Here is a 120,809-nt window from a genome sequence, read left to right as displayed (position 1 = left end):
CGGTTAGGAGCTTGAGGAGAGTGGACGTAGGTAAGAAAGTGTCAAACCACTATAAAATTTGAGTTTGATTTCTCTAATTTTATATTTGCTTCTATTGTGCTTGAATTTATTGTGTTGAATTTTTTTTTGAAAAACCCAATTCACCCCCCCCCCCCCCCCCCCCCCCTCTTGGGTGTTTTTCTCATTTAAGATTAGCCTTTATTTTCTTTATATATATATATAAAAAAAATTTAATAATATTTCATTTTTATATTTAATATATCAAATTAAATGATAAAAATAAATATAAATGTATTTTTTAAAAACCTATTTTTTAAACTTATTTATACCCATTTTAGATAATTGAATCATTTTTTAGAAAACCCATATGGACCCTCCATTTTCATACTTAATCTCCACCATTCATTTCAAAAAAAAACCCTAAAACCCTTTCTTTCCATCACTAGTCGCTCCAGTCCACCAACCCACTCCCTGCGCAACCCCTTTTTCGCCTTTTATTTTTTCTATTTTATTTTCTTTATTTCCCATTCTCTCACCCTTCACCGATCGTAGCCCTCCTTCCGTCCCCAATTTTCCTTATTTCTTTTCTTCTTCTCATTTTTTTTCCTCTTATTCTCCATTTTATTTTCTTTCTCTATCTCACTATACCCATGCCTACCCTGAGCAACGACCACCTCACAGCCAACAACAACTCAAGCATGACTGCTGATCGCAAGCCAACAATCATCTCATTCCCACTATCTTTCTATCTCTTTCTCTTATGGAAAAAAAAAATGACATGTAGTGAACAGTTCGGTTCACTACAAATTGGCCAGTTCACTCGATTCGCCAATTCAAGGCCAATTTAATAGCTCGCTGACCCAAAAGGGTAGACCAAACCTGAAAGGTCACCGACCGACGATTGGACCATCTGGTTTAGTTTTTAAAACAATGGTATGAAGTCCTTATGGGACTACTATATAATCGAGTTATTACGAGAGCTAAATACATGATTTCTTCTACAAACTCCATGCTATAAGTAATGTCACATGATCTCATTTTCATAACACTTTAATACAATTACTAATTTTATCCAATAGAATTTAGACTTCAAGTTCTTTTATTTTTGTCTTTAGTGTTGGCTTTAGGTCCTAATATTTCTCATTTTGTTAATGAGTTTAAATCTATTTGGATTACTTCTTTCCACTTTGACTAATGCTTTTTTTTTTCTCGTTAGGATCTTCATTATTTTTAATGATGTTAAGTTACTTTAGAAAGAAGACATTATTTTGATCTCATTTTACATAACCTATAGAAATCTTGTTATTTTTAAGTACCTATGCCTTTTCAAGGGCTATTGCCTTTTTAGGAACTATCTTCCTCTTTAAGGGATGTTGTATAACTTGTTAGTTTTTCTAGGGTTATTTATTTATAATTTTAGATCAATAAGTCATTTTATTATCCTTCTTATGAATATACCCTCTTTAGTAAGACTTATTGTAGTCTCTTTAGGAGTAACCAATATTTCAATGTTTTTTTTCCCTATATCAGTCTCTTTTAAATGATTATGGCCATTTGAATATACAAATTTATCGTGCTTTAAAACACTGAACATACAAATCTATCATGCTTCAGGCATGTCTTAAATTCATTTGCTACTATAGTGGTTGATTGTCTTATTAAGACATTAATCTATCACACTTCAACAAGTTTTAGATTTATTTATTGTAATATTGGTTAATTATCCTACAAGGATATTAATTCATATTCAAAATTTTATGTCATTCTTCTATAATCAACCGTTTCCCCCTGATGGCGAGAAAACCATTTCATTAAATTAGAAAATTGCATAACACGCAACAATACTCTTCAAGGGTTCAAATATATTAGTCACTAGTTGAAGAAACTTCTAGTACTTTATTGGGTATCCATACGATATTCTAAGGAGTTGATGTATCATTATTCACCCTGGGAAACCAAATTGGTTATCTAAGATTCTTTTAGATTTGATAGAATGCTAAGTATCATTTATATGGATTCATGTGCCACTAGTAACATCATATGAGCTCTTCTAGAGCTTTTAATTATGTTTCCATTACATATATATACTAATGACATTAATTATTACCAACATCATTGTATAATTAAGGAGACAAACATCTTAGAATATATTTATTAAGTAACTGATATTATGTATAATAAAACATAACCATGTATTAGTAAATATGACATGTACTAGACACAACATAAGAAAATAAATATCCTAGGTGAGAATTTAATAATAAACATTTCCATCACCGATCAATTAGTCAATTTTATCATTAGAATATTCAAAGAAAGTTATAATAATCTCCGTGAACTTTCTATCTACTAATATTTTTTTGTTAACTTCCAATCTACTAATTTTTTTCTTTTAATTTTGGTAAAAGTTAATGAAACATTTGATTGTATGACTGGTACACATCAAGTGTCACTACATGTCATACTTTTAAGAATCATTTTTTTAATCATTTATGGTAGATTTATTCTACAAACCTAAGTTTTTTCTTTATTATTTTACCACTTTTTTTTGGATTGGTGTGACCTTTTCGAAAAAACAATGACATTGAAAAGTTTTTGTATACTAGATTCAGATCACATCCTAGTTTATAATCACATAATAAGTCAAATAAGTATTATATTTTGGTTACATAAAAACTACATACAATAACAAGCTAAACAAAGAATTAAAAATATTTAAGTAAATGTATAAATGTAAAACACTTACAACTATGCATTTTCATAACACATGAATACTATCTTAGAAATAAATATTGTTTACAACATGTTATTTCTTCATTTTGCAAGCGATTTAATTTCTTCATAGCATGAAATTTATAATTCTAGATATTCCATCCTTTATACCTAGCAGAAAGAATACTAACGTTATAACCAAATTCAAATCATTAAAAGGTAACAATTTCAATAATTCAATTCTTAAGATTCATAACATCAGACTATGAAAATATATATATAGTTACTATAAACTTAGGAAACCAACATAATAATTAGACAAGATTAACTAAGTAATAATTGTGCATATATAGGATCTGGCTATGAAATGTTCTTTGTATAGTTTCTGGTTATAAAATTTTAAAAAATTGTTAATTGACAATTTAGTTTTGTATAACTTTTGGTTATACCATAGTTAAAAATTATCTATATAACTTCTTATTATAGAATTGTTAATTAATAATTTCGGTTTGTATATTGTCCATATAGCTTCTGATTATGGAATTATTGATTAATAATTTTAGTTTGCATAACTTTTAGTTAAATAACAAAATTTTAGAAATTATCTACTTTGGTTCTCTTATGAAATAATTATCAATAAAATTTGTTGTTTGTATAACTTCTAATTGTACAAAATTAAAATATCAACATTTTCAAGCTTTTGGCTCAAGCATAGAAAATATGACTTACATAACTTTTGATTATAAAAAGTTTTTTGTATAGCTTCTAACTATATATTTTATTTTACATATTTTATAAATAGGACTTTGAAAAATTAGAATTAAATATAATATTTAATTTTAAAAAAAAGAATTCCAAAATAATTTTGAATTCATTCGGAATTATCCATACATATTTATAACAAAATTTAATATATTTATTTATTAAAAAAATTGAAATTGGGTTGGGGGGCTACTCATTAACCCGACCGATTCACACTCCAAACGGGGTGCTCCACAAGAAAACGACACCGTTTCATGAACAGAGCCACTGATACAAGATTTAAGCCACCTCAGCTGATAATACAGCACATGCGCAGGTTAGTAATCATAAGCCTCATGTTCACGTTAGAGAAATCGCCATTAATCAATAATTTTTGGTCCTAAAGACGACCATTGCAAGGGCAGAGAGACCCTATAAAAGCTAGAAATCAAGGAGAGAATTCTAGAGAGAGAAGGAAAATGCGAGCGTAAATGGCCTTCACCGGTATCTAGGGTTTTTCAGTGTTCCGATTCGATGTTTTTGGTTTTCCTTTTCCATCAAAAATCTAAATAAGAAATTTTGAAATGTTAACGAATTGTTGAAGAATTCGAATCGAAACCTTCGGTGCGCATTCAAATTTAAGGTTTTTCTCCTCCCTTTTGCCTTCGTTTGCTCAGTTTCGGTTTCGGTTTTGTCTTTCAATTGTATCTTTGTCTGTAAAACTATATTCTTTTTTTAATCTCTATGGAATAGTATTGGTTTTACATGGTGACACGACGGAATTGTACTGGAAAGTTATACAATTTATATATATCATGCTGCTTCTTCTTCTTTTCTTTTTCTTTTTTTTTTTGTTGGAGACTGTTGTTTAATGCTTTGTTTTGTGAAGCATTCTCGTTGATTTTCATGTGTTCTTTTGGCATTCGTTGGTTTGACTGTATCCATTATAGTTCTGGTTTTGTGTTTGCACTGCATTACTCTGCTGTTAAAGGCCTGCAACTTTGGAAGTATCTTTCTTGGGCTTGGAAGGAAAAAATTGCTTTTGTTTGGGTGTTTTTCAAAATTTTCAAGAAACATTTCTCTAAATCTCCATTTGAGTATATGATTGCCAGATAAGGGGAAATAATGGGATAAAAATTAATCAGTCTGCGTATTGGTGGTGCATGGATTAAGTATTTAAAAAGTGCTTTTCTGATTTTGGAGGCAAAGAAAACAGTCTGAAAATCAGTGATAGGTAAAAAGTAATTTTCTGAAAGCAAGAAAGCAAAAAATTTGCCTTCTAACTTAATAAAAAAATATTGCTTAAAAACGCTTAAAATTTTATTTTCCCTGTACCATTGTCATCAATATTACCCATGTGGTCCTACATGTGTCTTACCTGCTTGCATTGTTTCATTTACTTATTTTGGTTAGAGAAGGTAGTTGTTTCTCCTGCCATATTTGTGCATAGACAATATTTATTTGTAAATAAACATGACCAAGAAAGGCATTCAAAAAAACTAGTCTAATCGATTATGGCAGTGAAGAATAAATTTCATGTCTTTTTCATTTTGGTAGGTGGCTATATTTGGCTGCTTCAAAATGCTTGATTGGAATGACTGATGCAATGCTATGGCGGAAGAAGAGGATAGAATTCTATTAAGCAGTTTGGGCGTAACTTCCGCTAATCCTGAGGATGTTGAACGTGAAATATTGGCAGCGGTATTGGATTTAGCTATCCTTATTATTTATTGATTTGCCTATTTTTTAGTTTTCTTCTTGTTTTGCTTTGTGTACTTTTAGTAGAATAATGATTTTACAGTAATAACTGGTTTTTTTCATGAGTGCTCTTGTAGTATATTGATCATATTGTGCCCTTGGGTTGTAGATCAGTGAGAGTGTCCTTAGCAATGAGCCAGAGGTCCTTAGTTTGAGCTTCCCTGGTGTTTAACTGGTATAGGGTAGAGGAGCAGACCTGTATTACCCAATTTTGAGTGGTAGTCGAACTACAGAAGGAAAATTTTCTCTCTTAATGAGGGCTGTGAGTGATTAACTAACTTCTCAACTGTTTTCTTGTTCTTTATTAAATCGATCTAATTCATACTTAAACAGTGCTGAAATATGTGGCTTGCTTGTGATAATGGGCTTTGGATAGATGATTTATTATTCTGTGGTGCCCATGTGTATAATTAGAATACCTTTACAGGGCTATCAAAACAAGGATCATATTCTCTATGCTGTTAGAATTTTTAAGCAAATTGAAAATATTGAATAAAATTTGCAAAAGATTTCTAATGTTCAAAATCTCACCCATGAAATGTAAAAAGAAAAACATTCAATTCATTATATCTTGCACTAGCAATGGGTTTTGGAATGAATGTTTGTAGTATGATCGTGCCACCTGGGTTCCTGAGTAGCACATGTTGTTGATTATTAGCATTATCAAGAGAACAGCAACTATTTTATCTAATTTATGTGGAGAAGGTGGAAAGAGTACTAGTCAAAGAAAATAAAAGATTCCTTTGAAAGCTTTGCTTTAATCTTGAACTCTCTTTGAGTCTATGGTGATGATCTTAGCAAAACAAAACAAATGGCAAGAACAATTTACTTTCTTTTTTTCCCCTGTTGAAGGTGGTCTTTTGCACTGAGCCAAAATTGTAGCCTACTACTTGATGAGATACAAGGACTGCTTAAAAGGAGTGATCTGCTTTCTTCTAGTCTTTCAACTACTCTACCATAGATGTAGATTCTGCAATCTTTATTTTTTATGTTTTGCATGACTTAATGTTTTTAGTTGCTAAATTTTTTCATGAACTATTGATTGGTTATTCAAATATTACAATCTGACATAGCAATTGTGTGAATGGGCAGGCTACAAATGAGGCTGAAAATGGTAGTGAAGCTGGAAGGAGTACTGAGGAAGAATTTCTTGACAAATCTAAGGCAACTGAACTATCATCTACCAGCCAAGCAAAACTCTATAGTAAATTGAGGGCATTAGAAGTTGAAATAGATGCTGTTGCATATACTGTTCAACAGGCAAGGAATACTGAAAGAAATGAAAATCATGTCTCGCATGGTAATGATAACAGGGCACAAGGAGATGCAGAGGATGATAAACTTGTTATTCAGGCTTCTCCCAATAATTTAACCCTTCAGCATGCCCTAGCTGCTGATCGTCTAAGAAGCCTCAAGAAAACAAAAGCTCAACTTGAAATAGAGCTTTCAGATTGGCAAAAGGAAAAGCCTTCCAAGACTGTTGAGCATGACAAGGTGATACAAAATCTGGTTAAGGAAGAGGCAAGACCCAAGAAAAGGTTAAAAGAAATTCCGAAATCGGGCAAAGATTTAAAGAAGCGAAAGAAAACAATTTCATTTGATGATGATGTTGATTTTGATGCAGTCCTGGATGCAGCTTCTGCAGGATTTGTCGAAACTGTGAGTTGAATGTAGTTTTCCAATTTTATTGCAGTTAGTTGCTTAATTAAAAATTTTGTTGTTGTAGAAGGGATGAAGTACATTTCTGTTGGTGGATGTCCAAGTTGTTTAAACTTTTAATTTAGGGTACTAATGGCGAACTATACCTTACATGTGTGTCAGGAAAGAGACAAGTTGGTTAGAAAAGGGATTTTAACTCCTTTCCATAAGCTCAAAGGCTTTGAACGTCGTCTTCAACAACCAGGTCCATCTAGTAGAGACAATTTACCCGAGGAAGGAGATAAGATTGATGATCTTGCTTCTGCTAGTATTGCCAGAGCTGTTCAGTCAATATCTGAATCTGCACAAGCTCGCCCAACAACCAAGCTGCTTGATTCGGAAACTCTGCCAAAGCTTGATGCACCCTCTCATCCTTTTCACAGGTTGAAAAAACCTCTGAAATACCCTCTGCCCTTGGACAGTGAGGTGGAGAAGAATAAAGATAAAAAAAGGAAAAAGAAAAGGCCTTTACCTAGCAAGAAATGGAGAAAGATTATTTCTCATGAGGAAGAGCTTTTGGAAGAAAGTGGTAAGTTAAATTTTCTTGTTGCTTGAGAAGTTATTAGGCGATTGTATGGTCCTTAAATTCTATGTATATGTAAAGTAAAATTTGCTTTTTTGTTTACTGTTCACATATCATCTTGTTCAGAGGGCATAAAAAGTTTCTGGTTGCGTAGTGCTCTCATTAATACTTGACTACATGGCCACACAATTTATCTGAGAAAAGGTGAAAACAACTTATAATGTGGTTATACATCATTGCTGGTAAAGAAGGATGCAAAAAATGGAAAGTGCAAGGGATGAGAGGTGTAGGCTGATATTTTTTATTTTATTGGATGGCAAGAGAGACAAATAAAGTGGATAAAATAGGGTTTAAGAACCTTTTCAGGGAACATGGGAATAGCAGAGTAGTTGTTATAATAGATACTTGCATATTCTTGTTGATGAAATTTGTAAGAACTTCGATTATATTTATTTGTTTTCATTGTTTCTTTGCAAATTCTAGTGCATTTGTAATTTATGGCATTCATGCTGCACCAGTTATCATAGAAGAACCATGTATCTTACATTAATGGCCCTGGTAATGAGCTATACTATTTATTTTGCAGAAGATACAAGTGACAACTTGGTGACCTCCAGTAATGAAGAAGTAAACCGAGAAGATATTGAAGATGCAGATGATAATGAACCCCCTTGTGTGACACTTGAAGGTGGTCTGAGGATACCTGAAAGCATTTTCAGCAAACTTTTTGATTATCAAAAGGTGGGGGTTCAGTGGCTGTGGGAACTGCATTGCCAACAAGTAGGTGGAATTATTGGAGATGAGATGGGACTTGGCAAGACCATCCAGGTATTATCTTTCCTTGGAGCATTGCATTTCAGTAATATGTATAAACCAAGTATTGTTATCTGCCCTGTTACACTCTTGCGACAATGGAAAAGGGAAGCCAAAAAATGGTACCAAAGTTTTCATGTGGAAATACTGCATGATTCTGCTCAAGATCCTGCTAGTAGAAAGAAACGAGCCAAATCTTATGAAAGTGAAGATTCACTTGACAGTGATGATGAAGAAAATTTATCTTCTAAGGACACCAAAAAATGGGATTCCTTGATAAACCGTGTTTTGAGGTCACAGAGTGGATTACTTATTACTACTTATGAGCAAATCCGGCTGCAGGCTGGAAAGCTACTTGATATCAAATGGGGTTATGCAATTTTAGATGAAGGACACCGAATTCGGAATCCAAATGCTGAAGTTACCATACTTTGTAAACAGTTACAGACTGTTCATCGTATAATAATGACTGGTGCGCCAATTCAGAACAAGCTGGCTGAGCTGTGGTCTTTGTTTGATTTTGTCTTCCCTGGGAAGTTGGGAGTGTTGCCTGTATTTGAAGCAGAATTTGCAGTTCCCATATCTGTTGGTGGCTATGCCAATGCTACTCCATTACAAGTATCCACCGCTTACAGGTGTGTGCTTTGTTTTCAGAAGTTTCAAATCATATGTGAACTTAGTGCTCATAATTTTATCATGTATAATTTAATAATTGTCCAATTATTCCCAAGTATGTTAGATATTGCAAATAGCTTATGAGGTAGACCTCCCTTGTAGAAATACCTTTTTTTCCCAACTCTCATTCATATCTAAAAATATTCACAAAGATGTTGCTCCTCTTTTTCAGTTCTTTAAATGTTCCAGAAATTGAAAAATTCTGAATCATAAATTTCTCCTTATGTAGGTGTGCAGTCGTCCTACGTGACTTGATTATGCCATACCTCCTTCGACGTATGAAAGCTGATGTGAATGCTCAGCTTCCAAACAAGACTGAACATGTCCTCTTTTGCAGCCTTACCACAGAGCAGCGTTCTGTATATCGAGCATTTCTTGCAAGTTCAGAGGTGGAACAGATCTTTGATGGTAGTAGAAATTCTCTTTATGGCATTGATGTGATGCGTAAAATATGCAATCACCCTGATCTGCTTGAGCGAGAGCATGCTTACCAGAATCCAGATTATGGGAATCCTGAACGCAGTGGAAAAATGAAAGTTGTTGCCCATGTGCTTAAGGGGTGGAAAGAACAGGGTCACCGCGTTCTTCTTTTTGCACAAACTCAACAAATGCTTGATATTCTTGAGAATTTCCTGATTGCTGGTGGCTATGTCTACAGGAGAATGGATGGTTTCACTCCCATAAAACACAGAATGGCATTGATTGACGAATTTAATGACTCTGATGATGTATTCATTTTCATTCTCACTACAAAGGTTGGTGGTTTGGGGACAAATCTTACTGGAGCCAACAGGGTAATCATTTATGACCCTGATTGGAACCCATCAACTGATATGCAGGTACAGTTTGTGATTGATTCTTCACCTTCTTGCACACATTTCTTTAAGATGTAATTGTTTATGGTTCATAAACTTTCCTGCAAGGTTTACTTATCAAAAAAAAAAATCTTTCCTGCAAGGTTGTGTTAGAACTTTTACATTTTTACAGGCCATGTCATGTGAAATTTCAAATTTCAAGATTTTGGGCGGTTCATCATCACATGAACTTTCAAAAATTTGAAATTTAAATTAGCTTTCATTCAGGACTGAAAATGATTCTGGAAGTGAATTTTAAAACCATATCTTTTTAATCTCTGAAACATGCATTCATTGAAATGGGGTCACTGTTGCTTATAAAAGGCTAGGGAGCGTGCTTGGCGCATTGGTCAGACGCGGGATGTAACGGTTTATAGATTGATCACCCGTGGGACTATAGAGGAGAAGGTATATCAACGACAGATATACAAACATTTTCTCACCAATAAAATATTGAAGAACCCACAGCAGAAAAGGTTCTTTAAAGCTCGAGATATGAAGGATCTCTTTGTTTTAAATGATGATGGAGAGGATGCATCAACTGAAACATCAAATATTTTCAGTCAGTTATCTGAAGATGTAAATGTGGTTGGGAAGCATAAAGATAGCCAGGATAAGCAGAAATCTATTATTCCAGTGTCGTCACATGCATGTGGTGCAGTCGATGAAGGAAACAACTCAACAATTGGACCATCCAGAAGTGGGGAGAATGAAAAAGATGATCAGAGCGATGAAATGGACAAAGAAACAAATATTTTGAGGAGTCTTTTTGACGCCCATCGGTTACATGTAAGTTTCCTGAGTGTGTATATCTCTAATTGCTTTTAGCGGTTGCTGTTGTGTTTGGATGCACTGTTTTCTTATTGAATTGTTGCAAGGAAATATGTTATTAAATCTGTCAATTTAAAAATCTGTTTCCTTCCAGGATCATGTTTGTTGGCAGTTTGAGAGAACTGAATGATAGGAGTATTTTTTGCTCACTGCTTGTGCCTTTATAGGCAAAGCAGTGCATGTTATAAATTGATGTTGGATTTTCCTGGATTTTTATGTAATTGTGTTCTATAAAATGAATCAATTGACAGCATGTTGTGCCACATTGAAACCGCACATGACTGCCAGATCTGTTTTTATTATCTTCCTCACTTGCTGTTGTTTCCATCTTTTTCTTCAGAGTGCCGTGAACCATGATGCAATTATGAATGCCCATGGTGATGAGAAGATGAGGCTTGAGGAGGAAGCTTCCCGAGTTGCAAAAAGAGCATCGGAAGCATTACGCCAGTCACAAATGCTTCGAAGCCGTGAAAGTATATCTGTCCCAACATGGACTGGAAGGTCAGGAGCTGCAGGTGCCCCATCATCTGTTTCCCGGAAATTTGGCTCAACTGTAAGCTCCCAGTTGATTAATAGATCAAAATCATCAGAAGAATCATCCAGCAATGGAATGAGCAAGCCAAATGGCATTGCAGCCGGGGCTTCTGCTGGTAAGGCTTTATCTTCAGCAGAATTACTGGCTAGAATTCGAGGGAACCAAGAAAGAGCAACTGATGATGGGCTTGAACATCAGTTAGGCTCGAGTTCTGCAAATAGAGCAAGATCTACAGATAGTGGGCCTTCTAGTTCTAGGTCAACTCACAACCTCTCAAGTGTGCAGCCTGAGGTATTGATTCGTAAAATTTGTACATTTATACAGCAAAAAGGCGGAAGCACCAATTCAACCAGCATAGTGCAGCATTTTAAGGACAGGATACCATCGAAGGATCTGCCGTTATTTAAGAATCTTTTAAAGGAAATAGCCACCCTAGAGAAAGACCCAAATGGATCTTCTTGGGTGCTAAAGCCTGAGTATCGATTATAGTAACCCCGTCAATGCAAATTAATTTGCGATTTTCTTCCCGCATATCAAGAAATCATCTTGGAGCTGTGGCAATTTTACTAGATGTTGCCAAAACTTCCAAACGGGTCAGTTTTTTGTCTTCTCAAAATGTGTTTCCTTCATTCTCTTATAGACAATTTTCTTCTACTGTGCTGTTGTTTAACAGCACATTTTTTTTTCTATCATAACAACACAGAAAAGATATCCTTTTCACTGTACAGAATAAAGCTAATTAGTTGCAGACGATTTTACTCATGTGCAATTTCTCATTCTTTAATTAGGAAAATTTTTGAAAGCAAGGTTCATGCTTTTCTTCAAAACTCCATGCTGTATATTTGATAAGCAGTGTGGCGTCCATTAAGAGAATTAGATAGGGGGATGCAATTGCTCGTGGGTGTATTGAAGGAATTAAATAACTTATGATAATAACAATCAGATTAATAAGTCAATTTGAGATGTTATACTGTTAATATAATCATTTAATAGATCGATTTGGGTTATGTAATGTTACATATAGGTTGATCATAAAACATTTAAATTGTTTTAGTAAACTTAAAACAATTAGTTTATTAAATAGGTTATACAACCTAACAGGAATTTTATTCAAACACGGTTATATTGGCACGAATCGTATTCACTCTGCCACCCCTAATTCATTCTGACAAGATTGGGAATATATGCCCACCTAAATTGTCCTATATATCAGAATCTCCCAATTTGAGGATCATATCCAGCCGTGAATGTGTGTTTTCAAGCCTCCGTAACTCAACACTGCACTCAGACACAATTACAGTGACCATATTGCAAAAGGATAGGCAAATCAGTGGATATATATATATATATATATATATATATATATATATAACAATTTTTTTAAAAAAAAATTTTATTAAAATGTCACTTTTGTAATTATTTTCAAACATATGGACATCTTTTATAACATCGAATAAAAGTTGTCTTTTAAAGATTTAATTTCAATTTAAACATGAGAGAACTTTCAAATTATCTCTTCCAAAGATAATTTTCAATTAAATTTTTTGAAAATGCCGTAAATTTAGAAATAGTTTATAAAATTTCAAATTTTAATTACTATTTTTTAAAATTGCTGTATTTTTTTTTCAAAATCCCGGTAATCTAGTTGCTTTTTGTGAGTAACAGGGAATGGGCCCTCTCGGCCCAAAAGACGTGCCATAAATATTACTGTGGGCTAGGAGTCTTTGCATCCAGGATGTGGGTCTCTAAACAGCCATCAAATCCAACAAGTTTTATATATATATTCACTATTATATAATAAATAGGAATAAATTTATAAGTTCAAGTAGGCCAAAGAAGTATATTAATATATTCAAGAAAACATTATTTTCCAGAAATGAAACATTCAGTACCTTAACTTTCTTGCTTTCTTCACTCTTCATTTCATATTTCCTTTTTTCTCTCTCCCCCTCTTTTTCTCAAAAAAGACAACAAATAAAAATCTCAAATCATATCCAACAAATACTCCGCACAATCAAAATGCTGCCCATCCTGATGCAGTGGTCTTGGTTGATCCTGAGCTGGTGCTAGCAGGAAGGCTCTTCTGCAAATTCCAACAACTCTGAAGTAAATATACCATTCACACCTAAATATAGCAGATTACTAACCATGCAAAAGTACAAGTCCCCTGGTGGATCGTATATGTCAATCTTTCTATCCGTTATTCATGCCAAACATCAAGTTGATTAGAGATTAAGGGCTGCTGCTTCCTTACTGGACTCTGAATGACAGTTTTCTTTCATATTTATATATCCAAAAAAAAAAAAAAAAAATGTAAGGGTTGGGAAAACATAAGTTGTAAAGAACATAATTAAGGGCTGTAACAATAACAATAAGTTTTCACTAGCTCTAATTTGATCCTAACTCTAACAATAACAATAACTGAACGCAATGTCAACAACACTAGAATAGAAATGAGAAAGTCGGTAAGCTCAATTGACAAAAAAAGACCCAAGAACACTTATGCTCATTACCTAAAGCTCTGATTACTGCATAAGAGAAAAATGACGAGTGCTATGCCTTGAAATTGAAGGAAACTTGGGAGATGGATGGCAATGTGTTCCAAGGAGGGTAAGGATGGATTTTGGTGTGGACCTTCAAACAGCTATTACTAGAGGGTGGGAAGTTTTTTATTCTAGGACCAGAATCCAAGTGGGATGCTTGCCCTTTAGATTTTCTTGATTGCATGTGGCAGGGTTTAAGATCGCATTTGGTTCTTTCTTTCCTTTTTCCATCTGTTTTCTTCTTGCTTTTTGTGCTTTTTGTATGCTTGCTGCATACTGGGGTTGCAACATGTATTTGTTGGGCCCGTTTTAATTTTTTTTTACTTGCTTACCCAAAAAATGATAGCTTTTACCAGTCCTGCTGTATGGTACATGCACCACTGTTTTTCCAAAAAAAAAAAAAAGTAATAGTAGGTTAAGTGGAAAGACTAGAAAGGACAGATTAGAGTCAATTGATCTACTCAGGTGGCCTATTGTTTGTATGGCAAAGAAAAGTGGGAGGCTTGGCATTAGGAAGCTTTCCACTCTCAATGATTATTTGTTGGGCAAGTGGAGTTAGAGATTTCCCACAGAAAGTGAATCTATGTGGAGAGGATGATTGATAGTTGAGAAGTCAGGGGAGGAAGGGGAGGATTGTTGTTCTCGGATGCTAAGGGAGGGGTATGGAGTCAGTTTTTGGAAGGCTATTAGGAAAAGATGGGAGGTTTTTAAAAGCAAAGTGCCCTCCATTGTAGGGAATGGGAGGAGAGTTAAATTTTGGAACAATTGCTTAGATCCTCTTTTATGCATAATTTCTTTGAAGGGGCTAGAGTTCATTTAGATGGGGCTTACATGTCTATGGTGAATTTCCTCAATTTTTTAGGTGACAAGTAGATAGGGAAAGGTATTGTATTCTTCCTTCGTCCTTTAGTGTGCTTTAGTGTGCTTTAGTGTGCCTTAGCTTCATCCTTTTTGTATTTTCTTCTCTATTTATAATATTATTTCTCATGTGCATCTCAGAAAAAAAGAAAAAAAAAAGAATCAATTTACCTTCAAAACATGGGCGGCCACACCAATTGTTGGAGAAGATAGAAATTTCCCTAAAATGGTTTGCCCATGTATAATGGCACTCATGAGAAATGAGTGGCATGATTTACAAAGCCAAGAGCAAAAAGGACACTAGTTCTAGTGAGAAGAGACCTATAGTGTATTAAATAGAAAACATGCAACTAGATAAGAGTGGCGAAATTGATGTAGCAGACCTTAACATTTGGGATGGTGTCATTGTCACAATACACTAAGGCAAACCTGAATATCATTTGGCATAAATATCTATACCTGGGTAGTACACTTCAGGTCAAACAGAATAAACAGAACAACTTATAAGAAAGAGCAAAACTGAAACAAGGCATCATTAAGATACATACGGACGGAATTCAAAGAAATTATGAGGTTTTTGAGAGGAAGTGCAATTGGAAGAACTAGGATTTTTCATATGTTTTTTTGTGGGGAAACATCCCAATCTTGTATTTAGCTTGCCTCATTATAGATATTGATGGATTTAAACAATACCAGAAAGTATTCCAAAAAAGGAGAAGATTTAACCTCAAAGGATTTATATGCAAAAGTTGCAACTTTATCTTACGAAAGATATTAGAAGACCAATAAGCAGACTACCAGTAGATGCTTACTGCCAAGGCATGTAAGAAGATAAGGATATGGTCTTTTGAAGCCAGAGAGAAGCATTAGAAGAGAACCAGTTGGGTCAAATTTTATATAAATGAATTATTACTACTATTATTATTATTAGGACAGGCATAGTATTCATGTCTTTTAAGGAGTAAGTTCTTAATTTCATACTTATTGTACAATTTAATAAAATAGTATAAATTTAAGTGATGAGAGCAAGGATTTTGATAAAGGAGAAGATTTAAGCCTAAAGATGATTTAAGCATAAAAAAGCCAGGATTTTACAAACTTCCCAAGATATCATAAAAATACTACTAGAATGTTTTACTTCTGCAAACCAAGCCTTGCTACCAAGTCATGCAGAAAAAAAGGATTATAATCTTTTAAAACCAGGGATTGGTATTAGAGGATACTAACAGTTTGAATCAAAATGAATAAATGAATTATTCTTATTTGGTCAGATTAAAGGATGTCATATTTGAATTTTCTTAACAATCCAGCTGAAAAAAGAATAAAAATAGAGGAAAGCATACCTCAAGTTGAGAAAGACCTGAGAAAGCATCAGTAGTGTGCCTCATATCTTCCTCACTGCCCTTGAGATCAACACCAGAAGAAGTCATTCGAGCAGCAGCAGGATCATTAGGTGGCGGTGGGAGAGGAGACCTAATTTTCCCAGCCCCAGTAGGTGGTGGAGCAAGACCCAGAGTTTTAGGTTTTCCTGTTCCAGATTGTGTCCCTGACAACCCAGCAGCTGAAAGCATACCAGTTCCACTAGTTGCCTTGTTCTTCACATTTATCCGGATGGTTTCACCATCCTAACATTCAAAATCAAACCACTAGAAAGTAAGTTCCAATCAGAATGGAACAAGAGCCGATGTTAAGCTCACATATGATAAGATGGAGAAGCAGACTAAACAAAGTACCATTTTAAGAATAAAGAAACTATTATATCATCAACCAATATGTCTAAAACAAATGACTACTGAGCAGAGAATCAGAGGGTCCATAGATCATGTGGTCATTGCTCAGAATCATCAACCAAACTTTTATTTCAAGGACCCATGATTAACAAGGTACATTTCATAAGTCGCAACTTCTTTTTTTTATCAGAATTTCTTTTACTTTAAATGATATCTATTCGATGAAATAGAACAATCTTTTTTTTTTGATAGATAAAGGAAATTCATTAAAAGCCAAAAGGCTAAAGAGAGTATACACGAAGTATACCAAGATACAAAGGATCAAGAAACAAAAGGTTCTGACCCTTACTTGGTGGCTAACCAATTTACAAAATCAAACAACGATAAAGTATGATCCTTAATATATACCCTAGCCCAATTCACAAAAGTGTACAAAAAAATGGATTTGATATCTTGATCATTTCTTTCCACATCATCGAAGGCTCTTCTATTCCTTTCTTTCCAAATAGTCCACATTAGGCAAAGGGGGGCAGTTTTCCATGCTTTCTCCCTTTTCTTGCCCACAAAAGATCCATACCATAGAACAATCTTATCCATGTTTGTGCATATGTCCTTTGATCATGTTTCATAAGAAAAGTGTATGATCAAATTGATATAGCTCTGCTGAAGACCAACAAGCTGAGGTTCTTCCTAGTAAAGGTGTTGAAATTCGAACTCAAGATAAGACAAGGTTTACAAACAAAAGAAAAGGTAATATCGTGTCATTGGAAGCTGCTCTTTAAAACAAGAAAGACAATAAAAAAAATAAAAAAAATCTTTGGGAATTCATTGCGTGATTATGAGAATTGTCCTCACTTGATTTTGGGGTGATGAATTAGAGGCAACAGAAGAAAAAGAGAGAGAGAGAGAGAGAGAGAGAGAGAGAGAGAGAGAGATGCTTGGAGACTGATTCTTCTCCTGGCTTTTTGATGTGCTTGAAAGATGAACAATAGAAGGGTCTTCTACAATGAGGATAATAATGTTGAAATTTCTTGATAAGAAAGCTGTTCTTTGGGGGTTTTGGGAATGGGAACTAACTTTATTATTTCAAAGACTCTCTTAGGTTGTAACTTGGCATGTTGAGTTTCGTCAAGTAAATATATCCTGTGTACATGGCTTTGCAATAAAATTTGTTTATCCATTAAAAGAAAAGTAGCATACTTAAAAGCAACTCATTTCATGTGCATCATTTTATTTAAATCACAATAACTTAATAGCAATATAAAGTTGCAAAGGACATCCATATGAAAAACATTGTTAGTCACCCTCACAGTTTGTATCTACATCTAACACCAAAGAAGAATAAATTTCAAAGTCATTAATGTTTTACAAAAAGCGCAAACTCGGATGGAATATTAGTAATGAATCTGTGATGTCCCACATCGGATAGGGGAGCAAGTTCCTGGCGCTATATATGTAGAGACTCCTCTTAACCAAGTAGACGCGTTTTAAAGCCGTGAGGGCCCTCCTTGGGCCCAAAGCGGACAATATCTACATGGTTGGGTGCGGGTCGTTACAAATGGTATCAGAGCCGATCCCCGACCCCGGTGTGGGGGTTTGTTTGGCTCCGTAAGGGGTGTTTGTCTGTTTGGCCCCGTAATCCCATGGGACACAACGAGGACGTTGTGTCTGCATGGGGGGGTATTTGTGATGTCCCACATCGGATAGGGGAGCAAGTTCCTGGCGCTATATATGTAGAGACTCCTCTTAACCAAGTAGACGCGTTTTAAAGCCGTGAGGGCCCTCCTTGGGCCCAAAGCGGACAATATCTACATGGTTGGGTGCGGGTCGTTACAGAATCAACTACATCTTTTAAAAGTGAAATGTTCAGTTGATTTGTTAGTTTGACAAATATATATATATATATCAGTTAAAAATGCACTACTTATAGAAATCTGTTTGGACATGAAGTTTGCCCAGCTACAATGAGTTACAATGAACACTTGATCCTTATACAAACTAGGCCTACAAAACCTAACCATCACTGATGAATTATTGGAAACAGAAATGTCTGTATATATACATACACACATTTTGAACCTCAGAAAAGCATCCTATCCCCATTCACTACCACAGTCACAAATACTTTCATGCTAGATCTATGTGAGGCTTGCTTCCATCCTTGAAAATCATAGTAACACCAATCCTGTTAGATGAATTAACTTCAAATTTAAGTTTACTTCCCACATGCTTGTATTCATTTTGCATTGTTTCAGACTTTCAGTGTCACTCTTGATCTAATATACTAATTCACTTCAAAACTGTGTCAATGTACTGAGTTTAAAATTAAATAGTTTTTTACTAGATTTTTTTATTTTTTTTTTATAGGTGAGAAAAGATCTAATATAAAAAGAGGGGCCAAAAAAGCGACTCAAGGTATACAATACCTATACACTCACCGTCAAAAAGGCCAAAAAAGAAGAAAAACACCCCGCTGGCCCAACAAACAACCTTAGTTAGAACCCAACCAATCAATAAAACTAACTATAGTTAGAAGTTTTTCACTAGATTTGATAGTTATGCTATAGGACATACTATGATATAATATCAACCAATCCATTTCAGATCAGTTAAAGCTCCTTATGATAAACATGCTTGCTTGTTGGCTCTGGCCCCTATTGAATTCTTCAAACTCTGTCAAGGTTTGGCCTCTGAAATACCAAGCATACAGTTGGGCTAGCTAGTTTGGCTCTTTTATGCCATAACAAATGTTATTAGATAATAGAAGTTGAACAACAATGCTGGCTTGATTCAAATCCAAGAACAGAGCATTCTACACACCAAACCAATCAATAGAATTCATAAGACAAATTCTGGCAACCAAGGTTGGGATTTATTGGACTCTGATAAAAACAAAAAATCAATGATGTGATGTATAAAGGAACACTCCGAGACACCACATTTCATTGAATTTGACTTCAAAAAAAAAGAAGAAATAATCATTCCCATAAAATGACATAAATTGAAGAATAATTCCAAAAATTGACTCCATGAAACGATAAAAGCAAGTCACTAGATTCGTCTACGTATTACAGCTAATTCCACCCATATGCCACCCAAAAAAAAAAAATCCAAATCAAGTCAATATGAACCCAAAATAGATCCGACACAAGAAAACAACAATAAATACATAACTACATGACCAAGTTTGTAAGTTCAAACACATGGAAAACCCTCTATGAGACATCCTTCACTACTTCAATCATAGATCCGCCAAATTGAACATCAATATGACCATAGTTGTGCCATTTTAACCCTAAAAAAGATTGAAAAACAAAACAACAACTGAAAGCGCATAATTCACCTTGAAATTTTATCAATCTGAATTTCGAAACATTCGCCATTACCTTCAATCTATGATTTACAGCCGGATGAATATCGATGTGGCTACCATCATCACTGGCCTCCCCGGTCTCCTTCTCCTGCTCCCTCCTCACATACTTCTCGTGATCCGACAACGCCACATTGAAATCAAACGCCTCATTCCTCTCCGCAAACCCTAGCCCAATGAAGGCGTGCTTCCCCGCCCCGTCCTCGATCTTCAAAACGAAGTACCTCGAGGAATCGAGGACGGTCTCAACCGAGCTCTCGCGTTGGCCAGGGAGGACGAAGCAGGCGGCGAAGAGCTCGCCGGAATTGGGATCCTCGAGGCGGATCTCGCAGCGGTCCTTGCAGGAAACGACTCGGAGGCGACCGGTCCAGATAAGGTCCGACTGAAGCCACTCGCCGCACTTGTAGCCGCCGCTGGTGGAGCGAGGGGGGATTTTGTAAACGGAGACTTCCCGGACCACCAGGAGAGTGTGCTCGAAGGCTTCGTCTTCGTCAAACGACATCGTTTTGGGTGGAGAAATGTGGAGGGAGAGCTGCCTTTAGCGTTAGGGTTTGTGAGGGACGGAGACTTAGGATTAAAGGTTTAGGTAGGGAAAGGTAGGACGTGAGTTGCAGAGACGTGGGTTGGAAGGTCAACTTTGGGGAAGAGAAAGAGACGGTGTTATTACCGGATTGTCCTTCATTTCCCTACGCTGCTGTTTGGCTCGTGGGAAAATGAGAGAATACACGAAAACGGACGCCACTTTATTTTAACCTTTTACATTTATGATTTAACTTAGGACTTCCACGTCAAAATCCTCTACTTATTGCAGGGAGAAAATTATTATTTATATCATTTTTAAAACCAAGTATGAGTCTATGACTATTATAACAGTTTCTCCTTTTCATTTAAAAAAAATAAAGAAAACAGTTAAACAATAAAAAACTATTTTTTATTTTTTTGTCTTAAAAAAAACATTTTTAATTATTTTCAATTATTTTTAAGGGTTATTTTAAAAAATAATTATAAAAACATATAAAATGATTAAAAATAAAACTCTAAATATAAAAAATATTTTTAAATTTAAAATATAAAAAACAGGTTTCTTAACAGACTTTTGTTTCAAAAAAATTAAAAAACAATTACCAAATACGCCTTCATATTTTTTTCTTTATAATTCTATTTTCATTTTCTCTTATTTTTATATAATATTACATCATATACCATTTTCATCTCATTTTACTTTAATACATTTTTAAAATGATAATACTATTTTTTTTTTACCACATTTACTGTTGGTTTTTATATCCTATTTTCAATACCATGTAGACTTGAAATAAAAAAAAATCATAATTAAGACATATAAATTCGTTTTTTGACTCATTAAATTATTATTTAGACTAGGTTTGATTAATGAGATAGGATGAAATGGAACATATATATTTTAGGAAATAATATATGATATTCTTAAATATTATATCAAATAGATATAATATTAATGTACTATGTCAAGTGCATATATTATATTATATTATAATTATATTTAGTTTGTAAAAAATATTATAAAAATGATGAGAAGAATAATAATATGTTTGACAGTGTTTTTAGTGGAAGTGTTTTCTTAAGTGTTTTTAGAAAAATCACATATCAAGTATTTCTTTAGAAAATATTATAAGTCATTTGTTAATATTATAAGTGATTTTTCAAAATTTTAAAAGTATTTTACAAAATTTTGTCAAATACCTAATTGTTTTCAAAAACACTTTCTAGATTAAAAGCGTTTTCTAAAATCACTATCAAACAGATTCTAAATTTCTCATTTTAAAATTTCAAAATATTTTACAATTTAGTAGAAAAGTGTCATCTAATTATTATATTAAATTAAATTTAAATGGAGATGATTGGAGTGGGGAAGTTAAATCTTTATAATATATATATATTCACTTATCACATAAATCTTTTTGCAAAGAGATTCTATACATTACAAATGGACATTTATTATTTAATAATTGGATGTTAGTGAGTAGAATGATGCCCATGTATCAAACTTTTGATTTGTCATCATTTACCATTAGCTTCCTAAATTATGTGACTTGGTGGTGGACAACAAACCTTACCTTTTCCTTCTACTTTAATTAAGGTTTTTTTTTTTTACTTTAATTAGGGTTTTTTTTTTCTCCTTTTTGATTTCTCATCTTATTGATTTGGATGGGAGGGAAGGTGAAAAAGAGGTGAGAGATATTTTGATTAAAACTTTGCATGTAATTAGGCACACACAAAGTATATCCTTTCATATACTAAATTGGTATGTTTAAACATCAACTATCTTTGTGCTCATTATGACAATAAAGGACTTCTCTAAATATCTTAAAATCAACTTTATATTATGACAATCCTAATACCATACAAATCTTTCTAGGATTATGAAAAAGGTTGTAATGAGTGGTGGGGATAATGGAAAAAATTTGGATTTTTTTTATTTTTTTTATTTTTGTGATTAGTAATAAGAAAATAATGATAATAATAATAATAAAGGATATTGGATGTGTGTCTAGTTCTGATTGCACCTAAATGGTCTTTTGTTTCCGATTTACAATTTTTGATATGTAACGATAGATGATCAACTTCAAATTTATTGTTATAGAAAGAATATATAGAGAGGTAACTAGCACGAAGAGATCGACAATATAAAATCATATCAATCAAAAGATAGAGGTTTGACAAAAATATTTTCCCCAACTTAGAATTGAGCTTATTAAAAACAATTGATTTTTATTACTTTTGCTTCAATAGAAGAGTAATATCATATCTTTCTATTCAACCATATGATTCAAAAATATATATCAAATTCAATTCAAACAGTTTATCTAGATGGAGTGTTATTATATCAATTCAATAACGTATTTAATTTCAATTTAAACAACCTCTTCTAAATATGGACTATTGATTTGGATCAATCCAAAACCAATCCAACATCTTTCATCGAGATTTATCAATCTCATTTTGAACTCTTGTAAAAAAGGCCGCCTTTTTTATGTTGCCTAACTTACTCGGTTTTATGTGTTCAATTGCCACTTTTATAGGTTAACGAATGACTCTTAAGCAAACATAATTGAAATATTTTAATACCTTTCTTATTTGATGAAAATTAAAAAAAAAAAAAAGTATTATATCTCCCAATTATTTCACTATCTTAATAAATGATAGATAATAATTAGATGAAAAAAATATAAATATTTTTCTTATTGTTTTTTGATTTATTTATTAATCTTGTCACATCACCATGTGAGTGTGACAAAGAAGGGAGAATTGGTATGGTTCATCGAATTATTGAACTCTAATTGAAGCCTTGAGATACCATGAGTTTGGTGAATAGTACCCTTTATTTTCCATCCAATGAAAGCAATGGCGCCTTTGGTTTTTAACCACAAAGAATGAGAATTTTCAAAAGCAATCTATCATGAGAAGGAGAGTTTTGAACTAAAACAACAAAAGGAAAAAAAAAAAAAAAAGACGCCAAAAAAGTAAAACAAGTTGTCAACAATCTCAAAAAAGGTAATTATCAATATGATTTGAGGAAGAGACATATTCCATTGGTCTATCAAATGAGAAGAAGAGATAGAGCTCTACAAATTTGAGGTGACTGTTGAGATAGAATTAAAGAAGTCTTGAGTTTGTATTTCACTTTACCCATTGAAAGCAAGTGTAGAAAAGATACAATTGTTTCCTTTTAGGAAAAATTGGGGCTAACATGTGGTTATAATTGAATCCAAAACTTATGACCTTTAACAACCATTTTGTGGAAAAATTGAGTTTATTCAAATAAAGATTACATTATTCTCAAATTTTCTAAGAAGACTAGTTTTTGGAATGTTAAATAGAATGCTTCACCAAAGATTGATGCAAAATATTTTGTTATTCAACCTTAGGTGTGTAATTTTATAGTTATGAAGTAAAACTATTAAGAGCTTTTGTTTGAGAGAAAATTCCAAGACTTTCTTTGTGGTATTTGAATCCAATATTCTAGTTGAAATTTTATATTCTAGTGTTTGTAAAAATGGACGAACACTTATAAAAAAAATAATAAGGCATATTTATTTATATCCATTTAGAGACAAAAATTTATTAACTTCTTAGTCAAAACTTAGAACTTAAAGATGATAGTAATGTTAGGGTATTTAAAATATTTCATACATAAAGTTTAGCTAACCTAACTTGATTATACACCCAAGAGAGTGAAGAAGGATTGTATTGGATGTTGGTCACAAAAATAGCAAAAGTAAATAATAATAATATATAAATGTAGACTTATAACAAAACAGACAAAAATAAAAAGTAAATGATAGTGCGAATAGTGATTTATAATGGTTTAGTAACCACTTATATCCATTAAACCTCTAGTTTCTTTCTAAACTTGAAGGTGTATCTATTATACTAAGAGTTTCCTTGCCCAAAGCTCTTAATATTCTTTTATACTTGGATTCCAAGGTTCACAAGGCTCTTACTATTTACGTTTTTTTTCCTTTTATTTTCTTGTTCCTTTCTATTTTATTTCCCTTACATGTTCTCTCAAATTTTCTGATAACCAAACATACCCTAAGAAGTTCTTTGTTTGTGTATAGATAAGATGTCGAGACATGCACCTAAATTGGATTTGTAAATTGAAGTATGTACTTAAATTCAAGATGTCTTTAGTCTTTTGATTCACTATAGTCTTCCAAGTGGTATGTTATTGTTAAGGAGGTTTATATATCAATGTCATTGTATGGTAGAAATATTAAGGGTAAAACCATATATTTAGTTATTATATCATAATTAGACAATTATCATGAAAAAAAAAAGGACATTAGTATTTGGTAAAGTTCAATTAGATGGTTACACAAGTAGGATACTATCATATAATATAATTAGTCTAGTAAAAATGGTAGGAAATCCAATTTCATTTTCACCCTCTTGTTTCAAAAAATTATTTTTCAATTTTTTTCAAAAAGGTCAAAAGGATCCACCTTTTTATTGGTCTCTTTTGAAAAGGTTAAAAGGATCCACCCTCTTGATGGCCAATAATTCCATATTGCTTAACTTATCCAATGCCAAATGCCATGCCTCCAATTGCTACTTTTATAGGTTAGCCAATAACTCTTAAGCAAACATAATTGAAATATTTTCTATCTCCTTTCATTTTATGAAAATTAAAAAATAAATTTTATTTTATTATTAAACAAATGATAGTAAAAAAAAAGGTATTTTCATCCTATTTGATTCATTTTCTTGATAAATGACAAATAATGATTAGGTGACCTAAAATATGAATAACTATTTATTTATTTATCTATCTTATCACATCTCCGTGTGAATGTACCAAAGAATAGGATAAGAGCAATGGTTCATAAAATTATTGAGCTCCAATTGAAACCCTAGGATGACATGGGTGTGGTGAGATAATACCCTTCACTCTATGTTAAATAAAAGCTTTGAGTGTGTTGGTTGTCAACCACAAAGAATGAGAGTTTTGAAAAGCAATTGATTGTGTGGAAGAGAGATTTGAAAAACATTAACAAAAGAAAAAAATGGGAAGAAGTGATGCAAGAGATAAGCAAGTTGTGGAATATCTCAAATAAGCTAATGACTAATATGATTGAAGAAAAGACAAATTCCATGGGTCCATCAAATGGGAAGAAGAGGTGGAACTCTAAAAAGTCGAGGTAAATACCGATATGGAATTAAAGAAGTCGTAGGTTTGTATTTCACTTCACTTAGGGAAAGCAAACATAGAAAAATATACAATTATTTCTTTCTAGGAAATTTTGGGGCTAATCTTTAATTATAGATGTGATCATATCCGAAGCTTAAACCCTTTAGCAACCAAGTCTTGTAAGAATTGAGTTTATTTGGATAAACATTACATTATTTTCAAAATTTCTAAGAAAACTAATTTTTTGAATGTTAAATAGAATGATTCACAAATGATTGGCGGAAAATATTGCGTACATTTTGATTTTGATATTAATGAAGGCAAGTTACTTAGAGCTCTTGTTTGGGTGGAAAATCTAAGACTCTCTCTTTAGTATTGGAAACTTGAAATTTTAGTTGAGATTTTAATTTCTATTTGGATGTTTGTAAAATAACATAAACACTCAAAGAAGAAAATTAAAAAAGTACGTTTTTCATATCCATAGAGAGATAAAAATTGATCAACTTATTAGTTAATACTTGGAAGTTGAAGATGATAAGAATGTTAGGGTATTTAAAACATGTCATGTGTGAAGTATATCAAATTCAACTTAATTATACACCCAAGAGAGGGAAGAGAGAGGTAACCCAAGAGAAAAGAGAGAGGTTGCATTAAGTATTGGTAATAAAAATGCCAAGCACCCTTCGTCTCTATCGTTCGGCCACTCCCTTCCTTGCGTCGGCACTGTCACTGACACCCAAGGCGACACTTCCCACTATAACTGGATTGCGAAGCATAATGAACCCACCACCAGATTTAACGACCCAGGTAAATCCTTACCATCCGTCTTCACTAAAAGTCTAGCCCACTGAAGTTGAGAGAAATTAGTTGTGTCACCATCCACTACAACCAACCCTCCAGATCTATCCCCCAATTTTCTGAACACCTCTTGGTTCCAAAAATTTAGAGAAAGCCCTACCACCCTCACCCAGCATTGATTTGCATGAACTCCAGGCCGAAAACAACCTGCTTCCAGACCCCATCTCTTTAGATGAAGTAACCTATCCTGAAATCGTCGGTTCCCCTTTTGCAGCACTTTTTCAGCTTCTTATACTACCTCAAATTCTGCAAAAAAAAAAACCTCATCCCAAATATGAAAAGCTCACTCCCCTTTTCAAATTCCATAACCGTATCCCCCATAACCTTAAATAATGTAAATTCGGACACTAAACAACCTCTATTTCCCATTTTCCCAGAAGACAACGCCCTAATTGCTCCTCTCTGTTTCTCAAAGTTCCACCCCCAAGTTGAAGCCACACAACATCCCCTATTCTTCCCGCCTTTGCCTTTGCTACTTGAATAAAAGTCCGATTATTCTCCTCTTCCTTCGCTTGTTCTTCACCTCTTTTTTCTTCCTTGGCACCTACCATGCCTAAGCCCTAGAGAACGAAGCTTTTCAGCTAGCAGAACCCACCCCCCAATTATCCTTCTACCCTCCGAAAACACCAAATTGAACCTTTTCACTTCCAGATCATGAACAAAATAGAGAATGAACTTCCTGCCTCATTAGCACGTCTTTCCAATCTGAATCTTCTCCCCTCATCTTCCCAACTTTTAGCAACTTTCCCGAGTTTCTCCTCCCTGTAGCAAGCTTCCACTCCCTCCAACAAACTCCTTAAACTATAATCTCCAAACCTAATCCAATTGGAGAAACCTTTACTTCTCTCCAAAATGGTCCCACGAAGCTTCCCCCGGCTGAGTTGATCGATATCTCAAAAGATTTTGAATCCACAACGAACCAACACCTACCACCTCCAGCTCCTCTAACCATATTCTTCTCTTCTTTGGGTATTTAAAATATTTTATGCATGAAGTTTAGTTAACCTGACTTAATTATACACCCAAGAGAGTGAAGGAGGATTGTATTGGATGTTGGTCACAACAATAGCAGGAGTAAATAATAACATTATATAAATGCAAACTTATAACACAACCAAAAGATATAAAGAATAAATGATAGTGCGAATAGTGATTTATAATGGTTTAGTAACCACTTATATCCATTAAACCTCTAGTTTCTTTTTAGACTTGAAGGTATATCCATTATACTAAGAGTTTCCTTGACCAAAGCTCTTAATATTCTTTTATACTTGGATTCCAAGGTTCGCATGGGCACTTCGCAATCTCTAATGAGTATTCCTCAACTCCTAACACAAAGGCATTATTAAGCACAAAATGTAATGAATGAATATAACTTTCACAAATAACAACTCTAATCAAAATGGCTTAAGTACAAGTGCTTTTAAAGAAAATAAGGAAGTTTGGATTCAATGCACAAAAATACCACGAACTAAATGTACTTTTTCCATAATGACTCCCAAAGAGGCCCTTAATTTATAAATATATTAGATATTCTATTAGAAATGGTAAAGATTTATTATTTGGGCCAATAAAAAAGCTTTGGATAGATCAATCTTTGATCTTATTTCTCATTTTATTTGGAGAAATGTGAATTAAATTCTTGAAGTGAATGATTGTGGGATTGGTGAAAACAATTAGGATATGAAGAAACTTTGAGGTTATTTTTGGTTCCCAAAAGTACCAAGGAAAGAAAACAATAGTAAAAAATATCATTTTCTCCTCATTAATTGTATTATGAAAAAAAAAAATTAACGTAATAAAATTTAGTTAGAAACTTGAGCATTTTAAAATTATTTTATTTTTTATGTTGAAGAATTAAAATAAATGAAAAAAAGTTTGAAGTAACATATAAAAATAATTTATTCATTTTAATTTTTTTTCCTTCACTTTTTCTTTCCTTTTATTTTATTTCCCTTATATTTTCTCTCAAGTTTTCAATGATTATTTATATTATGAAAAATATAAAAAAATCAATATAATAAAAATTAGTTAGAAACTTTAGCATTTTCAAATTATTTGATTTTTTATATTAAGGAATTAAAATAAATGAAAAACTTTGAAGTAACATAAAAAAATAATTTATTTACTTCATTTTCCTTCATTTTTTCTTTTATTTTCTTGTTCCTTTCTATTTTATTTCCCTTACATGTTCTCTCAAATTTTTTGATAACTAAACATACCCTAAGAAGTTCTTTGTTTGTGTATAGATAAGATGTCGAGACATGCACCTAAATTGGATTTGTAAATTGAAGTATGCACTTAAATTCAAGATGTCTTTAGTCTTTTGATTCACTATAGTCTTCCAAGTGGTATGTTATTGTTAAGGAGGTTTACACATCAATGTCATTGCATGGTAGAAATATTAAGGGCTAAAACCATATATTTAGTTATTATATCATAATTAGACAATTATCATGAAAAAAAAAGGACATTCGTATTTGGTAAAGTTCAATTAGATGGTTACACAAGTAGGATACTATCATATAATATAATTAGTCTAGTAAAAATGGTAGGAAATCCAATTTCATTTTCACCCCCTTGTTTCCAAAAATTATTTATCAATCTCTTTCAAAAAGGTCAAAAGGATCCACATTTTTATTGGTCTCTTTTGAAAAGGTTAAAAGGATCCACCCTCTTGATGGCTAATAATTCCATGTTGCTTAACTTATCCAATGCCACATACCATGCCTCCAATTGCTACTTTTATAGGTTAGCCAATAACTCTTAAGCAAACATAATTGAAATATTTTATCTCCTTTTATTTTATGAAAATTAAAAATAAATTTTATTTTATTATTAAACAAATGATGGTAAAAAAAGAAGAAGGTATTTTCATCCTATTTGATTCATTTTCTTGATAAATGACAAATAATGATTAGATGACCTAAAATATGAATAACTATTTATTTATTTATCTATCTTATCACATCTCCGTATGAATGTACCACACAATAGGATAAAAGCAATGGTTCATAAAATTATCGAGCTCCAATTGAAACCCTAGGATGACATGGGTGTGGTGAGATAATACCCTTCACTCTATGTTAAATAAAAGCTTTGAGTGTGTTTGGTTGTCAACCACAAAGAATGAGAGTTTTGAAAAGCAATTGATTGTGTCGAAGAGAGATTTGAATAACATTAACAAAAGAAAAAATGGAAAGAAGTGATGCAAGAGATAAGCAAGTTGTGGAATATCTCAAATAAGCTAATGACTAATATGATTGAAGAAAAGACAAATTTCATGGGTCCATCAAATGGGAAGAAGAGGTGGAACTCTAAAAGCTTGAGGTAAATACTGATACGGAATTAAAGAAGTCGTAGGTTTGTATTTCACTTCACTTAGGGAAAGCAAGCATAGAAAAAGATACAATTATTTCTTTCTAGGAAATTTTGGGGCTAATCTTTAATTATAGATGTGATCATATCCGAAACTTAAACCCTTTAGCAACCAAGTCTCGTAAGAATTGAGTTTATTCGGATAAAGATTACATTATTTTCAAAATTTCTAAGAAAACTAATTTTTTGAATGTTAAATAGAATGATTCACAAATGATTGGCGGAAAATATTGCGTACACTTTGATTTTGATATTAATGAAGGCAAGTTACTTAGAGCTCTTGTTTGGGTGGAAAATCTAAGACTCTCCCTTTAGTATTGGAAACTTGAAATTTTAGTTGAGATTTTAATTTCTATTTGGATGTTTGTAAAAAAACATGAACACTCAAAGAAGAAAATTAAAAAAAGTACATTTTTCATATCCATAGAGAGATAAAAATTGATCAACTTATTAGTTAATACTTGGAAGTTGAAGATGATAAGAATGTTAGGGTATTTAAAACATGTCATGTGTGAAGTATAACAAATTCAACTTAATTATACACCCAAGATAGGGAAGAGAGGTGTACACTCAAGAGAAGAGAGAGAGGTTGGATTAGGTATTGGTAACAAAAATAGTAAAAGTTAATAATAACAAAATATAAATGCAACTTATGACAAAACAAAAGGAGTTATAGAGTAAAGAAGATCGTAAATAACGATTTATAATGGTTTAAGCAACCGTTAATGTCCACTACCTATGGTTTCTTTTTAGGCTCAGAGGTATATTCACTATACCAAGAATTTATTGTCCAAAACTCTTAATATTCTTTTATATTTGGATTCTAATGTTCTGAGGGATCTTTACTAGGGGTCTCCAACGGGCAGGCCGGGCCGGGCCATGCTAAAATGCTAGGCCCGCGGGCTGGGCCGGCGGGCTTTTTGAAATAAGCCAAAATGACTTTCAAAAAAGGGAAGGGAGAGGGGGGGATTCGAACCCCTCCCCTCATGTTTAAATTTCAAGGTTCTAACCAACTGAACTACATTCCTTTTATGCTTATTAATTGAGTTAGTTATATATATATAAAAATAAAGTATATTATTTTTTAAAAAAAAATTAAAGGCTCCAGCCCATGTGAGTCATGTGACCGTTGGAGCTAAGCCTCCAACGATCACATGACCAATTTTTTTTTTTAACCTTCCTATAAATACATTTTCTTCCTTTTCATTTTTTCATCAAATTCTCTTTATTTCTCTTTCTATTTCTCTCACATTCTACAATATTTCAAATTCTTTTATTTTTCCCTCAAATTATACAATATTGTTGGTGGTGCAAAACAAGCATTGGTGGCTCCAAGAGTTCAAATTTGCTAGGAATTTCTGCATCGGTTCTCTAATTGAGTAACATACTTCACCCCTACTACTTTATTTTTTTGTTACATTTTTTTTATATTTATTACTTTATTATTTTTGGCATAATATTTTATCAATAATTATAATATGACAAGTGCTTCTTCATCTAGTCCATGTGATGAAATATCATCAAACAAAAAATTTACTTCAAATATATGGAATTTTTTTTATAGAATATAAATAATTTTAGAAAATAATAAAAAAGAAATAAAAGCAAAATGTAAAATTTGTAATAAATTTCTTACTGGTGGCTCAAATGCAGGCACAAGTCATTTAAAAAGACATTATGAAAATTTAAAACTAAAAATAATGTAGATATTAGAAATTATATGCAATTAGGTAAAAATGAAAGTGGAAATTTAAAAACATTTTCTTATGATGAATCTAACTGTCGTGAAGAAATGATTAATTATATAATAAGAGCATAACAACCTTTCAACTTGATGGAAACTCATGATTTTGCAGGAACAATTCAACGAGGTATTAATCCTCAATTTAAAGGTTGGTCTGGAAATACAGTTAAAAGAGATATTATGAAAAAAATTTATACACAAAAAGAAATTTAAAAATTTTTTTTTGCAAATTTTGAAGGAAATATTTGTTTAACATCTGATAGTTGGACATCTTTAACTCACACTGATTTTTTATGTATAACTGCTCACTACATTGATAATGAATGAAAATTAAATAAAAGAATAATTTCATTTAAATTAATAAATGCTCCACATAGTGGTAAAAATATAGCATCTTTAATAAATGATGAAATTATAGATTTAGGCATTCGTGATAAAATATTGACAATAACATTAGATAATGCTGCTAATAATGATGCAGCAATACATAGACTAAAACGATATTGGCAAGTAAAAGAAGATCATGCTAAAATATTTCATGTGCGTTGTTGTGCACATATTTTAAATTTAATTGTAAAGGATGAATTAAAAAATGTTGATAGTACATTGGAAAAAATTAGAGGCATTGCATATAGTATTAATAGTTCTCAAGCAAAACATGAATTATTTTTTGATTGTTGCAAAATGTTAAATATGAAAAGAAAAAATATAAATTTGGATATGACCATTAGATGGAATTCCACATATAAACTTTTACAAAATATTACAAAATATAGAAAAGTAGTCGAATTATATGAAATACAATTAATTAACAATGATTGTGAAGCAGATATTTATGCATTAAATGATTATGATTGGCATATTGCGGATCTTTTAAGAGATATTTTTGAAATTTTTGATACTTCAACAAACATTTTTTGTGGTGTATATTATCCAACTTCAAATCGAGTTATTATGCAAATAACTAATATTTTTATTGTACTTCAAAAATATTTAAGTTTTGAAATATTTAATGATACAATATTTGCAATGATAGAAAAATTTAGAAAATATTGGGAAGAAATACCTTTAATTTTTTATATTGCTTTAATTGTGGACCCTAGATTGAAATTTGAAGCTTTGGATGAATGATTAACAATTATTTATTTTAATGACCAAATAAAAATTGAAGACATTAAAAATGAAATAAATTCATTATTATATAATTTATATAACTATTATAAAGAAAAATATGGTAATGATATTAATACTATTAAATTACCACCTACATCTACAAACTCCTCATCTTTTTATAAAGGAGCTCTAGAAATGTTGAAAAGTCGAAAAAAGACAACAAATAGTTCTCCAAATAATACATCTGATTTAGATAAATATCTTAATACTGATATAATTTCATTTGAAGGTCAAGAAGATTTTGATATTTTAATATGGTGGAAATCACATCAACACAAATATCCTATGCTTTCTATAATTGCTCGTGATGTACTAACAGTTCCTGCAAGTACAATTGCATCAGAAGCTGCTTTTAATGCAGGTGGAAGAGTAGTTAGTAAAAAACGATGCAACTTAGCGCCAGATGTTATTGAAGCAGGGATATGTGTGAAAGATTGGGAAATAGCAGATAAAAGGATGTACGATTCCATTCGAGAAATAGAGATGCTTGCCGATATGGAATCTTTAAAATTATCAAGATCTTCATGGATGCATGATAGTTCGCCATCACCGCCAGAAAATAATGACTAAATGTATATTATATTTTTATTTTTATTTTTTGTGGTTGAAAAATACAGATGATTGACAAATAAATAGGTGTCAACCTAGTTGGGATGTATTTATTTTGTAGTGATGTAAACTTTTCCCACATTTTCAAATGTAATTATACATTCAATGAATAAAATTTTGAAATGAATATTTTTTTTAATACTTTTTATTTTTGTAGTTTTTTTTTAAGGGGCAGTCCTAAGGACGGGCCTACGTACCTAAATTTAGGCCTGCGGCCCGGCCCGCCCATAAACGGGCTCGGGCCGGGCCTAAAGCGGATCGCGGGCTTTTTGGAGACCCTTGATCTTTACAATCACTAACGGACCTATAATTAGAAAATGGTAGGAAATTCAATTTCATTTTCAATCTTTTTTTTTTTTGTGTCATTGAAGAAGAAATTTTTACGTTTAAAAATTGTATAATGTAATAATGAAAATTTAATGTACAAGGAGAGAAATAATGTGAACAAAATTTTCAAAATTTATTAGATAGACTCTTCTTGATGTGAACAGGACGAAATCGAGCTTTGATTGGCCTAAACGAAAGGTACTGTAATAACTCATTCTAAGTTGATTAATGAAAATCAATTCAATATATTTTTCGATGTTTTGGGGTTTAGAGAAGGATTGATATTAATTAAAAAAACTTTAGTTAAGAAAATGTTGCATCCAAGTGGATTCAAAATCATATGTATATTAATATTGTTTATCGGAAGATTAAAACTATAACATAACTCCCAAAAAATTGCTCAAAAAAGTGGGTTGAAAATTAGAATATGCCATAGCTTTGGACAATTTTCTAGTGATTTGTAGGGATTATCTTTAATGATATGATTTGGAGATGTTTCTAGACACGGTGTTCCAACTCAGTCATTTTATTCTAAGTTCTATTTGGATCAACTTTTAACTTATAAGAAATTAAATGCTACTTTTTTTTAATAACTTAATTTAAGTTATTAAGTAAATTAAGTTTATTTGGTAAAATAGTTTAATAAGATGATTTAAAATTAAAAACAACTTTAAAATAATAAATAAAAACAATTAATTTATTCTTAAATTTGTATATTCAGTTTACTTTTTTACCATCATCTGTTTTAATTACTTTACATGATTTCTTTTGCTATTCCATGATTTCCGTTATTACTTGACTTATTTTGCCCTAATTATATATGAAGATAAATACGTTAATTTGGTGATTTAGAATAAATTTTAAGTTAATTTTATTAAATAACCTTAATACTTAAAGTAAGAATCAAGAAATAAGTTTTAAGTTAATAATTTAAATATAATTTAATTTAAAATCAATTTAAGTTATTAAGTAATAAGTATTAAGTTTTACCAAATAGTTGTAGATGAGAACATAATTTGAAATAAAAAAATACTACCTTTTATAAAAAATTTATTTTCCAATATTACTTTTTAAAACAAGAAATTGTCCCAAATATAGCCTGAAAATATTAAGTCTATATGGGAAGCTTTTTAGATTCCAAAAAAAAGAAGGTTTTAAAAATATTGTTATAAAATAAAGTGTTTCTGTAATATATTTAAATTGTTTAAGTTATTTTTATTTATTTATTTGATATTATTTTAAAAAATAATGATACAAGTAAAAAAAAAATTGAAAAAAATAAAAAAACAAGTAGAAAACATTTCAATTAATCAATTAATCAATTAATCAAACAGATGGATAGAATTGATTTTGAAAACAATTTTTTGAGAATTGCTTTTCAAAATAATTTTTTTTTTCAGTTTTGATTTATTTTTTACTCTCTTATTTTCATCCGACGTCCATTTAAAATGCACTCCATCTGTTTATTAACCAGCTGGTTTGTAAAACTGGAGAAACGAGAGGGGCATTTTCGACAACAAGAATTACAATACGCAAAACAAAACGCGAAGACGCTCGATCAGAGTCTTCGCTTCAACCATTCTCTCAGTTCTCTGCTTGACTTCTGCAACCCTAGCACGAACCACAGTCGATCCCCCCTTAAAGGTGAGCCCATTTGTTTCCGTTTGGTTCCCGAGAGATCGGATGAAAGAGTATCATTCTTTGATTTTGAATCTCCTGCCTTCTTTTGCTCTCTTCTCAATTTACTTTCGCACCCTTTTCTCAACAACCAAAGAGGGAGATAAGTGATCTCTTTTTTATTCTGAAGAGGCTTGTGTACAAACTGTTGGGATCTGGTTGTATGACCGTATTGTGACAAAGTAGCTTGCTTTTGTTTGTCTTGATTTACTTGCTTTTCTTATTTTCCGTTTGGTTGCTGAGAAATGGAGTTAAACATGGGCCACAGAAAAATTTACCTTTATATTTCCTTTTTCTTTTTTCTTTCCTTGTTTTGGGTTCTCGGAGATCCCAATATTTGGGAGTAATTGGGGACTTTTGACGGAATTGATCTCTTCATATAGTGTGCTTTGCTTCATTGATGTATGTGGTCGTGTGCTTGATGCATATGGAGTTTTATGTACGATCTGCTTGGTTCAGTGAAAATAGTCATTGAATTTTTGCGGTTAAATTGTTTAATCTCACACTGCATTTATCTCATCAGATATTTTATGTTGAACCTTGGTGAAAATTTACATGTATCTTCAATTATCTTGGGGACAATTCGTAGATGGAAGAAATGTATCTAGTTTATTGGGAAAAGATTTTCTTCGAAACAATTTGGGAATAGTTGAAAACTCATAGATAGCATAAGTGCATTCAGTTCATTATCAACTGTCAAACCAAAGACATTAACAACCCATTTCGTAATGGTTAGATTTGAATAAGACCATTATCAAAGAATTTTGTTGTTTGAGACTTGAAAGAGATTGGGAATAGTAAGATATTCTTTTCTTCTATGATTTTGACCTATAAAGTGTCAGTAGAATTAAAAGGCCAATGATTATTTCATATCATGCAACATCATTGTCCCCAAACAGTACCATGGTGTATAGCTTATTTCCATATTGTCAATAATATTTACTTGCTTATACAAGGAAAAAAACATCATTTTGCCCAAAAAGTTCCTGTTAACTCCATATGAATAGTTAGTTGAGATACATCGAAAATTTAAGACAACTCATAGCATGAGTGGGTATACTTTTTAAAGTTTGTTTTTGTGAGTTATTGTTTTTGCTATTGATTAAACTTTTTTGTCTTCATTTCATGAAGTCTATTCCGAAATTTTCTTAGTCACTTCTTCAGGAGTAATTTTTACTCTGTTTTTCTAAAACATTAGAGTACATACAATAGTTTCCAATATAATGAGATTAAATTTTCAACACTTGAGATATGTTGTTAAAACTATGATACTGATGATACTTGAAATTTTGACACACAAAGATTTGCAAGCAAATCACATATCATACTCTTTCTACCTAGAAGATAATGTGAATGTTTATCCAAAAGGGCCCTGGCCCCTGCATGGAGTCGAAATCAGTTAAAGCTGAGTCAGTATATGCTCGGTATTGACCCAGAAACTCATGGCAGTTGCACAATTCTACTCAAACTTGCATTGGACTTTCCAGTTGAGACCTGTTGGTTTGTCACCCTACTGTGGTTGAAGACTAAGATGCAGACCCATGAACAACTCTTGAAATATTTTTCTATATGATTCCCATTATGATCTGAATTCTGGATTTAAAAAAAATCCAATCTCAAGTATTTCCATTTTTTTCCCTCTATTTCTTTTTTTGTTACAGGAATGGCCAGAAGCCCTGGAGGATTTCTGGTTCTTGTTTTGATTCTGACTATATCAATCCACAAAGCTGCTTCCATCTTAGACTCTCATCAACCTGTCGCTTTAGAGCTCTTCTCACCAGTACATGGATCCTTTGGAAGGTCACATAAACTCTAACTAAACCCTTCTTTTATTATTATTTCATACTCCTCATCTGAACGAGACTAGTGAGCATTTGATCTGACCAATTTTCTTATATACTCTGTTTGGTTGATGAGAAAATGCCGGGAAGGAAAAAAAAAGCAAAAGATCTTAGGTTGTTCAATGAATTGGAACTGTGAAGATTAAAAGATTCCACTTGAATGTGTCTAATACATTATTAGGCTTTGTCAAGGATTTCTTTATTTTTTCATTTTCTTTTTTTCTTAGCAATTAAACTGTGGGATACTTTTCAAGATTTTTTGATAGGAAAATAAAGAAATTATATTAACCGCGCTAAGCAGAAGCGCACCAAAGTGCACATGCCATATGCAGAGGATGCCAAAAGGCAAAACACAAAAGAAAGGGCAACATAAAATAAAGTCTCTTCATGAGGACCCTAACCAGTCCATACAATCTATTATGGCTTGGGATCCCCCATCTATATATAACCTAATCCATGTTGGTGGTGGTGGTTCATTCATGGGGTTTTTTCCCCAAAGGAGGAGATTCATTTATGATGATTTGCTTCCTCTCATTATGATCTGAATTTCTATGGTGACAAATAAAGACATGGAGATTTGTCAAAAATTGGATTTTATCTTGGATGCTACTAAGAAAACAGAAGGATAGGAAAGGAAAAGAATATTTGAATTTATGTTTTTTGTGTGATTTTGGTTTTCAGAAAATGTACAGTTGAGCTGGTACTGATGAAATAGTTACATGTGAATGGGTTCACCTTAAAAGAAAAAAGGCTATGTATGAGTTTACTAGAGGATTTAGTTCTACATGTTCTTGCTAATCAAAATTCTGGGATTCAAGATTTCATTCTTATTTCCTTTTTATTTTCTAGAAATTGAAGGCAGGATATTGGAATCCAATTTGATGCTTATTTCTGTCCAGAATTTTACTGGGTATCTTGGAAGTTACTTGATTTCGCTGTGGTGGAACCCTTACCAAATTACAATTTTTTTTTTGCAATATGAGGTTCTAATGTCAATATACATTTGTTACTCGAGATTTGGATAATTGCTTGTTTTGTAGCTCATTCAACTCTTATTCTCCTTTGTGTTCTAGAAACATTATCATCATCATCATCACTGTGGTGGAACCCTTACCGAATTACAATGTTTTTCTTGCAATATGAGGTTCTAATGACAATATACATTTGTTACTTGAGATTTGGATAATTGCTTGTTTTGTAGCTCATTCAACTCTTATTCTCCTTTTTGTTCTAGAAACATTGCATGCTACATATGGTATGATACATTGTCCAGCTTGAAAGTTGCTAACTTTCATTAACCTAACCATTATGATAAACTGTCATTTATAACCAAGGGATGTTCAGAAATGATGTTAGAATCTGTCTTGTGTCTTGATGTTTTGCATCAGACTTAATTATAGTTCACAGAATACGATAAAATTCTGGTTGTTTTGGATGTTATTAGTTTCTGTGATTGATTATCATTTATGTTCACTTTGAAATTTAATGCGGGCACATTTTGCAATATTTTGTCATTTGCGGTTCAGATTTGAATAATATGAACTTTTGGGACAACTATCTTATTTGCTTTTGTCCATTTCCAGCTTAGAAGAATCGTATGATGCTCTACAAACATTTCAGATTCTTGGAATTGAGAAAAAGCCTGATATAAGTGATACTACTTGCACATTGGTTTCGAAGACTCTTGGGTCATCATCTTCAAGTCTTAAGGATTTATTCTATGCTTTGAAGGTTAATGGAATACTAAAATGTGATATTGATGAGGAAGTTTTTGAGGTATTCTTAAGCTCTTGGATATGTCATTCTTTGGTTAAAAATTTGGTGCCTGATTTCCATATGTTAGAAGATGTGTATTGTGTTGCCCTGATGCTTATTTTCCTTTCCTTTTTTTTTTCTCTAAGGGAATCAAGTCAAGACTTCAATCTGTTTCCAATGATGCAAGTTCATTGCTTGATTTTTACTACTCAATAGGAAGTTTGGCACTTATCAAGGTAAACTAATAACTGAGCATGCATAACTAGATCTTCGTAGGTTCTGTCGTAATACCTGATTGCATTTTTTTTTTATAAATTTTGTGTGGTTTTGTCCGAGAAATTTCAGTTTCCACCTCCTTTGAATTTCATTAATTACATGAACATAAAATATTTTTGAGGCTCTATACATATTTCTAGTGCAATAATGTTTTCACCAGGGCCTTAGCTTATCTTTCTTTAGGAGGTTGTGTAACTACTAACTGTGTCCACTTTATATCATCTTGTATCTTTTATTGATTAAACTCTTCATTTCATTATTGTTTTCCAAATGCAGGAGCAGGCTTCTAAAGTTGATGTACTTCTCACTGATGCTGATGGAATTTTTCAGTCCATCAAGGTTGGTATCTAGAGTATATGGTTCAGTACTGTTCCTCTACTGTCCACCCAGATCTCAATACATGATATGTAATACACCATCTAGATGCCTCAATTCTGTTGATCTGGGATTTGGGTGGGTCACTTGATGTTTAGTACTGGAGTTAACTGAACAACATTTTTGTAATCTCTTCTTTCCGATATTATTGAATGTAAATTTTGCGTGTCCAATACACAATGCTATACTTATCTTTTGAACATCTGACTGATGTTAAAAATAATTGGCAGGCTCTCAGCCAAAGTGATGGAAGGTGGCGCTATAGTTCTAACAATCCTGAGTCTAGTACTTATGCTGCTGGTAATGGTTTATTAGGATGCAACTAATGACATATGTTCTGTTGATGTTGAATCTCAGTGTGTGTATATCAGATTGTGTATATACTTGTATTAGTGATTTAAAGTCTTATCCATATTCTATTTAGACTTTTTTGTATTTAGATAATAATGTATTGATAAAATTAGTTGTACTCATCCATTTTTGCTTATTGTACTTCTTGCAGGAGTTGCATTTGAGGCACTTGCCAGAGTTGTTGCTTTAGCATCTCCTGAGATTGATCAATCTAGGGTAAAATTTGAATTTTATGCTAATCTTTTCTGTAGGTTTAGTATACCCCTACAATGGCCTTTATTTTTTAATTCATATTGAGAGAAGCCACTTGTCACATTCATATACATATTAGATTTGAATATTTTGTTGTCCAGTGGTTGGACTTTTGTGCTTTGAGAAATTGATTCAGTAACTTCTGAGACTTTATTTCCTTTTTAAGAATACCATGAAGCATTGCTGAACTATAGCACCCTCCCTCTGTTCCCAAGTTTGGTTACTTATGGTACATGTTTATTGTTGGTTAGGCTCTCCATCTGTTCTGCAAGCATTCACCAAGGCTTAGACTTTACTGGATGGTTGTTTCAGGTTTGTTGGGTGGTTAGAAAACTACTTGATACACAATAAATTAAAGAATTTAGATTTTTGATAATTAATGCACATCTATTGGAAAAAAGGAAAAAAAAAAACTATTCTTTCTAAACTTAGTGAGAAGGGTGGTGACTCCTCTTCAAACTGTTTTTTGTTCCCATCCTTCTAGGGGAGGATCTTGATGTTAGATTGGCTTTAAAGGAGGGGATGGATGTTTCCGAACAGACATTACATATGTAAAGGAGAATAAGAAACAGTTTATTATATTTTCCTTCATTACTCTAGAGCAAAAATCCTGTGGTAGTTAGTTTACTCTTTGTTTGATATAGTTTGTGTGATGCACTCCTTAGTAAGAGCTTTATTGAGTTGGCATGGTTCTATTGTTGGGAAGAAGTAGACAAAAGCTTGAAGAGCTGCTTTTTTTGTACTTATTTTGGATTACTTGGAAGGAGAGAGGTCATTTGAGATTATTGAACAGACAGACCAAGCAATCAAATTGTCCTTTATGTGTAAATTTTTAGAGTTAAGAGTGTATGTACTTAATGGCCATGGTAGACTTACCTAATTGGCTGAGCTTTAAGGAGGGGGAGGGAGCTGGCTTTGTTTCTGTCTTCCCTTTTGTTTGCATTTCTGTGCCTTTTGTATTGATTGTGTGCACTTTAGTGTGTCCATTTGCTAGGCACTTTTGATATATTTGCTGTTTGCCTATATAAAAATGCTAGTATATGGATTTAGGCATTCTTTCTGGTTTAAGCCGGTCATTATTTTAGTTCAATGCTGCTCTTGTTTTTTGTAATATGGTTGCATTGACTTTATGGTAATCCATAGGGTTTATATTTTGTTCTTGCTTCTGTTGGCAGATTAGCACGCTAGGAAATGATATAGTGAAGCTTTTTGACAGCATTGAGAAATATGGTGAGTGCAACTTTTTGCTAGTTTGTATGCTTCTCTCTCTCTCTCTCTTGGGGGTGTTTTGGGGGGGGGGGGGGTAATATATTGTCTGCTTCTAGAGCTTCTGTTGGTTTTTCTGATCTTGTATATTTGGCTTTCTGACTCTTGCTTCACCACTAGAACTTTAAATGTTATTAGTTCTTGTTGTTGAAGTCACTTTTTTAACTTCACACCTGTTCTAGTAGTTTATAGTAAATGTTGAGAGTATGTATATGTTTGGAATTTATTGGTTCACCATTCCCTTTTTGAGATTTTCTTGGAAGGTTACAACACTAAAAATGTTATTTTTAATGCTTACGGTTCGTAGTTCTTAATGCGTAAAATCACTGTGTGAGATCTGCATATTTGAAGAAGGCTAAGTTATTTATCTTGATAATGTGTGTGAAATGGATATTTTATAAATTTTAGACCACCCAATAAACCCTTGCTTTTGGTGGCTTATGGTCAAATTTTCTGATTGAATTGGGTTTTAACATACTACACTTTCAAACCAGCTCTTTGGTGAATTTATTTTTCTTGATAGGCCTAATTACACCCATACAGAAACAGATAGCTTCAGGATTAACTAGAATATACGAGTCTGCCTGTTATTTTATTTTATTTCATTCCATAATATAATCATTCTATTGCCTTGTCAAACTGTAGATGATGGGGCATTCTACTTTGATGAGAAAATTGTTGATGCACGTGAACACCATGGACCTCTTTCTACTACTGCTTCTGTAGTTCGAGGACTGACAGCATTTGCAGATGTTACTTCTGGAAGTTTAAATGTAAGCAAGATGCTTGCAGTGGTGTATGGCTATTCATGCTACTATAACTTTTTCTTTTCTGTTAAATTATCTCCTAAAAGTCTCGATTCAAATTTGCAGATTCCAGGGGACAAAATATTGGGTCTGGCAAAATTCTTCCTCAGTGTTGGTATTCCTGGTGATGCTAAAGACTTTTTCAACCAAGTGTACTCATTAGCTTGCTTGGAAAGCAATAGGCAAGTATTTGCTTGGAAGTGTTCATTTGTTCACTTTTTTATGAATTATGAATATGTGATGGCATTAGGTTTTATGACCATGTAAAAAATAAATTTGGATAGTTATATGCCTGGTAGTGTTTGCCTATCAAAAAAGAGAAAGATAACTGATAGTGCTGTTGGAAACATGATTGTGATTTCCAACTATCATACATGTTTTCTTTGGATACTTCTTGTTTTCATATTTCTTGGTTTCAAAATACAGAGTTTTATCTGAGAGTTTCTCATCCCATAATGTATGACAAAGTATTTCAATTTAATTTGCTATAGATTCTTAAAATTGCAACATTGGTAAGAAAACTGGGTGCTCATCTTTCAAATTTATGGGAAACTTTTTTTCTTCTTGCAGGGTTTCAATCCCACTGATTTTATCACTACCAGCAACAGTGCTTTCATTGACCAAAAACGACCAACTCAAGGTGTGTCATTTAATTTAAATCTCATTCATCAATGTTTATGAGAATTTGTTTTGTGTTATTTTCTGATTTTATCAATGTAGTTTAGCTTATCAAATATCTTCTGATGGAGGTCAAGTGTTTCTCCCAACTCCCTCTTTTTCTATCCTCAAGTTGGACCTCTTTGTTCAAATTCTGTTCCTTTTTTTTTTTTTTTTGGGTGAAATATTAATTTCTTGATTCCTTTTGAGTTTTATACCCTGATTTCAATGCCTTCTGCTGTGAAACATTGCTATGCAATTTGATTGATAATCACTAGAACCTTCACACGTTCTTGATTTGCTTTGCATCCATTGGCCAACTGCAATTGTTTCATTTTGTAGATCCTCATTGCTGTTATACTGGTGCAGAAAATTTTCGTTTAGCTTACTTGGTTTCTTTAATTATTGTAGATCATGACATCTTTGTTCTTTATGAATGCAATCAGGTTAGGGTGAACACCGTGTTGGGTTCCAATGCTCCTCCTCTGACAGTAAAGCTCTTGCAAGCTTTCAGTTCTAGTTCAAAGAATGCTTTTATAATAGAGAATCAGGTGCTTTGTTGGCTAAAAAAAGCTTCTATTTGGTTCATTGTTATTCTTATCTAGTATTGGCCTGTCCTGGATATGATGTTTTGATCAGTCAATTTTTTAATGATTTATATAACTTACAGTCAAGTGCTCTTTGGCATTTGCCTATTATAGGAACTCAAGTTTGACCCAGAAAATGCAGTTCATTTCTTGGATGCTCTACCAGAGAATGTTGATGTTGGGAATTACGTGTTTGTTTTTGAGGTAATCTTGTTGTTTCATTTTTATGCATCAAAGCTAATCTCCATCTGGCTTTCTATTGGTAAAATATCACATCCAATTTTTTGTAGATTCTACTTCATGATCCAGAGCATGAGAAAATTTATGCTACTGGAAGCCGAACTCGAGTACCAATAATTATAACAGGAGTAATCAAAGTTGACACTGCTGAGATTGTTATACTTGATAGTGATCTTGGGAGCGTGGAAACCAAGAGAAAGTATGTTCCTAATTGCTCTACCTTTTTTTCCTGTTCTGCTGCTATAATTTATAGAGAACTCTTATGTATTAATGATTATCCTGTTGAATGTTTGTTGTCATTTTTTTTTTTTGATAGGTGTTGAATGTTTGTTGTCATGAACACTAATCAAACATATTGTTGACTTTTTTGAGCACCTAAAGTTGTGTCCACTTGTATTTGTGTCTGAAATTTCTGGGTGCATGCTTAGCTGGGAAGAAAGAGAAAAAAGAAGCATTTTGGGTTAATTGTCTGTACATTAGTTATATTTACACCCTAGGGCAAGCAGTGAATTTTAATGTTTTATTTATTGTTTGATAACTTAGAATTTTTTGTCTCTTCACTGTGTTCTTCATCTATGATAAAAGAAAAAATAATTTTCTTCATGTAGGCATTTATGTCTATGTGTATTTATCTCTCTAGTGCTTTGCATCTGCTGGAAAGTTTCAGAATTCATTTGGACATTGTGTGCATCATTGGAGTGGATACAATAGCTAAACATTTAAGTTATGCAAAATGATAACCCTACCATCTAAATTCTGAGATCATGGCAGTTGATAAAGATATTTATGTATTAACAAATATTTTCATCTGCTTCCATCGAGGATTTGTGGTATGAGTCAGTCTGGTGCTTATGACTTTACCTGCATGCAACTTACGTATGCCAACTTCATGGACAAATGCGTTTTAGATTAAAGGAGAATGGCCAAACATTATTTCTATTTTTCACTGGGTGATATTTTGGTATATTGCATTCATTTGTTTAGTAAGAGAACAATTATTCTCTTTATAAATTTGTGGGGAGCTCTGTTTTTGTTTAGTCTACTCCAATCCATGTTCCCCGTCTTTTTGAAGAATCTACCATTCTTCTTTATACATATTTGGTTTCCTTGATATAATTGCCATTTCTGTTTAAAAAAACTGCAACAACATTGGCAAGAATGTAAGGAACTATAGTCAGAAAGATAATGGAAAAATTTCATATGAGAGTGGTTAGTGGATTTTAAATGTGTAGTTATTCGTCATTACTTAACTGTTGACTAATTCATTAATTAATTCATTGGGGTGTTGGCTCCAACTATTTAACTAATGCTTGGGGTGTTGCCTATATTTAGGTGTATTGAGGTGGAGAATATGTCATATCTTAATTGTAACTTCAAGTGTGGTTTCATTATTGAATTTTGCATGTGTGTGTTGAAGGTTTTAAATTATCTTCCATTACTTATTTTCTTTCTTGTTCACTATCATTTTGATGTGTGCTTCAACACCATATAACTAATATGCATGTCATGTTGTATTTTGGATGTATTTAGGTTAGATTTGGCTGGAGAAAATGATGTTTCCTTATCAGCGAACCACCTTCAAAAGCTGCGTTTATCTTTTCAATTAGCCACCCCTCTTGGGCATGCTTTTAAGCCACACCAGGTTTGTGGTCAACTTTCCGTCTCTTGCATGATATTCTTTCCATGTTTAGTTGGTTGAGAAGTTTGTTGGCCTGCAGGCATTCCTTAAGTTGAAGCATGAGACTAAAGTTGAACATGTTTTTGTGGTGGGAAGCTCTGGGAAAGATTTTGCAATAGTATTAGTAAGTGCACCTGACTATATCATCTGATCATTTTATCATTATCATTATTGTTGTTGTTATTATTATTTTGGGACTTATTTTTCAAATGGAACCTGGCATATTTGTAGTGGAATAGGTGTTGTATTAAAGTAGATGTATACTTAAAAGGCCGTTGTAACAATGGTACTGACATGGGACTTAATGTTGGCCATGGACATTAGCATTCTACATGGTGGCCTTGGTGCAAAGTTAACTGTGACAGGGTTTGGTAGCGAAAATGGTTCCCAAACACACATTTGAAGTGATTCTAAAACTAGGAGTGCCCTTGTTAGATGCATTTCCACTTGGTGTGATGGATGCAGTACATAGCTGTCTGATGCTCAATGATATTAACAAATTAACCATGCTTTGAGAAAATATGTTTTCTTACATGCAGCGAAATGGTATTTTCTCTTGTAGGATTTCCTTGGACTAGTTGAAAAATTTTTCTACCTCTCAGGCAGATATGATATTCAACTTACTGTTGGTGATGCTGTCATGGTGAGTGTGGCTCTCTATACTTTAATTTTCATATATCCATTTAGTCACTGGGTCTGAGCATATTTATTGTGGTCTTTTTCAGGAAAACTCTTTCTTACAGGCCCTGGGCCATGTTGAATTAGATCTACCAGAACCACCTGAGAAGGCACCACGCCCTCCTCCACAACCTGTTGATTCTTATTTGAGATACGGGCCTAAAGCAGAGATAGCCCACATCTTTAGGGCTCCAGAGAAGCTACCACCAGAACAGCTCTCGCTTGCCTTCTTGAGTCTCACCATTCTGCCATTAATTGTATTCTTGATTGGGGTGAGTTTTTGTAATTTATGTTTTGTAATGTACTGTCATTCAACAAAGACATTGATGAACAGGTGAGCCTTTTATTTTTCTTTTTCTTTGTAAATAATATCAGCTCAAAACTCAGGTTAGGCTTTGATTTTCTGAGTTCCTGTTGGTTTAGCTTTAAGTTGATGAAAATGTTGTCAGATGGAACTTACATAGCATGACTTCTCATTAATTTGCTGCTTTCATAGGTTTTTTTTTTTCACAAGAAACCGATTCTCATTATGTCTACTCGTTTTCAGTATTCAAGCTGTTCTCTCCCCTTTTTAACAATACGATCCAACTTCAAATTTCAGCTTGTCTTATTGGCATTGAATGCTTTTATTGATATGTGCCGGTTTCTTGGACAGTTATTACGTCTTGGAGTGAACCTGAAGAACTTCCCTACATCGGTGGTTCCTGCTACATTTGCCATCCTCTTCCATCTAGGCCTTGCTGCAGTTCTGTTGCTCTATGTACTTTTCTGGTGGAAGGTCCGTCTTTCTCTATACTTCCATTTTCCTTCATTTTACCTGTAGCTCTCCATCTCATTTATAATTATCTGTTTTTTCCCCACCTCCTTACAGTTGGACCTGTTCACAACATTGAAAATACTCGGCCTCTTGGGAGTGTTCCTGCTGTTTGTGGGACACAGGCTCCTTTCCCACCTCGCCTCAGCATCAGCCAAGTTGAAATCTGCCTAAGAAAAAGACAAATGACGGGAAATATCCCCACTTCTCCATGGGAAGCAGCAGTTGGACATTTTTGATTGAGTTTTGTAGAACTAATTTTAAATTAAGTTATACTACAACTGCTTCTTTTAGGAAGTTTTCAGCGCACACAATGATATTCGAAGAGAAAGTGATGTTTGGTGTGTGTGGTGAGATTAGAATAGGGCAAGTTTTGTGGTATCTTGAACTCGGAGGAAGAGTTGGGTTTAATCCATAAATCAAATTTCTTTGAATTTGGGAAAGTGGAGAAGTCACATATGGTGCTGTAACTCACCGAAATAAATGCATGGTTGAAATTTTAAACCTTAGAAATGTCTTAATTTGCTTTCCAACTATAACCAAACCCTAAATTATTCTCATTTTTCATTTGTCACATTGCCGTGAAGTATACATTATATGACTTCATTTGTGCCCATGGTAATCAGCACTTAATTCAAAGCATATCTATATATAATAATAATTTAATTTAGGTATTAATTGGATATATTTTATGTTTATTATTTTTAAAGTAAAAAATTAGGATTTATTTTAAAAAGATAATGGATTTTAAAAACTTAAGTTTAAAAATTATTTTTATAATTTCTAAAAAAATAAGATAAGTCCACACTTTTAATACAATAATATTTTATTTAGAAGTTTCTACCTTTTTTTTCTCTAAAAAATGTGTATTCAAATGATCACTTAAAACCTTGTTAGAAAGTGTGATTTAAAAGTAGATTTTTGTTTTTAAAAACAAAAAACTGTTTTTAAAAATTCCTAATACCGTTTCACCATTGTTTTCTAAAAATAGTTTTTAAAAATAAAGTAATATAAAAAACAGCTTTTAGAAAACAAGTATAAGTTATTTGCATTAATTTTTTAAAATAAAAGAAATATAATTTTTTTTTAAATATTATAAAAAACAAATAAAATTGAATATCATATCATTTCCTTTCTCTCTTCACCTTCTAATACTAAAAATATTAAAACTTAAAAATCGATGTAATTAATATTAAAAAGTCATGAAACTTAATATAACTTTAATAAGTCAGAATTTTTTTTATATATATATCTATAATATTTAAAAAATTGATTGAAACTTACTAAGTTAGGATGTGTTTAATCACGGCACATTTTTCATAATTTTGCTAGGATTTCATAATAATTTTTTTTATTTAAAGAATGCATTTTTTTATGATTAAAATTAACTATTAAAATGGGGGATATAGGCAATGTTTTCAAAACTAACTCTTGTTCAGAAGTTATAATAAATTATTATAAATAAAATTATTAAAAAAATTAATATAATAATAAAATTTATTAAATATACGCATAAATAATAAATTTTATAAAAAATTTAGCAATTTTCTTAAATTTTACCTAAATTTTAAGACATGTTTGACCATATTTTCTAAAGCTTATTTTTAAAAATAATATTTTATTTTTTTAACTTAAAAATAGTTTAAAAAAATATGACCAACCAAGCCTATATTTTTCTTACTTATTTTTTAAAAATTATTCTTTATTTCACTTTGTTTTTAAAAATTATTTCCGGATAACAACCGTCAAACAATGTTAGAAAATGTTGAAAGATATTTTCAAAAATAGAAAGTTGTTTTTAAATATCAAACAAGTTGGGAAGGTGTACCTGCTAAGAAAATTTCTTTCAAAAGAAAAAAATAATGCAAATTTTCTTATTTCCACTTATGTCCTCTTTGTTTCAATCAGTGAGGAAAAAAATGATAAGCTTACAAAGTTGAGGACCGGAGAAAATAAATAAATAGACAAAAAAAAAAAAAAAAAATCCATCAAATGATAAAAGAAGAGAAAATAGGCAATTGAGCATTCATGAAGAAGCCTACATTACAAAGATTCCCTGAGGCTATGGCTTGTACGCCACATCTTCTTTTGGATGATCAACACAATATTATCCTCATCCTGATCTGGGTCTTCTTCTGAATCTGCTGTTCCCACTGCTTCCCAGTGTAATGCTGTTAGGTGCTTCTTTATGAATTCTACCACTGCTCGCTTATCACGGATGATCACGAACCCTGTTGGCCTTAGGATGCGGTCCATTTCAATCAGTAAATCCTCTGCACTACACCCATTTCGCTCTATATCAGAGAAGACGGTCCAGGCATGGAGTAGGTCGTAGGTTCGTGGGTAGGTTGAGAAGGCTTCACACCTGTCAGAGTTGGCATGCAAGAAGATCCTTCAGTGATTCATTGATCTGGAAAAGAACAATCTTTACAACTCTAAAAGAAATGGTCGTGCCTTTTATAATGGTACTGGTAAGCTGAGTTCTAAAGTGTGATTCTAATTTTATTCGTTTTGGTCTTTCAGATAGCCATGGAGTAGTTTACTTGAGGAATCTGATCAACATTTCTGGCATTCAGTCAGGAAGAGTAACATTTTCCTTTCTTATGCATGGTATGTTTTTTCCTTCAGGGAAAGTCTAGGGATTTTTCCTAGAAATCTAGAGGTTAAGAACTTTTTCAGTGATCCCTCTGGTTCCTGAGAGGGCAGAGAAAATAAATAACCAGAAATAAAATTTTAATGTCATGATGGTTTGAGTATGAATTGACGTTATACGATTCTCAATATTTCGTTTCTTTCTTTTCCTCAATACTGGCGTTTAAATTAAAATTGAACATACCAGTTATGAATAGTGCCTATCAGGCCTCTGTCATATATTATCTTGAGAGTGTTGGGTCCATCTTCTGCAACCACATTCATCACCCACACATTTTTGTCTTTCAGAGCAGCTGCAAATGATCCCATGCTTGCTTTCATGTCCATCAAGTTCCTCAAAGTATCAGGGTTGATCTTTGCACCCAAAATATTCCAGTAATTGTCAACCCTTTGTTGCCAAACTTCCTGCAACACGATCAATCTAATCATACAAGAAGTTCTTGTGACCTTGTATTTGTGTTTATGTGTGCCCCGGCAGAAAATGTGACGTATGCATGCATAAACAAAGAGATTTTGCCATGGATTACCGTATCCCTTTCAAACATGTCACTGGTATAGCCAAAATCAGCTAGACGAGGAGGAGGAGCAGTTAATCGAGCTGGCCAAGGAGCCAATCCACTACCTCTTGTTTGATGGTTTTCTGATGGGACCGACAAAATTTAGTTCGTGTATTTTTTCAATTTCCAATGTTAATCTCATGAAGTAGTGAAAACAGTCAACAATACAGCACAAGGAAACACATGAAGTTAAACTACAGGCAAAAAGGATCTCAGAATAAAGCTGTGTTTTCTATATGAAAATGATACAATCTAAAGTTTATTATAGATTAGAAGAGAAATGCATTACATCTTGCACCACATGCATGGGCTGTGATTTAAACAATTACTCACTGATTTAAACAATCAGGCATCAAATTGAGATAAATCAATCAAGGCTGTAATTGGATGCCAATGCCTAAACTTTCAACCAGTGAGTGAGATTCTAGTGCATTTTGTAATAGAAGGCAAGTTTATACGGTAGCAAGCAGTAAAATATTATGTGCTTCTAATTCATGAGCTGTAACCAAATTGTTTTCTGCAGTATGGTGAGGTAGCCCCTTATGGTGAAGGCCCAACATCGGGGGGATGGCCAAACACCACAGATACCTATGTAAGATAGATGCCTTCCTAGGATAGATGCTGGTGGAAATCCTCCTATCCATTTTCAGGAAGAATATTCTTCAAAAAAGCGGCTCCCTAGTCAAAGACCCTTTTCCATTAGGAAGGGGGTTCGGGTCAACTAGTCAAGTTGGGGACTCCTATTTCCATTTTGCCAAGGTAAAGAGATTCTTATTTCAATTTGTTAACTTAGAAGTGTTTCCCTCTTCTTGTTGAGGCAGAAGGCCAATACTCAAATTCTTGACATAACACCTTCCCTCCCTAGATTATTGAGCAAAGGGAGGGGTTGTCTACTCAGCTTTTGGGTAGAGAATTCACCCATTATATATCCCTCACATACAGGGTCTTTCCCTTAAATTGCTGAGGTAAAGCCCTCCTTGTTACACTGTCAATGGTGAGGGTGTAAACAAACAAGAGATCGGGGAAGTTCTAGAGAGAAGTGGAGCTTTGGAGTTGTAAACAAACAAGAGTGTTTAAAAGGCAATAATGTTAATGGTGAAAGGTCATCATCTCCTTGTTTGCTTCATATAATATCATTAGTGCTGGAAAATCAGACCTAGAGCTACCAGTGCAGCCCAAAATGCAGGCAGAAGTTGCTGCTTTTCTATTTGGGTCAATTTTGGGTGGCAAATCACACACGTTCATGATCATTCCAATTATAAACACGCATCTAAATGTCAACAAATTGCAAGTTTTTTATCCACTACCTGACTTAAAACAGGTAGGTCACAATTTGATGAAGCCTTGGAGCATATAATGAGAAGAACATAACCAAGCATAAATCAATATGCATGCAGTATCCCTCATTACCAGCTATAATGTGTAAAGCAGTTCACATTCTAGAACCATAGATTAGAATTGAATATGTGTGATATGCATATTGTATTCTGTATTTCCAGATATAACATACAAATTCCAAAAAATAAAAAATAAAAAATGCATAAAACAGTTCATATTCTAGATCCAGATACATTACAAAAATGAATTCCAAATCATAGATCCCCATGCTACCTAGTGTGAGTATATTTTTTTGCGGAACAGAAGTACATGATTAACAAACTTCATAGCTTCATTTCTGTAGTCTTTGTCTAACAAACACACCTATACATTTCAGATTATTTAGCATAATTAAGTAAAGTCATTTCAATTGTAAAAAAATTGGCATATATAATCCATTTTGTGAGTTGTCATGGCATTATTTCCTGAAGACCTGTTGCTTAAGGGAGTTCAGATTAGGTTGATACCATGCTCTTGGACATCTTATTTTTAATATGGTAAGGAAACTCATAAAGATCATGGTTTAGATGACGTATAAGGTAACAATACTCACGGTCAGAGTAAGGTGTGATGCAAGCTTCCATAGGTGTACCCCACACAGCATCTGGATCATCATCAGATCTGCAGAGAGGAGGTTGAGTACCAGAGTCCCTTTTCATGTAACAGTCATTAGTTAGAGGTTTGACCCAAATAACAGTTTGGTTCCTTCTTGCAGCTATTTTCCAACACATACGTTCTACAAGGGCACTCATCTCTCTCCATATTCTCAGATCCTCTTCATCCTGGGCATAGGCTTCAGGAGATGAGTAAGCAAAATAGCCACCTGGTCTAAGTAACCTATCTAGCTCAAGTAGAAGGATCCCATTCCTTTGAAGCCAATCAATCCTACAACGAGAACAGTGTGCAAGTTCAAAAGATCTACTTGGATAAGGGAGTCTTTTTGTCCCTAAAACACCAAGATATGCCGGAATTCCTCTCTCTAGGGCAAACTGGATTTGGTTTTGATGCACATCGTTGGGTGCTAAAGACATTGCAATGATATCAGATGAAAGAAGATATGCTCCGAAACTTGCCACTCCACAACCGACATCAAGGACTGTGCGGATCCTTCCTCCATTGTTTAAATTATTATTTGGAAAGTTGAGCATCTGCCAGTCCAATCCATTAAAAATGATCATCACTTATTCAGCAGAACACAAGCACAAGATTAATGTATTTACAAGTCTTGGCTTTCCATTTTTCCCTTTTGGACATTGTAAAGAACCAACTTACATTTGCAATTGAGGCAATATACTTGTCAGCTCCATAATGAAAATGAGTTCCACCACCAGGAAATGCAATCTTTTCACCTTTGACAACCATCCAGTTCTGGTCAGACTTCTCAGTTGCAAGGTGGGTATGAGGTATATTGGCTTTCCACACCTCATCTCTGCTTTTAGGCCACTTGATTGGGACCTGTTACCGCCCACAGCAGAAGAGAATCATCTTAGGTACATGTGGATAATGAAAACAATATAAACTTCCTTGGTCCCAATATTTCAAAAAACTTAAGCACAGACTCACCTTGTACCCTGCTGGAGGAGGAATCAAGCAATTATAGCGCCTTTCAGGTGGTGGGCAATGTCTCTCATAGTGCTCCATCAAAGACAAATCCAACTTCAACTTTGTTTTGTATATAAAGTGCCTGTCTAGGCAAGGAATCAACTCTGAATGGTGATCATCACAAACCTTCAAAAGGCAAATATAAGAAAGATAAATTAGTCAAACACCAGGACATACAGAGCTAAGAATGACACTAATTCAATTCACTAGGTAGAGAGGTAAAAGTTGTTCAGCTGGAAACAACTCACAGGAATGCTCTTTAGTATAGCATCATTTTCTCCTCCTTCGCCAAATTTGTTGGAAGATTCATATTGCTTGCCACCAATATCAGTCCCTTCATCACCACCCCAGTAAGAAGACCCAAGTTTTCTCAAAGATTTACTGCCATACTCCAGAGCCGACGGACCACGGTTCCGAGAGTACACATAAAGAAAACAAACACAGATGACCAAAATCAGTAGTGAAGTAACCAACCGCTTCTTGTGACCTCCATCAGCCCTTCCCCTCGTCATTTTAGTTAGAGCTAAAAGATAAACAGATATTCTCTCTTGGCCTGAGGAAGATCAAAATTGGAACTTCCAATGTAGAGTAATTGATGGCAGAGGATGGACCCACAATGAATTTCAAGCCAAACTCATTAATTCAATGTTTCACTTCAAAAATTAAGAACACAAAACCCGATCTTCCCCATCACCAACCGATCCCCAACACTGCAAAATTCAAATCCACAAACAATCAATACACATGAATCACCAAGTGTAACTAAGGAGCACATAGACGTGGGTCATCAGCCAGGCTCCCCCCTAATTTATATTAGACACCCTTTACCCCATGGACAACACCCACTACAAAAACCTGGTAAAATCAACACTAGTTCTCAGTCATGGAAGCCATTACATCATTCCACAAAAATACACCATTTGATGCTTACAACATCCGGCAAAACACCAAAAAAAAAAAAAAAGAAAAAGAAAAAAGAATCTAGGTACCAAAATCATTGCAACTCAAATCAAAGTGGGTAATCAAATTCAATTTTAAAAAAATATATATGTATATGGCTATTAGATAGAATTATTTTTCATTTTCGAAAATATATAAAATGAGAATGACATAGAAAACATGATCGGTACCCCACCTTAAAAAACCGAAAAGGGAAAAAAAAACACAATCTAATAATTTACGACTTTCCAAAGATAAAAACATTCATTGTTTTCATTGTCAAAAACACCTGCATATTCAAGTGAATGCAAAAAAAATGTTTGGTTCACATTCTTGGAAGGACTCACACTGTTGGAAAAAAAGGCCTAAACCAATGCAAATATTCTTTCCAAAACAAAGAAAAATGTGCACCCAAAATGGCAACCAAACAATGCCCAAACAATGGAATCACTCCCAACCCGCAGATCTGCAACAAAAAATCGATGCCCAAAAGCATTCTGCAGTTCTGAAATCAAACACCCACAAAGAAATTTGATCAAAGAAAGGGTATAGAACACATGAAACGGCGCGTGCCAACAAAAAAATGACAACGGATCTGGGAAAAGCAAAGTGAGAGCAGTGGAGGGTCAAGGATGGAGGTGGAGGTGCACGAAAGGTGAAATGGATCTGCGGAGTAGAGTACCAGGAAATGGCAGCAACTCCTGAGCAGCAGTTGCAACAGTTGATTTTCGCAGGAGTTTTTTTTGGAGAGCAAAACCACTAGATTTAACACTCTTTATGTCCTCAAAACGGCGTCGTCTTTCTCTACACGACGTCGTTTTCATTGTTGTAAGCGGCAACCAACCACCTGTTTTTTTACCTTCTCTTTGTGTGATTAATTTAAAATAATTAAAATTTTATCATATCTATTATAAATTCTTATTTAATGCATATTAATAAAAAAGGTGAAAAAAAAATTAATGATATGTTTATTAATTTTTTGAGAAAAGAAAGGAATCAAAATTAGGAATCCATTCATCTTATGTAAATAAATAAATAAACTTAATACTAATATTTTAAATAATAATTATTTTAATATTTTATTTAAAAAAAAATTAAGATTTATTTTATAATTATTTTTGAAAATAGTTTTTTATTCTCTAAAATAAAAAACAGTAAAACATATTTGATAATCAAAACATTATTTTCTATTTTCAAAAATTATTTTTTTAATTATTATTTTTATTTATTTTATGAAGATTAGTTTAAAAAATAATTATATAAATATGTAAAAAGATTAAAAATAAAACATTAAAAATAAATTTTATTTTTAAAAATATTAAAAATATTTTAGATTTGGAATCACATTTTTAATTTACAAAATATCAAATAACCATTTTCAAAAACTAATTTTTAAAAATGATTTAAAAAATAATTATCAAATATACCCTTAACTATTATTTTTAATTTTTACCTCAATTTGTAAAAGAACAAACTCTATTAAATTTATGTATTTATTACGATTATTGTTTTGGAGTAAATTTATTATTCTTTTGGGACAGAAATTAGGGTTTGTGAATTGACGAGCTCGAGCGAATCCAGAAGAATGGAGGCGATTCCGGGACCATCGACGGCGAGAAAGCGTCGGCGCGATGAAGAAAACGTCCCGGAAAGTGAAGATTACGATGAAGCCCTATCACTCGGTGATCATTCTGTGTCTGAATATTCTTTTCATTTGGAGTGATTAATGATGTGGATGGTTTCATGACGTGATTAATACCTCCATGTGAATGCAGAGCAGAGTCTTACTTTCAGCGATACGTTGGTGGCTCTACGCATAATGCGCGCGCAATTTCCACAAATTGAGAAGGTTTGGAATGACATTTTGTCCCTAATTTTTCTGGTTTTGGCATTATTTTGATTGAATTTACGTATGCAAATGCATGTAAATTGAATTTACGTATGCAAATGCATGTAAAACTTGAATTTGGTGAAGAAAGGCGAGATTTCTAAAATTGAACTCGAACTTTACCTGTAAAATTGGTTGATTGTGCTTTGAGTACGAGTCTGGGAGATGTATCTTGTGGGTTTAAATTGTTGTTTTTAAAAGGAAATCGGTAAAAAAAAAAAAATCTGTTGCAAATGAATACATATAAATGTATTACAAAACGGGAAAATATCAATTACTTTGCGAAGGAAAGGAAATTTATGTAGAATTTTGAAAGGTGGGAGGTGGAAGCACTGAAAAAAGGTGGCTGATGGCATATAGACCCTTAAATACTACAGTGGAAAGAAATGAATTTGTATAAGTACGCAAATGTAGGGGGTCCAAATGCTATGGAAATGATTAAGGCTTATTTGGGGAGCATGAAAGCCAATAAAAACTGCAACCTCTTGTTGTTGTTTTATTTATTTATATTCAGTTTGGCAATAGTAAATCTTCAGTTTGGTTCATGTTTGTTTATATCTATTTGATTGCCGTCTCACACCAATATAATGTCATGCTGATTTTTCTGACACACTGAACTTGACTCAACAACAGGCTTTTTTATTGAATTTCCCTTTTGTTAATATAAGTAGCATGTGATGTAGCCAAAGACATGTTTTGATATGCAGTTTTATGCAGGTCATTCCCTTTCTTGCCAATGAGTCATTATGTTAGTCCTTGTTTATCTAACAACTCTGTTTATAGTTTAATTCTTCTACTAGTTGGAACATGAAATCTACAAATTTTCTGACTTCTCCCTCTTTATTAAGTTTGGAAAATTTTTTCTAATCTTCTTATACAAATGGAATGTAATTTTCAATTTTTATCATATAAAGTAATATTTATCCATGGTAATCCTTATATTATCTGTCTTGTTCTGCATTTATGCATATTTTCAGGTTTCTGTTCAGCCCTTCATTTTAAGGTCACAACTATATAGCAGTGTGAAGGACAGAACTCAAGTGGATAGGGAATTAGAGGTTTGGTAAAATTTTGAATATCTACTTAACCTGGAATGGATTTCATAACTGGCATTTTTGTTTCCTGTAGGGTATGATTTAGAGATTTTTGAATATTGATATAGAAGTTAACATGGAGATGTTTAAATGTTGGTGTTATGTTTGACAAAGTGAAAGGTGGTAGCGAAACCCTCAATGCACTAGGAACAACTGTGCAAGGATCATGAAATTTTAGTTCATACATAAATAAAATCTAGATTAGGAGAAAAAATTTTTGGAAGTTGGCAAGGTGGGCAGCATGCACATGAGCATGTTCCTCATGTTATTTAATCCCTCCCACTTCTCCATTCTGTTTTGCAATGCTATTTTTTCCAATTGACTTGCCTCATTATAAATGGAACATGCTGTTGTGACTAATTGTTGGAAAATACCTTTTTTTTTTTTTTTTTTTTTTTTCAGTTAGAATTTATAAACAAAAGGGAAGAAAGGCAGGCAATTTCTGTAGATGCAAATTGTGCACACTCCTAGGGCTAGATGTATCATGTATTACATGTTATGTGCATCAAATATATTACATGACACACAAACACTGCAATCTCTGTTCTCTTCCAAACCAATTTAATTTTTGGAATCTGCTATTGCTTTGAAATTTTAGAAGTTCTAATACTCTGCTGTCACAAAGAACTGACCTACCCTCCAGCACATCATAATATAAAATTTTAACTTGTCATAGCAACGGATTTTGAAGGTATCTACAGCCCGAAGCATGTGTTTCTAATACCCTTATGTGTTCAGTGGATTTTTGTGTTCAACAAAAAGTTTAAGAAACTTAAAACGAGAAAATTATTATGGGGTGCTAGTTGAAACATATTAGACATTTAAACTTAAAATGAACACCCTATATTTTGCTAGCATGGGGACAATGTTTTAGATCGAAGGACCTCAGAGCTTGAAGGTGTGAATGTCATGAAAGCTTTACAGGCTTATGCTTAAAATTGCACACCTTACTTGTCTCATGCCTTAAAATGTAGGCCTGAAAGGCCTTTTTAAATCTGTGTTGCTAATATCTTATAAGCCTTGAGATGTTATTGAAGTGATAAATTTGATGTTTTATAGAATTTGATTTGAAAATTTTGCAGCTGTTTTGTTTCAGAAAATTTATGATGAAATATCTTGTACACGTTTTATTGAGATATAAACAAGATGTGGTCCTAGCAATATGTTAGGAAGTTTCTTGCAGATCTAAATAACTGGAATATTGCACGATTGAATTAAACAAATTCAGCTGTCTTACCTGTACCTAGTGTGTGATGCAGAGATCCTTTCATTTTCATAACTCTTGCATTTGCTATGTTTGATTATAAGTGAAATTGAGCGTTTTGTTTTGTCGCCTTCCCTGGATTGTTTTAATTTGATTTTGTAGATTTTTTTTTTGTGCTTGATGCAAACCAAGGTATTTTTCATTACACAGTCATTGAGGAGGGACAAGGTTTTGCGCATTTTCAAACTAAATACTGGACAAGATGATCATGCTATAATGTTCATGGATGACTATTTGAACCAGGTTTGTTGCATTGATTTTATTAGATGTTAAAATAATCTAAACATTAATCAGCAGATCTTTCAGCTTCTTTTTAACAAGCATATCCAGGTTGTAGTATTGGTGTTATCATTTTTCTGGAAATAATTGGGTGCATGCATGTCTATAACATTTCAGGCCTTATGAATTTATAAAAATGGTGCCCTTGGTTTTTATTTATGAGTTATTTGCTTGTCAAGTCTGAAATTTTGATAAACTGGCAATTAATTGTGACTATTTTATTTATTTATTTATTTTGTATGAAATTCCTTTATAGATAGAACGTGTTATCAAAAGAATGGCAGCGAAGAAGCAAGATGAGCTTGCAGTTTTTGAGTGGTTCAAAACACATGTTATCACTTCCAAGCTTGAACCTAGTATCGAACATCAAGAGCTTGTGAGTAACTCCAATATGAATTGCTGTATTTTTTTATTTTTATTTTTAAAGTTCATCTTCAACTGTGCTTTGCATAGTTTCTATTTATGCTGGTATAGATTATCACCTAAATGCAACAAATGTTCAAACAACAACATTCAAGTTATTTTTGCAATCATATATGATTATTATATTTCATTTTTTCTATGCACCTTTAATGTGATATGAAAATTTTCCTCCCTTGAATAGAATGATCTCTGATGTTCATTACTCTTTCCTTCAGTGCTCACTGCTATCATTTGGAGGAAATGTAAAAGATGAACACATCTCTCTTTTAATCAATGCTGGCCTACTTGTAAGTAAACTTGGGATTCTGAATAATCTGTTGCATTAGTGTGCTTTTTGGAATTCCATATCTCAATGGTTGTGTTGCTTGGATACAGGTGTAGGCATATATGTTTTTTGTGTGTATGATCAGAGTGTAATATAACAATTTGATATGGTATAGAGTAAACAAACACATGCCTTTGTTTGCAATGTTTGCACATGTGTGCATGTCTCCTGGAACATGAAAAACATGCACTGTTATGATTCTGTTGAGTGTTTATATAAATCACGTTGCTTTTTTTTCATATTAGTATGCAATTGATTGCACTTTTGGTTCTTTTCTTATGTGATCTCTTGTTTCTTCCCCAGAAACATGGTTGATGGTCTTCAGTCTGTACTGGTTCTAACTCTGCCATTTACTTTCCAGACTCGCCAGCTTATTGATCCAAACATGTACTGGTTTGCAATCCCTAATATTGGTTCACTACTTAAGGGCCTTTCTCAGGTACACGCTTGATTGTAATATTCTCTACCTTATGTGACAGTAAGATAACACTTGAAGGGGACTGTTGGACTCAGTTACAAGTTTCTAACATGGTAACCTATAAGGAACATAGACATGTGGCATCCAACATTGTGAATGAGGGAAAAAATAGTATCCCTGTCATGTAGTCTGTAAATTTTTTATAGGTTGTGAAATAATAATATAAATGGATGATGTTAAATTTGGAAACATTAAATTTGAATCTAATGGATTTGACATTTTCCTAGGTTTATAAGCTATTCTGAGCCCTTGTTATCTTGGTATATCGGGAGAAGTTAATCTTGAAGATTTTTTTCTATATATTTTTCCTTTGTTTTTTTGATGTGAAACAAGGAAAAAAAACAAAGATTGGAAGCACCTAGGAAAAAAGGGTGGCACAACCCAAGTACACTTAATCCTGAAGATTTCTTATTGCAAGTAAGAGCCTAGATCTGGTAGCAAATGGGATTCGATGGCCTCCCCCTATAAACCATGTGTCACAAATTATTGTGGGGCAGAAATTTTGTGTTGAGAAAAATTATTTAACTGTCATCTTTCTCTAGTTAGAACGCGGTGGATTCTTTCTGTTACTTGTGGTGGATTCCTCAAGGCTGCTTTGATGGTTTTGAGAGAAGACCACACAATTCCTCTGTATATTTTTTTTATATTCCTAATCTCATCTTCCTCCCATAATTTCTTTTACTCTTTTTCTTAGCACTTCATCTCCTTTTTCTTTTTTCTAGCCCACTCTAAATTATATCACACACTGTTTTTTTGAGCAAAGTTAGTGGAAAATGTACCCACATATTGGGAACAAAGAGGGAGTTGAATCCTTAAAGGAAATTCTCAAGAGATAAAGAAAAAGTAAGGTAGACTGGAAACCAGGAGGCAATGAGTCAACAGCTGTTAAGTCTGCTAATCTTCCCCATTAAGTAATTAGAACTAAGAGGATTTGAAAATTTTTACTTAAAAAGCCAACAAAAAATGGACTGGGATGCCTGAATTCCTGTACAAGATATAAAATCATAAGCTTTCTGTTTTTGGATTTGAATTGACAAATGTTGGTTTTATGTATTGGACTGTGATAAGGACTAAAGGATCAAATTGAACTTGATGGAGTTATTGGGATAAATGTTGTTGTTTTGAGGGCTTTGATTGGGTCATATATAATTTAGATGACGTAACCTATACTTTTAAAACAGTATGTATTTTAATTGTAACTATGAAAATTAAAGTTTTTCTCCATTGGAAATCAGAATTTGTTAGGGAGTTTCATTGAGAACATTTGATATTTTGAATAATTTCCCGAGCCAACAGTATAATCTTTATTTGGCTCTTTATCCAGGGACGAAAGGAACTCCTCTCTTTTCTAAACCGTCGAAGATACAAAGAGATGATGTTAGCCCCTCTAGAGAAGAAGCGTCTTCGGCTATCTCCACTTGATATGAGGTTTCATCTTCGTGACCTGATTGGCTCGGGTCATGTCAAAACAGTCCACACACCAACTGGCTTAGTTGTTCGGGTCTCAAAGGATTAAAACCCAGGCAAAGCACCAGCTGCAATTTCCTCTTCAATAATTATAATGCTTCTTATCTCTTGGTTGTCAAGCATGAAAGAGCTCAAGTCACTCATGCTTTGGACAGGTTAGTTTATAATGCTTCCTACAGATTTCCTTCACAAGAAGAGGAGAGTGGAATTTCTATTGAAGTTAGGGAATTAATTTTTTTATGAAATTTCATTCATCAACCTCAATGAATGTGTGATAATGTGAGTGTCTTCTCTATGGGCTTTCAATTACTCAGTCATCTGTAAATTTAGTGCTTAATTTTAAAATTGTCTATCTTGTGATCCTTCCATGATTAACTGAATTCCTATACGATGCTGCAATAAAAGAAAATTTAGATAATTGCCCCAACCGCATGTGTGACTGTGAGTTAATATTTCCATTCTAATGGGTTTTTCTACCTTCTTCATTTATATTAGTTTAGTCTTTGCTTTGGAGTTTCTGTGGCTATTTGTTGACCTCTCCATGTTGACAATAAAATGATCCATAAGTCACTATCACATTGAGGGCTGGATTCCAGACATGGGAGCATGATTTTACATGCAAAAAAACGTGGGTCAGAGCTTAGTTTTTTGCAAACCTTTTTCTTACTGGGTTTTATGTTTGGTTGTTGGAGCATGAATGGTATTATTTAAGGGGAAAAAAAGAAGAAAGAAACATTGTTATTAAGTTATAGTTGTGTACTTTTCTGTGTTGTTGGTAACTTTTAGTTGATGGAGTTGTTCATTACATGGTGGTGGTTGATACCATGAGAATAATTCTTGAGAAATATTTATATATTTTTTGATAGGTTACAATTCTTAAGAAATATTATTTTCAATAAAATTATAAAATGTGTTTTTGAATTTTTACTAAGATAATATTTGATTATCTTCAAAAGCAAAGGAATTAAGAAGAAAGATGATATTTATGGTTGACATCCAAAAATGTGAATTAAAATGCTTTAGAAACCTGATTCCAAGGAAATAAGGAAAGTTAAATTATCAAAACTAGGAGGAAGAAAAGGAAATTATTAACAAGAATTTGTATATGAAATGTAAGTGGTATTTGTGAAGCAGAAACCGAATGAAGGACCTGAAAAGGCATAAAACATAACAAGGTTGGCGATGAAATCACCTCCAAATTTCTTCTTGTTTTATTTGTTTATTTATTTTGTTATTAGAAAATTTGAAGGTAAATCATGAGAACAGTGGGGGAGAAAGCTAAGTTATCAACAATGATTTGCAGATAAAATGAAGTGTTTGTGAAGCTGAAACCAAATGGTGGACTTGAAAAGACTAAAAGTAACATCAATGCCTCTGAAAAAACTACTTTAAATTTTCATTTGTTTATTTATTTTGTTACAAGAAATTTGGTGTTGAGACAAGAAAAGACCCAGTTTAGAATTTGAAACGACAAGGAAATGGATTGCTGCATAAACCAAAATATGAGTATGAAATCTGTAAGACACAATAAAAGATGTCTTCTGGTAAAAATTATTTAGCAGTCAGGTAGGAGCATGTATGTGAAATGTCCTTTTGGAGCAACTTGAGGTGAATGAATGACATAACAAATTGAATTCGAGACATGTGCATTTTTTACTTGTTAGGTACAGCCCCAATTGGAGGACAAAATGAAAGGATATAGGCTATAAGATGGTTTGGTTATGTTTAGCATAGATCAATTATTGGATGGTTAAAGAGCAATTTGGTTTTAATTGAAAGCTATGGAGGATGAAGTGAGCAGAGGCAGGGTAAGATGGTTTGATCATGTTCAGTGTAGACCGATAAATGATTGGGTGGGCAAGGAGCAATTTGGGTTTAGGTTGAGGGTGGTGGAAGCTGTGAAAGAAAGACATGACAGGCCATGAGTCTGCAGAAGATGTGGAGGGAGAAAGGGGTTTATCTGATTTAGAATGTGAAATAAACTCCTTAACTGCTTCTTTGTTCAATTTTTCTATTAATCAGGTCTATAAATATCTGAGGTTGTATTGATCTTGATGAGGAAGAGTTTGCAAAGGAGAGGTTTCTTCTAGGGATTTGCCATACCAGAAAGGGGAGATGCTAGGAGTCCAGGGATGGATAATTTATAAGAAATGTTCTGAAATATTATGTTTGCAATAAAGATGTGACTTTCTAGAAGCTGCAAAAGGAGCAGGGCTTTGCGTTGCCAATCCCAAAACATTGGGGACAAGGATCACAGAAGAGTAATGATTGATAGTTTGATATTTTGGCAGGCAATTATGTCATGGACAAGAAGATATTTAGCCTTCTCAAACAAGCATAGTGAGAGTGGTTCTGGTTGATCCCAAAAGCTTGCCCCACCCTCTTTTTGGGTTGTTCCAGTTTCATCTGGATTGAACTCACTGGTAAGGGGCCCTTCAATGCAGCCTGTGGGGAGGGTTTGTGACCTAGGAATTGTAAACCGGCATTTGATAGGATTAGCGTTTAAATGGAAAGAGGATTCAGATAGTTGATGGGCACCATTGAGAAAAAGACACCTAGTTTGATCTTTGTATGAGTTTATCTTCTGGATCAAATCAGTACGGATTAGATTCCTTTATGAAATTGCCAGAGAAAAAGAACACTGGAAAAACAAAAGTTCTATGAAATTTTATTCTTTAATTCTAGTGAAAAACAAAGTATGGATTAGATTCATACATGAAATCACAAGGGAAAAATCCCTCTTAAAAGTTCTTTTTCTCTTCTCCCTAAAATGATTAGATTCAAACGTTTATTTCTTGTGTGTTTCCTTTTCTTCTCAAGAGAACACCATGATCTGGGCAACCGAATGTTTAAAGGGAATCTTTTACAAACCAGTGGCGAATATGCTTCAAAACAGAGAGAATAAACTTCTGTATGGTTGAGCTTTAGACTAATCAATCAGGCTTCTTTGGTGGTAGAAATGATTCTAAATGTATCACTTTCAATCAAATCTACGAAGTTTCCCTAAGGCCAAACTCCATATCCATGAAATCTACTAATCACAGTGCTAGCATGATTATTTTAATTGCAGAATCTAGATTATCAAATCTGATGCTTGATCCATGGTAGATCTTAACACGTTTTTCTTATATTTTATATTTCCGTGGCGATAACGATTGTTGAACTTGAAATGCAATGCCATACCATGGAAGTTTAACGTTTGACTACTTTTTCATTCCCTGATTTTGTTTATTGTCTGTTGAAGCCATTGCTGACACTATAACTATTGATTTTGATGGAGCATGTAGAGCAAAAGATGGGATTTATGGCTGATTAAGCAAGCTCTAATTTCAAAACCTGGAGACATTTTTCCGGGGTTAAAGCAAAATTAATTAGCTGAACATGGAATCTGAGATTAGTTTAGGGTACAACATCAATAAGGCGCAATCTTCTTTGTCCGGTATGTCTACCTACCTAGCACCTACCACACGGTTTCTTAACGAACCCCTAGTTTTAACACATAAATCTGTTATTTTCTGTGGTTTCAAACTAATGATATTCTATGTTCAAGTTTCAAGGTGTATGACCATGATAGCAACCATGACTAATCTCTGTGTCATAGCAAGGTGAAAGAGCAAAATAAGTAAGAAATAAGTGGGGGTTGTGAAAGAAGACGACATATCTAGTTGAGAAATTGCTTTCAATGCAAGTTAGGGTTTAAGGGGAGGTTTATGCTAAGGGTCAATACCAATCAAACAATGTTAAATGGTCCATTCTCATCCACGTAAGAGCCAACTATTAGCCAACTATTGTATGGTGTGGGCTTCGATGCAATGATGCAATGTGGGTCTTTATTTATGTATGCATGGGTATTGTTTTTTTGCTTCAAATAATCCGTATTCTCATTGTCTTCGCGTACATACGTAGTAGGAAACCAAGTTTGATATGATTTATCAATATAATTTGAATTTAATTTGTTTTTCATGGGTTTGGTTCAAATTCGTATTGACGTGTTTGACCTGCTTTAATAAACATTTTTTTTTTTATCAATCTGCATAACATGAATCGACTTCAATAATAACATTTAATAATCGTATTGATTAATCTGATTATAATTATAACATATTTAAGTTATATTTGATTTATTTAAATTTAGAGTATGTTTGATAATTATTTTTAAATACAATTTTTTATTTTTTATTTTTTATTTCTGTTCATAAGAACAGAAAATATGGTGTTTTCAAACAACATTTTTTAGTTATTTTCTATTGTTTTAACTTGTTTTTTAAGAATTGTTTTAAAACATAATTATACGAACACGTAGAATGATTAAAAATAAAATATTAAATATAAAAAATATTTTTAAAATATATTTAAAAATAGATTAAAAATATTTTAAATTTCTGATTTTAATTTTATAAAATATCGAAAACAGTTTTTAAAAACTATTATTTAGAAGTGTTTTCAAAAATACCTACCACATAGGTCCTTGGGTCAATACATCAAGTTAGAAGATTCAATTGTAATATTAATTATTTCGTGTTTAAATTGATCCGTATAATCAAAATTTTGAAAATTTGAAATTTGAAATGACACCCGCGTGTTTTAGTTCCTAAAATATCTCTGAGACTCTCACCCCACACGCCTTCCCTTTCAAAGAGAAAGTTGGTATAGTATAATTGGACCAGCTGTCAACACATGAGAGAAGCGCGTAACATCTCGCAATCTAGCGTGTGCGTCTAAAGTCATCATCCCAGACTCCAGTGCAGAGGAGTTTTCGTTTCCTTTATGACTCTTAATTATTACCCCGTGAGTTCATATTATAATGTCCATAGCATATTCTATTTCAAACCAACAGAGAAAAATGTGACATTTTGTATGCATCACACTCCTATGTTTCCCTCAAGCCACAATCCCCAGTCGCCATTAACTTTCTTTATGTGATTGAATGAATGAATGGATAACCCTGTATATTATATGATTTGGAATAAATGAGATTAGATTAAAGGTGAATAATCCCCTCTCCACATCACTACCCCTGGGGTGGGGTGATGGGGGCTCATGAACGAAAGCTTATACTTGTAGAAAACACTTTCCCATGTTCTCAAGCTATCAACCCAATCTTTACAAACAGTTAAGCACTTGCATTTTTTATATTGTGATTGAGACATCAAGTCTCTGGCTAATTATTTTATTATTATATGCTCATTCATATGCCTAATTAGCTTCAAATATTCTCCTTCCATTTCTTAATTCACGGCATTTTCGCCTAATCTGAACATCGCGACAAAATATTTAGGCGGGTTTTGGTTTTTACATAAAGTCTGAATTTGTCTCAAATCCGAATAGAAATCATTTTTTTTTTCTTATTGAAGTCCGAATTTGTCTTAAACCCAGATAGAAATCCATGTAAAAAAAAAAGGTGGGGGGGTTTTCAAAGTTGGACTTCAATTGCTCTTTTGGATCAGCCATTGAAGTCCATGGTTCAAAGGTTTGGAAGGATTATGGTCTTTATACTCCAGCCATTATTAGATCAGAGAGAGAACCATGAGAACATGAATGTCAATTCCTCTTGCTTCAATTGTAAAGCACTGCCAAAAGTAAACGTGTTACCACAATTATATGTAAAAGAACAATAAAAGATAGCCAAAAATACTCCTCATTCATATTTTAGGACCCATTTTGAACGACTGGACGAGATGCTTTTGGCTTCTTTCATCAGCTTCAAATTAGCTAAATTATGGTTACAAACCTAGATTAACAAATAATTACTAAAATTAATTATTGGGATGATGTATTTTGTATATATGGACATTGTATATTGCCACTGAAATTAATGATCATATGGACAACAACCACTACTAGGAAATTCAAGAACAAGGTGGCAAGGAACCCTAGAGAATGCCACCTGGGTTTTTCTTATTTTTGGGGCTGATTTGGAGGGATTTGATAGGTTAATGTGTAGTGAGATGGCCATGGTTCAGACTTCAGAGACATATAATAGGAGGATGAGTTTATGAAACAGAAGGCAATCAAGGAGGCTTTAAGGGATGGTTGATTGGATTCAAGCTGTGTGGAGAGAAGTGCCCAAAACTCCCACAGCACAGCCCATAACTTAAGGAAGTGAATCAAGCAAAAGGACATTTTGAAAAAGAGGGGGAGAGAAAATTATTGGTTTGAAAGATACATAGGAATATGAAGCCGTCACTCATTCTCCAACATCAATCCACACCTAACAAAAATGCCCTTCTTAGCAAAAACCCTAACCCTAGAATTCACCACTCATTTGTACTTTTCTTTCCCTGATGAGGGTGGTCATGATTTTATGTAGAATAATCTCCTTAAGTCACCCACCCTTGACGTATACCTTAGGTAGTATGAGGTGTTGCATGCTTTTCGGCGCAACCCCTCCATTTCTCAGCCTATTTTCAGCCATTTGGCCATGGACACATCACATATCCACTAGGGTTTTAGCTTCTTGAGTATAACCTAATTGCTACTTCATCAAGAAGAAAACCCCATGACTTATCTCCACTTAATTAATTAAGTTTACTAATCTATTTTCTTCTCAATCTATATGTAAATTATTGAGTTGTAATCATGTAGTCATATCATCTTTTTACATTGAGCTAGTCTTATCTATGTAACTGAGTAAACCCTTTAGAACATGTAGTTGCTAATTGTGTCTTATCAAGGAGTTTGGTCATAAACCCTAAACGGTTATACACCATTGGTTCTTCCTAAAATTGTTACTGCTAGCTAAACTAATGATCGACATTGTGTCGTTTTCGGGACATGCAAGGGTACTTTTGACATTTGAGAAAAATGTTAGATCTTAGGGTTTTTGTGTCACATTCGTTAAGTGAACATGGAGCTCCATTATTTGATTAAATTTCAATCTGTTCCAGTGAGCTGAGGGACCCCAGGGCCCAGTCTAGTCATGATCATCTATGAAATACCATCCTAATTATTATCATTATATGATTCATGCCATGACAAACCTCTTTTTGTCTTCATTTCTATTATTATTGCCCTACCTACATCACCGAACCAAAAAGAAAAGAAAATTCACAAAACAAAAATATGAGAATTTTGCAGTATGTATGAGGGGGCTAGCTGATGTGCTTCATCATTGACATGGACCCCAGATGGAACACAACCCCTCATGACCCACCATTGAATTCATCCTAAAAATTCTTCTCTGATTATTTTTTTTCATTTTTTTTTTGAGAATATTCTTCTAAATGCATAATTAGGATCGTTCCTAATTAGGGTTTAAGCTTGATATCTTTGAATTGTCGAATTTTATTTGGAGTTGTTTTGAGAAATTTGGTCCATGGTCGTTGATCGAAATGGCATGGTTATCGATTAACATTAATGACCCTACAAATAAAAAATTTAAATATATAGATATTGGCTTAATTATACCCTAAACAACCTTGTTTGTTCAATAAAACACAAAAAGGATTTTGAACTTTTTGTGCAATAAAACAAATTATCATTCAATATTTTCTCATTGACAATCATATATTATGCACTTTGTCTTCTTCCAGTATTAATTTAGGTGGCATCTCATAATAGATTGCATAATTTTTCAATGGTATGAAAAGATAAAAGGAACTTTTGAGGACAAATTAATCAATCATAGAATGCTTGAAAATAAGATCTCATGAAGTCTCTTAATTATTAGATCTGTCGAATTTTGCCTTGCTTTAATGCGCAAAATTATCCTAATTGGGATAGATTAAAATTCCAACGACACAGCTGCCTTACATTGCTCAAATCAATACCACTTTTAAAAATGAAGGATGGTTAATTGGTTTGTACAAATCTATACATTGAATGGATAGGGTTTTCTCAATCGATCAATCATTTGTTTTTCGGTGTCTGCCATGTGTATGGCACATGATCGTCCACATCAGTTATCGATACTTTAGATTAAAAAAAAAAGAAGAAAAAAGAAAAAGAAAATCTCTTTATCCTGAGATACTGTAACTAATGGAATTTTCTTGAACATGGATAAAAGGGGTAGTTTGGAGGTTTTCTCTCATAAAATGGTTTGGATTTTGTTCATATGTTAGCATTTATTGTTCCAACTCTTAGGCCTCTATGGGAAGATTTCTTGTGGCTTTGGTTTTACTTGAAACTTCCTACCATAACTAACAACACAAGCATACCTTTACTAGAATATATGTATATATTATTGTCACATTCTCTGGCAGACCCAAGCTTATCAACCCAACCATTTATGTATGTGTATATATATAGCACAAGCCACACTCTATATAATATTGCAGAACAAAGAAACCAAAGCTTCTGTTCTTTAGATCTTCTTCCTCCCACCTCCTCACCAGTTCCCCCCAGCTGTGTTAGACTGCTTTGGAAATATTTATAACTCATAAAAGCTTTTGGAGTCTTTGCCACCAACCTTTTTCCTCCGAACCAAACAACAACATTTGGATGGGTTTAAGGGACATAGGAGCCACACTGCCTCCTGGGTTTAGGTTTTATCCCAGTGATGAGGAGCTGGTATGCCATTACCTCTACAAAAAGATAACAAATGAAGATGTTTTGAAGGGTACTTTGGTGGAGATTGATTTGCATATTTGTGAGCCATGGCAGCTTCCTGGTAGGGCCCTTTTTCACCCCATTAATTTCCATGGTTTAATTCTTCATCTTGTTTGGAGATCTTTGTTTTCTCTTTCGGTATTTTCTTCCATATCTTCTCATAGTACATGATGATCATAATCTTTTTTTGATGATAGAAGTATAGGTGCTCACATCTGGGGTAGCTTATAATCATTCTTGTTGGTGTGCTTTAGCATGGCTGAGGATACTCCAACAATAAAGAATGATTCCAGCTGTTTTTTGTTAATGAGACTGAGAGGCAACCATCTATGATTTCATATATAATATTCTCTATTAGAATACTTATTCTTTCTCTGGAATAATGCCAACTTCATATCTGTTATTCTTTCATGATCATTGCTCAATTGTATGAACTGTAAGTATCCTAAATTCCGAACTTCTCAAGCGATATACATTAACCAAAAATTTCCTTATAATTGCCATAGTACTATAGGATGCTGGAAGTCATGTTCTAAAAAGATGAGATGGTTTGAATTTATTTACAAAGGACACCATAAACCCAACATTCGGTTCTTTTGTTGTTTGTTTCTTAAATGATGGCCATTTATTTACGAAAGACACTGTAAACCCAACATGTGTATATAAAGAAGACTTTTTGTGGCTACTAAGAATGATATATTCAAGTATATATCTCATTCACAAGTCACTTATATTTATTTATATATTTATTTTCTTTGACAAAGGGGTCACTTGTCCTTTTTATCGCCTTTTCTTCCTCATTGCTGCATCTATGGAATGTTCACTATCTCTAAATACATCATCTTGGCTTGCAATTTTGCAAGAAAACTTCTGAGAAATCTCTCTCTCTCTCTCTCTCTCTCTCTCTCTTATGGATAGATGGTCTGATAATATGGTAGATACATGTCTTGATCATAATAATATATCCGGTCATGAGCCTGCTGTCATCACTGTAATGGTATTCTAAGACCATCCAAGAAATTCCTAGTATGGCAGTCATGAGGTGCCATGATTTAGTTGGGAGCATAGTCTTGGGACAGCTCTCAGACATGTCTATTTTCGGTACTGTAGGGGCCTTCACAGCTCTCAGACATGTCTTTATTCAGTACTGTAGGGGCCTTCACACGTATGTCCCTAACTAGATGAACAAGCACATGTGATCTTGAGTTGGTTATATATATATATATTGTATGTCCATGGAAATATATCTGGATCCGGTGACTTTATCTTAACAACTAATCAATACTTTATTTAGTGTAAACCCCCGGCAATTTGCAAGTAATAATATCATTGCATGTAGTACTGCATATTAAAGTAGAATAGTTTGATGTCACAGAGAAATTTTACTCACCCTGATCCCATTCTCCATTGAATTATTGGCACGAAACACACCCTTAGCTTTAAGTTGATGTAATTTTTGAGCTAAAGCATAAGGTGATTGATGTGGACTTTCTAACATAGTCAATTAGTAGATGTGAGTTTATTAACTGCTTAATTATTGCTTCAATCTTTCGTGTAATTCAAGCAGTTTCCCTTAAAAATAAAATAAAATATTGTATCCTGGTGGGGTGGTTTTGTGAAGCTGAAGTACATAATAGACAGAAATATATTGCATGCCCATGTAGATTAATTCCTCTCAATTTCCTGAATAAAGTACTGGATTTTATTCTTATCCTATTTATCTAACGGCTAAACCCTATTGCATGGGCTGAAGATGTGGCTAAGCTCAACTCAACTGAGTGGTACTTCTTCAGCTTTAGGGACAGGAAGTATGCGACGGGCTACCGAACCAACAGGGCTACAACATCTGGATACTGGAAAGCCACAGGAAAGGATCGACCCGTGCTCAACCCGACAACCCATGAGGTGGTGGGCATGAGGAAGACATTAGTCTTCTACCGAAACCGAGCTCCAAATGGCATCAAAACCGGTTGGATCATGCATGAATTTCGGCTGGAGACCCCACATATGCCCCCTAAGGTTGGTTCTCATGGGTTGTTTCATTGTCAGTAGCATATCATTCCACGGACACAATCACAAACCCTTGGAGGGTTTGGGGTGCCCTGTGGGTTCATTAATAGCCTTGCATGATGATACAAGAAACTGACAACGTACTCACTTGAGTCACTTCAGTAGAAACTTTCAAGCTCAAAATGGACAAGCATTTTGTCCACTTCCTTACATGTCCTCCCTTATCTTTCCAATAACAAATAAAAGGCAGAAACCCGAAAATTATTACTCCACCCCTCACTCCATTTTTAGGGTTTTAGAAGCTTGTATTGTATAAAAACATAAATGCTAACTGAGGTTTCACTCATGGAGTACAGGAGGACTGGGTGTTATGCAGAGTCTTTCACAAGACCAAGTCAGAGAGCAGCTCCAAGCTAAGCCCCCAATATGTGTTTGACACTACAGCCAGTGCCTCTTCTCCACCAACTCATGATCAAACCCTACCATGTGGGTACCAGCAAATACCCTCATTCTCCCCAACCCACCCCCACCAAAACCATGACCAAACCACACTGCTAAACCTAGCAGTCCTAAACCCCAATCTTGTCCACTTCGCCTCTCAGGAGATGAATCCATGCGCTGCAGCCAATGAAATCAACTCCAAAGGTAGTGGTGCTGATGAGTATGGGTTCTTGTGGGACATGAGCTGCAGCCTGGGAGATGGGGTGCCTTCATCAAATCTGGAGGACATGAGATTTGAAGAGAACAACAGTATAGTTTTCCTATGAAAACATACTCCAAAAAAAAAAAAAAAAAAGTAATAAATAAAGGAAAAACACACCCAATTAATTTCTTGAATCTTGGTCAGGTTATGATATGCATTTGTTCTGTTTGAATTAAGGTTATTGTTTAGTTAATTAAGACATATATGTATATGGTAGGTTTATTTAGTGTTTAGCTTATGTATACATGTTTCATAAATCATTTGGGCTTTGTACAATTTAATTATCAAAATCATATTCTTTATTTTAGCTAGTAAATCTCTTGTGGGTTCTTGATTTCATGATTTCTGCAAAATTATTTCTAAAAGCAACATGATTTCACTAGCTAATACTTAGTACATCATTGTTAATTTGGCTTCAACAACTTGATTTTGACATGACACTCATATTAAGAGAATTGAGAAATTAAATTAAAGCTATAATGAAGATGAGATGAAGTCATTTTTTGACTAGTGCTAATGCATGTCACAACCCTAATGATTATTATGCAAAAATGATCTAGAGCTGAAATACTAAAGTGTCTCCAAATGATTTCTAGTTGGAAATAAAAAATAAAAAATTCCATTTGGATAAGGGGGAATTTCTCCTAAAGCTTTTTTTAAAAAAAAAATAAAAATAAAAATTAAATTGAAGCAGGAATTCAAATTGAAAATGATTTCTATGATTATGAAAACAAAAGAATTAATTAAGAAATATCTCTTACAATTATGAAATCATATTGGATTTGCTCAAATTTAAAAATGAAGATGGTAGGTTTTATTCTTTATAACAGAAGATAGTTTCCTAATTTAGAAAATTTGTTTTATAAATTTCAAAAAAAAAAAAAAAGGATTTTTGACAATTTGTTTTGTAAATAATTTATTTTTTAAATTAAATTTAAGGTATTTTTAGTTTTTTTTTTCTGTATTTTCAACAATAATTATAAATATAAAAAATATTTTAAAAACTTTTGAATTATACATATATATGTAATACAATTTGGGTGAATAAATAATTAAAAAAAACCGCTTTGTATATTTAAGTTTTCAAATAAAATTTTATTTTTAAGAATAATTGATAACTATTTTTAAGAAACTATTTTTTGAAAATGTTTCCAGAAAAATTCTTAAACAAGAATTAAAAGGGCTAGTCAAATTTTTAAAGAACAATTTGAGATGGCAACCATAAATGTTAAACACCCTGAATTTTCAATATATTTTTTTTCAATCTTATTTTCCAACAAAGAAAAACACAAACAAGAATGAATGCACCAATACCCTCACAACAAAGTAGTTAATGCAAGTTATCCGTAAATGAGTCAACACTCCCTAATCAAGATATATATGTAAGGTTGTACCTTGGGCAAGTTGGTTGGGTTGATAACTAACTCGAACATGTTAGCTTAAGGGTTCTCCTAAGTTCATTTCGATGATAATAAAACATGGTTAAATGTAATAATGTATTTAAATCAAGTAAAATTTTAGGTTTTATTAAAAAAATAAGAAGAAAGCTTAAGTTCGCTTGAAAAAGGTTTACAAGACATGAAGAAACAGATCTTTGAAGACTCATAAAATCTAGAAAATTTTGTAAAATGAATCTCTTAGGTGCACTTATGATTAAAGTGATTTTTATGCACTTTCATTGCATTTGTTCATAAAAGTGACTTTAAACGTTTAAAAATTGAATGAGTATTATTTATACATAGAAACTTTTAGGCTAAATACTTTCAAAATTGACTTATAAAGGTTTCAAAATGATTTGCTCAAGTGTTTAGGTGCTGAATTGAAAAACGAAGGTTTTTGGGCAAGAAATGGTTTAATCGGTTAAAGGGGAACCCTAACCTAGTCAAACTGATTAGGAATCAGTTCAACCAGTTAGGTCTTCCTAGTCAAGGACCAGTTAAACCAACTCAAAACTCTCTCTTCTAGAACCTTAGTGTTGCCAGTAACAGCTTAGCCTTTTCCATTCAAGCATTGATCAAGGGTCAGTCAAGCCTTAAAAAGGATAAACGATTACCTGCAATGCATTAATGCTCCAATGACTAGCTAACTGGCTAAACTAAAGCTTGATCGATGAAGGATTATTTTTGTTGAATGAGGCATCTAAGTCTTTTTTTTTTTTTTTTTTATAAATTGAAAGCTCTTATGTATTTATTGAGATGAGAATATTTGCATTAACTTACCTATCTACCATTTTCTCTCATTCAAAGCTCTTAACTTAAGTGCGTTTACTCCTCACTTGTTAATCCTTTTAGTGCATCCTCTTATATTCATCCTAGCATTTTATTTTATTTTTGTATCAAGCTCAACTTATGCTAGAATTGAATGTTGTAAAATCTCATCTATCGAGGAAATGTTAAGTGATTAAAGCTTCAAGTTGTATTGAACTTGAAGGGAAGTATAGTGTCCATTGGAGCCATGAATCTAAGTATACAATTGAAGGTTTGGTTTGAAACCTTGATTAGTGAAACCCTCCCTCGGAAAGGAGTTTGAAGAGAGCGGACGTAAACGGATTAGTCGAATCATTGTAAAAAAGTTGGAATTTTTCTTCCATTGTCTATTTAATTATTTATTTGCTTCAATTGTTGCTTAATTTGAATAGTTTTTTAGAAAGTTCTAATCACCCAATTCACCACCCCTCCCCTCCCCCCATTTTGAGTGTTTTTTCTTAATTAAATTAGTCTTGTTTCACATAACCTAATCTGAATTAAAAAACAATTAATTTGAGCCAAATTCAACATGACCTCTAATTTGAGGTATTCAACTCAAGCTCAAACCTCATTTCTCTAAGCTCAAGTTGAATTTGGGTTGGTTGGGTTACACTTAGGTTGGTTGGATTAGACTTGAGTTGGTAGTATTGATCAAATTGCATAATTCAAAATCAATTTATAATTTTTAAATCTTTTTATATATTTATATCAAATTTAAATAGTAAATAGGATAAACTCTCGTGATAACAATAAAAAAGTAATAATAAATTTATATATCTTTCTAAAAAAGTAAAAAAGGTGTATAATATAATATAATTTGATATTTTTTTCTTAAAAATCTATAACAAAAAGAAATATTATTATCTAAGATAATAAATATTATAAATATATTAAATCAAGTTTGGGTTAGGCTCTGATTGTTTGAACCTTGGCCTGAGCCTAACCAAATTGAGCTTTAGCTAAAAAAAACCTAACTTAAATTCAACTTGAGTATTGAAAATGATTACTTAAGTCCACCGAAACATCATGTTGGTTAGGCACAACCCACCTAAGTTGCACCCTCATACAAAACATTTCATCTTCTTAAAAATACATTTTCACATATATATCCATTAACATCAATACCAAATCAGAAATTATTTCATACTATTTCAAAGCTTAAATGATGCAATTCCATCTCATTTTCTCAATTAAACAACATAAAAAATTAATAGAAATTTCATAAGATAAGATAAACTAATATAAAAAAAGAAGGAAATATAAATGGAAAGATATTGACATTAAGATTTTAACATGGAAAACTCTAATAGGATAAAAACCCATCAGACTATAGGTGATAAAAAATATTCACTATGAAGGAAAAATAACTAAGTATAAAGATTTACTTAACTCAATACTCTAGTCATCTTCCCCGAACTAATTGCTTAAAACCTTCAAATTTTAGTTACCTACTTTCTTCTTTTGGAATATACTTGGAGTTCATACCAAGCTTGATTTCAATCTTTTTTTTGAATCCACACATACGAAAAAAAATTGGGTTTTACCTAAAAAATGATGAGTATGAGAGTAGAGATGAACCTTATAATGAATTAACCCATTTTGAAAGAAATTTTTTTACTCAAAAATGATTTTAAACTAACACCCATAAAATTTTCTCTCAAATCAAACACAATCCAAATTTAATAAAGCACTTGAAGCTCAAGGAAATGTCACCTAACTCTCACAACTATATTTTTTGTCATTTGGAAAAGGGCTTAATTACCAGAGTTTTAAAACTCATCAAATGGTTGAGATTTGTTTTTTTTTAAATAATTACTTAGATGTGATCAAATTCCTATTGATAAAATGAGATCATGAAATTCTGGGTATAACAAAAACTATTACCATTTAATTTGATAGATCAATAATTGATCCAAATATTTTAAATTTGAAATTTGATACTTTTAAGCTTTGATTCCTATTTTTAACAAAAGAATACAAATTTAAAACTTACTTTATCAATATTTGATATCATCCATCACCTCAAAATCACTTACCATCTCTTCTAACAATATTCAATCATGAACACATTAAAAATGACAAAAGTCCGAGGATGGATTTGAATTAACTTAGGAGAACACAATGAGAATTTTGATCCAGAATTATCAATACACAAAAGAAAGTTACACTTTGTATCATCAAACACCATAACTTTTAGTTATTTTATTTAAATATTAACAAATTAAAAATTTTAATTTTTATCTAAAATCTAATGTGGCTTCAAATAAAAAAAACAAATACCACTCAAAAGTGTGGTTTTGCAAAATTCTTACCACTTAATAATTTTTTGATTAATTCCCACTTCAAATGAAATTTATTTATAATCAAACCAAATATATATTAAAATAACAAAATCAAAATAAATTTGGGTACGATTGGCTAATCTAATTAAATAATCTTTTGTATAAATTATAAACATCCATCCCATCATTGAATAGATGATAGTACGGATTTTTCTTTATGAAATATTTTACTTGAAGTATATCATTCAGATCTACGTGTATTAGTGAAAAAAAAAAAGGGATGATGCATGACATTCATCTGAAAAAAAATTATATATCCAAAATAATTTAAATATAAATACAACAAGACAACAAGGCTACCCTAATCATGTAGATTTTTAATAAAAGTTTATTTAGAATTTATAATATTATTATGACAAATAGTATTAGATTAAATGATAAATCATTGGCTTTTTTTATATTGAAATTATTTATTTTTTTAAATATAATTTTTGTTGTTACATGAACAAGTGATGTTAGCATGAGATTGTGTTTGATACACGTCAAATGTAAGGATGTTGAGTGGAAGAACCTCGTTTAACATGTAGAAGTTACTGTAGAGATAATAAGTTGATCTTCCCCAAAATTTTATATCAACAGAAAGATTTGATTTTGATGTTTTCTTTGTCTCCTAAGAATATTGATATATGCTAATTATGATCTAATGGTGTTGAGTGGAAGAACTTTGTAACGTATAAAAGTTACTCTAGAGATAATAGACCAATCCTCCTCAAAATCTCATATCAATCGAAAGGTTTGACTTCGATGATTCTTTGCCTCCTAAGAATTTAGATTAAGAAGAATAAAGTCACATAACTATTATAAACTCATCATCAAATAACTAATAAGAGACGAGTTATAAAAAAATAAAAAATTATCAATGATTATTATTTCTTAAACTTTTATGAGGAATATTGATAATAATCATTTCTTAAGATTGTTTCTACTAGAGTCGGTATATTAGTCTTAGAAAACTCGTTGCTAGTTTGAATTGACGGTGGTTTAAATAGAAGAATGAACTAAGATAGTAAAACAACTTTTCTCATATCCTTATTGAAGGCTTGTGAGCAACTTTGGATCGTGATGATTATCATACATGACTTTATGTATATTTATTCAATAAAAGTAAAAAATAAAATAAAAATAATTATTTATTAATATAACATTATTTTCGATTGATTTTATATTATTTCTTTATGAGGTAATAGGTTTTTCCATTAATATGATGAAAGAAATTTTTTTAAAATAAAAAATAAAAAATGTATAAATATGATAATCAAATTGGTAATTTCATAAAATAATTTGATAAATTTGTTTTTTTTTTTCTTTATTTTAAGAATATGAATATTATACAAGAATATGAATTATTTTTTTAAAAATGCAAGTTAATTAAAAAAATATTAAAGATGGTATCAAAATTTAAAAGGGTAATATAACAAGAAATATACTCATTTGGGAGTTGGAAGAAAAAGCAAAAAAAATTTGAAAATTAAAAAATAAATAATAAATAAAGCATCTGAGGAAGTCTAACGTCACTGGTTAATGTATAACTAATCGTGCAACTGTCACTGTAAGGGTATTTCAGTAATTCAGTAATTCAAACGTACCGGTCCAGACCTGAGTTCCATTTCGCATTTGCTGCTTCACAACCCTTGGACAATCTAGGGTTAGGGTTTGAATTTCTCTACCTTTACACTATACACTACACTATTTTCGCCGTGAACCTCATTTTTTCCTTAATTTCGATCGAATTTCCTTTTTTTCTTCAATTTTTGAGGTCGGGCAGCTGTGAAACAATGTCATTTGAGGTGCTTTGGACGTAGAGAAACCTCAAATCTGTACTCTTTAGTCACAGAACACTGAAGCCCATCAATTTTTTGATTGTCAGAACTTTCTTTTGGGTATGCTTTACTTTTTTTTTTTTTTTCCTGATTTTGATTTGTATCTTGATGTTCATGCAATGAGAATCCTGTGACTGGCCATTACTTGTTAAACAAGCCGATGGGTTCATGTATATAGTTTTTTCTTCAGCAAAAAATAAAATTGGCAGAGTTCCATTTGATGTGATGCTGAAACATGTGTGTTGGTGGGTATTTTCTGTATGAAACGAGAATGTTAGCATTTGAGTTCAATCTGCTTTTGTTGGTTAAATGTGAGAAACCAGTTGAAGGATTTGAGAGCATTTGCAAACTTCAGCAATGATGTGGTTGGCTTTATTTATTATATAGACTAGGAAACCTAGGGACATGTATGCTTGATGTAATTGCCTTTGATAGCAATACATTGGAGCGTGTCATCATGTTGGTTTGCATAGATAATGGATTGAATCATATCTGGTATAATTTAGTTTGTTAATGGAATGTCATTTACGTAATATTAATCGTTTCATGTGAATTCCTGTTGAGATGTAGAAGTACAAACAGGCTGGGGCTTTCCCAATTAAGTTTTCAAACTGGATAGTGTACAAGTCTGTGGAACAGGTCAAGATTCCATGGGTGGTTATGCTTTCTCCTAGAAAACTCATTTTTGTTAATCTATCTAGCATTCACTTAATCTTTCTTTTTTCTTTGCAGTGAAAATGGGGCAAGAATATGTTAGCATTTGTTCCACAGGTAACCAAGTGGATGATCTTTCAGTTCCTCCAGGTTTTGCATCACTTACATCCTTCACATTGAAGAGGATGGAAGATAGTGAAGAAACCTGTAATTCCATGGCTTTTGGGAGTGCATTTCAACCAGATCCCGCCAATATGGATGCTGCATGTGACCCAATTGATATTGCAGAATTTAAGAGGTCTCTCAGGCATAGACCGTGGATACTATACGACCAATGCGATCACGAAGAAGAGGACTCTGACCCTAAACAGATTGATGCGGTCATCTAAATTTCTTATTAATTGTTTTATTGGCTTATTTTATGATGCATGATTGTAAATCTGGTGTTGCATGGTATTTAGCTTTGATGCCATTTAGGGGAAAGTTTCCTATGTCACGGACTTAATGATCTACAAGAAATTGTGGAAATGTTTATGAATATTTGGAAGCATAGTGAAAGATGCCTGGTTGCAAAGTGCGCATTTTGTTAACTATCCTTCTTTATGATAATAACCTGTATTTAATTTCTAGAAATTTTATTAATTTAAAACATATGCATTTATTAGAAGAATTTAACATAGAAACGATTAAGGATGACTAGCAAGGAAATTGTGTGAGATGTCCATCACCACCACCCACAATCACAAATGGGTAATCTCTCTATCCCTTTATTATCTATCAAAAAAAAAAAAAAAAAAGGAAATTGTGTGAGATGGTTTTTTGTGACTCAAAGATCAATGCTGTATTGGTAAGTAGTTATATGGTTGTAGTCAATAGCTCTATAGGGCCAAGGATAATCTGACAGTAGAGCAGAATGTGCGTAGAGGCTATTTGAAAAGACATGGTGGCATACAATTCAATAGTATATATGGTCGTAGATAGCACAAAAGGGAAAAAGGTGATCGACTTTGGCATCATACTTTTTTTAGTAGAGCTAAGTTGCATATATAGATTGATGAAAACAATTACTAACACAAATTTCAGAGTTTGGAGGCACCTTTTTCTGAGGAGGAAGTCCATTTGGCTTTATTTGGGTTAAGTGGGGCTAAAGCTCGTAGTCCTGATGGTTTCATTGAGGCTTTTTGGAAGCATTGTTGGGATTTGTGAAGAACAAAGTGATGGGCTTCCTAAAGGAGTTTCATGAATAGGGTTATACTGAGAGAAGTTTAAACATCACCTTCTTGGTTTTAGTCCCTAAGAGAGGCCAAGTAGAAGATTTAAAAGATTTCAGACTCATTAGCTTGGTAGAGGCTTGTATAAATTGTTGGATAAAGCCTTAGCTAATAGGCTCAAGAAAGTAGTGGGTAGGATGGTATCCAAGTCTCATAGTGCCTTTGTATGGATAGACAAAGGTTAGATGCAGTTATTATTGCAGATGAGGGTATAGATTCAAGATTGAAGAAGTTTAATGGTGGCGTAATTTGTAAGCTAGATATCGAAAAGCCCTATGACCATGTCAATTGAGGTTTCCTTTTAGTAGTCCTTAGCAAGACAGATTTGACCAAAAGTGGATTGGATGGATCAAGTTATGTATCTCCATGGCAAGATTTTCTATGTTGGTGAATGAAACTTGATTCTCTATTGCAAGATTCTTTGTGTTGGTGAATAGAACTTCTACTTGTTTCTGTCCAAGTTTGAGGGGCTTGAAGTAAGATAATCCTCTCTTTCCTTATTCATTGATTCTAGCAATGGAGACCTTTAGTTGCCTCTTGAAGAGGGCCATGCAGGGAGGATTCATCTCATGCTTTAGAGTGGGTGGGACATGTAGTGAAAGGGTGGAGGTCCACATCTTCTGTTCACAGACCAGATCCTTATGTTTTTTGATGCGTGCTAACAGCAGCCAACATATCTGAGCTAGATTCTTGTGGTTTGAGGTAATGTTTGGGCTATGAATTAATCCTAATAGGAGGGTTTCCCAATTATGAGGAGTTGGCTTCTTTGTCGGGGTGCGAGGTGGGGGAGCTCCCTTCCATCTATTTTGCTCTATCTTTAAGTTGTTGATAGTTTGGGATGTGGTGGAAAAAAGATTTCTTAAGAGACTTGAGGTGTGAAAGAGGCAATATTTGTCTGAGGCTGGAAGACTTACTTTGATTAAGAATACTCTATCTAGTACTCCTATTTTATTGTTATTATTATTATTATTGTTTGGTAAAATAAAATAGTATATATAAAAAGGAGGCACCAAATGAGCATCCCAAAGTATAAAGTATACATCAGTGATCGAAGGCAAAACCAAGAGAAAAGAGGGGTTACAAAAAGGCAACACCCACCCTCACCGAGAACCTTACCAATCAATGAAGCTGATTAAAGACAAAGGATCGTCACCTATAAACACCTTAGTCCATGACCACAAATTACAAGAAAGGTGTGAATGAGGTTTGAGAAGATTTAAAGGGACTTCCTTTTGGGAAGGATTTCCTTGAGACCTCATTTAGTAAAACGACCAATTATGTGTATGGAAAAGAAAGGGTAGGATGGGCATTAGAGGCTTATCCTTAACAAGGCCTTCCTTTGCGAGTGGTGTTGGAGGGTTGCCTCAAAAAGGGTGTCTTGTGGAAGTGGGTCATCATTGGGAACTTCAGAGAAGATATAGGTGGTTGGTGCTCCAGTACTTTGGTGCATCATTTTTGGTGCCTTTTAATACAAATCTCATTTACTGATCAAAAAAAAAAAAAAAGACGGTTGGTGCTCCAATGACACAAGGGACACTTATGGAGTAGAGTTGTGGAAGGCTATTAGAAGAGGGTGGGATGACTTTAAGAGTAGGACTTTCTTTGTAGTGGATAATGTTTGGACAATGAAGTTTTTGAAGGATGTTTGTTGTGGTGATCCCGCTTTGAGTGCTTCTTTTCCATTGCTGCTGCAAAAGGATGCTTGGGTTGGGTTGCAAATATGTAGGAGAAGGTAGGGTTGCAAATTTTCCATCTCCAAGGAAAAACACTCTGATCTCCTATCAGAAAAATTCCCAACTCTCCCTTTGGGGCTGCGACTCTCACATAAAGTTCTTGTTTCGACAATTCGAAAGTACTTGTTGTGTTTGTCTAGGTTATGTATAAATAGGGATTCAATGTCCATATTAGACTTGATTGATTGATTAGGTGCTGCCTAATGGGAGGGGGTGTTTCTTGTTTTTTTATCCTTTTCCGATGCTGTTTGGCTGCATTTCTATACTTCTTGTTTACCTTGGACCTTGGTGCACTGCCTTCTTTTGTTAGGCCTTGTTAATATATTTTTTTTGCTTGCCTATGAAAAATTATTTCAGCATGTATTAATGTGTTTCCTCAAATGGCATCAAACTTTGACTTTAGCTGCTCTTTATTTTGTTCTTTTGCCTTTAAAAATTGAAGCCTCTAAGTTAGTTGCTTGACTACAATACAAGGGGTTTGATCAATTAATCTACTCAAAGCGAACAATCATTTTTATCCTTTTTTTTTTTTAATTTCTTTTATTTTTATTTCTATTTTTTTGTTTTTGTTTTTATTTTTATTTTTATTTTTATGGGTTGAGGTAAGAGAGGTAGATTGTTTTTGGGGCAGTCCTAGTCCTTACAATTTTTGCTGAAAACTGAGTTGTTGCTCTATATGATTATATCCTATACTCTTGGGAAATTGCTTAAATTAGTTTTGCTGATTTTTAAGTGTCAATATTGATAAATTAATTTCATAGATATTTGACTCTGTGTGTGTGTATGTTCTGTCTGTTAGCTGTGTGCTTGTGTATAAATGTATACTGGAAAGTTATATAAAAACAATATGACACTGTTCCCAATAAAACTTTGAAAGCAAATAAATATTTTTCCTAATGGTAGATTAAGATAGCTTCATGATAAAATATTCAATAAAGAAGTGGGGCTTTAAAGAAATGATGAGAGCCTTGGGAAATTTTTCCCAAATTGTAAATGTGTTTGAGATCTATAGTTGGATTTTATGAGCATGTGAGCATTTAAAAGTATCAATTATGATTCGATATTTACCTCTATAAAAAAAAATCTCCTATGATATTTATTTTTATTGCAGAATCTCCATTCAAAAACTTATCTTCCCAAGGGGGTTATTCGTGGATGTTCAGATTGTAGTAATTGTCAGAAGGTCAACTTTTATCTGTTGAATTTCCAATTTTCTGTTTTAGTTTTTTACAATCTTGATGTACAAGTTTCAACTTTTCCATTAACTTTTGCAATCACCATGTTTGGGTTATCATTATTGCGTTGATGCTCACAATTGTTTGTTGAGCAGGTAAGTGCAAGATGGCGTCCAGAAGATGCATGCACAGATATCCTTGAAGAGGCTCCTGTGTTCCACCCAACTGAAGAGGTATTTTTTGTCAACTGTAACAAATGATGGCAAACGTGCATTTCCTTCTTTATGCTTTCATTTCTATGTTTCCTTTATCTTTTTTGTTAAACCTAGAGCTTTTTTTATGGTGTGGATTTTTGAAGGAGCTTTGGATCTTATTCAACAGGAGTTCAAAGACACGCTTAAGTATATTGCAAGTTTACGTCCAAGAGCAGAGCCATATGGAGTCTGCCGTATAGTCCCTCCTCCTTCCTGGCAACCACCATGCCATATTAAAGAAAAGAATGTATGGACAAGATCTAAATTTCCTACCCAAATTCAACGGATTGATGAGCTTCGAGATCAGTGTTCGAAGAGCAAGTTTTCTATATTTAGTGAAAATATGAACGGAAGAAAGAAAAGAAGCTTCACAATGGGCTCAGAGTTTCAATCGGATAATGGATATATCATAACTCCTGATGAAGCCAGACGCTATGAAACCCAGGGCTTTAAATTTGAACCTGGTCCAGAGTTCACTTTGGAAACTTTTAAGAATTATGCAGATGATTTCAAGGGGCAGTATTTTTGCAAGAAAGATGAGGTCGCAGATTCAGATGTTAATTCAACTGTGTCCCAAAAGCAGTGGGAACCATCATTGGAGAATATTGAGGGTGAATATAGGCGAATTGTTGAGAATCCAACTGAAGAAATTGAGGTATATTGGCAAAAACAAGTGAACTCATTGAGTGACCTTTTCTAAATTTTTGTTTGTTTCAAGGTCAGCCTACTTTCTGATGTTGGTTTGTTGTTTCAGGTGCTTCATGGTGCTGACCTTGAAACTGGAGTTTTTGGAAGCGGATTTCCAAAAGTATCCAATCAGGAGCAGATGTCTGATCATGCACAATATTTTGAATCTGGCTGGAACTTAAATAATACCCCAAAGCTGCCCGGTTCTCTTCTTGCGTTTGAAAACTATGACATATTTCGTATTTTACAGCCTCGGCTACACGTAGGGATGTGCTTTTCATCACTTTGTTGGGTAAGAAAAAGAATTGAAGGCCTGTAACTTCCTGGAAATATTCTAGTTGGATGGCTCCTTTATATTTATATATACATAATACATAAATCCATGCATGAAGAATAGAGACAACATTCATGGGAAGAAAAATTCTACTATATCAGAAACATTTTAATGGTCCAGATGCTGAAATATTTGCAACTTTTGATGATAGGAAAAAGTTGTAAAGAGGCCATTGCCATAGATATATTATCAGCTTCTCTTTTATCCATGATCTAGCATACTTGACAGACATGCATGATCAATGCTATTTTTTCCCCTCTGTGAATAAGTGCATGCACAACCAACTCTGGGGAACCACCACTAATAAATTCTGGGTCCAAATTCTTGACAACGTGATTATGTGCATGATCTTGTAATTATCAGAAGTGCAGTCTGGAGAATGTGAATTTCATAAGTTTTGTGCTTGTCACTTTCCTCTGAATCAATAATACCTTGATCACCTGTGTGCATTTCCATTCCAGTGTATCACATGCTTTTTAAGTAACAGATATGCTTGGTTTTCTAGCTCTTTTCAACATGGACTTTCTTTTATATATTTGATCATCTCTGTTCCTCCATTAATTATTTAATTAATTTTGAGAAACAGAAAGTTGAAGAGCACCACTTATACTCGCTGTGCTACATGCATTTGGGTGCACCTAAAATATGGTACAGTATCCCTGGGAGATATCGTCCAAAATTTGAGGCGGCTGTGAAGAAGTATTTTCCATACCTATCAGCAACACAGCCTGAGTTGCTTCCTAAGCTGGTGAGTGGTATTATCCTTACTGTATTATTGCACCATGCAAGTGAGATGATTCTGTTCTAATAAATTATGACATCTGATTACATGTTTACCACAATTTGACTGCATAAATGACTATAGGACGAATGCATTCTTCTCTGAAGTCAATGAGAAACATAACATACTTTTGTCAAAGATGAAATGTTTCTTCTCCTTTTCTGGATGCTGATCCTTATTCAGTTCATTATTTTCCAACTCATACTGTCTAGGATAAGTCACTGGTCCGTCAATAATGAAGTTTATTCTTGGCTATGCTTCATTTATTTATCTTTCCTTTTTGTCCACCTTTCCTAAAGCATCCATCTGTATAAATTCTGTTACATGAACTAGAGATTAATGCCCAATTTCATGATGAAGAGGAACAAATTGGAACTTTTTGATTCTTTTCATTTAGAAGCAGGCTTTCCATTAAAACATGGAATGGTCTAGACATTAGTGAATACATAAGGCATATTCTTCTTCTTCTTCTTCTTCATACGTAAGGCGTACTCCTTACCATACTGATGCTGAAATTTCTGCTCTTCACATGAGTTTCAGCTTAGGAAAATGAACAAGTTAGTGAGTACGTAAGGCATAGTTCTTATTCTTCCTCTTCTTACCACACTGATGCCAAGGTTTGTAAAAAAATCTGAAAGATTCTAATTGTATTGTATATTACTTGGTTCACACAGAAGAACCCAAAAAAGTTACTTCTTAACAAGTTAGTGAATATGTAAGGCATACTTCTTACCACACTGATCAAAGCCTTGTCAAAAAATCTGAAGGATTCAAACTGTATTGTATTACTTGGTTCACACAGCAGAACCCAAAAAAGTTACTGCTATGGATGTGTTGCTAGTTAGGGCAATCAATTAAGTAGAACAGAAAATTTTGAGTAATTAAATCTGATTTGTTCTAAGAAATCATTTCTTGACTGAAATTTTGCTCCAAGGCCAAGAGATTGGCTTGGCTTGTGCGGGAAGATCTGTCTCATGGGCAATAATATTCATTTTAGGATAATACTTTACAAGATTTTTTGTTAACCAAATGGAGCATTATACTGTTCCTGAGTAACCCCTGTACTACTTTCTGGACCTGCAACCTTTTAGTTTCCAAAATAGGAAATATGTGCTTAGTAGGAAAATCTCAATCATAAGCAAAAATATTAGTGCCAATGCAACTATATTCCTTTTCATGACAAGGCTTGTCGCTGTTGATTGCTTCATTACCTGACTCTGCTGCCATCCACTGCTCTCTAAATCTCTTGATTTTGTGAACTTCAATAGTGCCACCAAGTGCCTTTCTCTAATTTCCTTTGTTTGGAATCTAAATAAATGAAAGTAGATCAGAAAAATGCGAGCACTTAGGCTCTGCTTAATTCCGCTGAAATCCTTTCTCATTAGAATTATGCTTTAACAGGGTTCAGTTAGCCCTAGAACAACTGTTTCAACTTTAGCATTTTCTATTATACGTCAACATTAGCTTTGTGTCATTTTAATTGTGCTTTATTTTCTTCAAAGATCGATTGGATGCTGTTCCCAGAATTCCATTTTAGCAACCATGAGAGCTTTTAGGTTTCCTACCACAGCCAATGAATCTGATACTATTCTATGACCTTTCTACATTTTAGCAGCTAAATCAGAAAGCTTGTACCATGTACAATCGAACTCTAGCCAGAGAATATGGTGCCACTATCACTATATTCCTCCTCAGGAAACATTTTTTTTTGTTTTGATAACCGAGGAACCTTTCATGACCAAATCCTTGGGACTCTCCATGGGGACCTAAACCTCAGGGCGCTGACCGCCCTGCAACTACCAGCATCGGGTAAATTCAGGGTATCATCAGTGGCACGATTCGAACCTAGGACCATGTGCTACTTACTAGGACCACACTTCCCACTATATTCCTCAGGAAACATTTTGATGGTGCCTGAATTGTTCATGGAACTTCACAAGTGTCACTAGTAGCAGTTTTCCCCACGTTGTTGCTGGTAATGATGATCCAGTCAAATTTGAACTTTTATATGGTGTGATGTTAGATATTAGAAGTCCTATTTTGCTGCATTCTTAGTTTAAGGTCTGAACTGGTTGGTAATGCTGAAGTTTTGTTTCTCAAAGGAGAAAAGGAAGTAAAAATATTGAAACAGGTAGTTACCCTACTAATGTTGGTCTTTCTCATCAGTGTATTCCTTATGCTCTGGTCAGCTGTTTTAATGCTATGACTTTCTCATATTGGTCAAGTTTCTTGAAATAGAGTGCAGAAAAATTAGAAACATTAAATATAATATTGATGTTTAATGCTTTATGGGAATCATTAATTTTCTTTGTTGGAACTTTAGTTTGATTGGATGCAATAGGATCTAAAAGACAGTTCATTATTCTTCATCATATAAATATTGAGAGATCATTGATGTCATGAAGTTATATATATTTAATACAGGTAACCCAACTTTCCCCATCCACATTGAAGTCTGAGGGTATACCTACCTATCGTTGTATCCAGTATCCCAGGGAGTTTGTCCTTATCTTCCCTGGAGCATATCATTCAGGATTTGATTGTGGCTTTAATTGCACCGAGGCAGTAAATTTTGCTCCAGTTGACTGGTTACCACATGGGCAGAATACTGTGGAACTCTATTGTTTGCAGGGAAGAAGGACATCAATCTCCCATGACAAGCTGTTGTTTGGTGCAGCTAGGGAAGCTGTGAGGGCCCAGTGGGAAGTATCACTGTTGGGGAAGAGCACTTTGGATCATTTAAGGTGGAAAGAACTGTGTGGCAAGGATGGGATCTTAGCAAGTGCTCTAAAGGTAAGCTCCTGGATTTCATAATATTCCATTCTTGTGCCTGGTTGGTCATTTTATGTTGCCAGCTATTATGAACATGACTCATTTTGGCCTGGCTATCTTTGCTGCAGCATGAATTATCTCAAATATTTTCCCAAAATATTGGAATTACATTTTTCTTTAAACTGCTGTTTTCATTTTGCATTTTCCAATTGGGTCCTGGCCCATCTTTGACTGAAATGGACTGATCTGCTTTGCATATTCTAACCAGCCATAATTTCTGTACCTAATTAGCCTCTGTTTAATATTTTATTGAAGTAAGATATTGAATAGCTTGATCCTTTTTCTTGCATAGTCACGTATCAAGTCAGAAGGCAGGAGAAGGGAATATCTTTGCACCTCTTCACAGTCTAGGAAGATGGACAAAGACTTCGATAGTGTCAGAAAGAGGGAATGCTGGACATGTTTCTATGATTTGCACCTGTCTGCAGCATGCTGTCAATGTTCCCCAGACAAATATGCATGTCTGAATCATGCAAAGCAGCTCTGTTCTTGCTCTTGGAGTGCCAAAACTTTCCTCTTCCGTTATGAAATGAGCAAGTTAGATCTCCTTGTTCAAGCCTTGGAAGGGAAATTAAGTTCTGTCTACAGGTGGGCTAGAGAAGATCTTGGGCTGGCTCTGTCTCGTTGTGTCTCAAACGATCAGTTAAAGGCATGTGGGTTTGTTAATAATCCATCCCCTACAGAGTCAAAACAAGAACAAAAATGTCAAGATGAAGTGCTCAAATCTCAAGATGTTGTAGAACCCAATGGCATTATTGAGAATTCTACTAATTGGATTTCAGAGATGAAAACACCAGCTGTGGTCCAAGCCTTAGAAAACCTGAAAAAGAGAGAACATGCAGTAGCATTTGCAATTAGTTCAAGTGGTACTGCAGATGATTCCTATTCAATGCAGAAAGAGAATCCATACATAGTTCCATCTGAAAGTACAAGTTCATCAAGTTTGTCAAGTTCCTCAGAATCTGATGAAGATATATCAGATGGCTTTCTGTTCAGGAAGAAACAATGCCTTTTTTCAGCTTACAATTCAAACTCTCCAGTTTATCATCTCAAAAAAGAAGCCTTGTCGTCTAAGCTCCCAAAAGATGATTCTAGTGAGCATAACATTGCCCAGCGCTTGATTCCAAGTTCCAGAGTTGGTCATTTGACTGATTTGGCTTCTGAGAAACAAATAACAAAAAGACCCCCATCTTGCTGTCGGAGTGATATTATTCTTCTCAGCGACGATGAGGGTGAGGATCCATGTCGGAAACTCTGCTGAAGTGTACATTACCTTGAACGGTACATGATTGTTATCACATTTATACTCCAAATGGGACAAGATACTAGTGGATGGAGCCATGTAAAGATATTATATGAAGAAAAAGAAGGCATAAATGTTGCTTCTTCTTTTGAACAAGCTTAAGAATTCACTTCATTGAAGTCCTCTCTTTGGATATGCATGATGGTAGAGCTCCAGGGACTCTTGTCAAACAAGAAAAGAAGCTTTGGATGGATATCATAATGTGGGAGACGCCAAGGGTAGTCATCCGAATTGGCCTGTGTCATTCTTTGTAACTTGTGGATAAAGAAATGAAAGAGAATTTGAAGGTGGACACAGTTCAACTCTTTGGAGCTGAACTTAGAAAGATTCAGAGAACAATCTCCTATTGGGCTTTTTATGCATGGAATTCAGTTGTGAATATTCACATCAGCTGAAATTTAATTGTTAGGAGGGTGGTCTATGCCTTCACCATATAATGTTGGTTGTTTCTGTTGTTGGATACTTCGAAATCCCATCAGGTGTTGTAGCCAAGATCCAAAAATAGTTTCATAGTGTGTAAGAACTTCTGGATGAAGAAGCTGGTAGACCATGTATTTCTTATGGTAATTTAGTCATGATAATTAAATTATTGATTTGTTGTAACTTTGCTAGCAATTGCATAAGGTAATCTGTAGACCTTTCATTTTGTTTTCTTAGCAGATGTAACACTAGGTGTCTTCCCATACTTTTCTCTTGACTTGTTGTCATCCCTTGGTGACCCGACGACACTTATATAGTTTCATTTTCTAAGTCACCTTCAAGGACCCTCTGTTGAGGGACTCATTCAAACCCACATTGTGACCTTGGCCACCCTTTGTCCTTAGGTTCACCTAGACCCACTATGGTTCACATAAGCCCATTTAGGCTCATTTAGACACGCTTCAACCACTTGGGCCTACTTAGTTTTACCTAGCCCGCTTAGGTCACCTTTTAGGCATGTTTTGCATGACTTTCATGACTTGTTTTTTAATGGTTGCATCACTTTTATTATTTTTAATTTTATTTATTTATTATTATTATTTTCTATAATATTTTTTTTCTTACTCATGTAGTCAATTTAATAATTTGATGAAATGCTCCTATTTGATCTAACAATGTGGTAAATATTTTTGTTTAATATAAAAATTCTATAAAATATTTTTATTTAATCCAATAGTTTTGTAAAATTCTTTGATTTAATTTCATAATTTTGTAAAATGCTTATTTTTAGTCTAAATAATTTCATAAATTGCTTTTATTTAAATTAGAATACTTTTAGAAAAACAATACTTTTATTTCATTTAATAATGTTAAAAAATATTTTTTTTTTATTGAAACTAATACTTTTGAAAAATGCTTTTATTTATTTAATAGTTTTGTAACACATTTTGATTTAGTTCAATGATTTTGTAAAATGTTTTTTTTTATTTAATTTAACAATTTCAAATATTGCTTTTCTTTAATTTAATATTCTTGAAGAATGATGTTATTTAGTATGTCAATTTTGTACACTATTCACGGATGCAAGATTTTTTTTTTTTTTTTTCCAATTGTGTTTAATTATCTTGAGGAGAAGGAAGATTCAAGAGTTTTTGGGGAAGCGGGAGCAGTAGCCCACGTGGAGAAGAGGAGTTTTGAGAAAGTGGGAGCAACAGCCCACATTGGGAAGGAGAAAGATGTTGAATTTTTTTGAGATTTGAGAATTAAAGAGTTTTGGTGGGGAAGTGGAGAAGGACCATCAAGAAGGAGAAGCTGGTAGACTACTAGAACAGAGAGAGGGGAGGGGATAAGAGGAGACATTGAGAAACCAGAGGAGGAGGTTTTGTTTTTAGGAAGGAGTGGAGGAAAAACTAAAAAAAAAAAAGTTCTAGAACAGAGAGGTTCAAATTTTTGGTAGAAAGAAAAGAAGCAAAAGAAGATTTTAGCTGAATCTCGAGATGTAGTAGAAAAGCTGGAGGCCCAACGAAACCTGTTGAAGAGGAGTGTTTGCAGAGGAAGAAAACTGAAAGGAAAAAGAAGGAAGATGACATTTGAAGGAGAAAGAGGGTTGGTCATTTTATCAACTATAGGAGGGAAGCATACTCAGGTATGATTGTGACGGATTCATTGTTATTCTTCATTATGTAATTCTTCCTTTTATCTTGCAATCTATGAGTATTGTTGCTATGGTCTGAATGTGAATATCTTGCATGTTTGATTTTTGTTGATCTTTGGGACGACATGGTTTTCTTGTTATTGTCCTATCTACTATTCTTCTTGATTATGTCAAAAAGCAACTTGACTCTGTTTCATTTTGCTGTGAAACATCTGAGAACCATATCCTTAGTTCTTATCTGAACCTATGATCTCTCTCACTTACTTTGGATGCCCATTGACAACCCATGGAATGGGGCTGCGTTTAATGGATCCTTTGGCCTGTTTGTTCTTACTTTGTTATCGTTGCTATCCCCTTATGCAACCTCTTTGCTTCTAAGCCCATTTTTAGGCCCGTGAAGCTTCTTCACTCTGATACTTGGAAACTGATTTAGGTGACAGAGGCCATCCTTTTCGCTGCCATCTTCACTTGGGTCTGTCAATGGTTTTATTCAATCTCCACCATTTGGTGTAGTTACAGTTGAAATACCTTTCACCATAAGATAGGGGCCATGTATATGTGAATTGTCATGGTTGAATTTTGTAGAAAAATCATGGAGAAAAGTGGTTGTATTAATGGATATTCATGACTGAATTTTAATGGCCATGTTTGTTGAATATTATGGAAATTCAAGTGGATAGTTGCTGAAATTGTAATGAAAGCACGTTGAAATTCAATGAAAATGGAACATATTGATATATAAATGTATTGAATTAATGTGGTTGGTTTGTGAACATGATAACAATTTGTGCTTCTTTTTCTTTATTTTAACATTTAAAGTGGATGGAAATTTAATATGGCTGCATAGGTGAATATAAGTAACCGAAAAATTCAAAGGTGTGCATGTGAATATCCCATGGTTGTTTAAGTAATATTGTTGACCGAATTGAGGAGGTTGCGTGGCTGAAATTTGGTGTTGTTAATGAAGAATTAAATGACAAAAAATTTATGGTGAAAATGCAATGAAGGCAAGAGTGGCTGCATGCACATGAATTTGGACATAAGGCTGCATAGGTGTGTTGAATCTCAAGGCTGAATTTGTGGCTGTGGATAGAAACTTTTTCATGACTGAAAATTCACAATGAAATGTGCTGAAAATTTGGTGAAGGACCATTGATAAGTGAACTGAAAATTATGGCTGAAAGTTTGTTTTAATTCAAATAGAAATATAACTAAATTTTAATAAATTTGAAGGTTGCATAGATGAAAGTTGATTGCTGAAATTCTAGTGAAATTATTCATGATTTAGGTTTGGCCTTAATGGAGAATGAGGTTGAAATTTTAATAGCTGAACATACAGTTGTTAATGGAGGTATAAGAGGCTGATTTTAATGGATGAATATGCAGTCGTCAATGGAGCTTTGTGCAGCTGAATCATGGAGAATTTAATGGCTGAAAGTGGCAATCATATAATGGCTTAAACTGACCTCAATGCATGAGATGAATTAATGCTATAATGTATGATTAGTGCCCGAAGTTTAAGTGGCTGCTTATAGGTGATTTTGATGGCTAGAAATTCAATAAAAATGAAGACTTTTTGGATTGCATAGAGAAGATGAGTCAAACACAACTTGGAGAATATCAAGGCATTAATCGAATTTTGGACACCTTGAGATGAATTATCTAATTGTCCCAATTCTGATTTATCGTTCCATATCTTCTTCTTTATTTATTTCTTTTGATCTCATTATTTTCTTTTGAATACATTAGAATAGGTTAGGTGTGGACAAATCGGGCCACACATGAGTGTTGTTAGATTTAACATTTAGGAATTCGTTTGATTGAATGTTGATTGTTTGATAAATTATGATTGAGATTGAGTTAATTTTTCTTCAAGCTCTTTTATTTGAGTAAGCCATTGGAAAATTGCTTGACAATTGGCTTTGAATAAATGCATTAATTGGGTTTCATGCCTCTTTGATCTTTTCGTTTTCGGCTAATGCAATCTTTTCGGCTTACTTATCACAATTCACATAGGTTTGACACCAATAGATGATTGTTTGTCTAGGCTTGATCAAGCACGCACTTAAGACACTTTTGTATCATAGTTAAAAACCCAAATTAAGACACAATTAGTTTTCAATGCAAATGCACATTAGATTAATATTTTAGATACTTGAGTTTCACATTGGCACACTAAAGAGTTCACATATACACACTTACACTCTTTCTTAATAGTTCGTGTTTGAGATTCTGTGTTTTAATATTATTTAAAAATTGTTTTCAACCTTTTTCTTATATAGTCAAATTGATCTTCTAACTTCATTTTAAAATTAATAGTAGATCAATTAGGTAAAGAAAGGTCAAATTTTCCAAAAATTTATGCAACCAATTTTAGTTGGTATGCATATTTGAAAAAAGTTTTAAAATGAATTTTTCTCCATCGTGAATTTGGCTTCTTGAACCCAAATGAATGGTAGCCAAAAAGGTGATCCAAGTTGACCTTTTCTTGTTTTCAATTTCTTTTAAAAAAAGAAATAAAAAATACCTATTTTGTGTAGATTGGGATTTATCAAATCACTTGGTTTCTTTTGCTCCCTCTAAAATCATTTTCAAAAGTATTTAAACCAATAAAAGGATTTAGAAAAACATTCATTCTAGATTTAGGCAAATAACACATTTTCTTTGGAAATTATACAATTTATTTCAATCTAAGTTGCATTCTCTTTTGTGTGTTTTCAAAATTTTGTTTTTATTCATATAGGTCTGAACTTGTGCTCCTAAGCTAATGGGAATGTACAAGTTAAATTTATGGATATTGAATGAGGATTTGATGGAATCCCTACATGAAAGATTGTTTTCAAAACTTATTTTGTTGCCACTTTTGCTACTTGTTGTAATCATAACCATCATTTTTTTAGGAATTATATGCAAGATATATGTGATAATTGATGATTTTGTATACTCTGATCATTTTTGCTATGCTATTTAGACACCAAATATGCTAGGGTTTCTTTCTTTTATTATTTATTACTATAATTTTGATCTAACCCTCTATGTCTTGTGCAAGCATGTTATAAGTAATCTATGCTATTCAAGTACACCCTCTATCCTCCACTTTCAAAATTCCATGAATACGCATGCCATTGGAAACTATATCCATGTTTGATATCGACTTCAAGTGCCTTGATGTTCATTTGATTTCCTTTGATAAAATGCATGTTGAGTGACATAATACCTTAACTTTGGTGTTTTGTGATGACATTTAAATTACTGATCTAGGCACGCCATATTATCCTTTCTTTATGATTGTAATTTGAATCCTCATTTGACATGTTAGAATTAGTAGAGTTTTTGAAATCACCTTAACCTATCTATGTATTTATAATCGACTGATTAATTGTCATATTTCCCTCAACTAAGCTAGTAGAGACCTTGTTAGGACTTAGAGGGGTACTACTTCTTTGGAGGTACCTTCTTGATAGATAACTTGATTCTCGGACTTAGACTCAAGATTTTCGCAGACAGTTTTTCAAAAAAAAAAAAATTAGGGGTTTTATTTCTACTTGTTTTCCCCTTTAAAAATAAATAAAAGTGGCAACTCCAACCTTTTACAAAAATTAATTTTTTCACTTTAATAAAAAACGAGTCTCGCCAATCAAGTGGGAATGCATCATGAAAAACGCGGGTCCAAATAATCATTTATATTTGATTAGTTCCTTTTTATTGACTGGGTTTCTCCTTCTCCTTCAATTGAAAGCCATGGTCTTCTCTTCATTTTCCTCAGAAAATGCATGGACAGAATATACTTGACTCAAAGACCCAGTAAGTAATAATACTTACTAGAATCAAAAGATAAGTGTAAAAAAAAAAAAAACAAAATTTCAATCTGTTGATTCTACTCTTCATTTTAGAGGGCCACCGAGGAAGTTTGCTGATTTGTTATCTTATTAGCTCTGATTAACATATCAAAACCATGAAACAAGTCAAAAGAAAAGGACACTCTGTTTCAGTCTTTTGGACTCTAATAAATTAAACAAAGTACAGAATATCAATGAGTTTATGGTATAAGATCAATAACGCATTCCGTCTATGACTAATATTAAACAAAGAACAGAATATCTCCTCCCTCATTGTGGGGATTGAAATTTTAACAGGTGGGGAAAAAAAATGATAAAATCATCCAAAGAATAAGATACAGAAACTGGAAGCCAAAAGCATATCCACAGCTCATAAGCCAGCTGAGACTAATCCATGCAATGTGACAATGCCAATCAAGACATTTTGGTCATCAAGCACAGGCAAGAATTGTACAGGTGATGGTGGTGCTTCCATCCTTCTCATGGCATCCACCGCCATCACGTTTGAACTGATTGTTCTTGGGTTCCTGATATACAAACATTCACATGTTTTTAACAAGGGTGAGAAATCTATTACGGGGTTAACCTACAACAACTTGCCATAGCAGCCACTGACCAAAAGTTACCACATGCAGGGGATGAAAAAAATGTGTGGAGAGAAAATTCCAAAATTAAAAGCAACTTATTATATTCTCTACAAGATCAGCAAAACCTCTAATTTTTCATTACACCTAGCACTGTAATTTTCCAAGTTGCTTTTAATTAGGGAATCATACAGATGATTGATTTTGAATTCATCCTGTTAGAATAAAAGCTAAATCTTTCTTTCATATTTTACCTGTTGCACATTTGCCCCACTGTGAGTTTGAAGATGCCTTCCCCACTGGCTTTGAGGGTGCGCCTCAAATCACCGTCAGTGAATGTCCCAATCAGACGATACTCGTCGTCAATAACAAGCAGGCACCCACATCCTTTGCTAGTCAACTCCACTAATTGATCCATGATGAGATCTCCCTCCTTGCAAACTGGAAGCTCATCTTGCTTCTTCATAACATCTTTTACCTGCAACTTACAAATTTCAGTTAACATTTGTCTTCCCTTCATCTACCTTAAACTTGGATTGCCATAAGCAGTTCTTTTCTTTTAAAATAGAGGGGATCTACAAATATGAAATATTATCCTAAAATACCCATTTAAGTGCTTTTTATTACTGCTATAAATGGCTAAGAATCCAGAACAGAAGCTGCAGTTTGTCTAGTGACAAATTAAAGCTCATCACGCCATAATCAGACTGAAGGTTGTGAAAGTTCCAATTAGACTAACCATCAGCCACCAATCAGCTCAATTTCAAAAATGGACTAACCAACTGCCACCAATCACCTCACATCATACTTATGCTGTGATAAGTGAAAGAAGAACCAGTCTTTCAGTATCATAATACTAAAGCAATGATACCGCTATTAGCCTTAATCGATAATTTAATCAATAACTTAATCAATAACTTGTAGATGGGAATGATATCACATATAATGGATCATAAGCAAATTGTGTGTAAATCAATGAAACACACAAACACCGGATGAAACAATGCCAGTCAAAGCATACAAAACAAAGCAAGAACTTCTAAGAGGCAGCATATTAAATACCAACACAGCAAACAACACAATTATTAACAAGCTTTACATGAAAAACACTCCAATGAAGGGGCAAAACTTACATGGAAATCTAAGAAATAAATTTCTATCTCCAAATTGAAGTTGCCTGAAACTTGAGGTATTACAAATTTTGTAAGAAAATTACAAAGATTACCTCCTGAAGCTTTTCCAAATTCAAATTTATTCACAACACAAGAAAACTTCCAAACAACTGAATTTGAGGAGGACAAATCCTAAAGAGATCTTCACACATGGGAAACAGACAGCTTCAAAATGCTTAAATTTGCAAAACAAGAAGCCCAAGAAAAACCCCAAAATGTTCTTGAGAAGATTTTTCCCTCCTTAAAAATTGTTCCACAACATACAATCACCCATCCATCTTCTTTTTTTTTTTTTTTCTTGATAAGGGCAATCACCCATCTATAGATCAAATCACCAAGAAAATCTTTCGTTCTATCTGTAAATCCCATATTAACCGGGGGAGAAAAAGAAAGAAAAAGGCAAAAGCTTGAATTACTGAAAATAGGATCAGAGAGAGATCAAACCACGGACAAAGAATCCCCAATTTCATTCTAAATTTGGTGCACAACAAAGAAACCCAGATCTCAACTACAATGAAAATAAATAAAGGAATCAGGAGACCACAAGCACATCACCGACATTTAATTCCCATGAAAAGAAAATGAACTAACAAACCGACAACATAACAATGAAATCAAATCATTCGAAACCCTAATAAAGCAACTAAATTCGCCCAAAACGCAATCCACATTGCAACAAAAGATCACCCAATTGTGAAAGAACTGCAGATTTTGGATCCAATTCAAGACCCATATGAATCATACCTTGAAAATCAGACTCTTTCCGATCCGGCCCGCCGGGTGATTGGCCGCGTACTCGTCCCTCGTCAAATTCCTCGCCCCCATGAGCGCGACCGCCACCGTGTCGCCGAAAACCATCTGAATCGTGGTCGAAGTCACCGGCGCCAAATCGAACGGGCACAGCTCCCTCTCCAAAGGCAAATGCACGTTCAAGTCACACACAGCCCTCAGCAAATTGTCCTCGGTAGAGGTCACCGAGATCAAGTACGCCCCTTTCGCCTTGGCGCAGGGAGCCAGCTTGAGCAGCTCCTCAGAGTTTCCGGACTTGCTGAAGAAGACAACGGCGTTGGACGTACCGCCGCTGAGAATGCCGATGTCGCCGTGCAGGGCGTCGACAGGGGAGAGGAAGGAGGCGCGAATGCCGAGGGAGACGAGGGTCTGGGAGATCTTCTGGGCGACGAAGCCAGACTTGCCGACGCCGGTGAAGAAGATGGTGCCCTCGATTTTGAGAAGGGTTTGGGTGAATATGAGGGTCTGGTTGAGATCAAGGTTATGGAAGAAGAAGTTGAGATACTTCTGCTGGGTTTTGAAGAGGTTCATGAGCTCGGTAGTGTTTATCTCTTTGAAATGACTATGGGCGTCTGAGAATGAAGGTAGAGACCCCATTGTCAATGCCTTGCAGAGAGAGAAAAGAGGAGAGAGAGGGTTTTGAAGCTTCCAGTTTGGGTTGGAATGGAGGAGGGTTTAGTTATAATTGCCGTTAATTTTCCCGGTAAAACTCATGCCAACCATTTGGATGTCTCACCGACAAGACTTTTGTGCTTTCACATTTCTCTTTTCTATTATTTCAATGATAAAGACTATGCTTTTCATAAATCTTCAATTACATTTATCATAATAATAATAATAAAATAACTTTAATCAAATCATTATTTTTTAATATGAATATGGTATGAGAAGTGATCTTTGTTTATACTAGTCTTTTTTTTTTTTATGTTTTTTTTCATTATTTGATACATATATTTAAAAAAATATGATCATCATTATATTTTTATACCTTTAATTATAACCTTTTTACCTTCCTTACATTCATATAGTTATATATATATATATTTATACCTTATTTATATTTTTCTTTGTGTGGTTGATATCACAAACTTAAATCCAAAGAAGGTGGTCGATGAAGGAGGATGTACCAAATTTTACAAAACATTAAAAATTTTCAAAACTTTAAATTGAGAATTCGTTTCACAAAAGCGTTTTTGACTTAAAAAATGCTTTTTAAAAAAAAAAAGGGACGCCAAAAACCTATTTTAAAGATAAAACTATAATTTTTTTAAAAATAAGTTAAATAAATTTAATAAGGGTATAAAGATCTTTTCATTTTAAAAAATGTTATGTATAAATTAATTTTTTCTCATTTTCTTTATCCAAAAAACCATTTTACATAGAGATTAAAAGATCAAAAAAGATAGGGTAGCATGCTATCCAAGATTTGGAAGATTGGGGTTTGAAACTTAATTTTATACTATTTTAATCATTAAATTAGTATTTTATATTTATTTATTAGTTTTGAATAATTTAAAGATTTTAACTTAGGGTTTGTTCATTTAATTTTTAGATAATAAAAAATTGAAAATCTATTAATATAGGTTGATTTTGTCGATAAAGGAATTTTGAAATTTTTAGTTAAATAATAATAATAATAATAAAATCGAGCTTTGACCCAAAATAATGTTTTTTAAAAAAAATTCCAAAAAATAAAGTGGTTTTGAAAATAATGCCCGATCTAATGCGTCTGTGACACATAAGCCGCCACGTCATAAAACCGTAGTTGGTGACTACGGTTTTATTTTTCTAAAGTGTTTAGAAACCGTAGTTACCAACCACGGTTTTAACTTTTAAGTTTAAAGCCGTAGTTGGTGACTACGGCTTTGACTTTTTTTAAAATGGTCACTTTTTTTTAAAATGGTCAAAGCCGTAGTCACCAACTGCGGTTTTAACTTTATATATATTTATATATAACTTTAATTTTTTTAATAAAAATATTATATTATTTTGATTTTAAATATACTTATTTCATTATTTTAAAAATTATAATATACGAAATTAAATAATTGATATTTTTAATTTGATATAAAAATATATTTTTGAATTTTATTAAAATAATAGGCACTATATTTAATATAAATATAATTAATTAATTAAAATAAAATATAATAAATTATATTTATTTAAAATAAATAAATTATAAATGCCTATTTAGAAAAATAAAAAAGTAATATAAATTATTATATTAATTAATAATTTTTTATATATTATATATAAGTGGTATATAATACCTCTCTCACACACACATATAAAAGTCTAATTTAAGTTTAAAATTTATCACATTTTTATTTAAATATATAAATAAATTTTATTAAAACATTTGACACTATATTTAATATAAATATAATTATTTAATTAAAATTAAATATAAATAAAATATAATAAATTATGTTTATTTAAAATAAATAAATTATAAATGCCTATTTGGAGAAAAAAATAATATAAATTATTATATTAATTAATAATTTTTTTATATATTTTATCGAGACCAGTTACACATTTTTTATATATTATTTTATTAAAAAATAATATAATTTTTTTATTATATTAATTAATAATTATATGTTTATTTAAAATTAATATAATTTTTTTATAAATTATTATATTAATTAATAAAATATATAAAAAAATTATTAATTAATATAATAATTTATATTATTTTTTTCTCCAAATAGGCATTTATAATTTATTTATTTTAAATAAACATAATTTATTATATTTAATTTTAATTAAATAATTATATTTATATTAAATATAGTGTCAAATGTTTTAATAAAATTTATTTATATATTTAAATAAAAATGTGATAAATTTTAAACTTAAATTAGACTTTTATATGTGTGTATGTGAGAGGTATTATATACCACTTATATATAATATATAAAAAATTATTAATTAATATAATAATTTATATTACTTTTTTATTTTTCTAAATAGGCATTTATAATTTATTTATTTTAAATAAATATAATTTATTATATTTTATTTTAATTAATTAATTATATTTATATTAAATATAGTGCCTATTATTTTAATAAAATTCAAAAATATATTTTTATATCAAATTAAAAATATCAATTATTTAATTTCGTATATTATAATTTTTAAAATAATAAAATAAGTATATTTAAAATCAAAATAATATAATATTTTTATTAAAAAAATTAAAGTTATATATAAATATATATAAAGTTAAAACCGCAGTTGGTGACTACGACTTTGACCATTTTAAAAAAAAGTCAAAGCCGTAGTCACCAACTACGGCTTTAAACTTAAAAGTTAAAACCGTGGTTGGTAACTACGGTTTCTAAACACTTTAGAAAAATAAAACCGTAGTCACCAACTACGGTTTTATGACGTGGCGGCTTATGTGGCACAAACGCATTAGATCGGGCATTATTTTCAAAACCACTTTATTTTTTGGAATTTTTTTTTAAAAAGCATTATTTTGGGTCAAAGCTCAATAAAATCAATATAGCCGTTAAATTAGAAAAAAAAAAAAATCAATTTGGTGTCCGTGTGAAGCTGCCGGTGGTCTGCAAGTTAGAGGGAGAAAATAATAATAATAATAGTAAAAAGTTGCGCGGTTTATGGATGCTTGAGAGAAAAATAGACATTCGTATGTAAGGGTTTGAGTCACGTACATGATGTTGAAAGCAAAATAATAATACTAATAATAATAAAAATAATGGGTGCAGTCAGTCCGTGGCTTGAAAAACAAAATAAAAATAATAATAATAATAATTATTATTATTATAATGGATGAAGTTGATGGAATTTTGATTAAGTGCCAGTTGGATGATAATAATAATAATAATAATGTATTAATAGAATGTTGGGAGTAGATTTCGGAAAGAATCCAACTTTTATAAGAATTTAAAAACTCGTGTATTAAATTGGTATTGATTTGTAAGTTAAAAATAATATTGGTGACATAACAAAGAAAATTATCACTTCACACCTATAAACTTTTAATAAATAGTTAATAGTAATAATTGTCTATGATTTTATGAGAGGTAAGTAGTAAATTTTTCATGATTTTGAGTGTTTTTTCAAGAAATTAATATAAATTTTATAAAAGAAAATATTTCTTTTGAATTATGAAAATTTTTATTTGTATTTATATGTATCAATCAAATATATGTTTTATATAAAAAATATTGTGAACCCTATATTTTTCATGATGCGTTCCCACTGGATGTCATGACTCGCCTTTTATTTAATGAAAATTTGATTTTTTGAAAAAGACTTGGACTTACCCTTTGTTTTTGTTTTATTTTTTTTAAAGGGAAAACAAAATAAGAAAGAAAACTTTGTGTGATTCTTTATTTGGAAAAGATATATCTGCAAAAACCGAATGTGGATCCTGGGGTCAAATTACCTATTGGAAAGGTATGATGGTAAATTGTAACACTTCTCTAAGCCCATATATTAAACAAATTAAAGAAATTGTGACAATTAATTAATTAATCATGTACACCGGGATTTAAGGAATAAAACAATATACACAAAGATGATAACAAAATAAAATTACAAGAATATACAAAACAAATGACAATAAAATTATACAAATTGATTTATTGAACTAATTAGAAATTTTTTTTTTTTTGAAAGAATTAGTTTTCAAGAAATTTCAAATGATTTTATTAAAAACAATTTTGAATTAGTGGTTTCAATTTAATAATTTATAAAAAAAAAAAGTCAATTTATTTTCTTAATTTCATTTTGATTCAATTTTTAAAAAAGTTATTTACACTTATTGTATAAAAAAAAATATTACAAAATTTCAATTTGGATACAAAAATTATTTTTACTTGCTTTTACTAGAAAAGAATGAATTTTTACAATTTTATTTACAAAAGTATTTCAATTTGTTTTCATTTAAGAAAAATGACTCATACAAATTATTTAAAAAATATGTATATAACTTTATTTGCAAAAGAATTTTTAATTAAAAATTAATTTTTAGGACAACTTCATTTACAAAACAATTTATGGACAATTTTTATTAAACAAAGAAATTTTTAGACAATTATTATTAAAAACAATTTTTCAAATTCTATTAAAAACAATTTTTTTTTTGGATTTTTCTAAATTTTTATTAATAAAAAATTTCTTTAATTAAGAAGAATATTTTAAAATTATATTTTATTAAAACATATTTACCGAATTATTCCTCTTATTTAAACAAAATTTCTGATTTATTCGACGTTCAATTCTATAAACAACAAGTAATTATATACAAACAAATATTTTATAAAAAACAATAAAAATAAAACCAAATAGTAGCGGGAAATAAAACGTGTACCCCAATAAGCTTACAACAAGTTCAATGTTTTTGTACAACTTTTCAAGTCTTAGGGCCTGTTTGTTTAGTGTTTTCAAGAACTGTTTTCTGTTCTTGAAAACAAAAAACACCAAAAACTTGTTTGGTTGAAAGAGTCATTTTTGTTTTTGTTGTTCCCCGTGTTCTCAAAATGGCACTATTTAGAGAACAACAAAATGTTGTTTTCCCCGTTTTTGTACTGTTTATAGAACAAAACTAAAGAACAAAAAACACATCTGTTCTCCGTGTTTTTCTTTTTCTTCCCGTTCTCATCTCTCTCCAGCACAGTCGCGACGCCTCTTCTCCAGCACAGTCGCGACATCTCCAGCAAGAAACAAAGGTAATTTCCACAGATGTTGAAGTTATTTTTTATAGATCTAATAAAATAGGTTTTTTTTGGCAATATTTGTTGAGGGAAATGTTAGATCTGATAAAGAGATATCAGTTATGTTATTCGAATTTTTTTTTTATCACCTGCTGTTAGTTTCTTTTTTTCCCGTTTATATATTCCTGTTTGGATGCTGAGAAAACTAGGAAACGAGAATGAAAATAGAATGAGATCTGAGATTTTTTTGATCACCTGTTAGTTTTTTTTTTTCGTTTATATTTTCCTGTTTGGATGCTGAGAAAACTAGGAAACGAGAATGAAAATAAGCCCAAAAATTCCTGATTTTTTCCCGTTTTGATTTTTGTTGAGTTGTTCTGTTAAAAAAAAACAAAAACCTTACTTAAAGACATGGAAATCAAACGGGAAAATCCAAGCTTGAGTCTTGACGGGTGAAATACCTCAAGGAAAATGGAAAAAATAAAGAGAATCAGAAGAGGATGAGGTGTTGAATCACCAAGAACCTTTTCTCTCTGTAGATCTGCTCTTCCTCTCTCTCATCCAGACTCACCTTTCCTCTTCAAATCCAAACACACCCTTGAGTTCATCCGCAGAAATAGAAAAAGCAATGTAAAGAGAAGTGCAGGAAAATATAATAGGTTGCTGTAAAAAAATCACCTTCCTCTCAATACGCTCTCTCTCCCCCCTCCAACTTGCTGCCCAAGCTAAAGGAATCCCCTCCAGAAACCGAGTTTGCTCCCTCTCTAGCTAAGGGCCTGTTTGGATGCTGCACTAAACAAACAGACCTTAAGAGTTGGGGGTTAAATATAATAGGTTGCTTTTGATTTTTTTTTTTTATTCCCTAAAGTTTTGGATTCTCTGCTACTTTCTACAATTTTTGTTAACCATTTATTCAATCATGCTAACTTTAAATATTCTTTAAATTACTTTCACATAATTACAAAATTATTTATTAATTAATTTTCATTAAACAAATTAACCCTAATCAAGTAAATTAATAACTTCAAAGCTCCTTTTTAATCTTAATAAAAGTTTTTTTTTCATGCCTATTTCAGTAATTTTATTAAAAATACTTATGACTTAAAAAAACATTTAATATAAAAATAAAAAACATTATTTATCATAGGAGTCATATTTTATTCTATATAGAATATTATTTAATATTTAATGAAATTGTTTGAAATATTAATATTATTATTTAAAAATAAAAAATTGACTTAAATTTTTACCTAGAGTAAAAAGATACAAAATGACATCTTAATTAATTTAAAATAATTTTAAGTTAATAATAAATTACTAATTATTTTCTATAAATTACTAATTTAAAAATAAAATCAAAATTATTAAATTATTTTCTATATACTACTTCAAACTTATTTTTATTTTTTCATATGATTATATAATTTAAAATATATAAATTTTAATTAATTTTAATTGTATATTTTTGTAGTAAATCAAACATTAAAAAATTAATTTTTTAACATTATTGAAATCAAAATTATTGAAATCAAACTTTTTAAAATATTAAATTATTTTGATGTCTTATTTATTTTATTTAGATTAGTTATAAATATTAAATTAATTCTTTTTAAAATTTTTTATCTCATCTTAATAGAATATACTATAATTTTTAATAAAATTAAATATTAAATCAATAAAAAATAATAAAAATGATTTTATCATGTTTGATTTATTTTAAAAAAATATAAAAAAATATTTTAATTTTAAAATTAATCAAATATAAAATTAATCAAACTTACTTTTCTTTCATTTTTTTTCCCCCAATTTTTGTTTCAAATTTTATAAAAACTAAAAAAAAAAAAGTCTTTAAAATCTAATTAATATCAAATCTATTTTTATTTTTATTTATTTTTCTTTCATATTTTTATACACTACACTATACGTCAACAATCTTAATTCTCATTTAAACATAGCCTTAAGTTCTATTGGTGGTTTTAAAAGCTGTCTCCTCATAGAGTTCTTATTTGTGATGGGATTGTACAGATGACAACTGAGATAACAGATGTTGAGGATGCAGGAACATGGAGAGGTAATATAGAGAAAATCTTTATTGACATCATGGTAAATGAAGTTAATAAAGGTAACATGGATAGTGGTACATTTAGTACCAACACATGGAGAAGGATCTTACTTGAGGTTAATAGTCAAGGGAAAAGAAATTTCAACTTGAAGCAGCTTAAACAAAAGTTTAATAGACTACGTGCAATGCACCGTGAGTTCTCTGATCTTTTAAAGCATACTGGATTTGGTTGGGATGCTGAAACTAACACAGTGCATGCTCTAGAGGAAACCTGGCAAAATTACATTCGGGTAAAAATAACTTTTAAACCAATTACTTTTTAATTTAAATATTTGGTAAACACTAAGAGTGAATTTTTTTTTTTCCTTCTATTAGGCACACCCAAATGCAAAAAGATTCCGCTCAAAGGGATGCCCAAACTACAACTTGTTGGGATTGATCTTTAATCCATCAACAGCAACCGGTGCCCTCTACTACTCTTCCACCCAAGATCCACCAAACACTGATGATGAAGATGAGATGGATGACAATTTGGAACATGGTGGAGTGCATGTGGATGTAGATACTGAGATCCCTGATGATCCTCCACAACCAGAAATGGCAGGAGGAGTGACCACCCGTTCTGGAAAGCGTGTAACTGATTCTCTATTAGAGCGTAAAGGTAAGAAAGAATCCAGATTAAGTCAAATGGGAGATGCTTTGAAAGCTTGGGTTGAGGCATCAAAGGCTAGAACAGAAACATCTCGAGCTAGAACTGAGGCATTATTGGCTAGAGTGGACAGATATAAGAGTGGAACTAGTAGTGAAGCTACTAGTGGAGGTACCACTGATTTTAGCATAACAAGGTGCATGGCAGCCTTACAAACCATTGAACTGTTAGATAATGACAAATATTTAAAAGCTGTTGAGAAATTCACAGTGCCGGAGTGGAGAGAGATATTTATGAATATGCCTGATGAGAGGAAGATGGCATGGCTTGATAGACTTTAAATGTGAATGTTTGGATGCATAACTATTATGATGACATTGTAATATGTACTATTTATCTTTTGGTTAGAATCTTTTACCATGCTCTTTAGTTTGTCATTGTATGGATGTTATTTATGGTTATGAAACTTATATTATAACTACTTTAATATTCATTTTGTGCTATTTTATATTGTGAGTTCATTTGTTTTATGTAGTAACCAATGGATGATAATAACACAAGCAGTGGTGAACTATATGACTCGACTTCATCTTCTGAAGAGGGTGATGATTTAGATGAAATTTTTATTGCTCACATTATGAATGAGTATGAGGAAATATTTTTATGCAAGACACCTCAAAGGACATCAATGTTAAGTGGTGCACAATTTGTAAGAGATATGATAGAAGGTCATCCTCAGACATGCTATGAACTATTTCGGATGGATAAAGAAACATTTATGAACCTTTGTGATCATCTTAAGAGACATGAAAACTTACAGGATACACGATTTGTCACAGTTGAAGAGGCAGTGGCTATGTTCTTACTAATCGTAGGACATAATGTGAGAATGAGGGTTGTAGCAGACCGTTTTCAACACTCCACAGAGACTGTCGCTCGACACTTTAAAGAAGTTAGACGTGCATTATGTCGACTTGGCAAAATTCTCATATGTCCTAACAATATGACCAATGAGGTGTCTTCATATGTTGCTAGTAATCCTAAATATTTTCCATGGTTTAAGGTAAGAGTTTATAAAAAAATATTTATAAATGTGAATTTCATGACGATTATTTAATTTATTTCCTTAATAATAATAAATGTTTGTTGTTGTAGGACTGTATTGGTGCAATTGATGGCACTCATATTAGTGCATGGGTCCCAGCTGATAGACAAACCAGTTTTAGAGGTAGAAAAACAGTTATAACACAAAATGTTATGTGTGCATGTAATTTTGACATGATGTTTACATTTGTTTATGCTGGTTGGGAAGGAACAGCAAACGATGCACGTGTCTTTTTAGATGCATTGACTAGACCAGAAGTCAATTTTCCTTGGCCAAGTGAAGGAAAATATTATGTAGTTGATTCTGGTTATCCTTGTATATCTGGATTTTTGCCACCATATCGAGGTGAGCGATATCATTTACAAGAATATCGGGGTAGACATAATCAACCTATCAGGTATAAAGAACTTTTTAATTATAGACATTCATCTCTTCGAAATATTATTGAAAGATGTTTTGGTGTTTTAAAGACCCGATTTCCAATATTAAGGATGATGCCTTGTTATAAGCCAAGTAGGCAACCATCAATTGTTGTTGCATGTTGTACCCTTCATAATTGGATTCGTCTATCAACTCGAAATGATCAATTGTTTAGAGAATATGAGGTAGAAGACCTTTCAATCGAAGGTGAAGAAGAGAGCACAAGTAGCAGAAACCATTCAATTGATTTATCAGATGAGAGTGCAGCAGCTATGGCAGCTTGTAGAAATCAAATTGCTGAAGTGATGTGGGCAAATTATATTAATGTCAATCCATGACTTGTCTTATTTTTAATTTTTAATATTTGTCAACACTTTAGTGTTTTGTTAGAATTTATATATATTTGTTAACTTAACTAGTTCTCATTAGTGTTATGTGATGTTTGTTTTAATTTCTAATGATTAAATGTTGCTTATAAATTTAATTTATAATTGTAAAAGTAGGATGGACAAAAGACCCATGTGAAATACATACATCATATTTTATTTTATTTTTAATAATTTATCAACTTATATAAAAAATTTAAAATTAAATAATTTTTTAAATTTAAATGAAATGTGTATTTAAAAATATTTATAAATTTATAATATAAAGTTACTTGAAGAAAATATTTTATTAATTGAAAAAGAAAAAAAAACATCTTTCAAACATGTTTTTTTATTAACTAAGCCAAACATGTTTTTTTTTGTTTTTGAGAACAAAAACTGTTTTTCAAAATTCAGTTCCCAAACACAATTTTTTTCCTAAAAACACTAAAAACTGTTCTCAAAAACTGTTTTCCAGAACAGTTTTTAAAAACAGCAACCAAATAGGCCCTTACTTTCTTCCATGAAATTTCATGCTTTACGTGTCATAAATTTGTACTCAGCCAAAATAATTGCAAAATGAGTCCATGCAAAAACAAAAATAACCCAAATATAAATATATAGAAATGTACAAAATTCAAAACAAATATTTGATCCCAAATTCAAACTTTAAATTAGTCAAACAAATTTCGTCAATCAAAATGGGCCCAAATTAGCAAATATAACCCAACAGAAATATTCCTATCTTAATAGCCTTATTCAAAATTTCCAAGCCAAAATACAAGTATAATTAATCAAACCCAAAATATGATAAATTAAAATAAATCCCACTAGGCTTAAATTTAATATGCAAACCCACATTCAAAATATATCACAATATTATATCATATCCAAATTAAATAATTCAAATACGTACAATTATATAAATTATCAACTAATTTAGTCTAGATTAACAAATTCCAAATTAATTCACCTACAATAAATTAACCAAAATTTCATATTAATTTACCAACAACAAATTAACTCAAATTTCATACTAATTAACAAAGCTCAAATTTCATATTAATTCAATAATCCAAATTTCACAAACAACCATTACTATTAAAATCAAAGCAAGAAAAAAATAAAATAAATCAAAATGAATTTACACTTTTTTTTGGAGACCATGAGGGAAAATTAGGGCTAGCAGTGGTTGGGAGATGGAAAATGCATTAAAAATAAAGATAAAAATAAAATAAATAAAATAAAGAAAGAGAATGAGAGAGAGGGGGATGAAGGGTGTCGAAAATGGAGATGGCATCGCCAACGACAGCTCGTCGACGATGATTGGCCGGCTATGGGTATGAAAATGGGTTTCATGGGAAACCAAAAGAAATAGAAAAAGAAAAAGAAATGGGGAATGAAAGAAGAAGAAATGGAAGCAGAGAGGGCTTGTGGCAATGGGCTTTTTAATGGGTGTGGCCATTGAGGGTTTGTGGGGAGGAATGAAAAAATGGAAGAGAAAATGGAAGCCAACCGTGTTTGGTGCATGGGTTGTGGAGTGGTTGTGTTGCTGGAAGGGAACCCGAAGAAGAAATGATGGAGGGAAGAAAAAAAAGTGAAAAGAGAAGAGAGGCGAGAGACGAGAGAAAAGAAAGAAAGAAAAATATAATATAATAATAATAAAATATACAAAATAATAAAAACTAAAAATTAAATGGTGAGTGAGTAAAAAATATCACATGTAATCGGGATTTAAAATATAAAAACAAAATTGAGATCAAAATTAATGTAAAAATAAAATTGTGACAATTTTTGGGGTCTACAAATATGTTTAAGCATTTTCTTTGTTTATAAAAAATAAAAATTATGGAAATATGATATTTTGTTTTGTAAGTTTGAATTAATGAAATAAAGTGTTTGACTTTGGTTTATATGATTATAGTCAATGAGTTATAATTGTTGACATTTGATTTGGTCTTGTAAAGTCTCACATAAATAGGTTTTATTTGTTATTAGATAACCAGAGTAAAGATATTTTGAACGTATTTTATTTGATTTGATTTTGATATAAAATTATTTTGACATAAATATAAAAATGTTTAATTGAAAAGTTTTAAATATATCAACATGCTGAACTCAAAAGTTTTTATAAAAATGAGTATACATCATATCTCATGTTTGTAATTATAATTAAAAATGTTTTATATATGAAACTGTATTGATATTCTTTATTGGACTATGAGCTTGTTCACAAATTTTTAGGTATTCCTAGTTCGAGCGATGAGTGATGGTTAGAGTAGGAAATTTTCTTTATGATAATTTTTTGACATTGTTTAGATATTAAAATTTAATTCTCATTTAAATTATTTGATTTTGGAGTTATTTGGATATTAATACTTTGATTGATTGATGTATTGGTTTTAAAGTTGAGAATTGAGGATTATAGAATTTATTTATATTACTACCCTCAAGGAATTTAGTAATTGGAAACCATTTGGTTGCAAGATGAATGTTTATGTCGTTACCACTTGAGATATGAAATGATCATCATGCCCTTAGAGTGGGTTTTGAGACTTGACAAATTAAATGTTTCATAAATGATACGTACCACTTTACACGCACCATATCAGACCACATAGTGTAGTGGCAAGATGGAAGACTTGGTTTAATTGTTTGTTGATTCTGTTACGTATTCTTGTCCTATTTTTCAGCAATTCCTATTCTTTAGCTTCAATTCCTATTCTTTAGCATTGTTGTTATTACCTACTAGTTGTATGGCTATATATAGTCTGAATGAGTTCAATAAAAGGGCAGTTTTAATTCTCAAATAGTTCATTCCTTCTTTATTCAAGTTCCTTCGTATCAGTGGTATCAGAGTCGGTTCCGACCATGGACACTCGTGGAAAAACGAATGTAAAATTCCGCAACAAGGTCAATGAAATCTTGGCACGCCACAAGACCAATTTCGATCAGGTACACTCAGCCTTGCAAGCAGTGTTAACCGGGTTTCAAACTCTTCGAGCCTCCCGTAGCCAAAACACTAGCCCCCTGAACCCAACCCATTTGCACGTGATGAATCCTCACACCCACATACTTCTCGTTCTCACACTATAAATGACCACTCTCATCAACACCTCAAGTTATCATTCCCAAAGTTTAACGGAAACGACCCAACTGGATGGATTTACGAGGCAAAACAATACTTTGAATTCAAAAACATTACACCAGAACAACAAGTTCAACTGGCCTCCTTCCATTTAGAAGGCATCGCTCTGCAATGGCATAGGTGGATGACAAAATTTCGCGGACCACTCACATGGGATGAGTTCACCAAGGCTGTACAACTCTGATTTGGTCCAACTGACTACGAGGACCCGTCAGAAGCTTTGACTCGCATTAAACAAACCACTACCATAGCAGCTTATCAAGAAGCTTTTGAAAAGCTTTCCCACCGAGTTGGCGACCTGCCCAAAAGGTTCCTAATTGGTAGTTTTATTGCAGGACTCCAAGACGACATTCGCATAGACGTGAAAATTAAACAACCCAGCACTTTGGCAGATACAATCGGAGTAGCTCGGCTAATTGAGGAACGCAACCATCTGCAGAGGAGACCAAACTAGCAACTATGTTCCCACCCAACTTTTGCAACACCAAAAGCCTCACCTAACCCAATAGCTAGTGTGCTAAGACCCCCACCAACCCAGCGTATAAATCAAATTCCAATACTCAACTAGCAACCTTCCGCCGAATCACCAATCAAGAGGCACGAGAACATCGAGAGAAAGGGTTATGTTGTTATTGTGATGAGAAGTTCGTTCCAAGCCATCATTGCGAACGACCGCAATTATTTATGATCGAGGATTCACCCCATACGGGCATCGTGGATATTGAGGGTGATCAACTTGAACCGGAACCTTATGACGCTCTACCTAAAATTTCTTTTCATGCAATTGTAGGTACCAAACACCCACAAACTATACGCGTCCTTGGCAAGTTGAAAAACAAGAATGTAACGGTGCTAATAGACGGTGGCAACACTCACAACTTCATTGATCAGGCTATCGTCTCTAAGTTTGGGTTACCAGTAATCCAAGATAAGAAATTCCAAGTCATGGTTGCTAACTGAGAGAAGATAGAATGTGTTGGATAATGTTGAGCCCTCACCCTCACCATTCAAGGACTTTCTTCCTGTCGCAGCTTGTCGGTTGGTATTGGGAGTGCAATGGCTTGCAACTCTCGGACCCATCAAGACTGATTACAAGCAACTCACCATGAGCTTCAACATGGCAGGAACTTCCCACACATTCCAGGGATTGGGACGAATTGACATCGAAGCCTTAACTGACAAAGAATTCAATGGATTACAAGGCACCAAACTATTTTTTCAAATAATTCCTTCCAACAACAATAGCCAACCAACTTCCTACCCACTTGAGATGGCCCACTTCCTAGTGAAATTCCCTTGGGTATTTGAAACACCTACCAGCTTACCTCCAAAGCAATCACATGACCATCACATTCCATTACATCCGACCATAGGACCCATAAGTGTGAGGCCATATTGATACCCCTATTACCAAAAAATTGAGATAGAGAAAATGGTAAAAGAGCTTTGCAATCTGGTTTGATACGATCAAGCCACAACCCGTTCTCATCCCTAGTTTTGTTAGTAAAGAAAGCAGATGGCGTTTGGCGATTTTGTGTGGATTATCGAGCTCTAAATGACATCACAGTTAAAGATAAGTATCAAATCCCTATCATTGATGAATTATTAGATGAGCTCCACGACGCCAAATTTTACTCCAAATTGGATTTACTGTCTGGATATCATCAAATCCGCTTACAAGAAGACGACATTCCTAAAACTGCATTCCGTACACTCAAAGGGGATTACGAGTTCCTTGTGATGCCATTTGGTTTCACTAACGCACTAGCAACCTTCCAAAGTCTCATAAATGATTTCTTCCGTCTCTATCTCCGAAAATTTATTTTGGTTTTCTTTGATGACATTTTAGTGTATTCGAAATCATGGGAAGACCATCTCACAGATTTGCAAATTGTTTTGCAGATCTTATCAACTAACAATTTATTTGCAAAAGAGTCGAAATGTCGATTTGGAGTTTCACAGGTCGACTACTTGGGTCACGTCATTTCGGAGTAAGGAGTATCGATTGATCTAGCCAAAATACAAGCTGTCATTGAGTGGCCAACACCAACAACAGCAAAAGGGGTTCGTGGGTTCCTCGGTTTAGCAAGCTACTACCGAAAATTTATCGGTCATTTCGGATGTATAGCAGCTTCTCTGAATCGTCTCTTGAGGAATGATGGATTTCACTGGAATGAGGCAGTAGAGATGGCCTTCAAACAATTAAAAGTGGCATTGACATCACCATCAATCTTATGCCTTCCTGATTTTACTCAACGATTCGTAATTGAATGCGATGCCAGCGGAATCGGACTCGGTGCAATTCTTACCCAACAAAATAGACTAGTGGCGTATTTTAGCGAAACATTGAAAGATTCGGCCTTGACCTTGTCCACATACGAGAAAGAAATGTTGGCTATCGTAAAAGCAATTAAGAAATGGCGTCCATACTTTCTAGGGAAACTATTTACAGTACGCACTGACCAAAAAAGTCTCAAACACCTACTGGAGCAATGAATTACTACACCGACACAAACAATATGGCTGCCAAAAATACTCGGTTATGATTACGTAATGGAGTATAAACGTGGGCCTGAAAATAAAGGTGCAGATTCTTTGTCACGTGTAGTTGAATTCCAATTTTTATCTATTTCTCAACCACGTGCAGATTGGTGGCCACTGCATAAAAAAGAAGTCCAACATAACTCATATTATGCAGACTTCTTACAAAAACACCCAACTCAAGCCGCTCTAACATGATGGAGTGTGGTTCAAAAAAGACAAAGTCTATTTGAGTCCCACCTCACCCTTGCTTCCAAAGATAATGGTTGACTGCCATTCATTGCCAATAGGTGGGCACTTTGGGTTTCATAAAACTCTCTCCCGTATCAAACAGAGTTTCTTTTGTTCTAATATGCGCCAGATGATGAAGGATTTTTTTGCAACGATGTGATGTCTATCAACGGTTCAAAACCGATTATATGAAGCCGGTGGGGTTGCTTCAACCGCTACCCATTCCTACTCAAATGTGGACTGATGTCTCAATGGACTTTATTGAGGGGTTACCATCTTCTAATGGATATACTGCCTGTTATATTTATATAAATATATATATATATTGTTGGTTAAAAATAAAGTGTAAGAAGAGTTACACTTTTGAAAAATAACTTTTGAAAATAAAGTGTAAGAAGGGTTACACTTTTAATGTGTGAATTAAACACATGATTAAGTTTTGAAATGTTACAAAACTTGAAAGGTTAAGGAAGACAATGAGTCTTCTCATCTTTGTAACTTTATAAAACTTAAGAGGTTAAGTGTAAGAGAGTTACACATTTGAAATTAAATCATGTTTAATGTGTAAATTAAACATATGATTTAATTTTTGAATGTTACAAAGATGAAGAGATTGAGGAAGACAATAGGTTTTTTCTCATCCTTGTAACCATTTTTCAACCCTAAGAGTGCTATATATGACTTTTCTTCTTTTTGAAATCTTATGCAAAAATGTGAAAAAGCTTGATCAATCACAAGACTATTTCCATTAGTTTCCTAAAGATTTCTAGTGGTGGGAGGAAATAGAGTCTTTGGACAAAGTTCCAAGAACTTGTTTGAGCCTTTCTTGTGTTCTTCTTCTTCTTGTTCTTATTTTGTAACTTTGAGAGTTTTATTATATCAAGAGAGTGTTTGAGAGTGTTTCTTTTCTCCATTGTATCCAAATTTTTAATATCACTGCCATCATGGTGGTCGTCAATCGATTGACAAAATATGCTCACTTCGTAGCCTTGAAACATCCATTTACTGCTGTAATTATCGCCAAGGCATTTGTTGCCAACGTGGTTCGCTTGCACGGTATTCCGACATCCATCGTTAGCGACCGGGACAAAGTGTTTATCATCTTCTTTTGGCGAACATTGTTCCAGCTGTAGGGAACCAAGTTGTGTATGAGCTCAAGTTACCATCCCCAATCTGACGGCCAAACGGAAGTTGTCAATAGAACTTTGGAGCAATATTTACGATGTTTTGTAGGGGAACAATCGCGGAAATGGCTCGAATGGATTCCCTGGGCCGAGTTCAGCTACAACACTTCCACTCACTCCTCCACCAAGATGACACCCTTCGAAGCCGTTTACGACATTCCACTTCCAAGTCTATTAGCTTATATACCAGGCACTTCCCGCGTCCAAGCAGTAGATGAGTACCTGTGTGACCGAGATGTCGTCCTACGTGAGCTACGACATAACCTTCTGTTGGCTCAAGATCGGATGAAATGTTAAGTGGACCAACACCGGCGCGAGGTATCGTTCCTGGTGGGAGATTATGTGTATTTGAAACTCCAGCCCTATCGACAAACTTCTTGGCTTTTCGGGCTTCCATGAAGCTCGCCCCACGTTTCTTTGGTCCATACAAAGTCATTGAGAAGGTTGGTCTGGTGGCTTATAAACTGGCTTTGCCTCCTGGTTCTCAAATTCATGACGTGTTTCATGTCAGTTTGTTAAGAAAGCATTTGGGTCCAGTTAGTCCAACATCTACCCAACTTCCCCCTATCTTGGATATTTCGACTATCTTTCCCCAACCCGAAGTTGTCTTAGATCGCCGCGTAATCCATAAGGGTAAATACTGCCCCAAATCTGAAATCCTGGTGAAATGGATTGGTGTACCAGTAGAAGACGCAACCTGGGAGAATGAGTGGCGTTTCACCAAGTCATATCCTAATTTCATCCTTGTGGACAAGGATCCTTAAGCGGTGGGGAATGATACGTACCACTTTACACGCACTAGATCAGACCACGTAGTGTAGTGGCAAGATGGAAGACTTGGTCTAATTGTTTGTTGAGTCTGTTACGTATCTCAACAATTCCTATTCTTTAGTTGCACTTCCTATTCTTTAGCATTTGTTGTTATTCTCTACCAGTCGTATGACTATATATAGCCTGAATGAGTTCAATAAAAGGGTGGTTTTAATTCTCAAACAACCCCTTCCTTCTATTCCTTTCTTTATTCAAGTTCCTTCATATTAATAAAATTTAAGAAACATTTTTAATACTTATAGTATTGGAAAATCACTTATAGTGATTTGTGAAAAATGTTTGATAGGTGATTATTCTAAAATCACTTTTTTTTAAAAAAAACATTTTCACTAGAAACACTTTGAATAGGAATAATGTCAAACACACTCTAAGTTCAAAGATAAAATTTAAAGTTAATGAAATGATAAATAAAGGTGCAAAAATGAATATAAAACGAAATTTAAACAAATCCTTTCAAAATATATTAATTACACCACAATAATTCATCCTATGAAATAGATTTTTGAGTAGCAACAATTTTTAGAAATGTTTTTAGCTTGAAAAGTATGTTTGAAAAATTTAGGAATCATTTTTAAAAATATAAAAGATCACTTATAATGTTTTTTTGGAGAAACATAGACACACTCTTTATATTGCATGCATTCATCTTTATTATAAAATGGGTATCGTAAACTTATAATATAAAAAATCACTTAAATTTTATCATATACTTTCAATAATCATATCTCGTCTTTAATTGGTATAAAATGGGTACCCTAATATTTTCGATATAATTACGAAGAAAGTTGAATTAAAGTAGATTTTTTTAATTTTTTAATTTTTTTTTCCAAAAATATGCTCATTATACTGATCGTTATTTGTGGCTCTATTAATTCATATACAGAACATATAAGTAGTTGTTTTAAAAATGATCGGGCAAACCCAGATCCACCCACATCGGGCAGATATCGGGTTGGGCCAACCCGCCCAAGGAGCAAGCAGGGAGATAAGGTTAGGCAATCCAATGTGGTCGGTCGAAAAACGAAACAAATATACACTGCGCAGAGCTCGCACAGAACCCATTGCTGTGGAGAAATGTCGATTTCGGCAATATTTGGTGCGGCAGTCCCCAACCGTTGTTCTACGGCGGCGTCGTTTGGTGCGAGGAAGGCAGCCCCGAGATTGGGTGGCGGTGCGGCGGTGATAGAGTGTTCGTCGCGTCCACAGAAAAAGGGAACGTCTCACCACATGAAAACTCGGCCGCGTAAAACCCAGCCATGGGATATTAAGCGTCGCCCCACAGTGTATGCTCCGCTACCTCCTCTGCCGCCCGAGTGGACTGTCGTTTCATCTGATGCTGACGCTTCCGATGCAGCTGTTCCTCCTGGACCTCCTCCAACACCCCAACTTGCAACTGAGTAGTGCTGGCTTCTATCCTACGGGTCCAACATGTATGTTTTCAAAATTTCTTTCTGTAGTTTTGTTTGTCATCTTCTCTGTTTGTTTGTTTGATTAATCGTAGGATATATGTTGAACTAAGGAAATGTCTACAACCTGTTTGATGAAATGATTCTAAAAATGTCTAAAAGAGATGGTGAACTAATCACATGTCTACAACCTGTTTGATTTAAATCCTAGTAGAACCAAAAGTGCATTCTTGAAGCGGAGTTTGAGTTGGGCTGGGTTGAGTCAGTTGTCCAAAAGCCCATTAACTCAATGTCAACTTTGAGAATTAGTACATCCTCGAGTTTGCAGAGCCCCAAAAAAACTTGGAACACCACAATATTGCTCTCTTCAATGATGATACTTATAATCAAGTTTAGAGTATTAAAAAATCCAAATCCTATACAAGAATGAAAGGACAAAAACACAAACTAATTGAGTTTTTAAATATTTCCTTTCTTTCATGTGGGTTGGTTCATTCTATCTCCAAGGCACCCAACTTTAAGCTCAAAGATTCACTGCACAATTTGTCAAGAGTTCCCCAATGATTCTAATAAATTTGTATCTATGTGATATGCTAGAGAAAAACTTGAGCTTATTTGGACAATCTTATAGATGAATTTTTATTTATAGTTCGATTATTAATAAAAGAAAAATGGACTTTACATTATCTGTTGTGCTGCCTATAGAGAGAAGCCTAAGAATTTCACTGGTATACAAGAAAATTTTATTCTACCTCATGATTTTGAATCTTGCTTGGGTTTTGTACAAGACTACAAGTATTGCCTCCACGTCTTAGGAGGGTGAAACTAATGGACAAGTGCAGCCAACTGTAGAATCTTGGAATCCTTTTGAATTCCATTTCAAGGGCTACCTCTTTATTGTATGGTTTGGACAACACATTGTACAGGATGCATAGTTCAATACAGATTCCAAAGGAATTATAGGAATCCTTGGAGAAAAGGTATAAGATAGAGGTTCCTAGCTTGAAGAAATTCGTGGTCAGTAGATTTTTGGACTTCAAAACGATAGTCTATAAGACTGTCATAAGTCAAATCCAAGAACTAACAATCGATCTACATGTTACAATAAGAAAAAATGGTGCTCAATGAATCTTTTCAAGTTGGCAGCTATAATTGAAAAATTACTATATTTTTTGAAAGATTTCAAAAATTACTTGAAGCATATGTGTAGGGAGGTGAGACTGAAGTACTAGATTTTAAAAGTAAGCATTGTCGAAAACCATCTAGGTTTTTTATAAAGAAGTCACAGAAGCTTTCCATAAAAATATAAAATCCAACACAAACTTGGTGGAGTAGGAACTGGCAGGGAAAGGGGGCATCTGGTGGTCCTAGTTAAAGGAAAGGCAAGTACAAATAATTTAATGGCAGGTTCATATGACCGAGCACATATGACCAAGGAAGAAAAGTTAGCAACTAATGTGTTAGATTGATACTTCCTATTGTAAAGGATATGATAAAAAGAACCAAGCACATATGACCAAGGAAGAAAAGTTGGCAACTAATGTGTTAGATTGATACTTCCTATTGTGGAATTTGAAGATAATATGGTAGATAACCCCAAGGAATGGTGGGCTATTCACCATGTTTTAATGGAAGGATGTTTTTTTTATATGCTAATAAATGGAAAGGAGTTGCACGTGGATAACTAGCTACTTCCAAAATCGAAGGCATATGAAATGTGGTACTAAAGATGACTTAAAGAAAGGGACTCTCTCAATTATCATGTGCTACATGAAGGGGATATCTGCAAGAATCTAGTCTCTCACTCATTATTGATTGAGAATGAGTTGAAGCTGGTTTTTGAATTAAAAAGTTTATACTCACGAAGATAGGATGTTTATAATTCGTATTTTAAAATTTTGATTAAAACGAATTAATGTAATGACTATAATACCATATTTCAATAATAATAATAAAATTATCTCTTATGCTTATTTGCTAGTCTTCTAATACATGACATGGTAGATTAAGATATGTAAACTTTATTTTTTTTTTGTAAATTAATGAATTTAAATTTATCTCTTAACTCGCATTAATCCTAATCATAAGTTTGAAACATGTGAAGAAGCTAAACTAGCTAATGCACCATTTAATTCTCTTGAAAGGAACATTGAAGTTGTAGTATTAATTCGCAATGATATATGTGGTTTAAAATTTGTGCAAATTTGAGAAGGAAAAAAATACTTAATTTCTTTAATTGATGATTGCAGAAGATGCAATTATGCATATTTTCTAAGAAGTAAAGATAAGGCCTTGAAAGGGTTTAAACACTACAAGAATGAGATTTGAGTTTTAGCAAGAAAATAAAGATCAGAAGAAGCAATAGAGGTGGAGAATAGGAAGCACCTTTTAGTGAGTTCTATTCAAAAAATGGTACTATTCATCAAATTATGCTCCTTATTCACCTCAATCACCTCAATCAAATGGTATTTTTGAATGTAATAGCTAAACATGATAAATGTCATATGAATAAGTTTTGGCTTACTCCAAAATTTGTGGCAGAATCAATTTTTTCCACAAACCACACTCTTGAAAAAAATACCACAAAAAAAAAAAAAAAAAATTAAAACTCCCACCTTTTTTAATTTAAGATCTAGTTGGCCTAGGTTCACACTTGGATTTCAATAAATGACCTAATTGAATTTGAAAGTAGAAACTTAATGACTAATGCTTCTACTCTGATTTTCTTAGACTACAATAAATGACCTAATTGAATTTGAAAGTAGAAACTTAATGATTAATGCTTTTACTCTGATTTTCTTAGGCTATGTTTGGTTTTGGAAATTTTGAGGAAAAACGTAAAGGAAAGAAAATAGAGAAAAAAAAGTATAAAGAAAGAAAAAAGTGAAGGAAAATATAAAGGTTTAGAGTCAATAAATTATGGGTTAAATAAACTTTACCCCCTCACATTAAAAACTCAACATTGTCTCTCAAACTTGTAAACATTTTGCCTTGAATTACACTCTATATAAAATTATAAAAGGGA

At 33.0% G+C, this 120,809-nt stretch overlaps 11 protein-coding genes and 1 long non-coding RNA gene across 20 annotated transcripts; 9 read left to right on the top strand and 3 right to left on the bottom strand.

Annotated features, from left to right (window-relative positions):
- The first annotated feature begins 3,787 nt into the window (after window positions 1–3,787).
- On the top strand, window positions 3,788–11,902 carry LOC100253251 (protein CHROMATIN REMODELING 8). Its single transcript, XM_002272507.5, has 8 exons — window positions 3,788–4,096; window positions 5,011–5,154; window positions 6,304–6,870; window positions 7,033–7,438; window positions 8,019–8,880; window positions 9,150–9,759; window positions 10,099–10,563; window positions 10,946–11,902. Exons 2-8 carry the CDS (start codon window positions 5,065–5,067, stop codon window positions 11,627–11,629), a joined length of 3,684 nt encoding a protein of 1,227 aa, XP_002272543.1. The 5' UTR covers window positions 3,788–4,096; window positions 5,011–5,064; the 3' UTR covers window positions 11,630–11,902.
- A 1,064-nt stretch (window positions 11,903–12,966) lies between these two features.
- LOC100254924 (uncharacterized protein At1g03900) lies at window positions 12,967–20,412 on the bottom strand. Its single transcript, XM_002276962.5, has 3 exons — window positions 19,658–20,412; window positions 15,885–16,166; window positions 12,967–13,223 (listed from the first exon to the last, which is right to left on the bottom strand). Exons 1-3 carry the CDS (start codon window positions 20,141–20,143, stop codon window positions 13,155–13,157), a joined length of 837 nt encoding a protein of 278 aa, XP_002276998.1. The 5' UTR covers window positions 20,144–20,412; the 3' UTR covers window positions 12,967–13,154.
- Window positions 20,413–34,840: 14,428 nt separating this feature from the next.
- LOC100248126 (dolichyl-diphosphooligosaccharide--protein glycosyltransferase subunit 2) lies at window positions 34,841–47,167 on the top strand. The gene is made up of 20 exons (XM_002272540.5): window positions 34,841–35,045; window positions 36,740–36,878; window positions 38,503–38,695; window positions 38,821–38,910; window positions 39,227–39,289; window positions 39,556–39,625; window positions 39,828–39,892; window positions 41,104–41,158; window positions 41,840–41,967; window positions 42,067–42,182; window positions 42,571–42,640; window positions 43,104–43,208; window positions 43,359–43,448; window positions 43,535–43,683; window positions 45,015–45,126; window positions 45,203–45,286; window positions 45,725–45,805; window positions 45,888–46,112; window positions 46,496–46,618; window positions 46,712–47,167. Exons 1-20 carry the CDS (start codon window positions 34,850–34,852, stop codon window positions 46,826–46,828), a joined length of 2,271 nt encoding a protein of 756 aa, XP_002272576.3. The 5' UTR covers window positions 34,841–34,849; the 3' UTR covers window positions 46,829–47,167.
- Window positions 47,168–48,494: 1,327 nt separating this feature from the next.
- On the bottom strand, window positions 48,495–54,558 carry LOC100243005 (probable methyltransferase PMT8). Of its 3 annotated transcripts, XM_059737967.1 has the most exons (9): window positions 54,464–54,515; window positions 54,129–54,286; window positions 53,091–53,552; window positions 52,804–52,968; window positions 52,513–52,695; window positions 51,794–52,388; window positions 49,834–49,946; window positions 49,491–49,711; window positions 48,495–49,019 (listed from the first exon to the last, which is right to left on the bottom strand). In XM_059737967.1, exons 3-9 carry the CDS (start codon window positions 53,352–53,354, stop codon window positions 48,698–48,700), a joined length of 1,863 nt encoding a protein of 620 aa, XP_059593950.1. In that variant the 5' UTR covers window positions 53,355–53,552; window positions 54,129–54,286; window positions 54,464–54,515; the 3' UTR covers window positions 48,495–48,697. The 3 variants fall into 3 exon arrangements, with proteins under 3 accessions (XP_059593950.1, XP_002272613.1, XP_019076885.1); XM_002272577.4 differs by lacking the exon at window positions 54,129–54,286 and having other exon boundaries at window positions 54,464–54,558; XM_019221340.2 differs by lacking the exon at window positions 54,129–54,286 and having other exon boundaries at window positions 48,495–49,064; window positions 54,464–54,518.
- Window positions 49,017–49,414, top strand: LOC132254060 (uncharacterized). The gene is made up of 2 exons (XR_009466027.1): window positions 49,017–49,101; window positions 49,178–49,414. It is a non-coding gene; the product is annotated as an uncharacterized LOC132254060 (long non-coding RNA).
- Window positions 54,559–55,288: 730 nt separating the features above from the next.
- LOC100260094 (uncharacterized) lies at window positions 55,289–61,426 on the top strand. Of its 3 annotated transcripts, none has more exons than XM_002277299.4 (8): window positions 55,289–55,463; window positions 55,557–55,630; window positions 56,647–56,727; window positions 58,178–58,270; window positions 58,563–58,682; window positions 58,945–59,016; window positions 59,416–59,493; window positions 60,857–61,426. In XM_002277299.4, the coding sequence occupies exons 1-8, from the start codon at window positions 55,367–55,369 to the stop codon at window positions 61,046–61,048; spliced, it is 807 nt and encodes a 268-aa protein (XP_002277335.1). In that variant the 5' UTR covers window positions 55,289–55,366; the 3' UTR covers window positions 61,049–61,426. The 3 variants fall into 3 exon arrangements, with proteins under 3 accessions (XP_002277335.1, XP_059593949.1, XP_010652385.1); XM_059737966.1 differs by having other exon boundaries at window positions 58,160–58,270; XM_010654083.3 differs by lacking the exon at window positions 56,647–56,727.
- A 7,783-nt stretch (window positions 61,427–69,209) lies between these two features.
- On the top strand, window positions 69,210–72,575 carry LOC100254997 (NAC domain-containing protein 21/22). The gene is made up of 3 exons (XM_010654082.3): window positions 69,210–69,607; window positions 71,300–71,565; window positions 71,913–72,575. The coding sequence occupies exons 1-3, from the start codon at window positions 69,439–69,441 to the stop codon at window positions 72,321–72,323; spliced, it is 846 nt and encodes a 281-aa protein (XP_010652384.1). The 5' UTR covers window positions 69,210–69,438; the 3' UTR covers window positions 72,324–72,575.
- A 5,842-nt stretch (window positions 72,576–78,417) lies between these two features.
- Window positions 78,418–90,294, top strand: LOC100249688 (putative lysine-specific demethylase JMJ16). Of its 5 annotated transcripts, none has more exons than XM_010654079.3 (9): window positions 78,418–78,492; window positions 79,400–79,701; window positions 83,437–83,508; window positions 83,656–83,733; window positions 83,882–84,409; window positions 84,509–84,733; window positions 85,362–85,523; window positions 87,981–88,349; window positions 88,681–90,294. In XM_010654079.3, exons 2-9 carry the CDS (start codon window positions 79,405–79,407, stop codon window positions 89,647–89,649), a joined length of 2,700 nt encoding a protein of 899 aa, XP_010652381.1. In that variant the 5' UTR covers window positions 78,418–78,492; window positions 79,400–79,404; the 3' UTR covers window positions 89,650–90,294. The 5 variants fall into 5 exon arrangements, with proteins under 5 accessions (XP_010652381.1, XP_010652378.1, XP_010652380.1 ...); XM_010654076.3 differs by lacking the exon at window positions 78,418–78,492 and adding an exon at window positions 78,765–79,321; XM_010654078.3 differs by lacking the exon at window positions 78,418–78,492 and adding an exon at window positions 78,766–79,306.
- Window positions 90,295–95,812: 5,518 nt separating this feature from the next.
- LOC100249789 (probable arabinose 5-phosphate isomerase) lies at window positions 95,813–98,884 on the bottom strand. Its single transcript, XM_002277580.4, has 3 exons — window positions 98,105–98,884; window positions 96,443–96,666; window positions 95,813–96,131 (listed from the first exon to the last, which is right to left on the bottom strand). Exons 1-3 carry the CDS (start codon window positions 98,744–98,746, stop codon window positions 95,975–95,977), a joined length of 1,023 nt encoding a protein of 340 aa, XP_002277616.3. The 5' UTR covers window positions 98,747–98,884; the 3' UTR covers window positions 95,813–95,974.
- Window positions 98,885–103,814: 4,930 nt separating this feature from the next.
- On the top strand, window positions 103,815–106,894 carry LOC104879852 (L10-interacting MYB domain-containing protein-like). The gene is made up of 3 exons (XM_059738811.1): window positions 103,815–103,857; window positions 105,868–106,194; window positions 106,280–106,894. Exons 2-3 carry the CDS (start codon window positions 105,868–105,870, stop codon window positions 106,892–106,894), a joined length of 942 nt encoding a protein of 313 aa, XP_059594794.1. The 5' UTR covers window positions 103,815–103,857.
- Window positions 106,895–107,094: 200 nt separating this feature from the next.
- LOC104879851 (uncharacterized) lies at window positions 107,095–108,416 on the top strand. Its single transcript, XM_010654249.2, has 2 exons — window positions 107,095–107,616; window positions 107,709–108,416. Exons 1-2 carry the CDS (start codon window positions 107,095–107,097, stop codon window positions 108,414–108,416), a joined length of 1,230 nt encoding a protein of 409 aa, XP_010652551.2.
- An 8,954-nt stretch (window positions 108,417–117,370) lies between these two features.
- On the top strand, window positions 117,371–117,960 carry LOC100261673 (large ribosomal subunit protein cL38). The gene has a single exon (XM_010654075.3). The coding sequence runs from the start codon at window positions 117,453–117,455 to the stop codon at window positions 117,777–117,779; it is 327 nt and encodes a 108-aa protein (XP_010652377.1). The 5' UTR covers window positions 117,371–117,452; the 3' UTR covers window positions 117,780–117,960.
- The last annotated feature ends 2,849 nt before the right edge of the window (window positions 117,961–120,809 follow it).

Source organism: Vitis vinifera, chromosome 7 (genome assembly GCF_030704535.1).
Source record: "Vitis vinifera cultivar Pinot Noir 40024 chromosome 7, ASM3070453v1".
NCBI lineage: Eukaryota > Viridiplantae > Streptophyta > Magnoliopsida > Vitales > Vitaceae > Vitis > Vitis vinifera.
This window is presented reverse-complemented; position numbering and strand designations above follow the sequence as displayed.

Bases quoted from the DNA above. Each gene is read 5' to 3' on its own strand.
- LOC104879851 (XM_010654249.2), top strand. From the start codon at position 107,095: ATGGATGATAATAACACAAGCAGTGGTGAACTATATGACTCGACTTCA. The intron at 107,617-107,708 runs GTAAGAGTTTAT...TTGTTGTTGTAG, and splicing joins AATATTTTCCATGGTTTAAG to GACTGTATTGGTGCAATTGA.
- LOC104879852 (XM_059738811.1), top strand. From the start codon at position 105,868: ATGACAACTGAGATAACAGATGTTGAGGATGCAGGAACATGGAGAGGT. The intron at 106,195-106,279 runs GTAAAAATAACT...TCCTTCTATTAG, and splicing joins CCTGGCAAAATTACATTCGG to GCACACCCAAATGCAAAAAG.
- LOC100249789 (XM_002277580.4), bottom strand. From the start codon at position 98,746: ATGGGGTCTCTACCTTCATTCTCAGACGCCCATAGTCATTTCAAAGAG. The intron at 96,667-98,104 runs GTATGATTCATA...TGTAAGTTGCAG, and splicing joins GAAAGAGTCTGATTTTCAAG to GTAAAAGATGTTATGAAGAA. The intron at 96,132-96,442 runs GTAAAATATGAA...TTTGTATATCAG, and splicing joins GTGGGGCAAATGTGCAACAG to GAACCCAAGAACAATCAGTT.
- LOC100243005 (XM_002272577.4), bottom strand. From the start codon at position 53,354: ATGACGAGGGGAAGGGCTGATGGAGGTCACAAGAAGCGGTTGGTTACT. The intron at 52,389-52,512 runs GTAAGTTGGTTC...TTGGACTGGCAG, and splicing joins ATATTGCCTCAATTGCAAAT to ATGCTCAACTTTCCAAATAA. The intron at 49,947-51,793 runs GTGAGTATTGTT...CGGTCCCATCAG, and splicing joins CATCACACCTTACTCTGACC to AAAACCATCAAACAAGAGGT.
- LOC100249688 (XM_010654076.3), top strand. The intron at 83,509-83,655 runs GTCAACTTTTAT...TTTGTTGAGCAG, and splicing joins ATTGTAGTAATTGTCAGAAG to GTAAGTGCAAGATGGCGTCC. The intron at 84,734-85,361 runs GTAAGAAAAAGA...TTTGAGAAACAG, and splicing joins GCTTTTCATCACTTTGTTGG to AAAGTTGAAGAGCACCACTT.
- LOC100248126 (XM_002272540.5), top strand. From the start codon at position 34,850: ATGCACTCCATCTGTTTATTAACCAGCTGGTTTGTAAAACTGGAGAAA. The intron at 39,290-39,555 runs GTTGGTATCTAG...AATAATTGGCAG, and splicing joins GAATTTTTCAGTCCATCAAG to GCTCTCAGCCAAAGTGATGG. The intron at 46,113-46,495 runs GTGAGTTTTTGT...TTTCTTGGACAG, and splicing joins TAATTGTATTCTTGATTGGG to TTATTACGTCTTGGAGTGAA.
- LOC100254997 (XM_010654082.3), top strand. From the start codon at position 69,439: ATGGGTTTAAGGGACATAGGAGCCACACTGCCTCCTGGGTTTAGGTTT. The intron at 69,608-71,299 runs GTAGGGCCCTTT...CATGGGCTGAAG, and splicing joins TGAGCCATGGCAGCTTCCTG to ATGTGGCTAAGCTCAACTCA. The intron at 71,566-71,912 runs GTTGGTTCTCAT...CATGGAGTACAG, and splicing joins CCCCACATATGCCCCCTAAG to GAGGACTGGGTGTTATGCAG.
- LOC100253251 (XM_002272507.5), top strand. From the start codon at position 5,065: ATGGCGGAAGAAGAGGATAGAATTCTATTAAGCAGTTTGGGCGTAACT. The intron at 5,155-6,303 runs GTATTGGATTTA...GTGAATGGGCAG, and splicing joins AACGTGAAATATTGGCAGCG to GCTACAAATGAGGCTGAAAA. The intron at 8,881-9,149 runs GTGTGTGCTTTG...CTCCTTATGTAG, and splicing joins CAAGTATCCACCGCTTACAG to GTGTGCAGTCGTCCTACGTG.
- LOC100254924 (XM_002276962.5), bottom strand. From the start codon at position 20,143: ATGTCGTTTGACGAAGACGAAGCCTTCGAGCACACTCTCCTGGTGGTC. The intron at 16,167-19,657 runs GTAATGGCGAAT...TTTGAATGTTAG, and splicing joins CTGTAAATCATAGATTGAAG to GATGGTGAAACCATCCGGAT. The intron at 13,224-15,884 runs GTATGCTTTCCT...TGGAATTTGCAG, and splicing joins CAGGTCTTTCTCAACTTGAG to AAGAGCCTTCCTGCTAGCAC.
- LOC100260094 (XM_059737966.1), top strand. From the start codon at position 55,367: ATGGAGGCGATTCCGGGACCATCGACGGCGAGAAAGCGTCGGCGCGAT. The intron at 56,728-58,159 runs GTTTGGTAAAAT...ATGCAAACCAAG, and splicing joins AAGTGGATAGGGAATTAGAG to GTATTTTTCATTACACAGTC. The intron at 58,683-58,944 runs GTGAGTAACTCC...TCTTTCCTTCAG, and splicing joins GTATCGAACATCAAGAGCTT to TGCTCACTGCTATCATTTGG.
- LOC100261673 (XM_010654075.3), top strand. From the start codon at position 117,453: ATGTCGATTTCGGCAATATTTGGTGCGGCAGTCCCCAACCGTTGTTCT.